This window comes from Cavia porcellus, unplaced genomic scaffold (assembly GCF_034190915.1).
Source record: "Cavia porcellus strain 051 isolate PalLab524CR breed Dunkin Hartley unplaced genomic scaffold, mCavPor4.1 scaffold_4, whole genome shotgun sequence".
Taxonomy (NCBI): Eukaryota; Metazoa; Chordata; class Mammalia; order Rodentia; family Caviidae; genus Cavia; species Cavia porcellus.
The window spans coordinates 41224418-41344736 of record NW_026947487.1 but is presented as its reverse complement, the minus strand read 5'-3'; the positions used below and the strand labels follow the sequence as shown (position 1 = coordinate 41344736).

Below are 120319 nucleotides of genomic sequence, written 5' to 3'. Positions count from 1 at the left end.
CCAGCACCAGCTGCACCGGAGCCTCCACTTTTATGCACGTGGGAGCTTAGGTTTTAGTGTCTGGCTTTTTTTCCTCAGCATCATTTGTAAGTCACCTGTGTTATGCATAGCTGTAGATGAGTGTTATTGCCATCATTGCACTGTCTCTATCTGTCCTATTTTATGTGTCCTTTCAATGGCTGATCAGTATTTGGGTGGTTTCTAGGTTGGGCACTACAAGCAATGCTGCATGGGCAGAACTATGAAGTCAGGTGTGTCTCAGAATAAAACCAGGGCCTTGGAAGCAGATTTCCAAGGCAGCTGTATCCTTCAAGCTACCACTGGTCCTGTATGAGTTCTAGTTGCTCCACTTCCCGGCCAACACTTGGTACTTTCCATGTTAACTGTTCTGGAGGCCTCCTAAGTCTCCCGATTTCTAAATTCCCTCCAAACACCTTGAAATGGTTCTCATGGTCTCTATAGATCAAGATGCCAACGCTCTGAAAGGTGTAAAAATGTGTTCAAAGACTCTGGGAGGCACTAAAGAAATCAGTCAATGCTCTTATCAACAAAGTCAACATTTCCAGTGTAAGCATTATTATCTAAGAGCTTCTTCAAGAACATATAGCAGAGGAAGAGAGCTGCTGTCCAGATCTGTTTGCAAGCACAGACTGCTTCTCTGTTCTTCACATATGTTTATACAGCATTGGTGGCAATGACCAACTCAGAATCTCCACAAATTGGAGAGTTAATCCTCAGGAGGTTAATTCTTAACTTTGGAAAAGGATATCAAAGAAATCATAAACAACTTTGTCTGACTGCTTCAAAGTTTGTGGCACATCTTATTAACCAAAAGATGGCACATGCAGTTTTATGCTTAAAGATGGTCACTTTGCTCCTGGAAAGACCAACAGATGACAGTGTTGAAGTGGCTATTGCTTTTCTCAAGGAATGTGGCCTCAAATTAACACAAGTGTCACCAAGAGGAATCCATGCTATCTTTGCCCTTGAAACATTCTACATGAATTGACAAAAGAGTTCAGTATATGATTGAAGTGATATTTGCTTTATGGAAGGATGGACTCAAGAACCATCCAGTCATCCTAGAAGGCCCTGACTTAGTTGAAGAAGATGATCAGTTCATCCAATGGATCTCTTTGGAGGATGACTGCAATCCAGAAGATGTTCTGAATGCTTTCACTGGACCCTAATTCTATGGAAAATGAAGAAAAGTATCAACCTGTTAAGAAGGAAACACTTGATGAAGGAGATAGTGATACAAACACAGACGAAGACATACAAAGTAATGAAGATGAAGAAAAAAAAGAAGAAAAAGATGAGGAAGGATAAAAAGTAACTATTTATATATAAAACAGAAGTTAATCTAGTCTCATTTCATCAAACAATATATCTTGCTATTCAATCCAGTCTAGATTTTGAAGAATGTGCCCACAAATTGCTCAAAATGGAATTTCCTGCAAGTCAAACAAAAGAACTCTGCAGTATGATATCTGAATGCTGTGCCCAACAAAGAACATATGAGAAGTTTTTGGCATGTTAGCTGGGTGATTTTGCTTGCTGAGAAAAGAATACATGGGACCTTTTGAAAGTGTATTCAAAGAACAGTATGATGCCATCCATCACCTAGAAACAAACAAATGGAGGAATGTTGCCAAGATGTTTGTTCACCTGTTTATACACTGATTTACTCCATGGAGTGTTCTTGAGTGTATAAAAATGAGTAAAGAAACTACTATATCATCTAGTAGAATTTTTGTCAAAATACAATTTCAGGAACTGTTGAAATACATGGGTCTTCCTACACTAAACGCAACATTAAAGGACGATATCCGAAAGCCATTCTTTGAAGGAGGAGTGCCCTGTAACAACCCAAGAAACACTCAGTTTTCCACTATCTTCTTTACCGCTATAGGTCTTGGAGGTTCAATGAATGAACTGCATAAACATCTCAAAAATAAAACAAAATTTACTGTGGCACAGAAAGCAAATGTTGAACCAAGTAAATCCTCTTCTTCCTCAGCACCTTCTTCGGAGTCTGACTCTACTGACTCTTATTCTGACAGCACTGAGAGCAGTTCAGACTCTTCCAGTGAGGACGGCGACTCTTCATCCACCAGTAGCCACAGCTCTGCCTGGAATAAAGATATGAGAAAGAGGAGACAAGTGAAGTAAAGCTGGAGATAAGTCAGTCAGGAACCAACAAGTGACAGGAGACAGGAAGGAAGAAGAGCAGAACAAAGGCACCAGGAAGCAAGGTCTGCGACAGAAAGGAGAACAGAAAAACACGGAAGTCAAAATTCAAGAGATTAGAATTATAGAGATCCCATAAGAAAACACACATCAGACAGGAGCGTCCTTTCCAAAGGAAACAGTTACCGTAGGGTCGGTAATGACCGAGACCAAGAAACACATACGAGCTGGGAAAAGAAGCATGGTGATCCAGAAAAGAAGAGTGGAGACACAAGAAAATTTCTTTGGAAAATGAGAATTACAGACTCTGAAATCAGGACAGTGAAAATTCTACAAGAACAGAGAGATCAACGTTAGAGAAAAGAACAGAAAATATGCAAGCTTGAAAAGTGAGGAAGATGGGTATCAGGATGGTGAGGAGAGACCGTGGGAAAAATCAAGCAGATACTCTGAGAGTTCCAGGGAGTCAAAGAAAACTCAGGACCAGAGAAGAGAGAAGGAATTCTGCAAAATAACATAAACTGAGCACGCTTTATATTCAGCTGAGAGTACTTTTTACATTGATGAACCTTATAGAGCGCCTGTATAAAATACTGCTTTATACTTGTAAATTTTAAAAATGTTTTCATTTTAACATGTTTTATAATGGATGCATTCAAGGGGCTCCTTATAAAATTATTGGGAGAGAAAAGTCTCAACATGAAAGAATTGTAAGTCTTGCTTATATTTTGTGAATAAAAATTCAAATGTTAAAAAAAAGAGCTGTTAGAGGAAAGAAACAGATCACCCATAAATGAAAGCTCATCAGAATCATGACAGATTTCTCAACATAAAGCCTCAAGTCAAGAAGAGCATTGAGTGAAGTAGTTCAAGTCCTGAAAAAATGAAACAAAACAACACAAAACAAAAAAACAAAAACAAATTCCAACCCAGATTGATGTGTTCTGCAAAACTAACTTTCAAAATTAATGGAGAAATAAGACACTTCTATGACAAAAAACAGCTGAAGTAATTCATGACCATCAACCAACCCTACAAAGAGTACTGAAAGATATTCTAGTTAGAGATAAAAATGACAACAATTCCGTGTACAACAGAAAGAAACCACCAGGCAGAGTAAGCAACTAAACAGAAGGGAAATGCAGGGAACCCACAACAGGACAATAACATGGCAAAGATAACCTAATACATTTCAGTTAAAACCATCAATGTAAATGGCCTCGGTTCATCAATCAAACAAAACAGACTGACTGAATGGATCAATAAACAAAATCCAACAACATGCTGCATGCAAGAAACACATTTAATTCAAAAAGAAATTCATAGACTGAAAGTCAAGGATGTAAATCAATACTCTATGCAAAAGTATGGGAACCACAGTGCTTCCCACACTCTCTTTTGGGGAGCCACAGTTCTTTCTGTGGTCCTGTTTGCTTGAAGTTATATTTTGGTAGGGCTAGATTCCATTATGTGTGTCTCTGTCTGGTCCTTATTGGCTTTGTGTACCCCTATGATTTAGGTCTCAATTAAATGTATCCTTGCTGTCTTCACCATTATGAACATATGACTCTTTCCTGGCCTACCTAGACTCCCTCTTCCTCTGTGTGACTGGAGGTACTTCATGCTTTCTGGAAGTCAGAAACTTAGATATCCAAAATGGGGATAAGATGGGGGAAAATTTAAAAAGAGCTATGGCAGAGGAGAAATGTTTCTCCTGAGAGTTTTTCAGTTTGGACCTTGGTAAAATCAGTTATAGGTCTATAAAGTACTAGTACCCCCAAAGTTTTTGTTTTAGAGCAGAAAGAGGGAGAATAAGTCAATAAATAAATAAGTGACCACCCACACTGCCCTGACTCAGACCCAGAGCCACATGGAATTTTGATACTTCTGGTCCTGTGCCTCCAGACTAAAGATAAAATATTCTAAACCGTGTGTGTCTCAGTACCAAAGGGCTACAGTTGTTTCTTTTCTTTTTTTTTTTTTTTTTTTTGTCTTTTTCGTTTTTATCGGTACCGGGGACCGAACTCACGACTGCCTGCTTGCAAGGCAGGTGCTTATGCCGCTGAGCTAAATCCCCAGCCCCTACAGTTGTTTCTTGATGGTAGCTAAACATGATCTTAATAATCAAAATTGGCTTCTCTATGGGTCAAAACAGCCTTATGTTCAGACTTTCTCTGCACTAAAAAATAATGCTTCCTTCTGTTAAAATGTAAATGTGAGCCAAGGGGCTGGGGAGCCACCAGCCCTGATCCTGAGCCTACTCCTCCTGGATCTTTAGAACCTGAGGAGAGATTTCCAAGACAACTTTAATCGAAGCCTCACGCACTATTCCAGAGTCTGAGGCTTCTCCTACTTGCCCTTTGCATCTTGAGGGTAGAGCTTCCAGGGCAGCCATACTTAAAACCTTCCCCTCCACGAGGATGTACTCATCCTGATTTTGTTCAAGCTTCCTGAGCACAACATCCCTTATGGAAAGTAAAAGGGGAATTTAGAACTACCCTTGTGTTCACGTGTTGTTTCTGTTACCTAGAACAAATCAGGCAAGAGCAAGAAAAGTTTTCAACTGTTCCTAATAAGCTCATTAAAGTCTTCAGAGAATTTAGTCAGACGTCTAAACTGGGGTAGAGAGCTGTCATGTCACTCTTAAACACTGACTTTGAACAAAAGACAATGGGTATGGACTTTAATCTGTAAGTTTCTTAAGTGTATTACACAGATTTCTATATTTTCAGACTGTGTTTAAATACAGCCTACCCAGCACTGCTTAGAGGTGACTACAAAGAGAAGCCAAATATCTCAAGGATCTCTTTGTTCTCATGCTGAAATTTTTCTGGACTACTACTTACCTCTGTCTGTCCCCAGAGCTGATAGATCTCTCTACAGGGTGATACTTAGAACTTTTGATTCAGAGTCGTTTGTGAGAGGATGAAATTGAAACACTTTCATTTTCTCTCATTCTCTTTCAAAAGTTAAAAGCAGCCATCCAGATTCTTTGATTATTGGTTTAATTTTGTTTGACAATGCAGTTGGAGTCAGTCATAACTTCGGTTTCCAGAGACATGCTTTGCTAAGGATTATAGATTCAGCCTGGGAAAGCTCTTGATCTCACTTGTCTCTCTGCACCTGACATGATTAAGATTTGGTCCTTGTGCCATGCTTGAAGTCACTCTTCTGTTGCTTCTCCACTGCCCCGACCCTGAGAAATAATAGTATGCAGCAATGGTCAATGCTAGGCAATTCTCACCTCCATGGCTGCTGAATTTAAGGACAGTTTCGAGGATGTAAGTTTCCACTCCTTTGGGCCCTTCCAAAGTGAAGTGGATTTTCATTTATCTCTGGGTTACATTCAAAATCAGGTCTAAATGTAAGCCTGTAGCTCTCAAAATAAATATACAAGTTTTAGTCCAAATTTACCTGCATTTTAGTCCCTGGCAGAACTGAAGATTAATGCATCTTCTTCCCTCAAGAATGCTGCTGACTGGTTTTTATAGCACAAAACAGGCTGAATGATATTGTAACACAGATATGTTCATTGTTAGAACAAGACATTGATGGGGAAGTTCATAAACTTAGTAACTGTCTTTGCGTTCACAAACATAAAAGGCTTTATTCCTTTTAATTCTTGTTAGAAGAGATCTCTGTTAATTCACCCATGAAAGGTTCTGACTAGTATGCTTATATTACAAAAATAAAAAGTTCTTGTAATTCAAATTGGCCAAATATATTTAAGTGCACTCTGATTTTGTAAACTCTCTTATATGTGTTTGTTTTTGTCTATCTAATCTATAAATAGTTGTTATATGTAAGCTCTGAAATAATTTTCTTTTTCCTTTTTATTTTTTGTTTAGTTTTAGTTTTTTGATACATTTGTCTAGTTTAAATTGGCTTACATTAAATATCATTACAATAAGAAACATGCTTTTACCAATGTTGCCAGCTGGTCAAAATGAGGTTAAAATTGGTTTTATAAATTCATTACATATTGTTGTCATGTGTCACGACTTGAGAATCTCTTATACAATAATTTTCTGTTAAAGGTTGTATTTGGGCTTTCACGAGGCATCAAAAATTACTACAGTAATTAAACAAAAACTCCTTAAGTATTAGAGAGATTATTGAGCAGGACTTCAATTGATAAATAAGAAAGCAGTTGCCTAAACAACCAGTTCACGTCCATTATCGGGAGGCCCTAATTATCTCTATAGCCTTATGAGAGAGCCTCCAATAATTGTTATTAAAATACATTGTTGAGCTATGTTTACATTGGTCATTATCAAAAGGATTAAATTCTCCAGATGATGAGGTTTTGATTTAAAGATATTCTGATACAATGGGTTTCATGAGGCTGTAACGATTGATCGTTGATTGATTGTTGTTATCTTCATGATGTAGCAGACATATTCACATTTGTAAGTCCAAAATGTGAAACAGAGATCGTTCATGGTGATACACTTTTCTTTCCAATTCACACCTGTGCCTATAACAAAAATTTATTTGGTATATAAGCTAGGTATAAACCCTTATGCTTAGAAATGCCTAGAGAATAAAAGCAGTCTAAAATGTCAGATTTCTTTGATATATATCCTACTATAGGTCAACAAGTTAGATGAACACTTTTTATATATTAGAGATAATTGGCAAAAAGGGATATTTTATGTAAAATTGGAGATTCATGTTGTTACAAAATGTCATAATTGTCATGCTACAATGTTATGTGGGGTTTAAGTTCTATTTAATTGTATAAAATGGGTAACTGCTATCTGTTAGCATTCTGTAGAGATTTAAATAGTAGAAACAAAGATTCCATTTTATGTTCTACGATGCTTCCATTCAGATAAGGTAGTGATGCTAAGTTTACTGCCTCTTTTACAATGTAATGTCAGCAATCTTTTCTTCCGGATGTTCAACATCTAATGTTTGGAGACCAAAAACTAGAGAGCCAGATGGGCTAAGAGGACAACCAATACTTTGGCTCCAGCCCTCCAAGGTCAGTGAGGACCCAAGACAGGAGAAAACCTCTGTTGCGACATCTGTACCTGGGGAGTCCCTGGTCTTCTGACCAAGAAGGTTAAGGAGCCACACAGGATTTGATCTATGGTGTAGAGAGTGCCTAAAGAGAGTCACCAGGAGGAAAAAAGAGTCTCCCAAGTCTTTCCACAAAGCAGCTTGGTCAAGCAATGGCTGTGTCTCATCCTGATGGCTCACACTGATGGAGAAACGAAGAGGTGCTGTTCATGGCTCCAGTGAGATTCCGGAGGAGAGTTGACTGACCTTGATGGATAGTAAGAGATTAGTTATTAATATGAGTCTTACTTTAACATGGTTTTGAACATCCTGCAGAAAAGTATAACTAGTAGAGGCATAAAATTATGCCATAATAAAGTACTAGCTATAAAGAAACTGAAATCACTGAAACTTGAAAATCTCCAGCTCACCAGTAATTGATGACTGTTAGGAGCTAATGGGCTAAATGTAATATTGAGTTGCTAAATGCAGGATGGGTTATGTGTCACCTTGGATTTAAAAAAATGTTGTATTTATGCCAATAATTCTAGGATCATTAAGAAAACAAAGTTCAGTGCACCTTGACAAAGGCCAAGATTGCAAGACCCCCAAGGCTGATCTGCCCAAATGTGTAATTGGAACCCTTCAGCCACTTTCTCATCAGTTTGGTGCATCCCCACTAAATGTCGTTGCTAGCCCTTCTGGTCAAGCCTTGCCCGGTCCAATGGATGTTTGAGAGACTTTGTACAGAGTGACATCAACTGTAGCTCCTGGTCTTGGCAAAATATCCCAGATATTAGCCCCTAAAACCAAAAACTTTGTAAGGACATCTTCCCCTCCAGGTGAAAGCATGTCCTTGAGGCAGGTGTGACGTGGCCCCTACAACACCATTTTAAACAGATTCCTTGTTAACTCTCCTTAGTGCTCCTGCCTACTCCCCTAATTTCCTGCTTGCTGAATCATGCAGACTAAGCAGCCACAAGACACACCATTGTGCTGGGTACCTCATCTCAGGAGGCCTCTCTCACCACTGAAGCCACTCCTAGTCTCCACCCCCAGCACCAAAAACTGCACCAAATAAAACCCAGAAATCCTTCCCTGTAGAACCTCTATACACCCAGTCCTAGGGTTGACACTCGACTCCATGCCAGATGACACCCCCTAGTTAATAAAGCTGGTGTCCTTGTGCTCGGCATCCGTGCATCTTACCACTACACTTCAATCTGACAAAAGCCATCTAGGACAAATCAACAGTCAACATCATACGAAACAGACAAAAACAGAAAAGCTTCCACTATAAAATCAGGAAAAACACAAGGATGTTCTCTGTCACTACTTCTACTAAATATAATTCTGAAAACATTAGCCAGAGCAATTAAACAAGAGAGAGAAATAAAAAGGAATAAAAATAGGAAACAAAGAAGTGAAATTATCACTATTCCCAGATGATGTGACACCCTACATAGAAAACTCGAAAAATTCCTCTAAATGACTTCTAAATTTTTTTTTTTGTCTTTTTCGTTTTTATCAGTACCAGAGATTGAACTCACAACCGCACACTTGCAAGTCAGACACTTATACCGCTGAGCTAAATCCCCAGCCCCATGACTTCTATATTTAATAACCAAATTCAGTAGCATGGCTGAATGCAAAGTCAATATTCAAAAATCAAGAGCATTCCTATACAAAAACAGTAAACACTTCACAATACCATCATCAAAACAAAATAAATACTTAGGAATCAATCTAACAAAGGAAATAAAAGATCCCTATATTGAAAATTATAGTAGTTTGAAAAAGGAGATGGAAGAGCACATCAGAAAATGTGAAGACATCCCTTGCTCGTGGATAGGAAGTACCAACATAGTGAAAATGGCCACACTCCCAAAATTGCTATACAGATTTAACGCAACCCCAATCAAAATACCAATAACATGGGGCTGGGGAATTAGCTCAGCGGTATAAGTACCTGCCTTGCAAGCAGGCGGTTGTGAGTTCGATCCCCGGTACCGATAAAAATGAAAAAGACAAAAAAAATACCAATAGCATATCTCAGGGAACTAGAGGAGACATTCCTAGAAGAGTTGGGTGGTAGGAGGGCCTGCGGTTTTTGGGCTACCTGGGCTTCACGGACTGTTCCAGGAACAGGACAGTGGGGTGAAGCTTTATGTTGGGTAATTCCTGTGATATTTCAGCAGCTTTACCCATAAAAACAGATGGTGAGGGGCAGAGGAATGAATTATAATCTGATTATAAACTGAGGTACAGAACATGCAGCAAAGAGAGACGTCATAGCATCTCTACAGGCTCCCCCAACTGTGACCACCATGGACCAGAGGTTCAATGCATTCCCGGATTCATGCGCAAAAGTCCTTCTGGCTTGCTTGCTTTCCTCTTTCTCTACTGGAGATCTAACCTTTGATCTCCCACAAGCTAGATAAGGCTCTATCATTTATCTGCATCCTGTCCCCGAAAGGCATTTCTAATTGTTTGATTTCAGATGTTTTTTGACTGGGAAGCTATCTGAGTAATTTATTGAGTAACAATGGCCAAAGTGATGGAGGGGTTTCAAGATAAGGCTGAAGTTGTTTATCCAGTATTTTAAAAAGAAGAAAAGAGTCTGTCCTGAAAGTCATGTAAAATTCCACAGCCCATCATTCAGTAGACAATTTAGAAAGAGTTACAAACAGAAGCATTGGTCATTAGGGCAAACTCTTGTGTTCAGTAGATAATAAGTAAAGGTAATGCCAGATTAGTTGGATTTGTTTTAAAATGTTGATGGACCACTGTAGTGTGATTCTGTAGTAAGATTTCAACCAAACCAAAACAAACAAGATTTTAGCAGGCAGCTGACAAAAGTGTCTCTAGCTATGTTTCAGCAGACCATGACTATTGATTATAGCTAGTTAATGTGAATTGGTCCCTACCCAATTAGAGCTGCAGTGTGACTAGATACATTGAGATGATCCTTAGGGGTGAGAATGACACTGTGCTGTGAATGGTTTTGTTTTGGTCATGCAGTACTGGGGACTGAACCCAGGGCTTCACATAGACTAGGCAAGTACCTACCACTGAACTGCATCCCTGCCTTTTATATTTTATTTTATTTTAAGTATTTACTTTCTGTTAGCAACAGGTATTTATTTATTTATTTATTGGTACTTGGTACGGGGGATCAAACTCATAACTGTGTGCTTGCAAGGCAGGTGCTTATGCCACTGAGCTAAATCCCCAGGTCCCCTTTATTTTATATTTTTAACCCATCTCATCAATCTTATCTCATTTGACTTTACTTTATACAAGGTCTTGCTAAATTGCCTGAAAAACTTTTGATCCTCTTGCCTGAGTCTCTGAAGTAGCTGATATTATAGTTATGTTCCAGCCACTTCCATGCCCAGCTTCGGTGACTACTATTATTATTTTTAGAAGTTGTATATCTTTGAGATATCAGAATATCTGTGGTTAAAATTACAGCATATGTATTTAGGAGTTGTGTTCATACCACTTCCCCAGTAAAAATACCATGGGTATCCCAGCAAAAATGGAGAGTTTACTAAAACAAGAAGAAAAAAAGGTTAGTAATTGTTGAAATTGATACCTTGGAAGTTCATGGTCATACTGTCTATTTTTGTTTATATCTTAAAATTTCCATGATAATAAGAAATACTTCTAATTATGGAACATCAGTGTTTACTGACAATGAAAAATCCCTGTTTTCCTAAGCTTTAAAATTGTGATATGATTGTGTCCCTACCCAAATTTCTGAAAATTGTTCATTTCCAAAAAAACTCATTTAACTGATGACTGTTACTTGTTGTATTCCACATTTTCCTATTGCACCCAATTTTTTTTCAAGTATTTTTGTGGTTTGATTGTCAATATTACAAAAAAAAGTACATTTTTAAGAATACTCCAGTGTCGGCATTTAGCTCAGTGGCATAAGTAACTGCCTCGCAAGCATGAGGTCATGAGTTCGACCCCCAGTGCAAAAACAAAAAACAAAAAACAAAAAAGCTCAGGAAGTGAGTCTTCTCTTGAAGAACTTTAAAATATTATACTATTCAAGATGAAAGAAGTAATATCAATAGGGATGAGATTAATGAGCATCCTTATTTAATTCTCAATGGTGAAGAGACATTTTCCAATTACTGAACAGTTTATAAGGGTTTGTGTCCATTCCCTTTAAAAGTGGAAGGTCTTTCTCCTCGAACTGTAGTTTCCAAGATTTAAGGGTGGGTTGGTATGGAACATGATCAAATGATTTTATAATTTATTAATATAGTCATGCAGATTGTGTTCTTATATCTGATCTCTGTTAATTACATTATTTTCTGGGGTCAAAGAACAAAGATAAAGAAGTTGTTTAGTTTAGATCTCATTGGTATAGTTTTGATTCAGCGATCAGGCAACACTTCAGTCCACCAAGTAGAATAAACGCCCAGGTGACTGAGGAGAGCCTGGTTTTTATAGACAAAGAAGGGTTACACAAATTAGAAATAAGAAACGATAAGTTGATTCATCATTTTAAACTCACCTACTTGGAAGTAGGAGACCCCAGGATAAAACAGTGGGAAACAACTGACTACTTAACATCCGGGTACCTCTGTGGTGTGTAAACTGAGGCAGGGGACATTTCATTCTCAGGGAACAGGAAATTGGGCTGTTACCTCTCTGTTGCTGGTGTCTCAGAAGGTGAAATAAGTGAAATAATTGGGCTCCATTTTGACTTTTTAAGCCTGGTCTGTTGGGACTCATAGCAGGGGCGGCATTCAGAACAGAGACCCCTGTGTCTTTTATTAGTGTTTTATGCTGGGAATGAAAACCTGGGGCTCCAATGTGCTAAGCTCGTGCTCTACCAGACATCTTCAATTTTTGGTTAGCTCTGGTGTTAAATCATCTTTGAGATGCAGTGAACTCAATGATAGGATTATTTCCAAAAGATGAGAAGTATAAAACAAAAGAGGCTTTTATTCTGAGAACACGGAGAGAAATAACTGGCACCCCTGGACTGCTGGAGTCCAGCGATCTCTTCAGCGGACATGTGGTGTGGAGAGTACATAAGTAGCCTTGGTTTGGGGTGGAACCTAAGGGGGCATCAGAGATGCAGGGGTAGCCCATTGGTCCTAGGTTTGGCGCTATAGATAACTTCCCAGGGGTGGGGAGGATGGAGTCACAGGTAAATTCTTAGGGGCAGGGAAATAGGAGCTTCCTGGTTCTGGTTGAGGCTTTCCTGGCTACAGAGTCCTGTCTGGACCAAAACCCTTTCATATCCCATCTGATGATTATTATTATTATTATGAAAAGGGGTGAAGATTTCTCTCTTTAACTACTTTCTGCTGGCAGAGGTCGCTGTACTGGAGTCTAGGGGAGTTGATGGAATGATGGTTGATGCCCAGGTAGACGCTGGTGCCAGGTGTTTTAGCCAGGACAACTTCACTGGTGAATGCACATATGCTAGACTGGAAAAACAAAGAGACAAAATGTTATGAGGAGACATGGCACTGTCATATTTAAGGACCCAGGTGAGGTAGAAGGAAAGGTGCCTTTGATTAGACATGTCATTATATCAGGATGACTTTGAGGTAGGATCATTGTCACAGTGAGGTAGAATTCTGAAAATTAAGTGTGAGGTTAGGAGGAGTGATGTTATGAGAGGTGATTACTCCCCCATCTAAAAGCGTAAAAGTTAAGAGGGTAGGTGTGTAAAACTTGTCTCCGGTCCAGGAGTTGAACTGGAAAAAATAGGGGAAGTAGGGAAGGTGGTGGCTGTACCAGTATAGGGAAGGTAAGAGCTTGGGCTTTCAGGGATGTCACGTTTCACCAGACAGCGAGGGTAGAAAGAAGAACAACTGTCATTGCATAGAACATTATGAAATATTATCTTACATATGATGTGGGAGTCTTTGGGAAACACTGTCAATAGTCCTGCTGTAAAAATGCTCATTAATAGAAAGTAAGTAATTAGGAACCAAAGTGGATAACAAATTATGACAGCCTGAGAGTCATGGCTGTGAGGCCTTGGTAAGGCAGAGCTGAGTAGGCAACCAGATGGTTAGATCTAGGGCCTAAGTGATGCAAAATCAGAATGGCCATCTAGCAACATTGATTTAGGTATGGGTCACTGTAACCTGGTTGTATTTCTTGGAATGATTTGCTGTAACAGAACTTCAGCAAGTATCTCAGCAGTTTCCCTGGTTGTGAGAAAGGCTTTTATGTATCCTGAAAAAGTATAAACAAAGTGAGAAGACAAAATATATCTGTCAGTCTTGACCAGGGTTATCTGAGAAATTGGTGAATAAGAAAGGAAGGAGGTGGTCTTATATCACTGAGGAGAGGTTTACTAGCAATAACAGGTGTAAGCTGTTGAGGCCTCAGCATGTCTAAGTCAGCCTGTATAAAAGGCATCTTAAGATTTAGGACTGGGGGGCTGGGGGTTTAGCTCAGTGGCATAAGTGCCTGCCTTGCAAGCAGGCAGTCATGAGTTTCATCCCTGGTACTGATAAAAATGAAAAAGACAAAAAAGAAAAAAAACCATTTAGGACTGGGACCTGCACAAAATGGGCCCTGTTTGTAAATGGCATAGGTTGACCATCAATATCCCGTCATAGAGATTGAGGACTTACTATAGCAGTCTGAAAACTCGGGAAGAACTCTGTATATATGGCCTCTATGTCCACAAATATAGAGAATTGTCTTACCTGAGACTTTCGTGCAACTTGGACTCTGAGACAGACACTTTAAAGGGAGCTGATGTTGCTCTGAACCCCCTCAGTCTTTGGCAGCAATTTTTGTTGGTAACAAATCTGGCAGTGTTGGCATTTTAGGATGGCTTACCCACTCTGTGGTGGCTAAGACAGTCCAGCAGCCCTGGAGTAAGGTCTCAAAGAACGCCAGGATGGGGCACTCTCTCTTGCCCAATGTCTTCTGCTGCATTTGAGCGTGGTCCATGTGAAGCCAGGCAGCTCCACCTTGTGTAGGTTTACCTGCCTCAGAATTCCAAGTGTCAAAAGTGTTAAAAATATGAAAAACCATATTAAGATCTCTCTAAGGTTTGAAGGTCAAGTTTTACCTTTTTGTTTGTGATTTGGACTACAGTAGAATTAAGTAAGTGTGCAGGAGTTTAATATTGGCATTTTAGATCAGAGAGCAGGCTTTATCTGGATGGCATATTGCATTTAGGGTATTGTGTGGAATTATATATTTAACAAAAAAGGCTTTAGTCTGACCTCCCCTTTTGGAGTATAATCTCATTTTAATGTAAACATTTTGCAGTAAAGGTTTACCAATCTTATGAATAAATCTATAAAAACTGATCTAATACTGTCAAATTTTGAACACATTTACTTTTTTTTAACCTGTTATTTGCAGTAGTATGAACCAAGACAAATAAAATTTTGTTTTTAGACAATATTAGAACTTTTAACAAAACCCTTGTCTTGGAACAGTGGTTTCCAGCAAAAAGGAATTTATAACCTTAGTTGTTAAACAGGAGATTGGTGAAGGCTTTGATTGATAAACAAGGCTGGTAAAATTATCAGGTGGCCAATAACATTGATTAAATGGTTTGAGAATTGAAATTAAAAAATAGCATCTTTTGAGCGGAGCCCCTGAGCTGCTGTTTTGCGTGCTCCAGCAGAGCACACCCTGCATGGGAGTGGGGCCAGCGTAGGGTCATAGTGCGCACGGGCGGGCTGGGACTGCCCCTGGAAACGCATAAGGCAGCAGTGATGACAGCGCACAGGGGAGGGAGGGGCTGGGATGACGCATGGGGGAGGGGCTGGGACGTGGCTACAGAGTGGCTGCCAGTCACCCTGGGATAAGGAAACACAGGCAGATGGTATCTCACTGTGTGCTTTGCAGTGAGAAAATTGCTGTTGGCAGCAAAATGAAGTATCATGTGCACCGCAACAGAGCAGCTGTTGCTGTTCACAAGAGGAGCACAAGGGGGCACCCATTGATCATGAGATCCATCCCAAGATGGCGGTGCCCTCTCACGTGGTGGAGGGTTGTAACATGGTGACCGTTCCCGGGGCAAGCCGGAACAATCGTGCAGCTTGCTGGAAGGGCACAATGACCAAGATTGGGTGTGGTGGGTGGGTGGCAAGAATGCTGTAGAGGTCAGAGAATTATGAGGAGAATGAGTTGGAGACTTTGAGGAAGCACTAACAGAGTGATTAGAGTTGCTAGGAGAGTTATTGGTCCCAGGAGATGAAGAGGAAAACGGTTGCACAGCGGGAGGCAATTGAGACACAGAGGGACCAGAGCTGCCAAAAAAATCAGGATAGGGGGAGGGAAGGGCAGAACCATGGCGGGAAATGAGTTTGGGGGTAGGCAGGCGGCGGCCAGGAAAAGAATGGGAGAACATCATCAAGCGAATCCTGAGGGCAGGACGGAAAAATTCGCAGCATGGTAGAGTTAACTAAAAGTATCTGGGCATGAGCACAAGACTTAATGAGAGATGGGCGTGTTCTCAGAACAAGGAAGAATTGAATATAAGGAAATTCTAATAACTTGTCCCGACCTGAGAGAAATCATACAAGTTTCTGAGAATGCAGGGGTCAAATGTTCCTTCTCTGGGCCAACGATCGCCGCTAAGTGGATAGGTTGGCCAGACCTCCTGGCAGTAAAAAGTTATTGTTTAGTTTTCATGGTACTTTTAATCTTAAGAGTATGTAAATTGGAAATTAGGCATTGTAGAGGCTTTTTGCGGGAGTTAGAAAATAGTTTCCCATGAATGATTCAGGCAAGAAATAAGCCATGATCCAGAAAACAAGCTGTCTCTCATTTGTGGCACCACATGGTGGCTAAGGTTCCAAAAACTCATATATTCCAGTCACTGAGAGATTTACGAGTGGAGTACACCGTGGGGTCAGTAACAGTTTTGCCCATGAAAATGTGAGGCTTTAAGGGAAGTGAGGGTCTTTCAGTGTGGGCGGTCCAGAAATCTCTGCTTTGGGCTATCCGAACCCAAAGAACATGAGAGATTTTAGAGTGTGGACACAGGTTTGCCCAGAAAAACCCTGCCTTGGGCTGTCTGAAGGATGTGAAAGTGCCACAGACCCACGGGAATGGGGAGAAAACTCGACTGGGGCAGACCCCAATGCCAAGAGTTCCCCGGACAGTTCGCACTTGAAATCAACCTGGCCGGTGGTGAGTGCGGGAGGCTGGCAACAAGTCGGGTCTCGGGAGAGGAAGAAGCATAGAAATTAATCCAGGATGTTATCTGGTTTGTGAATTGGCTGGGGACTCAACTGGGAACTCAAAACGGGTGTGTCCCAGGAATCAATCACCTGCCGATCGAGTCATGGCACCAAATGATAGGATTATTTCCAAAAGATGAGACGTATAAAACAAAAGAGGCTTTTATTCTGAGAGGGATAACTGGCACCCCCTGACCACTGGAGTCCCAGCGATCTCTCCAGCAGACACATGGTGTGGGGGGTATGTAACTAGCCTCGGTTCGGGGTGGAACCTAAAGGGGCATCAAGGATGCACGGGTAGCCCATTGGTCCTAGGTTTGGCACCATAGGTAACTTCCTAGGGACGGGGAGGATGGAGTCACAGGTAAATTCCTAGGGGCGGGGGAGTTAGGAGCTTCCTGGTTCTGGTTGAGGCTTTCCTGGCTAGAGTCCTGTCTGGGCCAAAACCCTTTCACTCATTATATATATTAAAATAAACTGCTGAATTTCATAATCCATTATGACTGGGAAAAATATTTTCCTTTTTTCTTTTCTTTCTCTGTCTCCTCTTCCCTCTCTCTCTCTCTCCCTTCTTTCTTTCTGAGACAGGCTCTCACTATGCACTCCAGGATGCTTTGCCCTTACTACGCAACCCAGGCTGCCCTCAAACTCATGGTCATGCTGCTGTCTCAGCGTTCTGAATGCTGGGATCCCAGGTGTGCCCCACCATGCCTGACTAAAACATTGTTTTGCTATGTTCATTTTTAAAAACGCTTTGCCTTCTATTTTTTTTTTTCCTTTCTCAACTGATTTTGCCAGGCTGAAACGTTGATTAGCTCCTTTAGACATGGCTTGCTCTGTCCTTTTTATCTCTCACAGAGCATTGGCTGAGACAAAGCAAAAGTGGTGTGAAAGTTGATTTGAAACATGAGGAGTAAAGTGATCAGGGAAAAACTGGCTCTGCAGAGCAGACTCGGGCCACATAAAGAGAAAAGGATGAAGAAAAATACTGCAGAGTGGGCCAAGGCTAGTGGGCACCGCCTGCGTCCGGGTTCCTTCCTGGTGTCCGCAGCCAGGAAATCTGAGTTCTGCGCACAGGGTCCTGTAGTCCTGGGCCAGCAGGGGATCTTGAAATTTACAGGTCCCGCCCATGTCTCCAGCCAGCTTAGCCACCACCTCTGTCCTATACCACAATCAGTTTCTAGTTTCCCAATGTATGTCTTAGGAGAGTTCCTTTTGCAAATTAGTTTTTATTTGTAAATTCAGCAAATAAAAATTGCACATATTCAAGGTATACAGCACGATTACTTGCTTTAAGTGGACATTGTGAAATGATCAAATCTCTTTTTTTGTTTGTTTTTTTCTTTGAAAAGGAGTCTCATTTTGTAGCTGAGGCTGGTTTGGAACTCACTATGTATCTTAGCCTGACTTGAAATCCAGATCTTGCTGCTTCAGCCTCCCAAGTGCTGGGATTATAGGCTTGCACCCCTGTGCTTGCCATCATAATCAAATTAACTGATACAGCAATGTGGATAGAGCAGGTGATTTCTAAATGTTTAACTTTGATTAAAATTGGAAGGAACATGTTCGGACTGCACCATAGCCCACAGCTATCCTGTTGGCCCCAACTGGCCTCTAACCTACTCAGCAGCACCGGGAAGTGGCCCTTCCTTGGGATCCTCCTTCCAATTGCTCAGCCCCACACGCATATCCACAGGTGCACACGGCCCCGTGTCTGAGTCCCTGATGACCCTCATGAGAGGAGGCAGGAAGGGGCCTAGAAGGAGCCCAAACTTCCAGTGAGATGAGTCTATGTGGGGAGCCCGTGACCCAGGTGTCCATGATCTGTGAGTGGGTTGACTCTGGGACACTTGGTGACCAAGTAGCTGTGTGACTCCTGGCAATTGTACTCTATTGGCTACTATGTGTCCCTCAGGACCCATGGTCATGGGAGGCTGTGTGACCCCGGCCCCTTCCCCAGAGTGGCCACATGACATGGAGAGACTAAATGACCCTAAGAAGCCTTCTGACATGGAAGCTATGTGACCTCAAGAAGCTCTTGTTTCTTGAGCCAATTTAAGCTCCTGGAGTCCCTGCAGGGTCTCAGGCCCCATCGTGGACATCAGCAGGCTTGGCTTTCCAGAGATCTGCACGGTGTGGCCACACTTTCAGGGGAGTGCTCCACCTCTCTATTTTGCAGGGGCTCATAGCAACTTGGTGCTGAATGAACTGAGTCCTGGGTCTCTGCTCTCCCTACCACACCTAAGCACAGCTCCCAGGGGAAGAGGGACAAGAAAGGGAGGAGGTTCCTGGGAGAGCATGGTAGACACAGGTAGACCCTCAACCGTAAGATTCAGGAAGAGGCTTGGCTCAAACCACTGCTCAGAAATCCTAGCAATAAGAGGGCATGCAGAGTGACACAAGAGATTTTGACTGGTGCAATCACTGTGGAGGTCAGTCTGAAGATTCCTCAAAAAGCTGGATTGGAAGTCCCATTTGACCCAGCTATTTCACTTCTAGGCATATTCCCAGAAGAACTAAAAACATCATGCCACAGTGATATATGTGCACCCATGTTTATAGCAGCACAGTTCGTAATAGCCAGATCTTGGAAACAACCTAAGTGCCCATCAACTGAGGAATGGATAAAAAAGTTGTGGTATTTTTATACAATGGAGTACTACTCAGTTATACAGAATGATCACATAGAGATATTTATAAATAAGTGGGTGCAACTTGAGACCATACTCATAAGTAAAATAAATCAAACTCACATGTGTAATTACCATATAGTCTCACTAGTATAAAAAATGGTAAGAGTATATAAGATTTTATGGTAATCATGGTTCCCCATTATACTGTTTTGAAGTCTTATAATTTTTCATTCATTGGTTGGAATGGCTTTCTTCTGTTTTGTTTGATTTTATTATGTGTGGTGGTATGAATAGCTGCTTTGAAGAAAACAAGACATTATAATAGCCATTGCTGATTTAACATCATCTTGCTTTGAAGTCCTACCATGCTTTTTTTTTTCTTCTGTTTCCATTGGTTCTATCATGTTGTGTCTTACTGGATTTTAGTATGTGTGATAGTATACACATTTTTAATGAAAATGAGATATTACAGTAGCCATTGTTTATTTTCTGTTTTGTTTTTTTTTTTTTTTTTTTTTTTTTTGGTTTTGAATGTCCTGTAATACTTTCACTCACCTGAATCATTTTATACTATTTTGTTATGTTTGATACTATTGTGTGTGAAGGTATGCTCAACTATTTCAAAGAAAGAGACATGGTAGCTACTGTTGATATTTGGTTGTGTTGCTGTGAAGTGCTGTGTTTCTTGCATTGTTCTGATTCACTTTGTTCTGTTCTCTTTTTAAATTAAAAAAAAGATTTTGCAAAAAAAAAGTGCTTTATTTTTGTTTTGGTCCTGGAGATTGAACTCATAACCTCATGTTTGCAAGGCCAGTGCTTACGGTAATGAGCAAAATCCTCAGCCCACAAAGGAGTTGTTTTAAAAAATGCTTGCTGTTTAAAAAAAAAAAAAAAAAAGAATGAAACTCAGCAGAAGAGGGCCCCAAAAGGGGACTGTCCAGCTGGGACACTACCTTATTTCCTCCCTCTTCAGGGATGCCTGTCTGGAGAGAACTGCTCACCTCCATCCTCTAATGGGATCTGGCAGGGCATGGGGGAGGGGCTTCCATTAATGATCAGGTGTACTGCTATTCACCAAAATAAACTCCGGGCCACCCTGGTTTATAGGGAAGCTTGGACAGGATTCCCTCTCCAGGAACTGGGAAGTCCAAAGTGGCTATTTACCAGACATTTGCACAGCGGGACACTCCTAAAAGAAAACATGGTGCATGCAAAGATCCAGAGGTGGGTTCAGAGGCGTGACACAGACAGCCACCTGATGTGCCAGAGGAGGGGGCAGGGAGGAGGAAGCCCCCTTCAGGTCTTCCAGGAATGTGGAATAACTGGCCCCAGAGGCTTTCCAGCCACCTGTACCAAACACCAGCCCTCAGCCCCTACCCCTGGGGCCGCCTTCCTGTTCTGACAGCAGAATGATAAGCCCAGCACTGAGCTCATCTGAGGACAGAACCTGGACAGATCATAGCTGCCTGCAGGGTGGTCAGGGCCTGGGTGCATCCTGCTCTGGAGCCCAGCCAGATACAGAGCTTTCTGATCCAAGTGGAAGGCTGCTCTGCACCCTGCCCTGAGGACTGAGACTGGACATTCCATCAAAAGTGGGAAGAAACCCTGCAGGAGTTCTGAGGTCCTCACAGGCAGCAGGACTATGGGGCCACAGAGCTCACATTCTAGGCAGCTGCGGTTGAGGGGAGGTTCCAGCCAGCCAGATGGGGCCAAGTCTGCAGGGGCCCCTGCTTGGATCCTCTTGAACACACACATCCACATGCAAGCCAGGCACTGAGCAAGGGGCAGTACTGACACACACAAAGCCAGGACTTGTTTTTCTCAGCCTCCCCTTGTCTGATCTCCATGCCTGATTGAAGGTCACACAATAAATACACTGCATTCTACCACATTTTAAAAACTACTTTCTGGATTCCACTGGCAGGAAGATGTACACTTACACTTTCACACCGCATTCGCATATTCTTTGAGGTAGGTTTGTGGAGGGCCTCGGGGTCAGGTCCTGTGCTGGGCTCACAGCACATTCTCCTGTCCGCAGGTGTCTCCTCCTCCACCGTGGCCTCCTGAGAGAGACACGGATGCGCCCCCAGTTCCAATGCAGAGTCCAGCGTGGCCGGTGGATATGGCAGCACACAGACACTTACTGCTTGCTGATGGATGAAAAGGGAAAAGATTCATTAAATACCAGCAGCTCACGAATAATGAAACAGTTCCTTTATTGTTGCTGGTGCTCCTTCCAGTATCCTTTTTAAAAAGCATACGTTATTAATCTTTTATCTAATCGTGGTGACAACTGTCAACTGGTATTATTAGAAAGCTTCCTTCCAGATGAGGACTTAGAGCGGCTCTCGAGGTGCCCGGGTCACCCAGGCACGGAACTGCATGGATGGCACTGCCTCTGTTCTGTCATTCGGCATAGAGTTAAAGACCACAGGAGAGGCAGACACTCAGTGAGGAGCTTTCCCAGCTGCCAGCTGCCATTCTGAACTCTGCCATGCACTAAGGGTGTTCTTGGCCTCTCTCTAGGTGCCGCCTACATGGGGAAGAACACAGGCTTTGTGTATGTTACTGGGGATCAAACCTGAGCCTTCACGCTCAGCTACATCCCCAGGCCTGTTTTAGTTTTTATTTTCAGACAGGGTCTAGTTAGTTCACTATGTTGCCCCGGCTGGACTTAAACGTGTAACCCTCCTGCCTCAGCTTCCCAGAGTACTGGGATCTCAGGTGTGTGCCACCACCACTTACTGGCACACACACTCCACTGAAGAACTGGAGAACTTGTCCCAAAATGTGCCACCAGTACCATGCCAGGCAACAGTCCTGCCAGCTCCCAGACACACCCTGCACCCCAGCTTTCTGGTTCTGTCACCCTTCCTTGAGGTTAACCACTGTCTGACTCCCAGCACCAGCTGCACTGGAGCCTCCACTTTTATGCACATGGGAGCTTACAGTTTTTAGTGTCCGGGTTTTTTTCCTCAGCATCATTTGTAAGTCACCCATGTTATGCATAGCTGTAGATGAGTGTTATTGCCATCATTCCACTGTCTCTTATCTGTCCTATTTTGTGTCCTTTCAATGAATGATTAGTATTTGGGTGGTTTCTAGGATGGATACTACAAGCAATGCTGCATGGGCAGAACTATGAAGTCAGGTGTGTCTCAGAATAAAACCAGGGCCTTGGAAGCAGATTTCCAAGGCAGCTGTATCCTTCAAGCTCCCACTGGCCCTGTATGAGTTCTAGTGGCTCCACTTCCCTGCCAACACTTGGTACTTTCCATGTTAGCTGTTCTGGAGGCCTTCTAAGTCACCCTATTTCTAAATTCCCTCTAAATCCCTTGAAATAGTTCTCATGATCTCGTCACATAAGATGCCAAGCCTCTGAAAGATGTAGAAATGTATTCAAAGGTGCTTAAACCCTGGCAATGGTTTTAGGGCTCGGATGTGACTAGGTTCTTACCCACTCTGATTTTGACCCTGTTCACTTCCTGCTCAGACCTAGTGCATTTGTCCTGTATCTTCCCTGACCCCATAGTGATTGGTTTTCCATGTGCCTTCTTTTTGGGGTTCTGGCTACTCTCCAAGTGAGAAGACACCTGATGGAGAATCCTGTGGGGTGACTGAAGAGGGCCTACAGGAGCCTCAGGCCTTGAGTCTTTATGGTTTTTTCAGGACTGCGTAGAATGAATTGCGGGGTTGTTGAGAGGAGAGGAAGAAGTGGGGAGGGGGTATTATTGGGAGGCTGGCTCAGTGGTATGGGGTGGGGAGCCAGGGCATTAACTAGGAGAAGGTTTGCTGCAGAGGAGGGTGCCGCCTTGGGGGGTGAGATCTACCGGGAAGCCCGATGGGTTTAGGGTTGCCCTGTGGGCGCCTAGGCAGAGTGAGAAGGGTGTTTGCTCAGGAGTGAGGAGGGGTGATACAAGGGGTGGTAGTAGAGGGGGTAAGAGGATGGAGGCGGAGGGATCTTCTTCCTGCCACCACCCGGAGGAGGGTTGGGGATCAGAGGCTCTCCGGGTCTAGGCCTTCACTGGGAGGCGGGGCGGACCAGGGGCGGGGTTTCTGGAGGGGCGGGTCTGCCTAGAGAGGGGGCGGGGCCGTCCGGGCAGGTAGCTATTGAGGCCAATGAGCGCGCGCGCGGCGCAGACCCCGCCCCCAAGCTCGCCGCATATTCATGAGTCGCAGTTCAGGCGCGGGTCGCGCGGAAAGAAGGGGAGCGGCTGTCTCGGATCAGATAAAGCCGCGTTGCCCCCACACACCGGCCGCAGACGCGCAGAGCTCTCTCCGTGCGCGTAGCTGGCTGAAGGACCGCCCGGCCGGCCGCCGAGAGCGCAGCAGTCGCCACCCGGGTGCGCCCGGGGCCCGCGCTCCCGCACTGCCCATCAGTCCTTCCGCCCCGCTGCCCCTGCCGGAGGAGACAGGTGAGCAGGCGCGCCCGCCTCTAACACAGAGACCGTCCGCTTCCGCGTAGTCTACGCCACAGACTCGTGGCCGGTCCGCAGCTCCCACCCTAGGTCGCTCCCCCGTGGGCCGACATCCCCCCACCCCCACTCCGCCCGGCGAGGTGCCCCACCCCTGCCCTCGATACCTTGGCTTTCTGACTGCATCTGCAGATCCTCGTCCACGGAACCCTCCACTAGCGTCCAAAGCCCCCTGCCAGGGTGGGCGCCTTCTTTTGGGCTGGCCTCCATCCATTAGCATCCCCCTGGACTCCAGCTTTCGTCCGGTTCCACGGGAAGAGTCGGACCCTGCTTTCCATCCCAACCCCAGCCGGTGCCCCTCCTACCATCTCCGACTGCTGAGAGATCAGACTGCCCAGCACTCACGAACTGCCCCCGCGCGTCTCCTTCCTCCACCAGCACGCACACTCTGGCAGGGCCCCAGCTCTCCTCCCAGCCTGCCCCTCTGCACCGGGACTGTCCCTGCTCTGTCTTTTTGGGGGTCCCTTATTTCCTAGGGCTGCCTTTGCCTCTGGAGAAAGAGGCCAGGGCATCCTGGTCCAGAGCCTGTGTTTTAGATAAGTTCCTGCGCAGTCTCCGGACCTCAGTACACTTGGCACCTTTCCCTGGGCCCCTTATCCTCTCAGCCTTTTGTTTAACCCACTCCTGACCAGGATGCGCTGCACTTGATGGGCTCCGGATGGGCTCCCGGGGAGCACACTCCAGCGAGGGCTTTTCCGGGGGAGGTGTATTCAGATGAGGTGGGGTATCGCCTGCTTGCTAGTCTCTCAGAGATTCTAGAAGGTGGGGTCGGCGAAAGTCAGGGAGTACACCTGGTCTCATAGGGTTCGTGATTTTTCTGATGAGGCCACTAATGGAGAGTGGATTCAGGATAACAGTGAGACAGCCCTGTCTCGGTACTCCAGCAGAACAGACTTTGCAGCTCCTACTCAATTGGAGTGTCTTTTCTGGTCCAGGGCCTGAGAAGCCAGAAGGGTTTACAAGCTTAGTGACTGAAATAGTCGTGGTGTCAATCAAGTGAATCTCATAGCCTGGAGATCCTGAGGGTTGGGAGAAATTGCACAGGACATACCCAATTGTGCTTCGAGCCAAGTCTGTGCTTTTATGACTTGGAGCTGTCTCCTCTGACCTGCCTTCCACCAGCAGGTCGGGTGTGGTAAGATCCTTACCCTCTGGTATTTCCTCATTTTAGTAGGAAAAAGTAGGAAAAGACTGGAGGACTGAGCTATTGATTAAGCATTATAACAGATGATTTGACATCAGAAACAGGATCATCCACCCACCTGGAAAAAATTGTAGTAATTTCCTCATTTTTCTGTTAGATCTGAACAGTGTATTCAAAGAGCCAGTAGAGCTGAATGCTGGGCAGAGACTTTGCGGAAGCTGTCGGTGCGTGGGCGGGGCAGCGATTGTGGCCTAAAGCTGTGTGGGCTGCAGTTGGAAAGGACTCAGTCATAATAAAGAAATGCTGGGCTTCTGCGGACGGGTGGAGGAAGTAGGTTGTCTAAAATCAGGGGTTGCAGTGGCATTCAGGCTAATTGTTTTAGTGGCTGTAACTGAAAAGTAAAGATTTGACAGTTTGAAATGCATAGTAATAGGCAGGAGTGGTCCGTGGGTGGGTGGTTGGGGGTTTGGCGAGGCCGATAGGGGCCAGCTCCCTGGGTCTGTAGGGAGTCCTTTGCTCTTTCCACCTCGTGCGGAGATGTTGTGTGCTGCAGTTTTGGTCCTTGTCGACTCACAGAAAGAGATCAGAGATTAGGCTGGGCAAGTTCTCCTCTGGCAAGCTGTTAACACCGTGTAACTTTGTTTACTGGCGAGGTTAGGGTGGAGGATGGGTGGAGAGAGCTGCTCTTGGCATCCGTCCCTCTCCTGGAGCCGAAAGGTCCTGCCTCCACCTGCCACTCCGATCTGCAGTGGAGAGGACTGGGGCAGCACCACCTCCCACTCCCTGATGGAGGACAGGAGCTTGGGAAGTCATCAGAACTGATGTTGGGTTGCTTGTTATTGAATTATTTTCATATGAGCCGTCAGAAAGGCTGTTGGGAGGATGAGGGGCAGTGTTGGGCATTTAGGCTGCTGTTCTTATTGTCATTTTCCAACTGAGGGCATCTGTCTGCTGGTGCTCGCTTTAACTTGCCCTAAAGGCCCTGATATCCAATTTTGGGTGGCCAGTGGCAATAATTTGTTTCAGCTCTAAGGACTGATACTGAGCCGTGGTGTAGGTGAACACAGTTCCACCGAATTGTCAGTACCCTCTTTAGAAATTCCCTTGCCAGAGCCTGTGTGTGATCTGTGTAGCTGCGCTGTGTTGTTGTTCAGGGTTGAGCTCACCTCCTCTGGTTCCCGGGATTTTTGAATCACAGTTATGTTGCTGAAGATGTGCTCAGTGAAACACTGTGAGAAGCGCTGCTGTGACTCCAAGCCAAGAACTACATGCATTTTAGTTGTGTTGAGTGAAAAATCCAACCGCTGGAATAAACCTGATGGTTAAAGAGCAGCCGTGGGGGTGTTGCCGGCTGCCGAGGTACTTAAAAATATTACAGGCAGTGAGACAGGGCTAGGTCCTCAATGGACCTCAATGGGTCCTCCAGGGCAACTGTGGGGCTGGGGACTGAAGCCTCCTGCTGTGGGCCAGGTCTCAAGACAAAAGACCATTCAAATGCACCCATATCCCGAGGATTGATACCCTACATAGTTCCCACCCCCCTAGGGAAGAGTCACTGCCCCTTAGGAATGCTTGCTTTCTTCTTCTTCTTTTTTTTTTTTTTTTTTGTCTTTTTCCTTTGCTTGCTTTCTACGTGACTCGCTTCCCCATTTGTCCCTAACATAATCAATTTTATCGGAACTATTGATCTTATTGGCTAACTATAGTTATGTCGCACCTTATGCCCATCTGCCTTGTGAGCTCCCAGCCTTCCCCCACCTTGAACCCATGATTTTATTCTATAAAAGTCCCTGGAAAGGACAGAGTCCTTGGCAACCCGCTCAGGACTCCTGTCTCTTCAGACAGAAGCTTTTTTTCTCTCAATAAATATATTCTTCTCTTAACTTCCATTGTTCCTAAAATTCATTCTTCGATTTTAGAGAACATGAACTCACAGATACAGTGAGTCTGGAGTCTCATCCCCTAAGCAGGAGTCCGCAGAGGGCCTGAGCTGCTGTATCTCCTCTGCTTCCTCCTGCACAGGTTCCCTGTGTGGGGTTTACGTTAGTGGAGCTGCCCCACCAAAATCAATGAACAGGGATCACTTTAAAGGTGGGGCTTTCAGAGTTTAAAAAAAAATTCTAGTTTTAGCCTCTTTTGAAGTGAGGTGCAGTTTCAGAGAACTTCAGGGGCCTTTCTCCAGGCTGTTGGAAAAGAGCATTCTCTGCCCTGAGCCAGAAGAGAAAGGAGACCAGCTGTGCCAAAGGCAGCTCCAGCCCCTAGCCATTTGAGTGGAGGTGATGTGGGAAATATTTAGTGAAGGCCTAATAGTGTTTATGGTGTCCTTGGCAAGTGACCTGTGAAAGAGGTGTTTTAAGAAAGCTAAAACTCACTGATTTAGGGGCAGCAACTTACCTGCCTACTGTTTTCCTATCAACAACGATTTTCCCCTTTGCCTTGCATTCCCTTTGAGAGGAGTGGGTAGACGATCCGGTCTTAGAGGATGTAGATGTTAAGGTCCACTGTCAGGATGGATCCTTGTTGAGTGAAGTCAGCTTGAGAGAGGCACAATATCAGGTTTCTGAGAGAAGCTGTGGGACCAACGCAGACCCCTGCGGTTGGAGAGAAGGGCTCCGAATTACTTGGCACACTGCTGTGTGACTTTGGGTCCTTGGGTAAGAAAGAAAGGTTTCTCTTTTGAACAAGGGTGCAGCTATAAATGTTGTCACCAGGCTACCTTCCTGTCTAGTGAAGGCTCATGTTCCTCCATGAGTTCGGGGGAAGCCAAGAAAGGTGTCCTTGGTGCTAGCAATGGAGTGGCAGCCTCTCTCTAACGGAGGGGTCCTGTGGTGGATCCCCAGCAGCCTGGGTTGAGAAGGCACTGTTCAAACCTAGGCCTCTGTTTTCATCCTCCTCAACCTGGTGAGGGATTTTGCTGGCAGGGAGAGAAAACTGCATTCCTAAACCCAGACTGATAGGTGCTTAATTTCCTGAGTTCAAACAGTACCTTCCATCCTGGGGTCCTGCTGCCCTGCTTAGTTTAAATTTTGAGGATTTCTGCATCTGAGGAAATCAGAGCCGCTGGATTGGTTGTCACCCACATTTGTCTCATTACAAAGAAAGGGAAATTGGGAGTAAAAAATGCACAGTAGACCCTTGAAACTTGATAAAGAGGAGTTGACACAGTAGTGCTTGACTGGATCAGATGTAGTGGTCACGACTTGACATACAAACTCTGTGCAGTTTGAAGGATCATTTGGACATAAGCCACTGAACAGTGAATGAGCTCCTTATCACTAACAGTCTTTTTAGGACACTATATTAATCTAAAGGAGTGCAATTTTTGGTTTGAGATGGGAAGGGGATATTTTTTCATCACTACATTATGTTGGCTTTGTTGTCATTGTTGTGGCAGGGGAGGGAACTCTGGACCGTCAGCATGTGCCCACCATCATTTCTTTTCTTGTTTTGAAGGAAGTGGTTTTCACATCTGCACTGGAGATGAAGTCACTTTCCAAAGTATGTTGGACAAAAAGGGAAGGACCAGCTGGGGGCCAATAGAAAGCAGCTGTTCTATCAGTGGTGCTGGGTTAAATTAAGAATGTGTTCTGTTACACTGAAATGGAGGCTGTTTGGCATCTGTCTCACAAGTTCCATAAAATATCTTTGAGAGGCTGAGCATGGTATGGCACATCTGTAATCCCAGCATTTGGGAGGCTGAGGTGGGAGCATCTCCACCCTGGGCAGTTGAGCAACACCAGGTCTCAAAAATTGCTGAGAAATAAATAATAGCTCAGGGGTCGAGAACCTGAGGGTTTAACCCATCAGTTCTGCAAAACAAAAACAAAAGCAACAGAAAACTTCAAACTTTGAAAAACTGTGGCCATATTTTAAAATATAGGAATGTCTAAATATTTATGATCATAATTTTAAATAGCTATAAAAGAAGTAATTTCTATTGTAGGCATTTAAAAGTTACTGTTCTGTTGCTTTTTAAATACTAAATACTCAGGGCTGGGAATTTAGCTTGGCAGGCATAAGTGCCTGCCTGGCAAGTAGCAGGTCCTAAGTTTGAGCCCTGCCCCCCCAAACAAAACAAAGCAAAACACCCCAAAAACCACAACAAACAAAAAACCTAAATACTCTAATTTGATACTATCAGTATCCCTTTTAAAAAGTATGTTCATAAACACTGTAAAACTTAGGTCTTTTATTTCTGTACTTCTGTGTTAATTCCATTTTCCCTTGTGGACTTTTTTATGTTAATGGGATGTGCTTTTATACATGAATCTCTTTATTGGTCATTTTTCATACTTTTTGGTGACAAAAACATATGTAAATTATCTGTTAACTCAATCTGGAAAATTCATGTCATTGTTATTATTATCAGTACACAAGTGATTACAGGACCCTAAATGTGTTTTGCTCGAAATTACTTGCTAAATACACCAAATAAAACCACACTGGAGTGTGGTCTCAGAGCCCTGGGTGGGCGTCCATTTAAGGTGTCTCATGTGAAGGAACTGATGAACCGTTGTCCCTGGTACCAGGTACTCCTGTGCTGCCAGAACGCTGGCAGGAGCATCTCCTTGTCTAGCAAGGGAGAGTGGGAAGGTGACTTTGGCTGCAGGTGGGGCCACCAGGGCACTGAGACTTCAGCAGGGCAGCTGCTCAGGTTGTGCAGTTTTAGGAAACAGTGCCTGGGGAGCTGAGCTCCCTTAAAGCTTCCTGGGCTGGGAACCCCTTGGACTACTCTTGGGTGGCATCCTGTGCCTTTAGGTGCTGGGTGTGTATTCTTGACCCAATGCCGCTGTGCTTGGTCGGGGGTCAGCCCTCCCTAGTTTGTCAATGACACCAGGGCTGCTGTTACACTTCAGTATATAACTGTATGTTTTCTAAATGTGCTAAATGTGCTCATAAAAGGCAAAAGGTGATAGATTTTGTAAATGTGCACTGTTTGGTTGGTGGCAGTGTGTTTATATTTGGTTGGGTTACAATGTGAACCTATGGGATTATGCCTTGAGTTAAATTTTAATTTTCCAGAAGATGTGTTAGAAATGGAAAAAGTGATGTGGCTGGACCATGGGCTTCTTCGAGGTTCCTGCCCGGCAGTGTCTTGTCTTCCCTCACAAACCCTGGGATTGTCTGCTTGTCCCTGGGCTTGGGGCCACTTGGGGAATGGGGTAGACAGATGCAGAGGTGTCTGATCAGGGAGAGGGGTGCTAGAAAGCTAGACCCCTTCCCTGAGAACCCAGGAAGGTGGTGTGGGCAGCATCGACACTTGGTGACCCCATGACTTTGTCCACATCTGGAGATGCTGCTAAAGCATAAACATTTAGCATTTGTAGCCTAAAAGCTGATGGAATTTAGGTGTTAAATGCATGTAGTAATTAAATGGTAACCCAAAATTGCATACTCAGGGGGCCAGGGAGCTGGGAGTCTCTGACCTAGCTCAGCTTTGTGGTCGAGAGTTGGTTGCTTTGGCCTTGTGCTGTGATGCCGGGAAGCAGATCTGTGGTGATGGGACACTGGTGTCTTTCTTGGGACTCAGTGATTCTGGTTGCAGCACTGCAGCTTCGTGTGCTCCAGGGCCCCACTTGTCAGACAAGTGTGATAAAGCTAGAGATGTGAGGCGCTCTGGAGTGTGTATCCTCACAAGAGCACGCTGGGCAAACATTGTCAGTGCTGCCGCCCTGCTTGCCTTCAGTGGTCCCTTGAACCTCCCCCCAGGCCCTGCACTATCCAGAGGCCGCTATGGCCACTTTTCCATGGCACAGGCTTCCTTCTGTGTCTGCGCATGTCTGCCTGCCTTCTAGAAGCCAGGGATAGACTGCGAGGCTTTATCTCCTCCTTGGTGCCCTGAGAACACTGTCGCTGTGGTGCCCTGGACCTGCTGCTCCTGTCTTGCAGAGGGAAGGAGATTGGCATCTGTGCCCATCCTTTTGCTGACTTGTTTCCTTCAGATTATGTACTCAGGCCGCCCCCACAGGGAGTGCCTTAGGGCATGTGGGCAGCACCCTACACATGGTGATCCAGGACTTGGCTGGTGCACAGGGCTGTGTCCAGTCCTGGGTCCCCATGGTGGCCTGTCCTCCTTGCACTCCTTTGCGTGCTTCCTCCTTTCCGCTTTCTCCTGTGAGGTGCTCTTGTCTTGCTGTTGGCACTGCTGGCTCCCCTTGTAGACACTTGGCTCCTGTGACATGGGTTGCTGCCCAGTGCAGTCAGTGATATGAGGGCCCTGGCCTCACATCAGACCCACCAGGTCCCAGATGAGAGCCATCAGAGCCTCCTCCCACTTGTACTCTGCCTGCAGTGCCACCCCCTCAGAAGTGGCTTCTTGAGATCAGGGTCACATCTGCCTCTTACTGCCTCCCCTGCCAATCACGTTGGAGCTCCCTGGAGCTCCTGCTGGGGGCTAGGCCCTGGATAGGGCCTCGAGGTGACCTGCACTCAGAGCCCTCCTGGTGGCCACATCTCTGGTTACCTTGGTCTTTGAAGGTGGCAGATGTGCCCAGGCACTGTGGCAGGTCCCCTGGAGGAGCCCTTTGTCCATGTGCCCTGCCCCCACATCCACAGAGCCAACCCATGTCCTCTGTGCCACAAGCTGGAGACCCCAATTAGGAGTCCTCACCCCCACTTTCAAATCATTCTTTTTTTTTTTTCAATCGGTACCAGGGATCGAACTCACGACTGCCTGCTTGCAAGGTAGGCGCTTATGCCGCTGAGCTAAATCCCCAGCCCCCTTTCAAACCATTCTTGCTCTCTTTTTCTTCTGTAGGGCTTCACTCCAGGTAGATTTGTGCTGCTTTTCAATGGCAGAACAGGTTGCTGCACAGAATGTACTTAAGTTTTTTTCTTTATTTTGTACCAGGAATTGAACTTAAGGCCTCACACTTGCCGACAGGCACTATGCTGCTGAGCTGCATCTCTGGCCCACAGAGTGCATTACTGAGCAGGCCCTCAACACCATGCTAAGCCCGGGGCCAAAGCATAGCTCTGGCCTCAGTGGAGCTTTTCCGGGATGTAAAGTGCTGTGTGTTTTGCTTTGTCACTGTGCTGGGAGCAAGTTGGGATTTCAGTGTCGGTGCTGCACACTGATCAGCCCACATATCTGGCTTTCTGAAGTTGCCTCTAAGCTTCATTTTCTTTGCACTGTCCAAAGTCACTAGGTGTGTGTGGGTGTCCGGCACTCAAGGTTTGATGGTGAGTGTGTAAGTGGTCCATTATGCAGACAATCTCATCTGGATGGCATGGAATCATCTGTAGTTTCAGTTGACTCCAAAGCATATGGTTCTAGTCCAGATTTGTTAACACCTAGATCAAGAGCTTCTTAGAAGCTGGGCATGATGGCAAATGCTTGTAATCCCAGCACTCGGGAGGCTGAGGCAGAAGTATGGTTGCAAGTTTGAGCCTAGCCTGGTCTACAAAGGGAGCTCAAGGCCAGCCTGAACTGCATAGCAAGACCCTGTCCCAAAAAGAGGAAAAAAAAATTCTTAGAGCTGTGTGTGGTGACTGAGGCACAAGGATCACAAGTTGGAGGACAGATGAAGCAATTTAGTGAGACACTGACCCAAAATTTAAAAAAAAAAATCGCTGGAGGCTGTAGCTTGGTGGTGGAGTGCTGCTGTGTTCCATCCCCAGGGCCATCAGAAATTAGATTCCAGCCTTTCTATTTGAGTACAGGTTACAGTTTTTGTTGTCAACAACTTTAGGACTGCACAGAGACTTCCGGTGTGCACATGCATGTGAGCCCATGTGTGTGAGGGACAGATTACTGCTGAAGCAGGTGATACTAGCAGGTGGAGGGATGGGGAGCTCATGGAAGGACCCTAGGAAACAGCGGGTAGGGTGAGGAGGGCTGAAGCCCCATGCTGTGGCTGGCAGTACAGGGTCCTGAGAGGGAGAGGGCTGCAGGAGAGAGTCCCACCCTTGGAGAGTGTGTTCCAAGCCACCTCCCTGCAAGGTTCACAGGGCTGTCTGCCGCACAGCCTCCTGTCATGATTCCCATTCAAGCAGGAGCTGCAGGCTGTGAGGGTATGGGGTCTGGGGGATGGGCAGAGCAGGGGTGATGGGTCGAGGCTCAGCTGAGACTTTCAGGGGAAGTGTATGGGTCCTCTGTGAGTATGCCAGAAGCCCTGTCCCTGAAATACATGGGGACATTGTCTGGCCTGGAGGCAGTGAGAGTCCCACTTGGTGACAGGGCTTGGTGGTCAGGTTTCTGTGTGCTCCTGAGTGACCTGGACAGCCCTACACATCTGGCTGGCAGGGTCCCAGGCTCTGGGTGTCAAACAGGAGAAAGCAGGGTTGCTTTGTGGGACCTCAGGAAAGGAAGTGAAGGTGACCATGCTCTTGGCTTAAACTTCACACTCGGAGGAGACGAGGTTATGTCCCCGCATGACTCGTGTGGTGATGAAATGGGAAACTGTAGTCTTGTTGATTGATTATTATTATCATTAATTTTTTTTTCTTTTGGCTGTCTTGGTCTTTCCTCAGTGGGGTCTGCCTGAGCTTCCGTCTCCAAACATGGATGCTAACTCCACACCCCGATGGCCACAGCAAGTCCTTATGACCTCATGGCCTACGCACTGGCCAGGCCCAGCCTCAGTTCAAGGTTGCAGACAGTCGTTTTACTTGCAGCTGGTCATGCTTCATCTCTTCTCCCTGGGACAAGTTTTAGACAGTGTGGTTTCAACATTACTCTCTGGTGTCACTAAGAGTGCGGGACAAGTTCCAGAAGTTTTCAGCTCTGATGATTCAGACTGTCCTTACTGTTTTCTCCAAGCTTAGAATGTCCTGCCCTCTCCTCTCCTCTTTCCTCTTCTCCACTCTCCTCCTCTCCCTTTCCCTGAGATGTGGATCTCACTCTATCGACCAGGCTGGTTTTGAATTTTTAAACCCACTGATCCCGTGCTTCAGCCTCCCAAGGGCTGGAATTACAAGCTGGCACCAATCTCCCCGGCTGTCTGTCTTTCTTGTCATCCCCCATTTTTGATGTGAACCTAAGTTAGTCAACTAAGTCCTAAAGGAGAGAAAAAACAGGAAGACCTACTTTCAAAATTACACAGCCCAAACTGTGTAATTAACCAGTCAGGTGGCTGCATGGCCTTCCCCCAGGCCCCTGTCTCCAGGGTGCGTTGGTCTCAATCTTACTTGGGTCAGGAATTCCTTTGAAACTTGGGTGAATGCTGTGCACCTCTCTCCAGATGAACCAACATTGTTTTTTTTTTTTTTTTTTTTTTTTGGTCGGTACCAGGGATTGAGCTCACACCGCACGCTTGCAAGGCAGGCACTTATGCTGCTGAGTTAAATCCCCAGCTTAGGAGGTGTCCATGTCTTCTGATGTCCATCCAGGGGGGACCCGCTGTACCCCTCATCTCTGGACCACAGGGGTGCAGCCCCTCAGAGTGGCCTCTGATCTGTCTCTGGATCCTGCATTGGTGCTTGTCATCTGTGTGAGCTGTGTTTGGTTGCTGCAGAAGGAGGTGGGGACTGTCTGGAAGGCAGGGCTGTCCTGCTGCTTTTGTCCCCTTAGAGATCAGCTCTGAAGATCAAATGTCTTAAGACTGTCTTAATGATGTTTGTTGTAGGTGTTCATTGTCATTGTTTGGAGCAGGATTGAAGGTGATACAGGATTGAGGGTGATACAGGATTGAGGGCCACATGGCATGCTGGGCTATCATGCATGTGCAGGTCTGTGTGGTCAGGTGTTGTGCAGAGCGACTGTTTGGAATGCGTCATGGTGGTGACATTGGTGCCTCATGCTTACTTGTGTGAAGTATCTGGAGTTAAAAGGAGCAGTGAGAGCCAGAGAGGTCAAAGATGTCCAAAAGAACTGGGCAGTATCACAGAGGTAAATGTGGGGGGAGCTAAGACTTGGCAGCTAAGGAGCAGCAGTGAAATTCTCAGCCCTGAGCTAATCCAGGTGGGTCTGGACCTGTGGTACACAGGACCCTAGAGACCTTCCTCCCCACACCAAATAGTCCTGGAGCCCTGGGTGAGGTCTTGCATCTGCCTGTGTAGCTAATCCTACAGCCAGATGTGTGCCGACACACAGAGCAGGCCAGGGACCCAAAACTGTAGCCGTCCCTCAGTGTCCTTGGAGACTTGGTCCCAGGACCTCACTGATACCAATATCTGGAAGTTCAGTTCCTTAGTAAAATGACAAGGTGTGTGTGTGCAATCTGCACACATCTCTCATCTCCAGGTTGCTTTTAACTCTACTTCCTGTAAATGCACTGTACTAGTTTTTACACTGTATTGCTTAGGAAAAGTGATGAGAAAAAACCATGTACCTGTGCAGTGCTGGTGCATTTTTTCTGAATACCCTAATTTTCTGTCAAGAATTGATTGAATCCATGAGGGCAGCTCCTATGGATCTGGGGGGCTGAGTGTGTAAATAGCTCTTTATGAGTAATATAATGTTGTAATCATAGAAGATGAAACTACGCATTGTGTTAATATACTATCTTATTCTTTTTCTTTTTTTGTTCCTGGGGACTTTGTGCTCCCACACACCTCTGTGCTCCCAGGCAGGCGCTGTGCCACTGAGCTACATCCCTGGCCCTATTATGCTTTTGTCATGGACTTCTGTGTTACAGTGCATACACCTGTAGTTGTGTATGTTGTGCATGGTATATTGTGTGTCTGGCTATTGGGACTCAAGTTGCAAAGGAACCTGTTGTTGCTGGGGTGCCAGCGTGTCTCACAGAGGACCCCCGTCTGAGGTCTGTGCTGGGGTGCCATGTGGTGCTGCCTGGGAGCTCTGCTTGGGGCCCATGACCAGGGATGGTGCCTGCAGGCTTTTGCATGCAGGAGTTGGAGGATGGCACAGCACGGCTTTTGTCTTGGCTCCCTCCATGGCTGGGCTGCACCCAGGAACACCTAGATCCGCACCTCTGTCTAGAGTTGACAACTTGCTCCCTCTGCAGAGCCACAGCCCTGGAGACCCCCAAAGTCTCTCTGGCACATGGACACTTAGTTCCTTTTAGGACAGGAAACTTGAGCCTGCTGGCCTGGCTTCTTGGCCACCTGTCCAGCACTTCTAAGCCCAGCACCGTCTCAGAATCTCACCCATTTATGAGTCACCTCTGTGAACCCTTTGGGTGTCAGTCACTGATGGCTCCAGTGGCCACTGCCCCATCTGCAGCCCTACAGATGGGATTGCTTGTTGGAGTGCTCGGGTGGTGTCCTCATGCCTGCAGGCCTTTGCTCCAGATGGCTGCTGTCATATGCAGAAGAGTGAGGTAGAAGCTGCTTCAGACAAGGGCTTTGCTCAGCCTGCAGTGTTGTTTCTTGTGTGAAAAAGAACACAGGCTCAAGTGCACCCAGCTGCAAGGCTCCTACCAGCAGGTGGTCAGCTGTAGTCCTTTCAGACTGACTTGGGCCTCTCTCTCCTCCCCTGGGCTCCCCAGCCTGCCCTGCTCTAACTTCTGTGCCCACCACTCCCTTGAGCCACCCTTCTCACAGTCACTCGTGTCCCCAGCCCTCAGCCTCCTCATTTCTCAGTCCTGCTCCCTGGCTGTGGGACCGCTCCCTCTAGGACTGCCCCCTCCGCTCTCCACCTGCTTTGCTGGGAGTGGTGGGACCTTCTCAACCCTCTCCTCACCCATGACCAGAAACTGGCACCTGTAGATCCCCAATCAGATGCCCCTGGCATCATTTTCTTCTGGATCTTGTGCTCAGCTAACTAGCCACTTCCTGTGGTCAAAGATTCCCACAGAAAAGTGGGACTCCTACCTCTCCTGAGGGACTCTGCTCCACTGCTACCACCCACTGCCTGGCAGTGGCACTGTGCTGAACAGCTGGGTGAGCTCCTGGGGCATCACAAGTCCCTACTCTTTCATGGTGTGGCCAGGGTGGCCAGGAGGTGACATTGGCACCACTTGATGAGGAAACCTGGGACTAGGCACAGCCATCTAGGAGCCGGCAGTGCTGTGGGTGGGCCTTTGGGAGAGATGCCAGCCAGATGGGGGAAGAGTCCCCTCATGCAGTCCCTACAGGGGGTCACCATGAGGTGCATGGCTGGGCTGAACCCTGGGGGAAGGATGCCCTCTGGTGCAGTAAAAACCCAAATCTTTGAATACTTTTCAGACCCATAGCTGGCTGTTCTCAACTGATTGATCAGCTAACTAGGCCGGAATAGTTCCAGCCTCTAAAGGAGTTTGAACATCAACATTCTTCTTGCAGAGGGGTCTGTGAGGGGCCTGCCTGGGGCTCAGAGCAGGACCTGTGCAGGGAGGGGGAGGGCAGGGTCTCCTCACCTGTCAGACCATCAGGGCAGTTGATTAATGTCATTAATTAGTCTCTTCCAGGGAGGTTTTGTTAGTTGTGTTTATCTTCTTCCTGTTAAAGTCAGTCTTTTGAGAATACAGTGGGGTGTGTTTGGTTTACAGCTGTCTATCACAGCCTCCTGCAGGCCCTTCTAGGAGGATCATCCTTTCCCTTCAGGCGTGGCTTTCTCTAGGCTGCTCTGCATTGCCTTCTGCTTATCTGACCTGTTATGTCACACAGTGGGGCTGGCCTGGGATTCCTGCGGAGCAGTGGCTTCTAATTTCTCAGTATTCACAGCAGGTTAAAGGTTGAGACCTGACACACAATGGAGGACCCCTCCCAATGGATACAAACCTTTAATTTGGTTGACTTCATTGTGTTTTGTGGTGCTGGAGACTGAACTCATGACCTAGCACTTGCTAGGTACTCAACCACTGAGCACCACCTCTCCATGAGGCTTCCGCGTGAGGTATTAGGGGACTAGAGCTCCTTCCTCCATTTTTCCTGAATCTCTGAACTTGCTGTGGACAGGGGATGGGGCAGCGGGGAGGGGCTGTAGTGAGCCTGCTATGAAGGTGCCTCTCAGATTCCTCCAGTTGGAGGTACAAGAGACTGACTTGTGACACCAAGGGCGGAGCCTTTTCAGAACCTCCTTGTTCCTTCTGTGTCCAGTTCCAGCTGGGAGGGGGGGAGGAAGAGGAGCTGTGAGCTCTGGTCTGCCTGCCTAGGGGACAGGAGTGGATGCAAAGATGAGGGACTTGGCACAGTGTGTTCCTAAGGACTGGAGCTAGGCGGCCTCCCCTTCTGGCCTATGACTCCTCTGGGTGATGTTTATGGCCAGATACCCAGACCTGGTTGGATTGGGAGCTCTTGCCTGGTCCTGCGTAATGATGTGCCATGGTTGTCCTTCTGGGGGCAGTGTCTGGAGGAGACAGCACTGTGTGGGGAGACCCCGTCCTGGAGGGTAGATGACGTGTCCTTAGGAATCATTGCTGATGTTTGGATTCTCAAGAAAAGACACAAGTGAGTTTTGAAACCTCCTGGGTGTGGAAAGCAGGCCCCCAGGGTGCTCTTATGTCCCCCTTGGTGCTTTACCATCTGGCCTGCTCTCCCTTTCCCCAGGATAGTGCTTATCTAACTGGGAGCACGGTCTTGGGGAGATGTCACAGGTGTCCTCTGAGTGGGGTGCAGACTCTTAGGATACTAACTAGTCTGTGGGAAGCCTGTACTGGTGGGGTGATGTGTGAGTTTCTAGAAGTGGCGAGCATCTTTGAGGGACACATGGGACACTGTGACCTTGGGGGAATAACATAGCACATTGCAGTGGATGCAGGCTCACAAATGGTTTGCTGGAGATAAAGGCACGTGTCTTGGAGAGGGACACACTGCCTGTGTTCCTGCGTGTACTGGGTGTGGCACTTGAGCTAGAAATGGTTCCTGGAGGTCTTTAATGACCAGGCTCACTTGTGGTCTGCTCAGATGAGGAGCATTGATCCATTATTCCAGTGAATGTCCCAGCCAGGGCAGGTGGGCTCTGCTCTTTACTGTCAGCTCTGGCTGGCTCTGTGCTGGCCTGTGCTGGCCTATGCCAGGAACTGGTGAGCACTGCTCCGCTTTAATGGATGGCTGGCTTTCCCTAGCACGGGCTCAGGGACCTGTGGGCTGGCTCTGTGCATCTTGGTGGACTCAGGATAGACAGAAGTCTTGAAAACTATGGTCGGGACACAACAGTTTTTTTGCTCACAGTGCCATGAGGACTGGGAATAGTCCCCAGGTGAGGAGGGTCAGGGAAATGTCTTGGCCATCACCCTTCTCCCTGGAGCTCCATAAACACATGCACTTGATATGGGATTCAGTTTTTAATCTTCAAGGAGCAGTCTGATCTCACCATGTAAACTGAGTGGAGTTTATTTGGGGCATTGGCCAAACTGGAAATACTTTGGATCGGATGATCTTTTTCTTTGGGTCACCTTTCAGAGTAGAAGGTTTTAACATGGATTCCATTTCAGAATAGGAAGAACAACTTATTTTTCAGAGTGGCAAATAAGAAAAAGAATGAAAGTACCTCAGAGTATCTGTCTCCCTCGAGGAACATTTTTATAGATACCAGGCGGCTCCGCCAGCCTCAGCCAACTTTCCATCCGTGAGATGGCTGGAGTGTGCCACCCGCCACCACTCCTTTCCTGACCAGTCGAGCTGCAGGAGCCCTGGAAATCAGGGTTCCCTGCCCCTGGAATGCATGCACCTGCCTTCTTCCTGTCTAGCCCAGCCTGTGGTGCCCAGGTCCAGCCCTCTAAGGGACTCTTGGTTCTACCCCAGATTTCAGGGTCCTCCTCGCTTGGTGGCGGATGCAGTTGTGGGAAGGTCGTTGTTATGGGGCATGGGGAGAGCACAGTGCTTACTGTGCATTTTCAAGCGCTGAGAAAACTATGACTTTGGCCTTTGTTAAAGCAGTCCATGCTATTAAAATGCACATAGAAATGTCTTAGGTCAACTTTTGAAATCTGAGTGTCATGTACTCAAGAAGTGTGGACTCAGGGTTTATATGATTGGTTCTAAGAACCCAGAGCAAAGGTGATACATCCTGTACTCCATTGCCATTGCCAGCCTTCTGCTGTGCCCTCAGGCTACAAAGCAGTCCCTGAAGTAGCTTTTGGCCACCTGTCGCCCTTGCTGTGCTATGTGTGTGGCCCTAGGCACTCTGAAGGAGAGGCAGGCCAGAGCTAGTATGGTTGCCTGAAACCTCTGGAAAAGACAAGTCCTGGAATTCAGTGTCAGGAGTGTTCTCCCCTTTCCTCTCTCCTCCTGTCTTCTCCCAGCTGCTGCTGGCCCTGGGTGGGAAATGAAAGAGAGGCCTGAGTTAAGGCTGGGGAAGAGCTTCCCTGATGTGAGAGTCCTGGTGCCCACAGTCAGGGCACCCTAGAGCAGCACTGAGTGCTCCTGCTCCTAGTAGTATGGAGATGTATGGTTGGAATGCATTGATCTGGGTTCCCTCCAAAATGTTGTGCTTCAGAGACTCTGCACGTAGCTCAAGACTCCAGGTGTCAATTAGGGTTGAGGTTATGGGGTAAGAGGAGCAGGACATGATAGATTTTGTATGTGGCAAATTATAAAATAGCAGAAGTCCCAGAGGCAGTTATTAATGGCTTATTGATGCCTCCTTGCACCTATGGGATTGGCCAAGACATGTGTCACCCTAGTGCTGCTGGCCAGGATGCTGGCTGAAGCTCTGCAGCCAAGTCTGTGGATCCCTGAGGTTGTCTGTGCAAGGCTTTGCCTGTGGGTCATCTTCTCTAGTGGACCAGCTAGTCTAATTCACTGTGTCTGGCTTGTCCTACCTCTAGGTGAACAGATGAGAATTAACCTTAGAGCTTGGGGTTAACAGAACCAGCACAGGCCTGAAGACTTGGACTCCATGCAGCTACATGGTCAGGCCCCAGAGGACCACAGCAGACTTGTTTTATGGTCCCAAATCTCATGCATGTTGCTATCTCTGGGGGTGTTCGTGACTTATCAGGAAGTGTGTTGAGCTCTGGACCAGAGGAGGTTGCTGGGGACAGGAGCAGAGTGCATGGAAGATAGCCTGGAGCTGAGTGCCCCGATCCCCTTCACCCATGAAGTAGCAAAAGGCCCCTGAGGTCAAGAAAGGAGACTGGAGCTCAGGTGTCCACTCCTTTCCATTCATGCCTGGTCCTTAGGGCCAGGGCTCAGTGCTGTTGCCTACTGGACATGTGCTTTTGGGAAGGTTGTAATTTTGTGGAAGCAACAGTCTTGTTCAAGAGATAATTTACCCCAGAAGCCAAACATGCAGCATGCAGGGTTAGGTCTCTTCCTTTGAGAGGTTCTCAGAGGGCAGGGCTTCTTCTGCAAGTTCTGCACCGGGTACCAGAGGTGAGCCACTGCCCTAAGTCAGCCCAGGGCAAGTGACGGGGTCCATGAGAGTGCTCCACTGAGACCCTGCAGCTGCTGGCCCTGGGCCCTATTATAATCCCAAATATTGTGTGCAATCATCCAAGTATTATAATCCTCTTTTTAGCTTTCCTCACAATCCAGCAGGTTATATTTGTAATCCCATTGAGACGTCATTGGAATCTCAGCAAGTTAATTTTAATCTACCACCACCAATGCAAACCATGATGAGAGTAAAGACACCAAAACATTCCAAGTTAAGGGAAGCTAAGGAGTCCTAAATCCAGGCCCCGTGAGGATGTGCAGACCCTGATCCTAGGCCTCCCCTAGAATTTATTATCTTGTGAAGAAGTGGGGTGGCTCAGGGATGAGTGACAGTGAGGATGGCTAGAATTACCTAATTTAAGCTGGCTGGCCAGGTGAGAGAAAGAGATATGCAGAGGGATCAATTTACATAATCTAATTAAGGTAGCAACTGAATTGTTTTGGGAGGCTGTGGCTTTGGTTTTTGATATGTAAACTCTTGTACCCTGGGGAGTCATAGCCTCTTTACCTTGAGGCTAGTATCCAGTTGACATTTCCGGAAGTGCTCGTATCCTGTACATATCATCGTGTATGGAGACACTGTTAGAGGAAACAGGACCATGCGTTGGCTTTAGAGATTACATACCAGCACCTTGCTAGCCTTATTTGCAATGCTTAGAGCCAACTGAAAAGAGAAGGAAATACCATAGCCAGCTCTCTACATATCAGTATAAGGAAATAAGTCTCCAAATAATCAAAGTCACCGTAACTGTTTTGCGTTCAAGGGGAGTCACTGGAGTTGTCTCCCACATCTCTCTCTTTCTTGTTTTGGAGCTTGTCTCCCACAGGCCCCCTCTTGGCCACCTAGAGGCAGCCACCTGGGAAGGAATGGTATAAGTGTTAGTGAGTGAGCTGTCGATACTGCACCTGCAGTATCCATTCACTCACCCTAGGCCTGATAACCAGTCTCCCTTTTAGTAACAGCTCCAGATGAAAATCTTCCTGAAACCAGTGACACCATCACGTTAAATTATTCTGTTAAGTCTTTCAAACAAAAACGAGACCGTCCAAAGTAGCAGTTACATCTTTAGCTAATTGTTCTCTCTTTTTATATTTTTCAAAGCTCATAGCTGTTGACACACACTGAATGGCCACTGAAGTGGCTGAGCAGGGTTTGACTTACCCTTCATCTAAAGTGACTGCTCTTTGAGAGCCATCATTCCGCTCCCCATATTAAACCTGCCACTGCAGCAGCTTTGCTTGCTGAGCCCCCTAGCACTCAGCCGCAAAGGTTCCCACAGCAGTTGGAGGAGTGGTTTCCATTTACACCTGTGGGAGCTGAGGACTGGGTTGCTGTGAGCTGGAAGCTTCTGATTCGATTCTGTTCTCCTGTTCTCTCACTGCATTCACATGCATTCCTTGGAAACCCTTGAGAGACTTAGAAGTGCTCCAGAGGGAGCCTGCCTTGCCTCCATGGGGGGTGGGAAGGAGAGAGAGCCCAGGGCTCGGGAGTCATAACCCCAAAACCTTTCCTTCTCCTGAGGCTGAGGTTGTGCTGCAGTCCCTGGCCCAGCAGGGAAAGTGCACTCTGATGAAACTGGGGGCTTCTAGGGAAGCATCGTTTTAGGTCACCTGTGTAGTCCTCTCCATTCTGGTGTTTGCATGGCTCAGATGAGTTAATTGCCAGTCATTGTATTCAACTTTAAAAACCTCTCCAGGTAACTCTGAAGTAACTCTGAAGTCAGTCTTGAATTGGCAGCTAAAACACATTGCAGATGGTGGCCAGCATGGCCGAGCCTGGCTGTGTGGACTCCTGAGCAACCTGCTGCAGGGCCAGGGTTGGTGCTGCCCGGTGAATGTATTTCCTTTGTCACCCATGCTCCGTAAGTATCTTCCTAGGGATTAATGGGAAGTCAAATTTAAGTCTTAGTGCCTCTTCTCTTCCATTCCAGCAAGTATCCTTTTAATTAACCATTTCCCTCCTTAGTGTGTGTTGAGTGCCTGGCCCTGACCTTGCCATCCCGTAGACAGAGTGGAGTCCTATGTTATGACTGCCCCACACTAGCACCAGTGGGCAGGGAGGCGGGGCCCCAGAGGGCTGTGTTCCAACCATGCTCTGTAGGATGCTGAGGGTGAACCCTGAGAAGAGTCAGGGGCCTCCCCACAAAATGGAGCTGTAGTCCATGAGGCTGAGAGCACAGCCCAACCCTAGGCACCTTGCAGCCTTCTCTGACCCTGGCAGACTTTTTTCCTTCCTTTCTAAAACTGCTGCTTTGGCAGCTTTCACTTCTCATGCAGGCAAATCCCAAGCTAATGTTTATCCTGCAAAGTATCTTAAAAATACTGGGGTGTGGAGTATCTGCAGAGAACTTTGCTAATCTTTGAAAGATGGTCCTTGTTACATTGATAAACTGAGGCACTGTTTACAACAGCCAGATTGTATCTGAACTTGCAACCTTTAACTCAACAGTTTGTTTTTTGTTAACAGGCAGAATTGTTCTAGCTATTCTGTCAAGGCTTCTTGGACCAAATGGGGCTTGTGGGTTGCAGGGAGGCAGCAATGCTGACCTGTCCTGGGGTGGGGCCTACCCTGAGTGCTGCTGGGGTGTGACCAGCAGGATTTTCGGGTATGCAGACTTTTTTTTTTTTGGACCTGGGATCAAATTCATGACTTTGCGCTTGCCAGGCAGGCACTTGTGCCACTGAGCTGTAAGCCTGGAAGTGCGGACTTTTATACAGAGCCCCCAGCTTTATGAACTGTTACTTTAAAGTGGGAGGGACCGTGTTTCCCAGAGGGCCTTTTCTAAGTGACATATACCTGGGAAAGGTGGAGAAGGTGAGGTGTGAGAGATCAGGGCTTCGAAGATCAGGGATGTTGATAGTGAACTCATTAAAAACAAAATTGCAATCTTCCCGGAGGATGTTAACTCTTCAGTGAATATGGCACTTCCAGCTCTCCATCAGAACCTGTTTCTTGTACCTAGTGGCTGCCCTTGACTTTCTGAGTAGGTGGACAGGAGGCTAGATCATGCTCCCTGGGGCAGTGGGGTTGCTACAAGCCTGGGTTCTTTATTCCTGCTTTCTCCAGGTGTTGGGGGAGGGGTGTGAGTCACTGTGTCAGGGCTGATCCTGGCAGAAAGCTGGTGAAAGTCCAAAGTGAGGCCACCCTCAATCCCCCACCTTTTACGCAGAGGCAAAATGGAGAAGGCAAGGTGAAGTTTTAAGCCTGGACCTGCTGGCTGGACTGGTCTTGTTGAGGACAGGGAGAGACTGAGGTGGCTGCCTGGAGCCTGAAGCCCCACCCCCACCACGTTTGGCTGTGAAATGTGCCAGGAAGCACAGTGCAGCCTGGTGTAGTGTTACACATCAGAGTGGCCCCTGCCTGAGCACTTGCAGCTGGCAGTTGGAGTGTGGCACATGTTTATGCCCTGTGAGACCCTGTAGGAGCCCGGGACTTCCTCTTTGGTCAGCTGACACCCTTCTTGCTTGCTTGCCTCTCTTCCTCCTCAGTCTCACTCTTGTCCTGCTGTGGTCAGCATTCTGAGCTGGTTGCCTAAGGCCTGGAGTCCATCTCACCCCGACTACATAGATGTTTGTGCCCACCAGCTGTGGTTGTCACCATCTGTGATAGATGTCTGTGGGCTAGTTGTCTGGGAACTTCTTTAGGGGAAACTCACCTTCTCAAGAAGGTAATTCTGCCCAGATGTTGCCGGGTTGGTTCCAAGAAGAGACCCAGGCATGTGGAGCGCCATTGGGAGGCCTCCTGATTTGGGGTAGAAGCCAGGTGTTTAAAACTAGTGACTTTTACAGGAATTATCATTTGTTTCTTATCTTCTATTTCTTCTTTCTTTCTTTCTGAGACAGGGTCTCACTATGCAGTTCAGCTGCCCCTGAGCTCACTCTGTAGCCCAGGCTAGTCCTTTTGCCTCAGTCTCCCAAGTGCAGGAATTATAGATATGTGCCACCATACCCTGCTTATCATTTATTTCTATTTATTTATTTATTTATTTATTGGTACTGGGGATCGAACTCATGACTGTGTGATTGCAAGGCAGGTACTTAAGCTGCTGAGCTAAATCCTTGGCCTTATTTATCATTTCTTTCTTTCTTCTTCTTTTTTTTTTTTTTTTTTTTTGGTACCGGGGATCAAACTCACGACTACACACTTGCAAGGCAGATGCTTATGCTGCTGAGCTAAATCCCCAGCCCTATCATTTATTTCTTGAAGAGGTTGAATTTGAACTTCCTCTCTTGTGATCCTTGCAGAGCAAGGCTCTGTCAGTCCTCAACTTCCAGGCCACATTGTCACTTGGCCTCATGGAGTCCATACTATCTGTTTCTGAATATAAGGACTCCTGCTGTGCCCAGAGCAGTGGGACTTTCCTGTTCTCTTGGGCTTTAATGTCAGGAATTCAGTATGACCAATTGCCTTCTGGTGCCTAACAGCAAGGGTTTCATCCATGGAGCAGCCATCTGAGGACGTTCTTTGACATGGCTCGTGTCTGCAGCCCTGGCGTTGTGTTATGGCCTGATCCTCATCTGACTTGAATTTACATGAAGCTTCCAGATCTGGAAGATTCTGGTGATGGTTGCTGGACTCATGAGATGACAGAAAAAATGTTCTCTGCACACGTGGATTGATGTGTTCAGCTTTGAAGGTGGCACGCAGACCTGCGACTCAACTGAGCCATCCTGCCATGACACCTGCACCCACCTGGTAGGCAGGTGGCTGGGAATTCTGGCTGTTTTTCTGCCTCCCAGTTTGTGATTTGATCTGCACTTTATTTTCCTTACTGGAGGATATATTGAAGATCTGAAAGAACTTTGATTTGATTTTACATATAAGGACCTCAAAGGGCTTAGCTATATCTTGGCAGTATTCAGAGTGGTAGTTTTTAATTACGCTGTCTTTGGTGGTTAGGTCTTGATTATATGCATGTACTATGAGGAATTTTGATTTTCACTTGTTTACTACTAAGTTGTTCTGTGGGCAGTTAGGTGATTTGCAGCTTGCCTCTCTCTCTGGGATGATGGATAACAGAAGCTAAGTTTGTTTCTAGCTGTGATTTGTTCTAGATTGGAGTAACCAGTATTTCAGAAAAATACTCAATCATGCTAGAACTTGGCTGTATTTTCTTATTGAGCTACATCAGTGCTGTAGCATGGGTTTCCTGGGCCAGCCAAGATTCTAGGAGCTGCGCAATTCAAAAGCTTTCTACTGCTTCCATGGCAACCAAAGTTTCATTTTGACTAGAGTGTCCTCAACTAGCAAATCAGTGCTGGGAATGTTCAGGAAAAAGCAGGAAGTTGGGGGGGGGCGCTTACTGCCTTTTAATTAAAAAACAAAAACCCTCTTAACTCAGCTGATTGTACCAATCAGGGAACTGCAAGGATCAGAGGTAAGGAAGCTAAATGGTGCAGTGTTTTCTGCAGGGGGCTGTTTGTCCTTGTCTCCATGTAATTTCCTTCCTTCCACTGAGCTTTTGCTGCTTGCTTTCTAAGTGCTGGATGTGGTCTTGTTCCCCTTGATATCTAGGTACAGTTTTAATAGAACTTGAAGGGGATTCAGTTTTTAAAAGTTTTTGTTTCAAATCCAAATTCTTTGCCTCTTAAAGTGTTTTGACTGCCTAGTTTTATTGTTGTTGATTTTAGGAAACAGGGTTTGTTATGTTGCCTAAACTGGCCTTGAACTTGTGGGCTCAAGTTATGATTCTGCATCAACTTCCTGAAAAACTGTGACTGCAGGCACCTGCCATTGTACCCAGCTTACCCCTAAATTTTAGAAAGTATAGTAGCAGGCCTTGGATTTACCCTGAATAAAAACACTTGCTATCAGGTAAATGGTTAGTGGAGTTCGACTCTTTTCACTTACACACCGTTAAGCTTGCTTCTTTGATCTGGTGGGGTGCTATTGGCTGATGGGACAGGCAGTGCTGGCAGACAGGCTGTGTGATGAGGTTTTCTGGAACTTGCACCACGGGCAGGGGGACAAGTGACATAGGCCTAAGCAGAGCCTGGGCTAGAAAACCTGTGAGGTTCCTGGGAGGGAGCAGAGCCTGTGGCTAGAAAGCCTTGGAGGGACTTTGAGAGCCAGTTCAAATCCAGGCAGAGTTAGAGGCAAGGGTGTCATCTGGCAGAGTATTTTAAGGGGTTCCCTTAGGTATAATATTGAGAATGGACTCCAGGTTTAAGGGTGACACTCTCAGGCCAATTAGAACCCTTCAGTGGTGGCCCAGGCATGCATAGAGGCAGTGGTATGTTGGGGTTCTGGATTCCCTGGAATGCAGAGCCCAGCAGGCTCCTGATGCTTGGCCCTGGTATGAGGTGGTAGACAGAGGTGAGCTAATTCCATTTGAGATATTGGCCTCTGTATACAGTGGCACCTCGGTTCACAAACAATTTTTTCCATGATTCTGGTTGCAAACCGAATTGGACAAGAACTGGATCAAATTTCCCCGTAAGGTCAGCACTGAATCTAATCATTGAATTTGATTCAGTTCTCATCCAATTCAGTTTGCAACCAGAGTTGAGGAAGGATTAAGTTTATGAACCAAGGGCATCACTTGTATGTTAAAGGCTGGCTTGATGGTATTGCATCCTTCATCATCACAACACTAGTGACAGCCAGAGGGACTGTGCTCCCCATCTTTCTATGTGTTTTGCAGATGAGGGAGACCCATGGACAATCTGCATTTAAAGATAGGCTTGTGATCCTTTCTACCACTTCTTTGTACAAGTGCATGTACATTATTGTGCATATACAAGTGTGTGCCTGTGCCACACTGGGTGGCGTAGGGACTACTGGTGAGCTGTGGGCTCTTATGCATGCACATGTGTATGTGCACACACACTGTAACTGAGTGTGACGCCACACACATTTGGGGACAGGACAGTATCTGGTAGAGAAAAACTGAGCTACTGGGGCTAGGGATTTAGCTCAGTGGCATAAGCGCCTGCCTTGGAAGCAGGCGGTCGTGAGTTCGATCCCTGGTACCGATAAAAAGTTAAAAAAAAATTTTTTAAAGTATAAAAAAAAAAACTGAGCTACTTCCAGCTCCTTCTAGAAAATGATCAGGAAGGGAGTTAAGCTGATGCTTTGCAGTCCTGTAGGTAGAGGCTGTTCCCCCTGGTGCTACTGCATGCTTCTTTCCTGAGAGTGAGGTTCTGTGTGTCTGGACCAGTCTTATCAGTGCATGCCCTATCCCAAAAGTCCTTAAGGATTCCTGGTGGCATCCTACAGCTCTGTTGGCTGTTTTCCTTTGCTAGATGGCAAAACAGCTTTCAGAAATGGGTGTGCCAGGCCACTTTGAGTTCATAGTTCCAATCAGCTTCATTCCAGACATGCATCAGGCCCTGAAGGTTGACTGCTGCCCGGGGAATCCTTTTTTGTAGGTCCATAAGAGCTTGGTTCCTGTCTTAGTCACTTTCCTGTCATTGGAACAAAATATCCAACACCCACAACTTAAAGGAGTATATTATTATATTATTTTGGTCCATGGTTTCAGTTCATGTTGGTTTAGCTCTAAGCAGACATGGCATGGTAGGAGAAAGATGTTCAACCAGTGCAGGCAGGAAGAGAGAGAGGCGGAGTCGAGGTGAGGACAGGAATATTCCTCAGGTCCTGTACCTGCTCACAGCACATTCAGTTATGACCTCATGAATGGATACATCCACTGATAAATGTAGCGACATCGTGATCCAGTCACCTTTCAAACACATGAAACTTTGCAGGGACAATTTAGATCTAAACCTTAATTCTTAGTGGGTTTCCTTGCCCTCCTTTGAAGAATGAGCCTGCATATTAGAAGTGTCCATGTCAACGACTAGCAGTACAGTTTCAGCCAGGTCTTTCATGGTGCTTTTCCTAGACTACAGTCAGGCTAGGACGTTTTCATCGGCTTGTTTTCAGGTGCACTGAGCCCATTTGGCAGGTCTCATCCCCTGCCAGCTGGTGGGGTCACCATCTTGCAGTGGATGTGAGAGACCCAAGGATGGTCTGCTAGTGGCTCACCTAGTGTCCTAGGGAACCAGGAAGCCCCATGGGCTGGCGAAGGACCCTTTGGGTTCTACAGTTTACTGCTGAGGAGGTAGGCCCCACAAAGGTAAAGGGACTCACCCAAGGTCTGCCACCTGATTTGTGGCAGTCCTGCTGGGCTGTTTTTGTGCAAACCAGATCCCTCCTCTTCTCCCAGCTTTCTTGCCTGCTCCATCTTTGTTACTTTGAACAGTAACTTTAAAGTTACTTTGTTACTTTTGTCCACCCAGGATGGAGCCTGAGCAGAAAGAATATCAGGAGTCTGGGTGACCTACTCAGGCAGCTGACCACATGCTGCTGGGTAGACCTGACTCTTCTGTCCTGTAGGCCCCTATGCTCTTGTTGCCTCACCAAAGCACACTTCTTGTCCTTTCAGATGGCACGTAGGAATACATCAGTGTATACTACTGTGATTTGTGTGTGTGGAGGGTGCAGTGGCTTTTTCAGGAATTAATTGGTGCTGCTGTTTATGTGTGTCTTGAAATTTACATCCATCGCAGTTGGCCAGTTTCTGAGCATAAAATAAAAAAGTAGTCTTTACTTGTTTGTTGCTGACACACTAGTCTCTGCTTTCTGACCAAAAGAGAAGTGGACCTTCTTGGAACTGTGTGATTATCTTGCTCTTTTCACTGGCAGGCAGAGTTTTCTCAACACTGGCTTTCTTGTTTTAATGGAGTAATTAGGGTTACCCTGACCTCTGAGTTCAGTGCTTGTGAATCTGTGTTTTCTAAGAGTCATGTGGCTTAGGTTGTGATATCGGACACCCAGAGATACAGCATGGGCCCCAGGGTCTTGGGAACAGGGCCGAGCCCCTCCCGTGGCCAGGCAGAGGGATTGATAGCCACCTGTCTTGCACGGAGCCTGCAGCTCTGCTTCCTGGCCAGGGTGATTTAGCCTAGCCCAGGAGGCAGGTCAGCCTTAGGGGAGGTCTTGGTGGAGCTAGGAGCTGTCCAGTATGAAAAGCACCAGTCTTCAGGGGCCAGCCCAAACTGGCACTTGTGGTCAGCAGAAAAGGTATGCTAAAGGAGGGCACATTTCCAGTTATTTCTCAGCAGTGCCCACTGTACTGTGATGTGTTTATCCAGGTTGATCACATCACAAGCCCATCATAGGATCAGGTATGGAGGATACTTTAGAACTGGGGCTAGAGGTTCCAAAGTCCCCTAAGAATGTGACATGTGGGTTGGGAATTTCTGTACCCCGACATGTTATAGGCAGTTTGGTCCTTGGGTACATACTTTTTGGGAGAGGAGTCTATAACTTTCATTTCTTATCAGCAGGGTTTGTAAGTTGAATGTAAAGGGTTCGAGGATCACTGCCCAAGACAGCTGATGGCGAGGACCCCAGCCTCCGTACCGACTCAGAGCTGCCATAGCCAGCCCTGGGTCTTTACTGTCATTATCCATCTCTCTTTCTCACTTTTCCAGGTGGTGCCTAAAGAGTCCCTCTGTGGCTTTTCAGCTGCGCCCCCATCATAATACTGGTGGATTGGGTGGGTACATGCAGGAATACTTATGTCCTGCATGATGCAGAGGTGATGGTGCTACCCTTGGCAAAAGATCAAAAACACTGTTGGGTGTTTTACAGATCCCTCCTCTTCTCCCAGCTTTCTTGCCTGCTCGCTCCATCTTTGTTACTTTTAACAGTAACTTTAAAGTTACTTTGTTACTTTTGTCCACCCAGGATGAACCACCCCTACCCAGGCAAATGGCATTTCTCCAGTGATCAGGTGTCCACTGCAGAACACTGCCAGAGAGGTGGGGCAGGGCAGGCCTGGAGAGTGTCCTTCATGGCAGGGACAGCTCCTGAGGCACACGGGTTCTGTCAGTGGGCGGGCAGCTCGCAGCAGGCTGTGAGGGGGCCCCCACTGACCCTGGCTGGGTGTCTTTTCTCTTTTGCAGATCTTCCAGTCACTCGATGGGGATTCACAGGAAACCACCTGTGTTTGTCACCTTTCCACCCCTCTGTCCCAAGCGAAGTGACTACAGTACCTCTTCATTAATGATGATGAAACTGGTATTGACTGAATGGCGGTTATGGTGAACCAGCCAGCCATATGTTTATGGTCCAGCCAGATACCCTTTGTTTGCCACGTGCCTCTTGCAACTGGGAGGAGCCGAGACATTCATCTATACAAAGAAGATACTGGTGTTGCCTGCCTGAGGAATCTACCTGGAGCAGAACGAGATATCATAATTTATCATTAAAGAGATCTGGTAGTATTATTTATATAGCTAGAAAAAATATATGCATTTTTGTTGCTGTTGTTTTTGTTTTTTGTTTTGGTGGTGTTAAAAATGGCTCCACACAATGCTGACTCGGAATCTATGCAAGTGCAAGAATTACCTGTGCCCCTGCCGGACCCACAGAAATCGGGAGACCTGGAGACTGAGAGCCGTGATGAGACCGTCACTGAGGGGTCTGTAGACCGGATCCCCAAGCGCCTCTGGGTGATGCACGGGGCGGTGATGTTTGGCAGGGAGTTCTGTTATGCCATGGAAACAGCATTGGTCACACCCGTGCTGTTGCAGATTGGTAAGTGCTACCCAGACCACCGTGTCCGGCATGGCGCTGACTATGCTGGAGGTTATGCTCAAGTGTCCTCAGGAGCCTTTACATATGTGGGGGTCCTAGTCCTGACCTTTAACCTGCTCTGATGGTTTTTTCATCCTCTGTTAAGACCAGTCAGGGAGTGTGTGGCCCTCTGGTGTTGATATCTAGTCACAGGTTTTGCTGGACATTTGGAGCATCCATGGCTGTGTGGGGACCCATTAGCACAATGGAGCCCAGCCTTGCGACAGTGCTGGCGATCTTTGTGACCTCCACTGGGGAGTGTCTGCAGGGCCAGAAGTTTTGTCAGAAGGCTTAGCCTTCCCTGTGGTTCAGGAAGTTTTAAAATCTGTAACTTTGCAACTCCTTAGTCCTATAAGACATCTAGGTAAAGGGACTAAGCAATTTAAGAGCTTCTCTTTTATTCTAGAATTCCGTATAGACAAGGTAAAATATTTTAAGAATTAACTTCAGTTATGTAGAGGTGTTTCTTGCCATGAGTGTAACTGTCAGCAAGAGCTGACCCAGACCCATCGCATGTGAACAGCGAAGTACATGGTTCTGAAGTCCGGGGCACTGGCCTCAGCTGGTGTCAGGTCCTGTCTCAGATCTTCAGCTCCTTCCCTGTCCAGGTCTGTCAGCAGACAGGTTGGCTCAAGATGCTTCCAATGCCATGTTTCTGCCTGCTCTCTTCTGTAGAGTCCTGTGCATTTCCTTTACTTCCCCCCAAAGCCCTTGATCGAAGAACTCACTTGTCAGAGGGTTTCTTCTCTTGTGCCTTAGCCTGGTAGAGGAGATAGAGACAATTGACTAGCTCCACTGGTGCTACTTTAAAAGTAACAGGAGGGAAAGAAACAAAGAGCCCCCCCCCCCGGGAGATGAAGACACCAGCTTCTCCCAGGAGAGGGACAAGACAGCATGGTCAGGGGAGGGTCTCTGTGTGTCCAGGGGCTGAAAGGTTGCCTTTGTAGCCAGCCCCTGCAAGGAGAGGCTAGGTTGTGGTCAAGGTCATCTCACATTTATTTTGTCCCTTCGATGTGTAAGGATTTGCACCCAGTCATGCTCAAACCATTGTGTAACAAAGCTACTGTATTTTTTTTTGGTACTGGGGATCGAACTCATGTCCTTGCACTTGCCAGGCAGGCACTTAAGCCACTGAGCTAAATCCCCAGCCTCATTGTGTAACAAAGCTAAGGTGACTAGAATCAGGCTCACCCTGATTCTGGACCTCATCTCTTGGGGTTATGGGGACAGATAGAAAATCTAGGTGACTGTTGACTTCTGGTGACTGTTGAGTGAGTTGCCCAGTAAATAGATCTGAGCCCCACATTTTCTTTGTCATGGGCATGTATATTATGACTTTGAAACTGACAGGCACAACTCCTTGGAATCTTCACATTTTGTGGGTTGTGAGCCTCAGCCTGTACAACTTTCAGCACACTTCACCTTTGACTTTGAATACAGTAGGTCTCCAAGTTATGAGCATTTGAGTTGTGAGCTTTCAGGGGCGTGCTCTGAGACTCACTTTGTCAGATTACAAGCAAACTCTACTTATGAATAAATGTTCTCCCAGAATGGAGCTCACTCATTAGTTGTGAATTACTGTATTTATTACATGAGACTTGTGTGATCGCAGGTAACTGAGACTAGTGAGTGTGCGTTTTACTATGTAATTGAGAAAGTATATTGAAAGTATCTTTCCTGAGTTCTCTGATTTTTTTTTTTTTTTTTTTTTTGAGACAAGGACTTGCTAGTGGCTGAGTTGCCTGTACTAGGCTGAAATTGTTATCCTACTGTCTCAGCTTTCCAGGGTGCTGAAATGACAGGCATGCACCCTCAGTCCTGGATATACATTTGTGCTTTAAATAATGGGGTGAAAGCGAATCTGCTCTTTTCTCTTTCAAAAGATTCCGCAGGGGGGAACTTTCCCATTAAAAACTTAAAAAAAGAAAACACCAAGAAGTGGTTTAGCTCAGACTCTGCCACTATGAAAGACAGTGGGAGAGTTGTGCTCAGTTCAGGAGTAGTCAACTGAGAGTGTGCAGAACATAGCCCATCGCTGACCATTCTCTGAAGGTAGAAACCCTGTAACGATTGGACTAGTCCCAGGCGATAAGTTGTCTTCTGTTCTTTTTGTCAGTGATAACACTGCTTGACGAGTCTGGTTAAGGGCTGTGTTCATCACTGCCTCCCCCACAGTGACTTTTGAAAACATAAGCTGTTGGGGTGCCCATGTCAAGGAAGTCTCCTGCTCACTGCCTGTGATCTTGTGGCTGTTGGGGACCAGTGACTGGTGACATCTGTGTGGCAGGCTGCTTCCTAGGCCTGAGAGGAAGGAGGAAACGGATATGACCTTGGGAGCAGGGTCAGGCCCTAGCAGGACTGATTCCCTTTCTGGGTCCTGCATGCCTGGGATCTGGCTGGCCGTGAAGGGACAAGATGGTTGCACCAGAGGGCAACCTGTGCATGCAGGTAGGGATGGTCAGCACTGTCAGGTGAGCAGGCTGGGTGTGGCACTCAGAGCAGCCTCGCCTTTGGTTTCCAAGTCTTCACTTGTAGAGGAAATACTTTAAGTTTTTCTTTCCTTTTTTTCCCCTTTGTTTCCTCTTCTCTTCCTTCCCTCCTTTTTTTCCCTTTCCCTTTTCTTTCTTCTTTCTCTTTGCAGCCCTGTACCCCCATTCTGGGGATTGAACCCAAGGCCTTTTTTTGGATATAGGATCTCACCGAGGCTGGCCTTGAGCTTGGGTTCTTCCTGCCTCATTTGATCTGTTTTCTTAAATTGAGAATATTTTCCCCCAGTTCCGAGTTCAGAAGTTATCCTCAGGTGCACAGCAAGATCTCTTCCTGTGCCCCAGTGACTTGGCTCCCATCCTGTTTCTCCTGACTCGTACATGGAGCAGAAGCCAGGCAGATACCTTTGTGCCTCATCACTGTCCCCAAGAGTGACTGTTGGGAAGCATCCCTAGCATAGCATGGAGCTCTTTCCATGCCAGAGCTCAAAGTTTGCTCTCTTTAACTTTGAGAGTGGCCTGTTAATGTGCACCTGGCAGTGGGCCTACGTGACCATGTCCTGGAGTTTCCTTGACTGGCCATGGTGCTGGGTGTCCCTCCTTGTGTTAGTTACTCTCTCATCACAGGAACAAAGTATCTGACACTCACAAATTGAAGGGGGAAAGGTTTATCTTGGCTCATAGTTCATAGAGATCGGCTGGCTTCAAGGCTGGGCAGCATGATCGATGGACATGACAGAAGGACAGAAGAGAAAGTTTCTGGCAGAAAACAGTAAGACTTCCTTCTTCTTTCTGTTTTTATGCCATCCAGGCTACAAATCTCTTGGTTCGTGCCACCCACATGTAGGGTGGGTCTTCCCTCTTTAGTAAATCCATCATCCACACCCAGGAGTATGCTAAGCCAATCAGTGGACAAATTCAGTAAACACAATCATGATCCAGTATCCCAAACCCATGATCCAGTCAACTCCCAAAAGCCCTACCTCTGAGCACATGATACTTTAGGGGATATCTATATATAAGCCATAACATTCCTTCAGTCAGTACCCTGCTTCCTTACCTGTTTGAGGGGCCACTGTGACTGGGGCTAAATTTCCATACCATTTATTGAATGCTTCATCTTTTAGAAGAGACTTCTAAAAATAAATGTGTTCTTAGGTCTTAGGCACTAGGATTGAAGTCAGGGCAATCAAAGAAGCAGCAAAAATTCTGTTTTGATTTTGTTTTTGTTGGTGCCAGCGTGGTTTTTGATGGTGGGACCTACAGCCCTGCTCTGGAGAACAGAGGAGGTGAGGCTTGACCCTGGGAACCCATGGCAATGTCTGGAAGGCAGAGGCAGGACCCTGAGAAGTTCCCCAGTACACACAGCTTCCCTCCACAGCCGGTGGGGGTACCCTGACATTTACACATCACTGCAGTTGTAGAGCAGGTGATGAATCTGGTAGCTCAGAATTAGAATTAGAATTCATGGCCACTTGTAATAGGAAGACTTGGAAGCAGAGGGCTCTGGAGCCCTCCAGGTAACCCCTGCACAAAACCCAGCAACTCTGAGTCACCTTGCCTCAGTGGGCTCCATCCTGTGCTGGTTCCTATGTTTGTAGTCTTTTTCCCTTGAGAAGGAGAATCCAGCCTCTTCCTCTACTTCCTGTTTCCTTCTTGGCTCAAGAAGTACACTCGGGGAAAAGGAATGTCAGATAACAGAGAAAGGACAGCTTTGGTTGCTTGCTCGAGGTTTGATCTATGAATGAGAGCTAGATTAATGTGAGGTAACCTGCCTGTTCCCCTCCTTTCCAAAAACCAAGCACAGCAGCATCTAGGAATTACCAGGCAGTGGCTGCAGACTGACTTATGGGAAAGTCAGACTAATTCTCTGCTGTGTGCAGAAGGCAGGGATCATGACCATGGCTTATGTCTACTTTGTGAATGTCTACTGAGTGAGAAACACCAGACTTTTCCACGATGCATGGTAGTGTCTTGTGATCAGAGTTCCTAGGGCATGGTCTGCTGTAACTGGAAGCTTGCCTTTGCTCCTATGGGAAAAGCTTGCCCTTTGGAAGCCACTTACAGCAAGCACTAGAAGTGGAAAATGCATTCCATGTGTGGTTCACACCCCATTCCTGGATGTGTAAGCCATGGCCATTGGAATTCTAGTGGCAGCAGTCTCCCATGAGTCACCTGCAGGATCTGGGCCCAAGCCCAGCCATTCCTGGAAACCATCTCCAGAGCCAGCCACTTGTTAGCTAGCTTCATATCTAAATCCACAAACATGACAAGTCTTTTGATAAAAAATTGAGAATAACATACCTTCCTGTACTGTGTGAAATTGTGTCTCATTATAGTGTGTGCACATGTGTAGGTATACACATACAATAGATATGTAAGGTGTCCTCATGATTTTTGAGCACTTGAATTTTATTTTAAACTGAGACTGGTAACTGGATTTTGTATTGTTGTAGCTTTGGCTTCAGAGTCAGTGTGTTAGTCTTGTAGTTCAGTCCTACAGCTCAGGTGACTATGACACCTTTGTAGGAGTCCCTTCCATGACACCTGGAAAAGTGTCTGGTCTTGTATGAGGCCCTGGCTGACCCAAGGTACTCAGGTAGACAGTGAATCCCTGACCTGCTTTGTTTTGGAAAGGCCCAGGCTGGGGTTCAGTGCAGTGGTGGGATGTGTGCTTAGTATACACAAGGCCTGGAGTTCAATCACCAGCGTGTGTACGCACATGATTTTTTTGTGCATCTGTAGTCCCAGCTACTGGAGAGGTTGAGGGGAAGAGTCACGTGAGCCCAAGAGTTCAAGGCTATCCTGGACACCAAACTAAGATCCATGTCTCAAAAATAAACCCCAAGCCAGACTTCAGGTCTTGCTTGTCTTTCTTGGCAGAAAGAGCTCTGAGAGAATCTTGACTCCACTTTACTTTTGTATGGGGTGCTACTTTGTCACAGTAGGCATGTGCAATGCCTTGGAATCCAGTGTCAGGTGATGGAGACATGAGCCCCTGAATGTGCTGTATGTCTAGTATGGGGAGGGTACCAGCCAGACACCTAGGGATGTCTTGCTGTTAGGTGAGGGGGCCCATCTTGCACATAAGGTTGTAGGACTTCAGGGTCACAGGTGCTGAGGAGGTTCAGGGGCTCATGCCTGGTCCTAGTTCTCTGGGTTGCAGAGCAGGCTCCCTTTCCCAGGAAAGCCACCATAGTTGACCTCCTGGTAAGCTTTCTGGCTTCTGCAGCCCCTATAGCAGCTCACCTGAGGGACTACCAAATGAGAGCCTTGCAAAGTATGTCTCCATCACTGGACACTGGGATGTCTGGATTTCTTGGCTTGTAGAATGCTGTGTTCTACAAACAGTAAAATGTTTGTATCAGCAGCTTTTCTTAGGAAGCTATGCATGCCTGCTAATCTTGTATCAAACTCTAATGTGCACCTGCCTGCTAGTGCGAGCTGCTGGAGATGATGGCAGCTGTATGCCTATGGCCCCTGAGCCATATACATATATTTGGTGTATATATATATATATATATGGTATAAAAATATGTAGATATTTTATATATATATATATATATATATATATATATATATAGTGGCAGAAGATGATTAGACAGAAGAGTTTTAAGTATATTCCTACAGAAAATGTTTGTTAAACTCTATAGAGAAAACAGAAAACAAGGTAAATTTTAACAAACCACTACCAATTCACGTTGAAAGGAGGGGGCAAGGTGGGAGCCACCAGGAGACCCAGTGGTGGCCCCTTTCTATCTGTGGCCTGGGCCTAAGCCCCAGCGAGGCTCCCAGATAGTAAGCAGGGCTGTGGCTGGCTTGGGGGTGCAGTCCTCAGTGGGGGTTGCTCTGTAAATTTCAAATTCTTCCCTTAAACCGCATCAAAACTAAAATTAGAATAGTAGGGAGAAGTATTTTCCTATGGCATACAAATACCATTTCTGTTCTTAAAAGCAATCCATACAGAATGTGTCTACTAGAACAATAGTTTCAGATGATGGTAATTTTGTCAGTAAATAATTAACTACTGAACTGGGGCCATAGCTCAGAGAAAGAAGCTTTCCTGGCATACACAATGCTCTACGCTTCATCTCTAGCAGCCCCCCAAAAATTAAATATCTGTTGTAACTTGGGCCCCGGTATAAAACCCAAGGAGGCAAGAGACCGAAAATTTAGTGGCAAAGGCTTTATTTTCAGGCCTGGCGACCAGTCTCCGGGAGCCAATTTGGAGACTGTCCCCCAGGAGCTGAAGGGAGGACTTTAAAAAGGGGCTGGAGGAAAAGGCGGGGGGGAGAGAAACAAAGAAACCTGCAGAGCCATCAAACTTGTTGACCCGAGTCTGGAAACTGTATTGCTGTCTACTTAGCTCTGACAATCTAGGGAGTTCCTGGTGTTTTTTTAAATTACTCCCATCCTGCAGACTGACATTATCTCAGAGTGGCACGTCTGCAGCAATATTTGGAGAAGAAAGTGGACAGTTAATTATCTCAGGACAGCTTGTCTTCGATAGTGAGTGCGAAGGGGTCACAAGTTATGAGATGTTGGAACTTAAGTTTTATAAAGACCTGATATCTAACTCATTTGATACATACAGAACAAAAGGAAAGCACCGATTGGGGTTTGGGCCATAGTATTACCCGGTAATTTCTTTAAGCTAAGCAGTTCTTAAAATTGGGGCAGGCTCATTTTACGACAGATCATCACCGGGTCGGGGGGAGGTCACCAGAAACCCAAATTCTTTTTTTTTTTTTTTTGGTCTTTTTCATTTTTATCGGTACCAGGGATCGAACTCACGACTGCCTACTTGCAAGGCAGGCACTTATGCCACTGAGCTAAATCCCCAGCCCCGAAACCCAAATTCTTTATGGCCTAGATAGATAGGTGAGGGGAGAGGGAGGCAATAAGGCGCCATACAGAACAGAAAACGGCGGTAATGTGTCAAGGTCAGGGTAAAGGATTAAACTCACACGCAAATCTCTCTGCACACAAGCAGGTTACTTTAAACAAATGTAAATTAATTGCTATCCTAGTTTTCTTTAGCTCTTTAGCGGAGAATAGAGGCGCCTAGCAGTGATTAACAACCCTTGTTAGCTTGTTTTAGCACAGCTTCTGTAGTTTGTAGAGGGCAACAATGGTTAACATATCAATTAGGTGAGATTCTTGCAATGTTTTACAGGGGAGAGTGTTGCTCAACATATCAATTAGCTCACTTAACATATCAGTTAGGGAAAAAGGATAAAACAAACACATTTAGTAAGCCCCTATACAGGTTTGCTATAATACACATATAACGAAGCTATTTTCTTAGAGTACAACAATATCCAAGAGTTTTACACAAAATATGATCACATGTAAGTTAGGTGTGAAGTAGGTTTCTCTTTGGCATAGCATAGATCATTTGCTCATCTTTTAAAAAAAATTTTTTTTGAAGTTTTGGGGATCAAACCCAGGGCCTCCCACTTGCTAGGCAGCACAGTACCCCTGAACTGCATCTAGATTAACATGTATGCAGCAGAGACCACCAGGCTTGTGTAAAGAAAGGCAGCAAGGCGCGGAACTTCAGAGCGAGAACAAAGAGCAGAGTGTCCCTTTTATAGCGGCGGGGAGAAGGCAAGGAACGCTAGACTGGAAGAGCCCAGACACCACCTGTGGTCAGTTTTCTGGCCAACTCACTTCTCAGTGGGCAGGGTCCTTTGAAGGGTCCCGATGTAAAACTTTGGTGTCTCCAGATGTTCCCAGAACTCGCAAACTTCCTTGCCCTATCTTATCTCCTTTCCTGTGTTTATGGATGGTAACCTCAGCTACTGAGCTGAATTCCCTAAAGGGAGTAATGCTTTGCTGGCAGGCAGGGCGGGGCTCAGAGGGTCAGGCCAGGTCAGAGACTGACACACACCTTGTCTCCTTTTTTAAGGGACAAGTGGACTTAGAGGTGTCTTATGCATTGTAAACTATTTTGGAAACACCACAGCAAACGAACTTTCATATAATGTTGTATTGGGTATAAGTCCTGTCACAGAATGGAAAGCTGGGGAAACCGGTTAGCTGGCGGGACAAGATGCAGCCTGGGTGATTTTCTCCAGATGTCTGCTCATGGTGCTGCATGTATAGAAGAGGACTTTGATGGTGCAGCTGAGGGCCCAGGCTGCAGGCTCTGAGGAGGGAGCATGGGGGTGCCGGCAGCTTGAGAGATTATCACGGTTCATGCATTTCAGTCAAGCTGCTTCTTAGTTGACGTACACACAGATGCATTTTTTGCTGTTATTTGAAAACATGACTAGTGAGAATTACGTCCTGTCCGGGGGAGTGGTGTGATTTGAGGCAGAGGCTCTTTGCTCTTCTCCCTCTGGAGTCCTTATTTCCCTGTCCTCTGTTGAGCCAGGGCTGCCCTGGCCACTGCTAGCTTAGGGCTTTTCTTGTGTACCTGTCAGCCCTCATCAGCACTCCCACTGGAGTCATCTTGGGGCCACAGGAGGCCGCTGCTGCCCCCATTTCTCTGGGACGGGTCTTCTGTACCTGTACCTGTGTCTTTGCTAGAGTGTGACTGTCAAGCACAGTCGGAGTTGAAGGGGTCCCTCTGCAGTCAAGCCTGTGATGCATAAACAGAATCTTGCGTGCATCTCTTCCTCCTAAGTGCTGCTTGAGTAGAATTGGTTCACATTGATTGTTTCCGGCAGTGTAGCTGTGAATCAAGATGTTTCATGGTATGGGGACCTTGAACAGGCCCAGCCACAGTCTCTGGGTATCAGTCACCTGCCGAGCCAGGGCTTCACTAGAGAAGAGGCAACAGCAACAAGCTTAATACTGAGGGGTCTTCTGCCCAATGTGGTGCCCCCCCCCCAACTGGGGATCGAACTCACCATCTTGTACTTGCCAGGCAGGTACTTATACCACTGAGCTAAATCCCCAGCCCTTGTTTTGTTTTGTTCTGTCTTTGTTTTAAAGTATTGAGGATTGACCCAGGGCATTTGTACTGAACTAAGTTGCCCAGGCTGGGCTGGAACTTGTGATCTTCCTATTTCAGCCTCTTAGAGTGCTGAGATCATGGCATGCACCACCATTACGCATTATGAGCAAAATGCATTGTAAGAGCCCCTTAGCAAGAAGCCACCAAGGCATCAGATACACTCTATCTTCAAGGAGGGCAGAGCAGCAAGGCCATAGTCACTGGAGGACATCTACGCCAAGGCAAGAGGCAGAAGCCCAACTGAGGTGCTTGGGGAGGTCATCTCAGCATCTTTTACCTGAACATGCCTAGCTGGTAAGAGAGGGTTCCCACCAAGGCTGGGGATTTGGCTGGGCACTGGCGTTGAAGACCTTTGCCATTGTGTCAAGTTCTCAGAAAGATCATCATAAATAGCCTGGAGCCTGCTGAGGGCCAGGTGCTCATCCCTGGCCCGGCCGTGGTGCTGTGGAGGAGAATATCCTTGAGCAAGCTGTCTGCCGAGGACTTGGGGGTAAGCAGAGGTGATGACTGACATGCCTTGTTCACCTCTAGGCCTGCTAGAAATGATGAGACTCCCTTGGAATGGGAGGGATACTATAAGTAATACCCAGAGGATAGAGGTCACAGTGGGTTTGTGGGGAACATGCAGAGCATAGGCTGTGGACCAGAAAAGACTCCAGGCCCATTTCCACTCTGGGTTTCTCCAGATCTCCCAAGATCTCACAGGAAGAAGTGGCCTTCTTAGAGGAAATGGGGATTTGGACAGAGAAAATGATCTGCTCAGGGTCCTCCCCCAGTTACTGATGAATCAGAACTTGAGCCCTCTCTCTCTCCCAACCAGGCTGGGCCTCCAGGTGACTGAGATGGATGTTAGGTCTCAACTGACAGACAATCCCAGCTGAACAGTGAATAGTTCTGGTTCCTACAGACTGGACCTGCAGGCCCAGGTGGGGCTGATTGTACTTTAGTGGTTGCATCAGCAGCAAGCCATTCTGGGACTAATCTATTTGAGTCCTCAGAGACATTTATAGGTCTCTGTGGAGAAGAAGCTGGTGCTCCCAGAGCTGGCAAGTGGTGAAGCTGGGGTCAGACTTGGAATTCAGACCCCAGAGCCTCACCTCCACAGCACCCAGTGTGGCCTCCCAAGGCCAGCCTGTCACTCCTGCAGATCCACAGCCCCACCCAGCTGACACCCTGCTGCCACCAGACCAAGAGAGAGGCCCTCCCTTTGGGGTGTCTGTGGTGAAGGCAGACTGGCAGGAGGATTTCTGACCACTGGGAGTCTTAATGGTCATCTGTAACAGAAGCCTGAGTACAAACAACCTTCTTAATTCCTCGTCGCTTGATAAGGACAGTATAACCACTTAACCGTTCACCAGAGCTCTAGTTTGTTTATGAACTCCTTGGGCCGGTGCCATTTCAATCAGTTGATTCTTATATTGAACAGATTTGATAACATTGTCATTTTTATATTTCCTGTTACATTAGCATATAAAAATTAACAAAAAATAGTGTGCAACTTTTGGCTATTCTGTATTTAAATAATTGGACCTCTAAGTGGTTAATAGTGTTCTCAAGCCATATCCAAATCTACCTGTGGTCTGGGGCATAGCCCAGTGGCACATGCTTACCTAGCATGTGTGAGGCACTGGGTTCAGTTCCTGGCATTGGTTCCCCACCCACCTGCTGCTTTAGCAGGGAGGCAGGGTAAATCCTGAAACTTAAAGCTGTCTATAGGCCACTTCTGCACCAGCTTGTGAGTTTACTGTTAACTTTGTAGTGATTTCATGAGCTGGTTGGTAAACGCTTCTGTTTTTTAAAATTAAATTCCATACTTAGAGTTGAATTGTGTTACCTATAAAGGTAGGAAGTCCTGCCAATTGCTATGATATGGAGACACTGTTAGTGTACACTGCTGAGGACAGTCCCCTGTCCCTGCTGCAGGGTGGAAGTTCAGGTCTCCAGGATGCCAGTAGGTACACATCTGCTTGATGTCCCTTGGGCAGCTTGAACTAAACTGTGAGGGGGGTGTTGACACTGTGGGATCACAGGTGCTGCAAAGGGGACCCCTGGCCAAAGCTGGCTGTCTGCATTCACTCACAGTGCTGAGCACAGGCATTGGTTAGCAAAAAAGGCAACATTCAGTGTCTTCACAAAAAGTCACTGCTCTCTGCTGTTCCTTGTCTGGGGTATTTTTCACCACTTGTCATTACTGGAACCAAAGCTACATACACACACACACACACACACACACACACACACACACACAGAATATATAAAGCTGGTGACCCTGATGCTCAAGGCCTTTCCCTCTCTTGCTGTCCCTGCACTGTCCCTCAGGCCCTCTCCACAAATGCCCTCCACCAATCAGGGCGCCCTGCATGCCTCATCTTGCCGCATCCACTCATCCCAGGTCCCCCTTGAGTGCTTTCTCTCACGTGTCCAGATCCTTAGCCTTGGACATGTGAAAGGTTATCCTTCAGGAAGGCATGAAGATATGTCTAGGAATTGGAGGCAGAAAACAGAAAACTTGGCTTAACTTATTTAAGACAAGAATTACACTTGGATCTGTTCCCTTTAGCTTCTGAGGGTTCTTGGGAGCATAGTGCACCCCAACCTGAGTTGTGGTCTTGGAGGAGAGGACTGAGGCAGGCTTGTACCCTGCACATGGCCAGGGACCTGCAAACAGTGCTGCAGGGTGGTGGTGTTCAGCACAAAGCTGGCACCCAGTGCTCCAAACCCTAGCAGGCCCAAGGCCAGGCCCAGAGCGGCCTTATTCTACCCTCTGCCCCCTCTGTGGCAAGTGGCTTAGGTGAGGACCACCCACAGGGCACCTACAAAGGTCCCTAACTTTTTTGTTTGTTTGTTTTGTTTTGTTCTGCTTCCATACTCAGCCACCTGTCTGGCCCCTTCCCCACCAGCTACTGCTGTACTGCCTTTGCCAGCAGCCCCTCCCACTGGCACCTGTTACAGGACTCCCTCCACCCCTGTTCAGGCTCCTTAACTCCAGCTCCCCAGTGCTAAGTTGCAGCAGGCTTACTGGACGGGCGATTCACAGTGTGGGGTTATTTGTGGGCAAAGTCTTGTGTGCTCAACAGTGAGTCACTTGGCCCTCAGTGCTGCTGGTATTTGCACTGCACAGATGAGAATGCAGGAGCTGGCTAAGGCAGAAGGAACCGCTCACAGCATATCACCCCTGCTGCTCCCATCACAATGTCGTTCCCCAGGCCAGAAAGAGCCTCTTGAGCACCCCATGTCCTGGTCCTTTGGGTGGAACAGGCCTGGTTCCCCTCCATGGTTGGATGACTACGTATGTATGATGTGCCTTCTGTAGAATCCATCTGGCAACTTTGTCTGGGAAGCAGGACAGCTTGGACACCACAAGGAAGGATAACCATCTTTCTAAGTGTAGTGTTTGGCCATTGCTGGGTCCGTGAGGCTGGGCTTAGAGGCAGGACGGGGGCCTTAGCCCTGCCCCACCTACCACTGGAGCCCAGGGACCTTCCCCTCTTCTGCTGCTCAAGTCCAGCTCATCCAGGAGCTTGGCAAACCTGGGGTTCTGCTCCTTCAGGCAGTGACTGGAGCTGCTGTGCAGAGCCACCTCAGCCCCATCTAGTTTGACCAGGGTATAGGGAGTGCCACTGCTGTGTTAGGGTTCTACAAGCTCCCTCAGGGCTGCAGATGGGTCTTCCTAGAGACACACATCGTGTTCTTCCACACACCCACCTTCTTCTTCACTAAAGGAAGGGGTGGGCATGTGGGAGCGGCTGTAGGGTTGGGTTTGTGTCCAGAATGGCTTTAGCACTGCTTGCTATCCATCACCTGTATGGGTCTCCCTGAGTTCCCAGGAAGACTTGCTGTCATGTACAGCAATCTAGCATAGACTCTTATGTGTAATCTGGTTACTGGGAGCAGACAGACTCCCTGAGCACGTCCTCAGAACCATGTGATGTATCTCTTGAACTGCCTCTGATGTTTTGAACACACTGCCTGTGGAATCTGCTATAGCACTGTGGCCTCAGAAATTTTTTTTTTTTTTTTTTTTTTTTTTTTTTTTTGTCTTTTTATCGGTACTGGGGATCGAACTCACGACTGCCTGCTTGCAAGGCAGGCGCTTATGCCGCTGAGCTAAATCTCCAACCCCCGGCCTCAGAAATTTGAAAGGGATTCCATGTCTCTGCCTGTCTCAAGTGCCAGCCATTCTTTTATGTTTTCTTTAATCTTCAGAATGTTTTAGTTTTCCTCCACCTGTGTTAGTGTGCTCCCTTCCCAGGAGACGAGGTGTTCAAGGCCTAGTGTGTTCTGAAGCTGGTAGCGCCCAGGTATGAGCTCACATCTGCCTTCAGAGCCCATCATGGCCCAGCCACACATAGGGTTATCATGATGTAGGGGATTCCAGGTCCCAGAGTTTCTTCAGCATTGACCCAGTGATCTGTCTACAGGGTCACAGAGGTGGGAGCTGGTGGGAGCCAGAGACCCAGACTGGGCATTCTTTGCTCTAACGGCTGTTGGCTGTGAACTTTCCACCACACAGCAGTGGACCAGGACCCTCTGTCTGGAAGTTCACTCCCAGACGGTAAGAAAGCAAACACGTGAGAAAGAGGAGTCACAGTGGCTACTGATGCCGGAATGGGAATATCTGGACTCCGTAGAGCTGCCCATATTATGCTGAGTGTGATGGGACCGAAGTCTTGGGCTGGATGTCAACAGGTCTTACATTTTCTGTGGTGGGGGGAGGGGGGAGAAGAGGAGGTCCACTGGGCTGAGTGGCCAGAAGGGAGGGCATGGCCAGCAAGCTGGATGCTATCCCAGGGCACTGGCAGTTTGGATGGGGTAAGCAGTTGCAGGCATACATACAGGTTTCTGAAGCGCCCTGGCTGTGGAGGGGGAGATAGGCTGTGGGGGTCAGGGAGGAAGCAAGGACCAGCTGGAAGTCCACTGTGCTCAAATAAAACTGCAGGGTCGGGGATGTAGCTTAGCAGCATATGGCCTACCTGGCAAGCATGAGGTCCTGAGTTCAATTCCTGGTACCAAAAAGAAAAAAGAAAGACCAAATAAATCTGCAGTTCTTTTAAGGGCATGAAGGGAGGCACTTGGTGTCAGGTGAGAGGAAAGTAGAGCACTTTGGGCAGAGGCAACAGTATAAGCAAAGCTCCCCTGCCCGAGAGCCAAGTGCAAGGCAGGGGTAGTGGCTTTGTTGGATGAATCTGGGCTCCTGCAAGCAGAGTGATGGGTGATGAGGATTTTCTCTGACTTAGGGGAACCCAAATTGTCAATCAAATGAGGCCAAACAAACTTCCCCCACAAAGAGGATACAGGGACCACAATTTACTCACCTACAGAGTAGGTTTGCCAACTTTGATCACGGAAAAATAATCTTCAGGCTGAGTCCATGAGAGGCATAAGTGGATGTCAGCAGAGTTAAAGTACACACTCACAAGTGAGTGTGGGCCCTCATACAGTGAGATGTGTTATAGTCTGGGTCTGGGGGTATTATTCATCCCAGGTGTGTCCACCAACTGATGACCCAGTATGCATATTCCTAGTGTCTGTCAGACTATGTTAGTGGGCTGGTTTAGAATGCAGACTGTTTACATGTGTTTGAGGCTTAGAGATACAATACCCACTTAATACTGGTCCTTCCTTGGGCATCATCCTTGGGGAGTCTGTGGGATCTATGAATCTGTGGTGTGCAAGGAATATAGCACAGGCTCAAGTTACAAGTGAAAAGCATGGGCCCATGAGGAAATTTTGGAATCAATTTCCCAGGGGGGAAAAGGCATTATAATCTTGGGGAACATGGATTGTGTTCTGAAGCTGCAGTTCTTAAATGTATAGTTTTTAAGTTATGATTTTTCTTATCTCTTTTCTACCCTCTTTACTATCTTTATTTCTTCTATCCCACTTCAAAGGATATTTAGGTTCGGAGTGTCAGCCCAAGAGATGAGTTTTGAGTAATACTGAATTTGAAGAACTTTCCTTCTTTTCAAAGGACAGGGTCATAGGAACCTTGTTTCCTTGGTGGCTCTTGGCTTTGTGACTGATAATACCATGCAACTGTTACAGGAAGCATAGGGCACTGGCTGACGTTGACTTGTGATTTTAGGCTGGGTGGCTAGACATGCCACAAATTATGTGACCTCTAAGAAGGTTCTGTAATCTCAAGCTGAGAGCCATATAATTGCTTATGCAACCCCAAAATGTCTATTTCCTTTTTTGTGGTGCCAGGAGTTGAACCTAGAGCGCATGCTGACCAGGTGCACCATCACTGAGCTACTTCCCCAAACCTCTGAAGAGCCATCAAAGTGGTCAGTTGTTTTACAGTCAGGCAGAGAGCAGCTTGGGTCTGAGCTCCCCAATAAGTAAAGATCCCCAGCAGCTGGGCACAGAGGCTGAGTGGAACAGTGGGAAAGCAGGAGTGATGTCCCACTGGCCTTATTCTGCAGGGGCTGTGTCCTGTGTGGGTCTTTTCACGTGCATCTAGTTGTATATTTGAGGTTCCTCTTGTTTGATAATAGAAATAACCTCTCTCGGAGAAGTTAGGAAGCCCCTCGTGGCCAGCTGGCTGCATTGTTTACTTCCCAGAGCAGAACCTAGCACAGGCCAGCATAAGGAGCTGGAGGTATTTTTACCAAAAGAAAGACCTTCTTGAATCTGCTGACTGAATGTCACAGGGCCGTAGGGCACACTGACAGCCCATCTGCACTGTTGCCACCTGCAGGGACCTCTGGACAGATCTGCAGACTTCCCCACGCTGCACAGCTCTCCCTAGGCTCTGCCTCTTTCACTGAGCCCAAGGCCAACGTGCCTGCCTCCCCTAGGGAGGTCTGGCCCTGCAGTCAGCCCCTGAGAGCCTTGCCTTCGGGTCCTAGACCCTGAGCACCTCTCCACTCCTAGGATTTAACTCCAGACTCCTGGGGAAATGAGGAGGAGCCTAGGGCCACACTCACCTCAGCCCCTGTGTCCCACAGGCTTCTGAGAGATTGTCCTCTGGGAAGTAGCTCTGTAAGCAATGGATGGTGGAGTCACAGGGGTGACAGGTGACAGTTCAGCAGCAGTCACGTCACTCCCCTCCCTGTTCACATCAGGGATTTGCATCAGCAGTACCAGAACAACCACCTGAACATCTTGTTCCATTTCCCCCTCTCTCTCCCTTTCCTGCAGCTCCAGTGAATCTAGACTGTTCCTTACAGCCCCATATGTGCCCCCTTCCCCTCCCCCATGCTTGGGGCGTGAAGGGCAGCAACCCTGACCTCATGTCTGGTCTCCACCTCCTGAAATCCTTCAGGGTCACTCAAGGTCACAGCATATTTCCCATGGAGAACCATTCTCGTGACTTTAATGTTACAAATTTTTGTCCGAGAATACAAACGGTCTCTGGATGTGGCAGGCTTTGTCTACTGAGAGACAGAATGTGAGTTCTGATTGTGTCTCAGGCCTTTGCTAAACATTCACAGGCCACTTTCCCAGCCTTCTGCCTCCCCACAAAGTACCGATTTATCAAAAATGCCCTTGTGAACAGTGGCTGCCACGCGTGCCCCAAGTGTTGCTATGATCTCACACAGATATGGACGCGCTGTCACACAGTGAGTGTTTCCTGTGCGTGGGGAGCCTTCCGGGTCCCACCATTGTTGTTTAACTTTACCCTGGAAAAAACACAGATTATTTAGTGGGGACTGACACGTTTGTTTAGTGTGTTGCTGGGAACTGCCCGTTCCAGTTATCCCAGGGGCAGCCTCTGCCTCACTGGCTACGAGGCTGTGTGGCCAGCTTATGGGGGCAGCTTAGGTGGGAGGGGCCACCAGGGCTGCTGTGAGAAGTGTTTGCCTTTCTTGCTGACATGCTGAAACAGAGTGTTATCACCCTGTTTCTCAGGCAACTCCATGGGTTGTGTTCCATTACTGCGGTGGCCCAGCCACAGGTGCCTTCATTTCCTGGTGGGCTGCGATGTTGCAGCCCAGAGCAGATAGATCGAGACCCTAGTGGTATTCCTGGCATGCCTGCCTTCCTGGGCTCCTGCCTTCCTGGGCTCCTGCTGCCCCTCGACTTTCACAGTTCTAGGCCTACAGCCTGCGGCGGGGATCCTTCACAGCTGAGCCCTTCTGTCTACTCCCACCGACACCCAGTTGTGATGCTTTTGTGGACAGATTGTAGGTTCTGCAGTGTCCAGGTGGCACCCTGGGTGTGGCCAGGCCCACCTAGGAGTGGTGTTCGTTAACTGTGGCTCCTGCTGCATTCTGTGAATTCTCTGTGAGAGAAGGTAGGGTGGGCAGTCAGGCCCAGGTGAACTGCTGGGGAAGTGGGGTCCACCCCATGGTGGGACTGTCTGAACTTAGGCCATTGTCTGAAGCCAGACTACATGATTGCTGCGTGATCCAAGTCTTGGTGAGCCCATCCAGCAGTAGGGTGCAAATGAACCCTTTGTTTACTGTGGTAGAGCAAAGGTGTGTCCCAGATCACTGAAGCTGGAGCCTTAGTGGGTGACCTTATGTCCACTGAGTAGGATGACAAGGGCCTGCCTTTCTGTGCCAGATGCCCTGCCATGGATCATCTCAGTGTGGTGCACTGTTCCATGCCTTCATTGGAACCCGGTCAAGGAAGGATGGACGGAGGAAGCCCCAAAGACCTGGCCACGCTGAGCTCTGAGGACATGAGCCTCCATGAGTTCTGATCCAGCTCCTCCAACCTGCATTTAAAGTTAAACCCTGAGACCACCAGGCCACAAGAATCTGTCAGAGGCCTCTAAGCACCTAGGTCCTTGGCAACTGTGGTTTGATAGGCACCCAGGCTTCTATGGTTGCTCAGCATCAGAGAGAAGGTTGGGAGGCCTAATCAAAGGTTGTGGGTAGGGGTGGCTGTGGGGTCCAGCTGAAGGAGCAAGCCTCAGAACCAGAGATGAAGATCTGACTTTTGTCTCTGTGACACACAAGGAAAAGAGGGAGGCATGCAACGAGACGGGCGCCGTATGGGCTCAGGATTCCTTTACCCACATGTAGTTATGGTGCCTGCTGGGTGCAGACACCTGGCCAGGTAAGCCTGCAGATGTGCCAGTGCTGTCTGCCTTAAGGTGCTCAGAGCTATGACCAGCAAGTAAGAACCTCTGGACCAGCTGGGTGGGAGTGGGGACAGCCCTGATGGCCTCCACACAGGGGTGAGGAGCTTAGGGCCTGAGCCTAGGCTGGCTGCTCACTCCCCAGCACTGTCTGTATTTATCCTTGGGGTAGGAGAAGCCTCACTGGTGAGCAGGTAAAGGCTGCCTGGTCCTGGTGGTGCATGTTTCTACCTGCAGACCCATCAGTGTGACACAGGACATCCCATTGGGCAGGCTGGGAATAGCTTGGAATGACTGGCATTGTCCAGTGAGAGCAAGTAAGCTGAGGCTTATAGCCGAAGTGCCCTTTTCAGCCTTCCTGGGGCCTGGCCAGTGCTTAGGCAGTGAGTGCTTTGGTTGACATTTTTCTTGTTTGCCTGGCCCTTTCCCAGATCCTTTCTGTGATCTCTGCACTTGAAGCCATAACCTCATGCTACCCCTGACAGCCCCGAAGTGGGCCTTGACCCTGTGGGCACCAGTGTTGGACAGGGTGCTCTGGTAAGCAGCTGTTGGGCTGGGCAGCTGCACCATCTCTGCTGAGGCTGCTACATCTGACCTTCTCTACCTTGATGCTGCAGAGAGCTGCACTAAGTTTGGTTGTCTCTGCCTTGTCTCCCCTTACTTCCTATGGTTGCCTAGAAAACGGCAGCAGGTCCTTCAGTGCATGCCTTGGCACCATGAAGACAGTGTCCTGCCTGAATCACCCCATCGGCCCACAAGGAGCCTGTGAGATAGGAGTGAGGCTGTCTGCCCCCCTGGCTGATGTGGCTGTGGTGACCTGAAGGCACCTTAGGGCCTGATGACCACCTTTCTATGTTTTCTTTGGGTCAGTTTGCTACCAGGAGCTGTTTTAGGCCATGTCAGCCCCTGTGCACCCCAGGAACTCCGCAGAATTCAGCACAAAGCTTGTGTTCACAGCCTGGCTCAGAGATGTCATCCTGTTCCTCTCACAGCGGTGACAGATGCCTGAGTTGAAGAAGACTAGTTAGAGATGGTTCTTTGTAGCCAAGCCCTGTTGCCCCACCATGCTTGGTCCTATTGGTGGCAATGACTGACTGCGGCCTGCAAGAAGCTGGCTCTTGAGAATCTACAAGACATACCATTAGCACTGTCCCTCTCCCCTTCCCTCTCCTTTTTGCCTTACGGGTCCTACATCCAGAAGTGGTGCAAGTTGGGGCTAGAATTTCCACCATTGACAGCATATCCTTAAAAAGCTGTAGCATTCAGTCAGGAGTCCAGTGGTCGCCTGATTGGACAGGTAGCCTCTGAGTGCCTGTGGAGATCTCTGAGCAGAGGTGGCACTTGCCTGTACCCCATCCTGAGGTCAGCTGGCCCTCTGTCCTGCCACCCTGCCTCCATCAGCCACTCCCTGACCTCAGGCTTCAGCTCAGAGACCATGTCAACCAAAGCCCATGGGAAGAGGTGACAGACCTGTCTTTGAACCGCAGCTCTAAGATTTGTACCATGACAATTCTGCTCCTGGCCCTTCTGTTCAGTTCTGGAGCCAGCAGCCGAGACAAGGAGCTGAGGTTGGTGTGTACCTGTCAGCTCCTACGGCAGCAAAAGTGAAGCTAGCAGAGCCCTGATGATCCCCAGTAGGTGCCCCTACTGGCCTTGCACAGTGAAGGTGCCAGGAGAAGCATGGTTGTCAGGCCCAGGCCCAGTCCTGACTTGTGCAGACCATCCAAGTGACATGCAGGCCAGTATGTGAAGGGGACAGTCTCAGCTTGCAGTCCCCCTTACCAGCTTGGTCACCTGCGACACTTGTCCACCTGCAGGTTAGTCTCCTGCACCATGGCTTTGCTGATACTTGCCTTTCCTGCCGCTGGAAGGCTGGATCCAGTGGGTCTGCAGTCCTGCAGATGTACCTCGGGTCTGCCTGAGGCAGGCTCCCAGGACCTGACATGACATGGGGGTTCATGGTGGTCTCAGGTCTCTGTAGGGGACCCCTCCAGGGAAACATCTAATTTAGGTATATCTGGTCACTCAAAAAGGGACAGGTTTCATTGGGCATAGGGCAGGGCAGCAGGAGGTGTCCAAGGTGAGGATTCCAGTTGAGACTGGACTGGGTTTTGGGTAGCAGTAGACTCCAGGATAGGAGCCAGTCCGTGGAAAGCCCCAGCAAAGCAAAGCAATGGGAACTGGACAAACTGGCATTTCCAGTTCATTCAAGTCAGCAAACCTTTAGCCCTGTCTGGGTCTTGTCTGGCTCCTGTCTGGCTCCTGTGTGGCTTCAGGATGGGGGAGAGGAGAACTACAGGTGAACTATTAGGGCCCCCCCCCAACATGCAACCTGTCTGGGTGCATACTGGGACCTCTGGGATGCATATTGTGGACTACTGCACTCAGGGGAGGATGTGGGGCCTCTAAGTGGAGGGATCTCAGCACCTCTAGGACCAGGACCTGTAGAGAAAAGGCATGGCCAGGAGGTACCATGAGCACTCCAGCTGGATACTACTGATGCCAAGCGATGGCAGAGCCTGTGTGTTGGCCGGCGATGCATTCCTGAGAAGTGGGTATCTGACCTATGTACCACTGAAGACAGGAGCGGCACACACAACCTATGGCACCTGCCTGTCACTTTGAAGGGCCTCCAGGGCAAGCCCAGGAACCCACACCCACTGAGAGGCCCAGCCCACCCCATGGGACTCACTCGGCAAACTTCTTATTTCCCAAGCCCTTGATTTATTTTGCTGGCTTCAGATGGGAGCAAAATCCAGCCTTGGGGGCGCAGAGGTCAGAGCAGACACCTGCGTGCCGCAGAACATGCTAGCATTTTAACTGGCTGCTAGCACTAGATTTCAGAGGTGCTGATTTTCAAGTGCTTGGCATTTTGAGGCCCTAGCGGGGCTGCATGTGTGTCTGCATGAGTCTCTACAGCAGTGTGCCTCCTGAGTAACGCCCCGTGTCCCCTCAGGCCTCCCAAAGCAGTACTACAGTCTCACATGGTTCCTGAGCCCTGTCCTTGGCCTCATCTTCACACCAGTCATCGGGTCAGCAAGTGACCGCTGCACCCTAAGCTGGGGCCGCCGGCGGCCCTTCATCCTCGCGCTCTGTGTAGGCGTCTTGCTTGGTGTCACACTGTTCCTCAACGGCTCTGCCATAGGTGAGTGCCAGGGTGCCGGGCCTGGAGACTTGACCCGGCAAGCAAACATGCAGCTCCAGTCATAGAGCTGGCCCTGTGGGACCTACAAGGGCTGCCTGGCAGTGACCATAGTGCAGGCGGCTGGGCAGTGGCGCCAGCCCACGGGAACGCCAGAGGAACCTGTTCACAGGGAAATGCTTCCTGCCAGGCCCGTTTGTTTGTAATGCGTATCAGATCCCATATCCTGTTTCCAGCATTATTTCAGAAATTAGCTTTTTTTGGTTCTCTTTTTCTCAGACTTGATGTTGAAAATACCAAATTTGGTATTTATTTTTTGGTTCACATGCTCATGATTGTTTTGCCTCTTTTCATTGTTTTGTTTTTAATTAAAGCAACTAAATACGGGATTTTTTGTTTTTTGCTTTGAGTGCATCCATCAAAACTGGTAAAAACAAAACCTTGGCTTTAGCACAGACTTTTGAGCTGGAACTGCCTGGCATGTGTTCTGCATCAAAGCAGCTCACCCAGGACTGGAGTCAGGTAAAAGTCGGGAGCGTGGACAGGAAGCCTTCGGAAGTCCTTCTTGGTACTGGGGAGCCACTCAGCTTCTCAGGGCCTCTGGGATGGACATGGCTCTGTGTTTGTGTCTGTGACACCTCCCTTGTGTAGGTCAGCCTCCTCCACCCAGGGGTGCCAGTAACTGGCTCTGGGCAGCAGCCCTGTCCCCTCCCATACAACGTGATGGCCATCTCGTTCTGTGTCCATCATTGTGGCCCAAGTGCTGCCAGTCTGGGCTCTGCCCCCTGACAACCACTGGAGGTCTGTGGGGAGCTCCTAGGCAGAAACTCCCTTTTGAGGCCCTCTTGTGGGTCCACGTTCAGCCTCATCACATCCTTTGGGGTGTTCAAGTTTTAGCCCTGCGGCCACTACTTGTGCTTCAGCACTGTCCTCCACCCCCCTGCTGGCATCAGTGAGACCCAGCTTGGGCTGGTCAGGTGTCCTGTTATGAACTAGACCTCTGGCTGCACAGGAGACCTTGTTTCTGGACCACATAGACTCCCTCCTCAGGATGGTGGGGTGCTGCCGTGGTGCCCATCATTTTCAGAGCCCTGTCTGAAATTCAGCACTCATTCAAGGTCCTTTCTACTTGAGCCTGGAGTCTCCCACAGGTTCCACAGCTCCTGGATCTAGCTGGGTGCCTCGGGTAGCATGGGACTCAGGAAGGGTCCTCAGTGCTGCCCCTCTGGAGCCAGTGCAGAGGAGACTGCCTACATACCCACCTGCTAACTGCTGCTAATTAGCACCCCTCCCCCCATGATGGTGACAGGGGAGCTGCTCCCCTTCCTGCTTGAAAAATAGTGAGGAAAATGTCGAGGTCCAGTGGGTGAGAAAAAGCAGTACTCTAACCCTTGGCACGGGGAAAGAGAAACCCCTTTTCCCACAAGTCTGTCTGCTGCAGGGTCCTCTCCTGGAGACAGGCCTGTGCTGTTCCCAGCTGGCTCCCCACAGAGGGGAGACTGTGTACTCAAGGAGCCCCATTCAGCTGGCCCTGAGGTCTGACTGCTATCTATGCTGTGTCTAGGTTTGTCCCTTGGCGATGTCCCCAACCAGCAGCCCATTGGCATCATCCTTTCAGTGCTGGGAGTGGTGGTCCTGGACTTCAGCGCCGATGCTACCGAGGGGCCGATCCATGCCTACCTGCTGGACGTAGTGAACAGTGAAGAGCAAGACATGGCCCTCAACATCCATGCCTTCTCTGCTGGTAAAGTACCCATCCATGCCAAGGCAGGCTGACAGTGGCCACTCTCTGGGCCCTGTGTGTGGGGAGGAAGCACCCCCAAGTTCAGTGCTGGCCCTCTACACATGGCTCCAACTCAGGCACTGGTAGGCAGAGGGTGTGGCTAGGGCTCAGGAAATACGTAAGGACATGCTCCTGACCACTGAGCCCAGCAGGATGGGGAGGACCAAGGAGCAGCAATGAGGGACAGTCAGGTCAGGGCTGCTGGGGTAGCCTGCTTGCCAGGTAGCCATGGCGAGGTCCCTGTAATGACACTGTCTTTAGCTGTGCTTAGGGAATAGCATTTGCTTCAGACAGGTGTGTGTGTGGGACTGGTTCGTGTCTAATCCTGAGATCAATTTGCTCTTAATTTATTAAGCAGGAATTTTGTTAAATCACAATTCTCAGACCTGGGGCTAACAGGGCTTCTTGTCTTATCTTTCCTACCCTTTTCTCATTCCTCATCCTAAGACCCTGTGTCCAGACCCTCAGCATTACTGTAAGGGTGCCCAGGCCCCCACTGAGGGTGAAGCCCTCCAGTCCATCCTGCCATTGGCCTCCCACACTAGGCCTAGGAGCGGGGACCACAGCTTTCCCAAGGCTCACCTGCTGCTCCTCCCCTCCTAGGCCTCGGCGGTGCCACTGGCTACGTGTTGGGCGGGCTGGACTGGACACAGACCTTCCTGGGCAGCTGGTTCCAGACACAGAATCAGGTGCTCTTCTTTTTTGCTGCCATCATCTTCACGGTGTCAGTGATCCTGCATATCTTCAGCATCCCAGAGGAGCCGCTCAGCCCACAGCAGGATCGCAACTCAGAGGAAGCTGCTGGCCTGTCCAGCGCTAGGCCTGGCAGCACCTTGGCCAACACCTGCCTAAATGCCCTTAGTCAGGGCATGCAGGACAGCAGCCCTCCTTTCCCTGATGAGGTACAGTCAGGACACAAGCTGGCTCTGGACTACCTGGATGTGGATATCATGCGCAGCAAGAGCGACTCTGTGCTGCATATGCCAGATGCCGCACTAGAGAGGGAACCTGAGCTGCCCTTTCTATACAACATCAAGTCGTCCATCTTCAAGGATGCCTTGTATCCCAGCACCCACCACAGCACCAGCCAGGAGCTCCTGCAGGCCAGGCTGCCCCACCTGTCCACCTTCCTCAGGGAAACTACCAAGGAGGATGATGCCTTGCTTGATAATTACTTGAATGAAGCTAGAGTCCCAAATGGAAGTGGCTCCCCACCGAGAAACACACTCAGCTGTGGCACCAGGGTAGACCTGAAGCCCTCAGTCACATCCAGCTCCTCGAGGCGTTGTAGGTGTGCACTCCACCAGAAAGGCTTCAGCACCTTCTCTTACCATGGCAAGATGGGATCCCACTGCTACCGTCGGGCCAGTGCAGTGGTCCTGATCAAACCATCCCGCAGCATGAGTGACCTGTATGACCTGCAGCAGCGGCAGTGGCAGCGCTGCCAACACTGGAACCAGAGTGAGGCTACCACCTCTAGTGGAGTCACAGAGAATGAGGATGGAGAAGGCGAGGGCAAGATCACCGTGCGCCTGCTATGGTTGTCCATGCTGAAGATGCCGAGGGAGCTGATGCGCCTTTGCCTCTGCCACCTGCTCACCTGCTTCTCTGTCAACACTGAGGCCGTCTTCTACACTGACTTCATGGGCCAGGTCATCTACAGTGGGGACCCCACGGTGAGAGCACTGGGAAGGGGTGGCCAGCTGGGCCTCATCAGTGCATAGCTTCTGTCTTCGTGACTTTTCTCATTGCTGAAACTAAATACCTGACACCCAAAGTGGGGGAAAGTTTATTTAGCTCACAGTTTGTAAAGGTTTCTATCCATAATCGGCTGGTTATAAGATAGCATGGCACATGGCAGAGGGGCTTCCTGACAGTGGAAGACTGCAAAAGCAACGAGGGAAAGACCAGAGTTTTTCTGTCTTTTATACTATGTACAGGGTACCTGCCCTAGGATGTAGCACTCACAACTTTCATTCTAGCCAGAACTATGCCAAACCAATTAATGGACTGATTTATTAACCATGTACCCTTAATCCCAGCATCACACACTCTAGATTCTGCTACCTCTGAAAAAAGCCCTGTGACTGTATGAGGCTTTGAGGGGAGGTTTAGATTCCAAGGTTCTTCGCTGGCCACCTGTGTGACCACATGAGGGAGAATGCATGACAGGCAGCTGGCTGGCCTGTACCTCTGTTCCATGGTTCAGTTGTCTGAGCCCAAGACTGGTCACAGTAGGATGTATGGGAAGCAGGTGTGAGTGCCAAGTGCTTTCAGAGGATGCAACTACTCTGAGAAGGCTGGATGGGCAGTTCTTTAACCATCTATCATCTGAACTTTACCACCTCAGGACTTGGCAGTAATGGTAATAACCTGGACTCAGCTGGTGGCTCTTTTGGTCCCCATGACATTACCTGGGCTCACCTCACAGCATGCTCAGGGTCCATCTTCACCCTTCCAGGTCTACCATGGCAGCTCAAGAGGACAAGGTCTCTCCTATGGTCAAGAACAGCCCATCTTTTGGGAGTTGGGGGGTCTGCCTTTTATTCAGGGGACAGCAGATCGCATGTGATCCAGAAGAGACTGGAAGTGACTTATCAGACACTGGATTTGGATTCAGAGGTGATTCTGTTTGCTGTACTCTTAAACATTTTGCCAGTGCCCTAATCCCAACCTCTTTCTGGAATAGGCACCATCCAACTCCACTGAAGGGCAGGCCTACAGTGCTGGTGTGAAGATGGGCTGCTGGGGCTTGGTCATTTGTGCTGCCACTGGTGCTATTTGCTCAGGTAAGAGATGTCCAGATCAAGTAAGTGTTTGCAGCTGGGGAATGTTCAGAGCCTGGAAATACAGAGTATGAGCAGGGTCCTTATTTCTTCCAGGAATGGGTATGCTCACAAGCTCTTCAGGATGTCCTACAGTGCTGTCTAAGCTGAACAGCACCTGTGTTAAACATGTTGTCCCAACCTTGCCAGCTCAGAGCTGCAAGGAGCCCAGGCCCTTAGCCAGGGATCAGCAACCCAAGCAAGAGTCCTGATCTAGGCTGCTGGACATGCCCTCTCACAGTTTAGCTATATCCTGAAGGTGGGGGTCAGGTTGGCAAATTTCCACCTTGGGACCAGTCCTTGTGGCTCACCTCTGGAACTGTAGCAAGTCATGGTTCAGGCTCACTGCCTGTCCACACAATGCCTGACCTGAGGAGAGGAGGTCAGCTTTGTGTAATCCTTGTGAGGACTTGGGGATGGCCAGTATAAATACTGCCATGGTCAGCCAGGTGCCAGCACCAGAGTGACCACCTTGTCATCACCACTGTAGTGGAGAAATTCTTGGGGAGTGCATGGCAACAGGACAGGTAAGAGAGATGCTGCTTACATCTGCTGGCCTAGGTTTGGTTTCTGGAAGGTGCTCCTGGGGGAAGAGGGATGGGCAAGGAGCCTCTTTGAGTGGATGGCTTAATCACTGCTCCTGTGGCCTCTCTGCAGCCCTGCTACAGAAGTACCTAAACAACTATGACCTGAGCATCAGGGTGATCTACGTGCTGGGAATGCTGGGCTTTTCTGTGGGCACAGCTGTGATGGCCATGTTCCCCAATGTCTACGTAGCCATGGTCACCATGAGCACCATGGGCATCATAACTATGAGCATCTCCTACTGCCCCTATGCCCTGCTAGGGCACTACCATGACATCAAAGAGGTACGTCTGGCCTAGTGGTGTCCAGCTAAGGTGACACTTACGTGGCCTCAGGCTGAGTCTGGAGCCTGTCTGGTCCAGAGCCTGGGCTCAGCACCGTGCTCTCCCCTCCACACAAGCTGAGCACCTCCTGCCTGTGGAGTGTCCTGGACACAGATTGTCCCCTCCATCTTCCATTCTGATGAGGCTAGGAGCTGCCAGTTGACCGGGTCAGTCCTTGTCACAAGTCTCCAGCTGCCCTGGCCAGTCAAGAGACTTCTGGAGACTGGTATGGTCACTGGGTCAGGGCTGCGCAAGAGGCTCATTTCTGATGCTCTGCAACCCAGGTGCAAGTGCAGGCCAGGGCTCTGCAGCACAACCTGTAGGCATTTAGGGAGAACCGGAAAATCCATGTCTCCTTTCTAACCCTAAATTCTGTTCACTGTCCTAATCTCTCATGCAGTTATTAAGGCAAATTATTAACTTTGGTGTAATTAAAAGCACACCAAACAGCAGTAGTGAAAATCTAATGGCATTATTTTTTTAACTACTTATCAGTCCAGTTAAATACAAGATGACCAAAAATTGCATGTTTTTTAAAATTTTCATAAGATAATATAATGGGAATATAAAAACATCAATTTGATCAAACTGATTCAGTACAAGGTGGTTGAAATTATGCTTGACCAGAGTGACGCTCGTGGTAGTCAGTACATAAACTGCCTGTGTGATGCTTAGGGTAAATGATTAAGTGGTTAAATGAACTTTTAAATCGAAACATAGCAGATCACTGGCTAAATCATAAGTACACTCTTCACAGCTTTCGGGAAGGGAGGACACAGTTGTTGAAGCAACCCTGACAGAGGAAGGCCATTTCCAGAGGACCCTCCTCCCCCTTCTAGCACCCAGAAGGTGACCACTGCCCTAACTTCTAAGACCATGTATTCCTTGTGTCTATTTCTGAACTTTCTATGACTGGACCGACTGGCTTCTTGTATGTCACCTCTTCCTGTGTGACTCACTCATTACCACTGGCACTTCGTGCATTTCCGCATTCCTGGTGTACCTGTGCTTTCCCGACCACATACCCAGTGTACCTGGGTTCCAGATCGTGGCATCCCCAGTGTGACTGGATCACTTCCCTGCTGTGCCAGTCTTTTCTACTGGCATGCTCAGTGTGTCTTTGGTTTCTCGACTGATTGCCCCATGTGCCTATGGGTCTCTGATCACCCTCCTTTGATGGGCTTGGTTCTTCCAGTTCAGGGCTGTTCTGGACATGCAAACATTCCTCTTCAGCCTTCACGGTGCTTTGTGCTCTGCCACGTCTGCCTGGACAGGTGGTGTGTGTGTGGCTTAAAGTAGCAGATCCCGGTTCTCTTCCTCTGTTTGTAGGGCCATCTTTATCATAAACTGCATATTGCTGTAAAGGATGTGCAGGTGCTTCTGGCCCTTTGGTCTTTCTACTCTTGGACAAATGTTCTACTCTTGATTAATTCTGTAGTAAGTCCTCAGATTCTTTAGTGTAAGTTCTTCACTGAGACTGACAGTGTCCTGGCTACTCTTGTTTATTTTTCACCTAAATATTAGATTCCTTCTGGGCTTTTCTTTATTGAAAACACATTGACTTTATATGTAGGTCAATTTGGAAGAGTTAACAGTTGCATTGTAAACCATTCCATCCACAAGGATGACCTAGATTTCTTTTATAAATCCTCAGTCACCTCTGGGTTATTTTGGACTTTAAATATGCAAATGTCATCTGTGTATAGTTTTAGTTCTTCCATCCTAATCCCTGATAACATTTTGCAATGACTAAAACCTCTGACATGTAAGTAAAAGTGGTGGTGTTGAGTTTGCTTTCAAACTCCAGCAGGTGTCCTCACTGTCTAAGAAGGACAGTGCTTTAAGTTGGAGTTTCCTGGGGATTTGTCCACTTCATCTGAAATTGACAAGTTCTTCTTTATTATGATTTTTTGAACTTTGGAAATCATTGGCATTAAAATGTTTGTATTTCCTTATAACACAACGTGTACTAATACCATTCTTTTCATGATGGATATTAGCTATTCAGTTCATTGACTGTTTTCAGAAAGCCTTTGTTTTATTTAGCCCTGTTTGCTTTTCATTTATTGGTTGCTGCTCTTCACTATTTCTTCTTTTATCTCTTATTTTAATTTGCTGATTTTCAGCCTCACATTTGCATGTGAAGCTAGTGATTTCCCTGTACAACTACCTTTAGCTGTGCTCTGCAGGTTTTATTGTGTTCTCTATTACTTCAGTTTTTTCATTTTTGTCATGATTTCTGTCTTGAATCATTATTTAGATGTTGATGAATTTTGGGACATTTGGGAGGATTTGCCAATGACCGTGTTATTCTTGATTTCTAATTTTTTACAGTCAGTTAACATACTCTTGAATGATCTCAGCCCTTAAAATTAGTCGAGACTCCCTTTGTGGCCCAGGGGATTTGCAGGTGTTGATAAATGTTCAATATTTACTTGAAAAGAAAGTGAATTCTACACTTTGCCGTCTTTTTCAGTTAGATCAAATTTTGTTCATTATTTTACTATTTTTGTATGTGTTTTATTCTATGAAAAGCTTATTGAAATCTTTTTCACTATGGTTGTGGTGTATACAAATAAGTACACACACACACATCTAGAATTGCGTTGTTTCTTATCTTCTTCATGGACTGGCTTTCCTTGATTATCTCCAGGACACCTTCATTTGGAGACCTGGTATGAGCAGGCCCCCAGTGTTCTTTCCTATCTTGAGGAACACAAATAAAGCTGCCCCTCAGTTTGCGCTGGTCCAGTCTGCTTAGCCGTGTGCTCAGCCACATGTGGGGTGTGGGTGACGGCTAGAAGTGCTGCCAATGGCTGACCCAAGCTTCTAGCTCCCCACAGGAGAACCCTCAGGGTAAAGAGGAGTCACCTCACCTAAACCTTGCCCTGCCACCTTTCCTTGGGCTGAGGGTAGGTGCCAGGGAGCTTGTGTCCTGATGGCACTGGTAACTAGCTTCCATTTGCCTCCCGTCCTGGAAGCTGGAACTTTCTGCCGCTCCCCTCTCTGCAGACCCCCACTGCACAGCTTCTCATGACTGTGCTTTCTTTCTTTTGCAGTACGTTCACCACAGCCCCAGGAATTCGAAGCGTGGGTTTGGCATCGACTGTGCCATCCTCTCCTGCCAAGTCTACATCGCCCAGATCCTGGTGGCATCTGCTCTCGGGAGCTTGGTTGACATTGTGGGGACTGTCCGTGTCATTCCCATGGTGGCCTCTGTGGGCTCTTTCTTGGGCTTGCTCACAGCTGCATTCCTGGTGATCTATCCTGACGTATCAGAGGAGGCCAAGGAAGAGCAGAAAGTCTTATCTGTGCAGCCCACTGGTGATGGTGATGGCAGAGATGACCCCTCAATCCTGAAGCTCTCTCGGAAGGAGGGTCTGCAGGGCCCCGTGGAGATGGAGTCTATGGTCTGAGCTTCCACTCACACATTCCACGTGGGAGGCAGTTGTAGGGTAGGTTTGAGTTATTAGGCAAAATTATCACACTAATTGCTTTTTTTCACAATTAAAAAATCATTAGAATTTTTTAAATTAAGAATCTCTTTTAATTTCAACTGTCTTATTCTACATGTTTTTACACTGTAAAACATTTATAATATAGTTATGTAACTTAGAAAAAAATGGGATTTTTGCCTTTCTGAAACTATAATGAAAATGCAAGACCTTCAGACAAGAGCAGTGTAGTTGGTGACTAGAACACCCTTCCCAGGGATCCCTCTGACACCCACAGGTATGTGAGTGCCGCTCAGACCTTGTTATGTTCCCCTGCTGTTGTCACTATTGGAGAGCATTATTTATGATTATTTTAAGCAAAGGGTTTTTTTTTCTACCACTTTGTTTTTCCCTCGGAGAATCTGATGCATTGTGCCCAGTGTCACTGTGCTCAGGAACAGCCACACATCAAAGCTGGAGAGGCCCCCTGAGGTGGCCACGGACAGACAGACCAAAGGAGAGACACACACCAACCCCTGGATGGGATTTGAACTCCCCAATCCAGTGCTATTTATGTCATCCGTGTGAGCAGGTCCATGTGCAGACCCCACCCAGCTGTCCATGCCTGGAGCTCCTCAGCCCAATCCCCAGGCTCCTCCCTGTACTTTGACTCATCTACACCTTGGCTGGAGATGTTACAGAGCTCCAGGTGGGCACTGGCCTACAGCCCTGCTGCCAGGCTACCTTGAGTAGGGGCTGAGGGTGGGCAGCAGCCTCCAAGCAGGACACATGAGGCAAAGCCTCCTTCGCTGCCATGGCAGGGTATGCTCGCTGCAACCTGTCTGAATCTTGTGACTTTCTCACCTGCTGACCTGCTTATCACTGGGATTAGAGGCAACACAGACAACAGCCAAGTATCTGGAAGCCCAACCAAGCACTGTATTCTGGTTCCACAGGCAAGCACAACTCAAAGGCTACAGCTGTTTGGAACTTTTTCAAACCATGGTCTCTTTATTCAAAACTAAGCAGTTTCTGCTTTTCGTACATAAAATAGTCAGTCTAAGCTTTCTGAGGTCAGGAGGAAGAGGCCCTGCACATCTCACAGACAGAATCAAATCTTTCATAATTGCTACCTCAAGTCCATGTTTTTTAAATAAAGTACTTTAAAATACACGAGAGTCGTACTGCAATGTGACCATTCTAAGGCAAATATAATACATATTGATAGATTTTTCCTTGGTGCTGTAGAGAAGCAGGAGTGGAAAAAGGCCTTTTTGCGGGCATAGGAGGGCTGCAGTAGAGTGCAAGATCCCCTCAGGGCAGACAAAGAAGCCAGGAGCTTTTATGCAGTTTGACATGGAGTTTGAAGGGGCGGGCACAGTGACATTTTGACAACTGATTGGGGGAATGTGCAAAAAGCGGGAGGTTTGATTTTTGAGTTTGGAAGAAGACTTTGGAAGTCAGTGCTGACAGCATGCACTGTCTAGCACCATGGAAGTTGGTGGCATACAGGAGGGGGCACAGGTTGGCAGAGGCCAGGAAGAGCGAGATCAGGTGTGAAGTGTTGGCAGGAAAATGGTGCCAGCAGGATGGAGGGAGAACAGGAGGAAGAAGGTGATGCAGAGGGGAGAAGACGGTGACAGAGAAGAGCAAGAAGGGTCTCATGGATATGGAGGGAGGGGGGCAAAGGCAAAAGGGACGTCATCTTAAGGGTCAGTGGGGTTGTGAGTAGTGGGTAGGGCCAGAAGAGCTTGGGCTGCCCCACATGCATGAATGAGGGGGAGATGGGTCCTGTGAGCAAAAAGGCCTGGATATAAGGATCTAGCAAAGGTGAGGAAGTGGCGCCTAAGGCTGCTCTCAGTCTGCACTGCGATTTCATTCCTACATACTTCATGATGACCCCCTGTAGGGACTGCATGAGGGTACTCTTCCCCCATCTGGCTGGCATTTCTCCCACAGGCCCACCCCATGCTGGCAGGTATATGCTCTACACAGCACTGCCCACTCCTAGATTGCTGTGCCTGGCCCCAGGTTTCCTCATCAAGTAATGCCATTGTCACCTACTGGCCACTTTGGCCACACCATGAAAGAGTAGGGACTTGTGATGCCCCAGGAGCCCACCCAGCTGTTCAGCACAGTGCCACTGCCAGGCAGTGGGTGGTAGCAGTGGAGCAGAGTCCCTCAGGAGAGGTAGGAGTCCCACTTTTCTGTGGGAATCTTTGACCACAGGAAGTGGCTAGTTAGCTGAGCACAAGATGGAGAAGAATGTGATGCCAGGGGCATCTGATTAGGGATCTACAGGTGCCAGTTTCTGGTCATGGGTGAGGAGAGGGTTGGGAAGGTCCCACCACTCCCAGCAGAGCAGGTGGAGAGCGGAGAGGGAAGTCCTAGGGGGAGTGGTCCCACAGCCAGGGAGGAGGAAACAACCCTGTGGGCTGAGCAAAGCCCTTGTCTGAAGCAGCCTCTACCTCACTCTTCTGCATATGACAGCAGCCATCTGGAGCAAAGGCCTGCAGGCATGAGGACACCACCCGAGCACTCCAACAAGCACTCCCATCGGTAGGGCTGCAGATGGGGCAGCAGCCACTGGAGCACTCAGTGACTGTCATCCTAAAGGGTTCACAGAGGTGACTCATAAATGGGTGAGATTCTGAGACACTGCTGGGCTTAGAAGTGCTGGACAGGTGGCCAAGAAGCCAGGCCAGCAGGCTCAAGCTTCCTGTCCTAAAAGGAACTAAGTGTCCATGTGCCAGAGAGACTTTGGGGGTCTCCAGGGCTGTGGCTCTGCAGAGGAAGCAAGTGGTCAACTCTAGACAGAAGTGTGGCTCTAGATGCTCCTGGGTGCAGTCCAGCCACAGACCGAGCCGAAGCAAAGCCGTGCTGTGCCATCCTCCAACTCCTGCATGCAAAAGCCAGCAGGCACCATCCCTGCTCCATGGACCCCATGCCAAGCTCCCAGGCAGCACCATATGGGCACTGCAGCACAGACATCAAACGGGGTCCTCTGTGAGACACGCTGGCACCCCATCAACAACAGGCTCCTGTGGAACTCAAGCCCCAATGGCCAGACACACAATATAACATGCACAACATACACAACTACAGGTGTACGCACTGTAACATGATAAAAGCATAATAGGTTTGGGGGTGCAGTTCAGTGGCACACTGCCTGCCTGGGAGCACATAGGTGTGAGCTCAATCCCCAGGAACAGAAAAAGAAAAACATTAACAGTGCATAGTCTACATCTTCTATGATTCCAACATTATATTACTCATGAAGAATTATATGCACACTCAGGCCTCCAGATCCAAAGGAGCGCCCTTATGGATTCAATTAATTCTTGGCAGAAAATTAGGGTATTCAGAAAAAATGCACCAGCACTGAACAGGTGCACACTTGATCACTTTTCCTGAGCAATACAGTGTAACAACTAGTAGAGTACATTTACAGGAAGTGGAGTTAAAAGCAACCTGGAGATGAATCTATGAGAGATGTGTGCAGATTGCACACACATATCTTGCCATTTTACTAAGGGACTTGAACTTCCAGATATTGGTATTAGTGGGGTCCTGGGACCAGTTCTCTAGGGACACATAGATAGATACAGTTTTGGGTCCCTGGCCTGCTCTGTGTGGCAGCACACATCTGGCTGTGGGATTAGCCACAAAGAAAGATGCAGGACCTCACCCAAGGCTCCTTTCTCAGAACTTCTTGGTGTGGGGAGGAAGGTCCCTAGGTCCTAGCTCCAGGCCCAGCTGGCTCGGCTCAGGGCTGAGAATTCCACTGCTGCTCCTTAGCTGCCAAGTCTTAGCTCCCCCACATTTACCTCTGTGACAAAGCCCAGTTCTTCTGGACAACTCTGACCTCTCTGTCTCTCACTGCTCATTTTAGCTCCAGACACTTCCCACAAGTAAGCATGAGGCACCAATGTCACCACCATGACGCATTCCAAACAGTCGCTCTGGACAGCACCTGACCACACAGACCTGCCATGCATGACAGCCCAGCACACCCTGTGGCTCTCAATCCAGTATCACCCTCAATCCTGTATCACCCTCAATCCTGCTCAAAACATGACAACACCGTTAAGACAGTGGGTCTCTCAGAGCTGGTCTCTAAGGGGACAAAAGCAGCAGGGCAGCCCCAACTTCCAGACAGTGGTCTTCTTCTGCAACACAGTCCCTGCCTGGCAAGTGTGAGGTTGTGGGTTCAATTTCTGGTACAAATAAAAAGGTACATTCTGTGTAGGAACCTGTTCTGCCATTGAAAAATAACACAAATCTACCTGGGGTGGAGCCCTACAGAAGCAAAAGTGAGCAAGAATGGTCTGAAAGAGGTGAGGACTCCTAATTGGGGACTCCAGTTTATAGAACAGAAAACAGTGGCTTCACTTTGTGGATGAGGGGGCAGGGCACGTGGGCAAAGGGGTTCTGCCACAGTGCCTGGGCACATATGCCACCAAACGTGATCAGAGGTGTGGCCACCAGGAGGGCTCTGAGTGCAGGTGACTTCGAGGTCCTGTGCAGTGCCCAGCCCCTAGCAGGAACTCCAGGGAGTGCCAGCATAATGGCTGGGCAGCACATGTCTAAGGCAGGAAGGGGCAGAAGCGACTCTGATCTGCAGAAGTCTCTGGAAGCCACTTCTCAGGGTGGCACTGCAGGCAGAGTACAGAGGAGGCTCTGATGTCTCTCAGCTGGGACCTGGTGGGTCTGATTTGAGGCCAGGACCCTCAAATCACTGACTGCACTGGGCAGCAACCCATGTCACAGGAGCCAAGTGTCTACAAGGGGAGCCAGCAGTGCCAACAGCAAGACAAGAGCACCACACAGGAGAAAGCGGAAAGGAGGAAGCACGCAAAGGAGCGCAAGGAGGACAGGCCACCATGGAGACCCAGGACTGGACACAGTCCTGTGCACCAGCCAAGTCCTGGATCACCATGTGTAGGATGCTGCCCACATGCCCATGTCACAGTGGGCCCTAAGGCACTCCCTGTGGAGGCAAAGGGTGGGCACAGATGCCAGTCTCCCCCCCATCTGCAGGCAGGGGCAACAGGTCCAGGGCACCATGCTGACAGTCTCTCCCCAGGGCACCAAGGAGGAGCCGGAGCCTCGAAGTCTATCCTATGCTGGCAAAGGCCTGGCTTCTAGAGAGCAGGCAGACATGCGCAGACACAGAAGGAAGCCTGTGCTGTGGAAAAGCGGCCACGGAGGCCTCTGAACAGTGCAGGGCCTTGGCGGGGGGGTTGGTCAAGGGACCACTGAAGGCAAGCAGGTAAACTAGCAGGCAGCAGAGTGACAATGTTTACCCAGCATGCTCTCGTGAGGATACACACTGCAGAGCGCCTCACGTCCCTAGCTTTATCACACTTGTCTGACAAGTGGGGCTCTGGAGGTCACGAAGCTGCAGTGCTGCAACCAGAATCACTGAGTCCCAAGAAAGACACCAGCGGGGGCTGGGGATTTAGCTCAGCGGCATAAGCGCCTGCCTTGCGAGCAGGCAGTCGTTGAGTTCGATCCCTGGTACCGATAAAAACGAAAAAGACAAAAGACACCAGCATGCCATAACCACAGATCTGCTCACCGTCATCACAGCACAAGGCCAGAATTCCATAAGGTGACCACACAGTAGTTAGGTAACCAGGGCAATCTGATCTAACCAATAAAGTGGACCTAAATCAAAAACAGTAACAAAAAAGTTGAGTAGACTTTTCATTTTAAAACAAGCAGGACAGGGCTGGGGATTTAGTTCAGCGGCATAAGCACCTGCCTTGCAAGCAGGCGATCGTGATCCCTGGTACCGATAAAAAAAAAAAATTAAAACAAACAAAAAAAAAAAAAAAAAAAAAAAAACAAGCAGGACAGCTTAGCACTGGGCTGCTCTGATGTTTGTAATCAATCCACAGACACTTGCTAAGTGACCAGTAGTGAAGGTTCTTCTGAAGCCTTCCTGGATGCCATTATCCACTGGAACGTAGGACACAAGAAGACAGGCCTACAGCGGTACCCTCACAACAGGCTCAGTCAAGCACCCCCTTCCCAGCCTCTGAGGTCCACTCTGATGCTGGGGACAAGGAGGAAGGGCGACTCCCTGGCAGGCACTGTGCCTGCACCTGGGAAGACAGCACACCTGGAAGATCTCTGTGAGGCCCCCAAAAGGGCACCATGGAGGCCTGATCCTTGAGGAAAGCCACCCACCTTTTCCCTTAGTCACCACGGCAGTGCTGGAAATGCGCGGCAGCCCTTCTAGCACCACCTGCCTTCAAAGCAGCAGCTGCTGCTCAGACCCAGGCCTTTAGTGTCCTGGCTTCTGAGAGCTGAGGTTTGGTTCTGCAGATGCCCCCACTGCCTCCAAGGAGCCTCACAAAGACCATGAGTGCCATCTGCCCAGGTCCCCTTTACATGTTACTTCTCTGCCTTGGCACATACCGCCAAGCACGTTCTATGACAGGAATAGTCAGGACTCGGAGGCCCAGACAAGTATTAAAGCTTCTGAGCCTCCCTCCCCTCACCAAGGAGTGGTGGTGTCACCACTTCCACACAGTGTGGTTGGCAGGGTCACAAGTTAATTCTAAATGTGTGTGGCACCTGCACCATCTGCTCATGTACTAAGGTAGCAAGAGCCACCTTAGGATGTGTGTGGGGCCAGAAGGACCCTGTGGATAGGGGATGGGTGGCCGTGAGATATACTACACTCTAGGTGTGGTAGCAAGTGTGCTTGCTGGTGACCAAACCCACGGAACTAATAAATATCTGGGCTACAGTCTGAATGCGCAGGGTGCAGTCTCAACTCCCAAAGTGCATGCAGTACATGGGGACAGGGCATTGAAAGGTGACCCAGTTTGGAGGGAAGAGCCTTGGCGAAAGGGATTTGAGCCTTTAGAGGTGGCGGAGTGAAGCCTTCACTGTGACTTCACATGGGGACAGGAAGAGAAGACGGAGTCTCCAGCAGGAGGGGGCCCTCAGCTGACACCAGGTCTGTGGACAATTTGCTCTCAGGTCTTTACCCGCCAGCACCAAAAAATAACTCCTGCTCCTTTCCAGTCCTCAGCCTAGAGTTTTCTCTTGTAGCGGCCCAAGCAGACGGAGACCCCAAGCCCTAAATTCAGCACTGTAACAGAAACAGGCTCAGCTCACAGAGCTCTAGCCTCGTCAATAGGAAGCTTCACCTGGTGATGGGCTTGGTGATTTAGAGTGCAAATCTCACCACTGCCTTTCCCACTCTGACTGAGTCATTAGGGCTCCATCAGAAAGGGACAGGGACCCCGGCTGAGCCAGGCACCAGCCATCTGACAGTGCAGGGGATGAATGCTCTTCGAGGAAGGAAGCCCTGGGGAACCAGTCCATGTCTAACAGGCCCCACAGCCAAAGTAGAACTCTGTGGGCGAAAACAGACCCCCAGATGGACAGAGTTCTGAGTGTTCAGCTCAGGCACTCCCTGCCTAGCCCTAGGGCACTGGTCTCTGGAGGCTCCATGCCTGCCTTGGCACAGTGCCAAGATGCCTGGCACAGAGCAGCTGCTAATGGGTATCTCCAGAGTAGAGGGGACCAGAGGGGGCCCAGTTTCTTCCTGGCTCACAGTCTGTCCTGATGATGCTCACAGACCTGAGGAAGGTCAAGTGTGTTGCCTGGAAGACCCAACTTCAGAATTAAAGAAAGGGCTGCTGCGGACACACAGCAGAGCCACCTAGAGAGCCAGTCTAGATGGGTACAGTCCCCCAGACCCAGTGTCAGCTTCTGGGTCCTACCTCTCATGCTCCTGGATCTGGAGTGGCATAGGTATGGCAGAATCCAGCAGGGATAACAGGGGCCTTAAGGTAGAAAGCAGGATGAAGGGCATTTCCATGCCTCTCTGGCAGCAAAGAAACCACACTGTAAAGTATGTACCAGTGTGAGAATGGTGAGCAAGGCAGCCCAGCACCCCGAGTGTGTTTGACCACTTACCTCGTGGCTTTGGGCACATGGAATCTTGCAGCTTCTGTCACAGCAGGGCCAAGTGTCATCAGTAGTCTGCAAGGGCCTGTTTTGAGCCAGGGACAGAAACTCCTACCACACAGAAGCTCAGGCTCCAAGCAGTGGGAAGCTTCTGGGCCACAGCCACAAACTCAGGGCTGGCCCAGCCAGCACCATGACAAGACTAGGCTCCACCAGCTTTCCACTGAACAATAAGAGGTCCAGGCCTCCTCCCTATTCATGTAATAATTTAAAAAAAACACTTTAAACATCTGACTAACTCAACCTGAGCAAAAAATGCTTTGACAGCTTCCCTCCAGCTTCCCTGGGGAGACACTTGGCCCACCAGGGACGCCCACTCAGGCCAATGAACAACGCCACCCCTACCTCCATGCTCCCTTCTCTTACTGAGACTGAGCAGAGGCAGAAACTCCCTGCCACACTTCGAGATCTGGCTGTATCCAGCAGAGGGCAGTAGTGTGCAGGGCCTGCTTGGGGAGGACTTTACTCCAAGATTTTAATGCAAATGATTTCACATGAGCGACATGAGAACACTACTAATGGTTATTTTAGTATTCTTGTAGAAAGCCTGGTTATATTTGCATACTGAAATAAAGCCCCAGTTGATAATGGGAATTTCTAGAAACCACCAAATCCAGAGCACTTCTCAAAGTCTTCCAGGCAGGAACAGTGGTACGTGCTATAATCTCAGTTACTCAGAAGGCTGAGACAGGAGAATTACAATCAGATGCCAACCTGTGCAACTTGGCAAAATTCAGTCTCAAAATTTTGAAAAAGGGCTGAGGATGTGGCTCAGTGGAATAGTGCTTAGGTCATGTGAGGCTATGTGTTCAATCCCACTACCACAAAAAGTCTTTGAGAGCCTGAAATCTTGATTGCAGTACTGATGCCCACAGTGCAAAAAAAATGTAACTCAAGACTGTTGCTTTTGATGAGAGAGCAGAATGCCACATCTCCTAAGGCTCCTCACCCTACCCCATTCATGCTGTTGAGGTACCACACGAAGTGATATCTAAAAATGGATACAACTGGAAGATAGTCTTGGAACTGGCTATCTCTACTCACCCCTAGGAACTAAGGCATGGACCACAATCTGAGGAAATGTCTGTTTGCCTCCCAAGATATATGTATGCATTCCCGTAGCAGCATGCTTCTTCAGAGGGCTCTTACTTGACAGCACTGATGAGGGGAAGACAGGCAGAACCTCAGGCTGAACTGTGTGGCCGTGCTCTAGTGCAACCTGTGCTGTTAAACGCAGAGCTGAACAAGGCCAGAGACTCCAAGGTCCCTGGCCCTCCCATTAGGTCCTATGACCACGGCACAATGCCACGTTCCACTGCCCTGCATCTCCAGGGTGCTTTGATTCTGAGTGTGAAGGTAATTTTGGGTTGCCACTTAATTCCTACATGGATTTAACACCCAACTTCTACTGGCTTTTAGGCTACAAATAGTAAATGTTTACGCTTTGGCAGCATCTCCAGATGTGGATGAAGTCCTAGGGTCACCAAGTGTCGATGCTACCCACACCAGTCTGTTCCTGGGTTCTCAGAGAAGGAGTCTAGCTTTCTAGCACCCCTCTCCCTGGTCAGGCACCTCTGCATCAGTCTACCGCATCCCCTAGGTGGCCCAACCCCAGGGACAAGCAGACAATCCCAGTGTTTGTGAGGGAAGATAAGACACTGCCGGGCAGGAACCTCGAAGAAGCCCGTGGTCCAGCCACATCACTTTTTCCATTTCTAACACATCTTCTGGAAAATTAAAATTTAACTCAAGGCGTAATCCCACAGGTTCACATTGTAACCCAACCAAATATAAACACACTGCCACCAACCAAACAGTGCACATTTACAGAATCTATCACCTTTTGCCTTTTACGAGCACATTTAGCACATTTAGAAAACATACAGTTATATACTGAAGTGTAACAGCAGCCCTGGTGTCATTGACAAACTAGGGAGGGCTGACCCCCGACCAAGCACAGCGGCACTGGGTCAAGAATACACACCCAGCACCTAAAGGCACAGGGTGCCACCCAAGAGTAGTCCAAGGGGTTCCCAGCCCAGGAAGCTTTAAGGGAGCTCAGCTCCCCAGGCACTGTTTCCTAAAACTGCACAACCTGAGCAGCTGTCCTGCTGAAGTCTCAGTGCCCTGGTGGCCCCACCTGCAGCCAAATCACCTTCACATTCTCCCTTGCTAGACAAGGAGAAGCTCCTGTCACAGTGTTCCGGCGGCACAGGGGTACCTGGTACCAGGGACAACGGTTCAGCAGTTCCTTCACGCGAGACACCTTAAATGGATGCCCACCCAGGGCTCTGGTTTTACTTGGTGCATTTATGATCATAAATATTTAGATGTGTCTATAATTTTAAATATCATCATAGTTTTTCAAAGTTTGAGTTTTTTGTTGTTTTCATTTTTGTTTTGCAGAACTGATGGGTTAAACCCACAGGCACTCTACCCCTGAGCTATGTATTTTACAAGCTCAGCCTCCCAAATGCTGGGTTACAGATGAGTGATACCATGCTTAGCCTCTCAATGTTATTTCATGGAACATGTGAGCCAGATGCTGAAAAGCCTCCATTTCAGTGTAATAGAAAAATTCTTAATTTAACCCAGCACCACTGATAGAACAGCTGCTTTCTATTGGTCTCCAGCTGGTCCTTCCCTTTGTGTCCAACATACTTTGAAAAGTGACTTCTGATAAGATTTTTGGCATAAGAGACAGAAAAGAAAAGGAAGCCTTTATAGTGGGCACAGGAGGGCTGTGCGAGAGAAGCAAGCACTCACTACAGAGCAAAGGAATGTAGATATTTCTATCAAGTCCAACTAGGGGAGGAGTTTGTGGTTGGGTGGGAGTTCGTGTGAGTAGCAGACTGGAGATTAATTTGGTGCCCTTGGGACCAGGGTCAGGAAGTTTATTCTGGGTTGAGGGAAGAAGAGGGTAGTCAGAAATGTTGTTTTTGCCTCCTTGCCCCATTTTGGACTAATGCCATGATGACCTGGCAAAATGCACATGGAGAGAAACCCATCATTCCCATCTTTTGAGTTGTTAGCGGGCGACGTGTCTGTATCTGACTGTTTTCTGCAGAACAGGGGTGTTGCAATAAGGACTGTGGTGGGTTTCAGGGCGACAAGTAACTCCCATGTAGAAACTGGTGCCATCATTGGCAAAGGTTTGTATTCTGGATTGGAGAAATCTTGAAAAAAGTTTAAAAACATGAGGCACTACGAGAAGGCATATCATTATCATGATTAAAGGACCCAATAGAGGTGAAAGGGAGCCTATGATCCAAACATGTCACTCCACCAAGACCATGATGATGAATGTGCTCTTTATTTAGACGAATTGTGGAAAATTTTTACCTTGCTCATGACAATCCCTGATTCACTTACAAAGTAGCAGCATTCTTCACCAGCATGGCACACGTGCCACCTCTCTCTGCAGTTAGAACGTCGAGGGCATGACAGTTTTGAGGAGTAACCACTGCAAGGCTATTTATTGATTTTGGAGTGAGTGGATTGGGATTGTTATGTCTTCTATTTGTTGGTGAAGTTCTAGACAGTTGATAATCAAGTTGGGCTGCTGTGGCTATTCCTCCCACTCCAAGGCCAACTCCAAGAAGGGAGAGAAGGGGCACCAATGAGAGTGGGGCATGGACAGCCTGTGTCTCCCGAGTGACTGTCATAAGAAGGTTTCCATAGTCTCCTGAGAGTTTACCATCAAGACTAGCATCAAAATGATGAAGATACAAGACCCCATCCACTGGGGAGGAAGGCAAGGATAGGCCCCTGTTTGGCAGCCTATAAACCACTCCCAGCGTGGACAGACAAGTAGATTTTTTGGGGAAGGTAATGTTGTGGATGTAGTTGGAAAGAACCCCTTTGGTGAGAAGTTTTTGGATAGGGATACTAGACAGGTAAGGTTAGCAGGCCAGTTAAGAGCACCATAGAGAAGTCTCACTATGGCTAGATTTTGGGGTAAGCCAGGTAAGATGGGTTCCAACATGTGGGAGCAGTCATATAAGCATTTTGCTGGTATGGCACACCGAGCCGGCATTCGGTGAGATTTGTAGACTATGATGTGGTATCATATGTTTGCAAGAGGAGTTGCGGGATGGGTTGAGGTTGATGCAGGACTGTGTGTGGTAATGAGGTAGGTATTACTGGGATGCTGATGATGGGGTGGGGCTATGGGTTTTACCCATATAGTAAGGAAGTTGCCTATTGGGGTTGGATTAAATGGGTCATGTCTATGATAAAAACAGAGGCCGCAAGTCTTTCCTGTGTGGAAGCACTTTGAACTTAGTTTAGGTTAGAGTGAGAAGCTGAGGCCAAGGGTGGTATAATTCTAGAATGAGTTTTGTGAGGTGTGTCTTAATGAACACATTTGCTTTTCCTAACTTTCCTGAAGACTGTGGATCCTATGGGATGTTGGAAGCCTGTTGGTCTTTACTGGAGATGTGACACATTTTTGTGAATGCTACCCACTTTTTACTGTCTTGTAAGATGTTGTGGCCAAGATGAATGGATCTGCTTCCAAATGTCTCCTGCTGCATGTATGCAGATAGTTTCACATCCCCACTTGTTGACGTAAAACCAGCAGGAATTGACACACTGTCACTGTTGTATTGTGGGGGGTTGGAAGGTTATAAATAGACCCTGTCCATAACAGCAGAGGTTGTCAGATCAGCAAATTATTGCTTTTTTGTAAGCTTTTCTCTTATCCCAAGTTTGAGCATAAGGTATAATGTGGCAGTAGAGAATCTGAATAATGAGTCTGGAGTTGGGGTGGGGAGTGAAGTTCCAGGAGGTGATTATTCCTTCATCTGAAAGGGTAAAAGTCAGAGTGTAGGTGGGACTTGTCTTTGGTCTGGGGATTGAGCTGAAGAGAGCGGAGAGTATGGGGAATGTAAAGCTTAACAGTTGGATTACAATTGGGAAATTATAGAGTGGGAGAGAAAGGGGTTGTGACTGTGTCATTGAGTATAGAATAAGGACCTAGGGTAGGGAGAAATGTATGTGCGAGGAAGGTAAGAATAGACAGACTGGAGGCTGGGGATTTAGCTCAGCGGCATAAGTGCCTGCCTTGCAAACAGATAGTCGTGAGTTCAATCCCCGGTACCGATAAAAAAGAAAGAAAGAAAAAAAAAAAAAAAAGAATAGACAGACTGAGATAGCTGACAAAGAACTATAAAGGAGAGTTTGTGTATGACATGGAAGTCACTTGGGATCCTACAGCATAAAGAATAACTAATAAGAAAAAAAAAAAAAAGAATAACTAATAAGGCATATGGGATCAAGAGCTAGATTGAGTAACAAAGTATGAGTTACTCTGGAGACAAGACCGTCAGCCCCTGGTAAGGCAGAGACAAGTGGGAGACAGGAGCCTTGATGACCAGTTGAGGGAGGTGGAGCCAGAGGAGTCTGTAATGTGTGGACACCACTTGGCTTTGGGTGACATGGAACCAGGATGGCAGCCCAGCAACCTTAATTACTGTCAAAGTTGCAAGGTAGACCAGGTGGGGGCTGCTCCACTTTGGCTGTAGTCCTGTAGGCTTAGAAGATTTGAGGTAAACTAAGTGTCCTGGAGACAGAGGGGTGTCAAGTTTGGGCCCTTGAGAGGGTTGTAGCAGACAGTGGTCTACATGCTGCCATGGCAGATGTCAAAGGAAAGTGAAGATTAGGATACAATCCACCAAAGGAGGAAGCTCCTGAGAGATAGGTAAGTTATGAAGCAAGAATGCACTGCCATACATGGCTTCAAAGAGGCTCAGAAAGGTGGGGGCCTGAGGAAGCGCTTCGAACTTAGTTTAGGTTAGAGTGAGAAGCTGAGGCCAAGGGTGGTATAATTCTAGAATGAATTTTGTGAGGTGTGTCTTAATGAACACATTTGCTTTTCCTAACTTTCCTGAAGACTGTGGATCCTATGGGATGTGTAGATGCCAGGTAATGTGTAAGCTTATGGATAACTGCTGGGTGACCATTGCCAGATTGAATGTTCTGTGGCAGCCCGAACCTGGGTGTGATATCTTGTAATAGGGCTTTAGTGACTACATCAGCCAATCTCACTGGCCATGGGGAAAGCCTTTATCCATCCAAAAGGTAAGAACATATTTAAAAGTTCTGTGATAAGGAATGTGGGTAAAGTCTATTTGTCAGTTTTGACCAGGAGTGTGTCCCCAAAATTCATGGGCAGGAAAAGAGGGAGATGGAAGATGTCCTTGGGAAGAGGTCTTAGCACAAAACTGACAGTTGTGTGTGACCTGATGAATAATGCTTTTTAAAGAGGGATGTGTGACCTGTGATCCTACGTGGAAATAGTTGTGTATGTTTGTGATGATGTTGGAAGCCTGTTGGTCTGGTAACATCAGCTCTGAAAGATCCTTTGAAAGATCTAACCTTGAGTGTTTTGTGTGTAACCTGGTTTGTGAAGGAGGAGTATTTGTTTTGATGAGTATCAAGGTAGTGGTAAGATTTCTGAGACCAGCAGGAGCAAACAGGTGGGATATGCTCACTGTGTAGCTAGTTTAGTCTGTGTATCCGTGAAGGCACTACCTTGAGCAACAGAGTCAGTGGAGCTTTGGTGTCCCTTGCAATGAATGACTGCTACTTGTTTTGGAAGTTGTGCTGCTTCTAGAAGCTTAAGGATGAGGGATGCATTAATGATAAGAGTTCCTGCAGTGCTAATGAAACTCTTTTCCTGCCAGATTGCAGCATGCGAATGTGAAATACTGGATGTGTAGAGTTGGTATGTATGTTTATGGTCTTATTTTCTGCTAATGTAAGGGCTCGTGTCAGTGCAATGAGTTCTGCCTTCTGAGATGAAGTCCCAGCTGGTAGTAGGTTTGCCTCTACTACCAGCCTTTGATTGATTAACCATAGCCTATTCTATTTGTTTGCTGTTGATTGTGGCACTGCCATCTATGAACAGTGTGTCATCAGCCCTGGGAAGGGGACCACTATGGATATGAGGAAAGGGGGTAGGAGTCATCTATAGGGCCTCAACGCATTCGTGTAGTGGGGCCCCCCAGAGATAGGAAGGAGTATGGCTGGGTTAAGAGTGTTACAAATAGACCTGTTGTAAGCAAGAGGGGGTCATTAGAACAAGAAGTGTTTTATGTGAGATAAGGTCTACTAGTCTATGTAGTGAGTAAACAGTAATGATTTGATCTAATGTGAACTTTTTGCCTCTTGTGTCAATATTGCTGCTGAAGCCAGCGCTCAAAGGTAAGGAGGCCAACCATATACAGTGTTAACGAGCTGTTTGGAGAGGTTGGGCCTTTCCAGCCTTTTCTTATTTTTTCCTACTACAAGAAAGAAATAACAGAGGGCAAGATTCTTACCACACCTGATCTGTTGGTGGAAGACAGCTCGAAGGAGACAGCTGCAGGTCATAAAAGCACAGAGCTTGCTTGCAGCACGACTGCGAGGTCCTGTGCAGTTTCTCCCTGCCATGATAATCACTTGCTTGACACCATGACTGTTTCAGTCACTAAGCTTGAAAACGCTCCTGGCTTCTCAGGCACTGCACTAGAAAAGACACTCCAATGAGTAGGAGCTGCAAAGTCTGTTCTGCGGGAGTACCAGAGTGATGGGCTCTTCTCACTGTTATCCTGAATCCACTCTCCATCAGCGGCCCCATCAGAAAAACCACAAACCCTATGAGACCAGATGTACTCCCCCACCTTTCACCAATCCCACCTTCTAGAATCTCTGAGAGACTAGCAAGCAGGCGGTGGTCCACCTCATCTAAAGACACCTCCTCCGGAAAAGCCCTCGCTGGAGTGTGCTCCCCGGGAGCCCATCCGGGGAGCCCATCAAGTGCAGCGCTTCCTGGTCAGGAGTGGGTTATGCTCAAGGCTGAGATGATAAGGAACGACAGGGAAAGGTGCCAAGTGTGCGGAGGTCCAGAGACAGGGGCGGGAACTTCTCCAAAACACAGGCTCTGGACCAGGAGCACAGATGTCCTGGCCTGGATCCTGAGGCAAGGGCCACACCAGGAAATAAGGGATCCCCAAAAAGACAGAGCAAGGACAGTCCAGGTGCAGAGGGGCAGACTGGCTGGGAGGAGGGATGGGGCACTGCCAGAATGTGCGTGCTGGTGGAGAAAGGAGACGCGCGGGGGCATTTCGTGAGTGCCGGGCAGTCTGATCTCTCAGAAGTCGCAGATGGCAGGAGGGGCACCGGCTGGGGTTGGGATGGAAAGCAGAGTCCGACTCCTCTCCTGGAACCAGACGAAAACTGGAGTCGAGGGGGATGCTGATGGATGAGGCCTGAGGCCAGTCCAAAAGAAGGCGCGTGCGCACCCCGGCAGGGGGCTTGGGATGCTGGAGGAGAGTTCTGTGGTGAGGACGAGGACCTGCAGATGCAGTCGGGGCGGGGGCGGGGCATCTTGGGGATCAGCTCCTTACTGGGCGGAGTGGGCGTGGGAATATGTCCGCCCCCCCGGGGGTCCGACTTAGGCGGAGGCTGCGGGCGGGCCACGAGTCCTAGGCTCAGGCCAAGGGGAAGCGGGGGGAGGGGGGGACACGACAGGACGGGAAGCGGGGGGCGGCGCGCCCGCTCACCTGTTTCCTCCCGCAGGGGCGGAGGGGCAGCGGGCCCAACGAGAAGGCTTGCGGGCGGTGCATACCCGGGTGGCGGCTGTCAGGCAGCTGGGCTCTGGGCAGCTGGCCGGGAGGTCAGTCCTTCAAGTATGTGGGAGCAGAGTGAACGCTGTCAGTCTACTGCAGGCGCGGAAATCACGCTGCTTTACGCGACCGGAGACAGCAGCTCCACTGTGATTGGGCAGACTCAAAGCGGGCCTGCGCCTCATGAATATGCAACGAATTCAGGGGCGGGGCATGCGCCGCGCGCGCCCATTGGCTTCCACAGCCACCCACACGAACGGTCCCACCCCCTCTACAGATAGCCCCGCCTCTCCAGGTACCCCGCCTCCTGGTGGCCCACCCCACCTCCTACTGCTACCCGCTCCTTCCCCCGCCCCCCCCCCCCAGCACTAGCCCCTCACTGGTCTGGAATATTCAGAGTCAGGTATCTATCCATTGGTCTCAGGAAGATGATTCCTGAGCCCCTGCCCCTTACCCGGGCTGCTACCAACTCTGCCTCACCACCCCTTCTCCTGGGAAAACACCTTTCTCACTCCACCGCCTGGGCCAGATGGCGGGCAGTGAGCTTCCCTATGGATCTTGCCTCAGGAGCCTCGCCCTCCTCTGCAGCAAACCTACTCCTCTTACTTCCCTTGGCTCCCCAGCCCACAGGGCAGGCCTCCTGGCGTCACCCCCTTCCCACTCTTCTTTTCTCCATGACCAGCCACTTCATTCCCAGCAGTCCTGGAGAATTAGGCAAGACTACATGAAGGCCAGAGCCTCCTACAGGACCTCTTGAACCATGTCCTAGACACCCCACAGGAGCCCCCATCAGGTGTCTTCTCACATGCAGAGTGGCCAGAACCCCAAAGAAGAGGCACCTGGAAAATCCATCACTATGAGGTCAGGGAAGGCAGTGAACAGGGTCAAGGTCCCAGTAGGTAAGGACCTAGTCACTTCCCAGTTCTAAGCAATTCCAGGGTTTAAGCACCTTTGAACACATTTCTACATCTTTCAGAGCCTTGGCATCCTGATCTGTAGAGACCATTTCAAGGGGTTGAGAGAGGAATTTAGAAATAGGGTGACTTAGGAGGCCTCCAGAACAGCTAACATGGAAAGTACCAAGTGTTGGCAGGGAAGTGGAACAACTAAAACTCATACAGGGCCAGTGGGAGCTTGAAGGATAGAGCTGCCTTAGAAATCTGCTTCCAAGGCCCTGGTTTTATTCTGAGACACACCTGACTTCATAGTTCTGCCCATGCAGCATTGCTTATAGTATCGATCCTAGAAACCACCCAAATACTAATCATTCATTGAAAGGACACATAAAATAGGACAGATAGAGACGGTTGAATAATACTCATCTACAGCTATGCATAACATGGGTGACTTACAAATGATGCTGAGGGGAAAAAAGCCAGACACTAAAACCTAAGCTCCCACGTGCATAAAAGTGGAGGCTCCGGTGCAGCTGGTGCTGGGAGTCAGACAGTGGTTAACCTCAAGGAAGGGTGACAGAACCGGAAAGCTGGGGTGCAGGGTGTGTCTGGGAGCTGGCAGGACTGTTTCCTGGCCTGATGGTGGTGGCACAGAGTGCTCATTTTGGGACAAGTTCTCCAGTCTGTAGTGGAGTGTGTGTGCCAGTAAGTGGTGGTGGCACACACCTGAGATCCCAGTACTCTGGGAAGCTGAGGCAGGAGGGTTACAAGTTTAAGTCCAGCCGGGGCAACATAGTGAACTAACTAGACCCTGTCTGAAAATGAAAACTAAAACAGGCCTGGGGATGTAGCTCAGTGTGAAGGCTCAGGTTTGATCCCCAGTATCATACACAAAGAAAAGACCCCTGTGTTCTTCCCTGTGTAGGCAGCACCCAGAGAGAGGTCGAGGACACCCTTGGTGCACGGGCAGAGCTCAGATCGGCAGCTGACAGCTGGGAAAGCTCCTCACTGAGTGTCTGCCTCTCCTGTGGTCTTTGACTCTATGCCAAATGACAGAACAGAGGCAGTGCCACCCATGCAGCTCAGCACCTGTGTGACCCAGGCGCCTCCTGAGCTTCTCTGAGTCCTCATCTAGAAGGAAGCTTTCTAATAATACCAGTTGACAGTTGTCACCAGGATTAGATAAAAGACTAATAACATATGCTTTTTAAAGAGGGGAGAGGCATGAGCACCAGGAAGGATATAGGAACTGTTTCATTATTCGTGAGCTGCTGGTGTTTAATGAATCTTTTCCCGTTTCATTTATCAGCAAGCAGTAAGTGTCTGTGTGCTGCCATATCCACTGGCCATGATGGACTCTGCATTGGAGGCGCATCCGTGTCTTTCTCAGGAGGCCCTGTGCAGTAGGAGATGCCTGTGGACAAGAGAATGTACTGTGAGCCCAGCGTAGGACCTGACCCTAGGCCCTCCACAAACCTGCCTTGAGGAATACATGAATGCAGTGTGAAAGTATAAGTGTACATCTTCCTGCCAGTGGAATCCAGAAAGTAGTTTTTCAAATGTGGGAAAATGCAGGGTATTTATTGTGTGACCTTCAGTCAGGCACGGAGCTCAGACGAGGCGAAGCTGAGGAAAGCAAGTCCTGGCTGTGTGTGTATCAGTACTGCCCCTGGCTCACTGTCTGGCTTGCATGTGGAAATGTGCATTCAAGAGGACCCAAGCAGGGCCCCCTGCAGACACTTGGCCCCATCTGGCTGGCTAGGACCTCCCCTCAAATGCAGTTGCCTAGAATGTGAGCCCTGTGGCCCCACAGTCCTGCTGCCCATGAGGACCTCAGAGCCCCCATGTGACTTCTCACTTCTGCTGGAATGACCAGCCTCAGTGCTCAGGGCACGGAGCAGAGCAGCCCTCCACTTCAGATCAGAAAGCTCTGGGTCTGGCTGGGCTCCAGAGCAGGGTGCACCCAGGCCCTGACCACCCTTCAGGCAGCTGGGATCGATCCAGGTTCTGTCCTCAGATGACCTCAGTGCTGGGCTTATCATTCTGCTGTCAGAATAGGAAGGCGGCCCCAGGGGTAAGGGCTGAGGGCTGCTGTTCGGTACAGGTGGCTGGGAAGCCTCTGGGGCCAAATATTCCACATTCCTGGAAGTCTTGGTGGGGTTTCCTCCTTCTTGCTCCCTACCCTGTCACACCAGGTGGCTTTCTGTGTCACCCCTCTGAACCCATCTCTGGATCTTTGCAGGCACCATGTTTTCTTCTAGGAATGTGCTGCTGTGCAAATGTCTGGTAAACAGCCACCTTGGACTTCCCAGTTCCTGGAGATGGAAGGGTATGGAAGCCCCAAGTAAACCAGGGTGGCCTGGATTTTACTGTGAGGAACAGCAGTGCACCTGATCATTAGCGGAAGCCATATTAGTGGAAGCCTCGGATTGTTAGCTGAAGCCCCTCCCCCATGCCCTGCCAGATCCTATTAGAGAATGGAGGTGAGCATTTCTCTCCCAGCAGGCAGCTCTTAGGAGGGAGGAAAGAGAAGGCAATGTGCCCGCTGGACAGTCTCTTGATGGGTACCCCTTCTCCTGATTTATATCTTTCTTTTTCTTTTTTTTTTAATTTTATTTAAAAGGAAAAAGAGAAAAAACATAACAAAGCGGTGTAAGGGTACAAGTAATACAGAACTACCAAAAAAAAAAAAAAAAAACCCAGTAACAAATCACCAATTAATAGATTACACATTATCATCTTATAGATAGTTGCTCAAGTCACAGTATCAAAGAATACAAAGTGGACATTCAAACAGTGAGACTGTAAACAGTTGTGTTCAATGATCCAACCAAAAACATTAATATGGTCATCTATTTAACACCCCTAACACACTTGCAGTTGTATCCTTTAGAGCACTTTTTTCCCTCTCTTTTTTACAATTTACACAATTTGGGTTTTATTACTCCTTAATTCTTATTACTTTTTTTTTCTTTTCTTTTCTTTTTTTTTTAAAGCAACAGGTATTTTTCAAAAACACTTTTTGTAAAATCTCTTGTGTCAGTCAGCATGCCCTCTTACTGCTAGGACTTCTGAGCAGTGGTTTGAGCCAAGCCTCTTCCTGAATCTTAGGGTTGATGTTCTAGCTGTGTCTACTGTGCTCTCCCAGGAACCCGCTCCCTGCTCCTGTCCCTCGGCCTCTAGGAGCTGTGCTTACATGTGGTAGGGAGAGCAGAGACCCCAGGACTCTGACCCTTCAGCACCAAGTTGCTGGTTGAGCTCTCCCTAGAGAGTGCAGCCACACCCTGCAGATCTCTGGAAAGACAAGCTTGCTACTGTCCACCATAGGGCCTGAGACTGTTCAGTAACTCCAGGTGCTTAAATTGTCTAAGAGCCAAGAGCTTCCCAGGGTCACATAGCTTCCAGGTGAGAAGGCTTCTAAGGGTCATTTAGTCTCTCCATGTCATGTGGCTGCTCTGGGGTTGGGGGTCACACAGCCTCCCATGACTATGGGGCCTGAGGGTCACATAGTAGCCAATAGAGTACAATTGCCAGGAATCACACAGCTACTTGGTCACTGACTGTCCCAGAGTCAACCCGCCTCCCACATCATGTGGACACCTGGGTCCCAGGCACCACATGTAGACCGGCTCATTGGAAGTTTGGGCTCCTTCCAGGCCACTCCCTGCCTCTGCATAACGGTGAGCATTGCATCCTCCTTCAGGGAGGTCAGGGGCCCAGACAGGGCCGTGTGCACGTGTGGATATGTGTGTGAGGCTGAGCAACAGGAAAGAGGAGCCCAGGGGAGGGTCACTTCTCCATGCTTCTGACTAGGTTAGAGACCAGCTGGAGCCCACAGGCTGACTGTGGGCTGTGGTGCAATCCGAACACTGCCCAAGGGTGCTGCTGTGTGACTGCTTCCAAGAGTATTCATTGTTCCTTCCAATTTAAATCAAAGTTAAACATTTAGAAATCACCTGTTCTAACCACGTTGCTGTATCAGTTAATTTGATTATGATGTCAAGGACAGGGGTGCAAGCCTATAATCCCAGCAATTGGAAGGCTAAAGCAGCAAGATCTGGATTTCAAGTCAGGCTAAGATATACAGTGAGTATCAAACCAGCTTCAAGTACAAAATGAGACTCTTTCAAAGGAAAAAGGAAAGAAAGATCATTTCACAATGTCCACTTAAAGCAATCGTGCTGTATACCTTGAATATGTACAATTTTTATTTGCTGAATTTACAAACAAAATCTAAATTGCAAAAGGAACTCTCCTAAGACATACATTGGGAAAGGAGGAACTGATTGTGGTATAGGACAGAGGTGGTGGCTAAGCTGGCTGAAGACATGGGCAGGACCTGTGAATTTCAAGATCCCCTGCTGGCCCAGGACTTCAGGACCCTGTGTGCAGAACTCAGGGTTCCTGGCTGCGGACCCCAGGAAGGAACCCGGACACAGGCGGTGCCCACTAGCCTTGGCCCACTCCTCCGTATTTTTCCTTCATCTTTTTCTCTTTGTGTGGCCCAAGTCTGCTCTGCAGAGCCAGTTTTTCCCTGACTCCTTCACTCCTCACGTTTCAAATCAACTTTCCACACCACTTTTGCCTTGTCTCAGCCAATGCTCTGTGAGAGATAAGAAGGACAGAGCGAGCCATGTCTAAAGGAGCTAATCACCACGTTTCAGCCTGGCAAAATCAATCAAGAAAGAAAAAAAAAATAGAAGGCAAAGTTTTAAAAAATGAACATAGCAAAACAATGTTTTGGCCAGGTGTGGTGGGGCACACCTGGGATCCCAGCATTAGAAGGCTGAGACAGGAGCATGACCAGGAGTTTGAGGGCAGCCTGGGCTGAATAGTGAGGGCGAAGCGTCCTGGAGTGCATAGTGAGAGCCTGTCTCAGAAAGAAAGGAGGGAGAGAAGGACAGAGGGAGGAGGAGAGGGCGTACAAAGAAGACAAAAAACAAGGAAAATATTTTTAATAGTCATAATAGATTATAAAATTCAACAGTATATTTTAATAACATATAATGAGTTCACTGCATTTCAAAGATGATTTAACACCAGAGCTAAACAAAAATTGATGTCTGAGAGAGCATAAGCTTAGCACATTGGAACTCCAGGTTTTCATTCTCAGCATAAAACACTAATAAAAGTCACAGGGGTCTGTGTCCTGAATGCTGCCCCTGCTATGAGTCCCAACAGACCAGGCTTAAAAAGTCAAAATGGAGCACAATTATTTCACTTATTTCACTTTCTGAGACACCAGCAACAGAGAGGTAACAGCCCAATTTCCTGTTCCCTGAGAATGAAATGCCCCCTGCCCCAGTTTACACACCACAGATGTATCCGGATTTTAGTCAGCTGTTTCCCACTGTTTTGTCCTGGGGTCTCCTACTTCCAAGTAGGTGAGTTTAAAATAATCAATCAACTTATCGTTTCTTATTTCTAATTTTTGTAACCCTTCTTTGTATAACCAGGCTCTCCTCAGTCACATGGACCTTTATTCTGCTTCATGGACTGAAGTGTTGCCTGATCGCTGAATCAAAACTATAGCAATGAGATCTAAACTAAACAACTTCTTTAACTTTGTTTTTTGACCCCAGAAAATAATGTAATTAACAGAGAACAGAAAGGACACAATCTGCATGACTATATTAATAAACTATACAATCATTTGATCATGATCCATACCAACCCACCCTTAAGTCTTGGAAAGTACAGATCGAGGAGGAAAGCCCTTCCACGTTTAAAGGGAATGGACCACAAACCCTTATAAACTGTTCAGTAATTGGAAAATGTCTCTTCACCATTGAGAATTAAATAAGGATGCCCATTAACCCCACCCCTATTGATATTACCTCCTTCTTCCTGAATAGTACGTATAATGTTTTAAAATTCTTTAAGTGAAGACTTAGTTCCTGAGTTGTTTTGTTTTGTTTTGTTTTTTGGTACTGGGGATTGAATTCATGACCTCAGGCTTGCCTGGAAGGTACTTATGCCACTAAGCTAAAGCCCTGGCCCTTGAACATTCTAAAAAATGTACTTTTATGGGTAGTGTTAAGAATCAAACGACAAATATACTTGAAAAAACCGCAGACTCCAACCAGCAACAATGATCTGTAAAATGAGTTTTTTTGGAAATGAATAATTTTCAGAAATTTTAGAAATTTGGGGAGCGACACAATCATATCACAATTTTAAAGCTTAGGAAAATTCAGGGATTTTTCATACTCAGTAAATGTTCATGTTCCATAATTGGAAGTATTTCTTTATTATCATGTAAACTTCAAAATATAAACAAAAATAGTATGAGCATGAAATTCCAAGGTACCAATTTCGACAACTGCTAACATTTTGTTCTTCTGGTTTTAATAAACTCTGCATTTTTGCTGGGATAACCATGGTATTTTTACTGGGGAAGTGGTATTAACAAAAATCCTAGGTATATGTCCTCTAATTTTACTCATAGATATTCTGGTATCTCTAAGATATATAACTTCTAAAAATAATAATTGTAGTCACCGAAGCTGGGCATGGAAGTGACTGGAACATACCTGTAACATCAGCTACTCCAGAGACTGAGGCAAGAGGATCGAAAGCTTTTCAGGCAATTTAGCAAGACCTTGTGTAAAATAAAGTCAAATGAAATAAGACTGATGAGATGGGTTAAAAATATAAAATAAAGGAGGCCTGGGGATTTAGCTAGCAGCCTAAGCACCTGCCTTGCAAACATGCAGCTGTGAGTTTGGTCCCCCGCACCAAGTACCATAACTAACTAACTATCTAAATAAATAAATGCCTCTTGCTAACAGAAAGAAAACATTTTTAAAAAATAAAATAAAATATAAAAGGCTGGGGTAGGTACTTGCCAAGTCCCTGTGAAGCTCTGGGTTCAGTCCTTAGTACTGCAGGGCAAAACAAAACCATTCAAGGCACGACATCATTATCCCTCTAAGGATCATCTCCATGTATCTAGTCACACGGAAGCTCTACCTGGAAGGGACCAATCCACATTAACTAGTTATATTCAATAGTCATTGTCTGCTCAAACATAGCTGGAGAGACTTTTGTCAGTTGCCTGGTAAAAGCTTGTTTCTGTTGTTTTAGTTGAAATCTTAAAACAGAATCGCATTACAGTGGTTCATCAACATTTTAAAACAAACCCAACTGATCTGACATTAAGTTTATTTATTATCTACTGAATACAAGAGGTTGCCCTAATGACCACTGCTTCTGTTTCTAATTCTTCCTAAGTTATCCATTGAATGATGCACTTTGGAATTTTACATGACTTTCTGGACAGACTCTTTTCTTCTTTTTAAAATACTGGATAAACAACTTCAGGCTTATCTTGAAACCCCACCATCACTTTGGCCATTGTTACTCAATAAGTTACTCAGATAGCTTCCCAGTGAACATCTGAAATCAAACAATTAGAAATGCCTTTCTGGGACAGGATGCAGATAAATGATAGAGCCTAATCTAGCTTGTGGGAGATCAAAGGTTAGATCTCCAGTAGAGAAAGAGGAAAGCAAGCGAGCCAGAAGGACTTTTGCGCATGAATCCGGGAATGCATTGAACCTCTGTGTCCATGGTGGTCACAGTTGGGGGAGCCTGTAGAGATGCTATGACGTCGCTCTTTGTTGCATGTTCTGTACCTCAGTTTATAATCAGATAACAATTCATCCCTCTGCCACTCACCATCTGTTTTTATGGGTAAAGCTGCTGAAATACCGCAGGAATTAACCAAGATAAAGCTTCACCACACTGTCCTGTTTCTTTTCGGAACAGAGTCTGTGAAGCCCAGATAGCCCCAAAAACCAGGCCCTCCTACCTCCAACTCTGCTGGAAGATCTCCTCTAGTTCCCTGAGATATGCTATTGGTATTTTGATTGGGGTTGCACTAAACCTGCATAACCGTTTCGGTAGGGAATGTGGCCTTTTTTTACAGTATTGGTACTTCCTATTCACGAGCAAGGGATGTCTTCACATTTTCTCATGTGCTCTTCAATCTCCTTTCTCAGAGTACTGTAATTTTCAATATATGTATTTCCTGTGTTACATTGACTCCTAAGTATGCATTTTGTTTTGTTTCTTTTGATGGTTTTATAAAGTGTTTGTTGTTTGTGTCTAGGAATGCTATTGATTATTGACTATTGACTTTGCATTCAGCCATGCTACTGAATTTGGTTATTAAATTTAGAAGTCATTTAGACGAATTTTTTCAGTTTTCTATGTAGGGTATCGCATCATGTGGGAATCATGATAATTTCACTTCTTTGTTTCCTATCTTTAGGGGTTGGGGATTTAGTTCAGCGGCATAAGTGCCTGCCATACAAGCAGGCAGTCGTGAGTTCAATCCCCGGTACTGATAAAAAGGAAAAAGAAAAAAAAAAAATTGTTTCCTATCTTTATTCCTTGTTATTTCTCTCTCTTGTCTAATTGCTCTGGCTAACATTTTCAGAATTATATTGAATAGAAGTAGTGACAGAGAACATCCTTGTGTTTTTCCTGATTTTATAGTGGAAGCTTTTCTGTTTTTGTCCCTTTAGTATGATGTTGACTGTTGATTTGTCCTAATGGCTTTTGTCAGTTTGAGGTGTAGTAGTAAGATGCACGGAGGCCGAGCACAAAGCCACCAGCTTTATTAACCAGGGGGTGATATCTGGCATGGAGTCGAGTGTCAACCCTAGGACTGGGTGTATAGAGGTTCTACAGGGAAGGATTTCTGGGTTTTATTTGGTGCAGTTTTTGGTGCTGGGGGTGGAGACTAGGAGTGGCTTCAGTGGTGAGAGAGGCCTCCTGAGATGAGGTACCCAGCACAATGGTGTGTCTTGTGGCTGCTTAGTCTGCATGATTCAGCAAGGAGGAAATTGGGGGAGTAGGCAGGAGCACTAAGGAGAGTTAACAAGGAATCTAAGTAAAATGGTGTTATAGGGGCCAAGTCACATCCGCCTCAAGCACATGCTTTCACCTGTCGGGAAAGATATTCTCAGAAAGTCTTTGGTTTTAGGGGCTGATACCTGGGATGTTTTTCCAAGACCAGGAGCTACAGTTGATGTCACTCTGTACAAAGCCTCTCAAACATCCATTGGACCAGGCAAGGCTTGAGCAGAAGAACTAGCAACGACATTCATTGGGGATGTACCAAACTGGTGAGAAAGTGGCTCAAGGGTTCCAGTTACACATTTGGGCAGATCAAGCTTCGGGGTCTTGCCATCTTGGCATTGGTTAAAGTGTTCCCAACTTTGTTTTCTTAATGACTCCATAATTATTGCCATAAATAAATTTTTTTAAAAATCCAAGGTGTTTAAAAATATCCAGCATATTTCTAATGTTAACGATATTTAATGTAGGCCAATTTAAAATACACAAATGTATCAGAAAACTAAAATTACAAAAAATAAAAGGAAAAAGAAAATCATTTCAGAGCTTACATATAACAGGTATTAATAGATTAGATAGACAAAAACAAACATACATAAAACAGTTTACAAAATCAGAGTGCACTCAAATATATTTGGCCAATTTGAATTACAATAACTTTTTACATTTGTAAGTATAAGCACACAAGTCAGTACTTTTCATGGGTCAGGTCACAGAGATCTCTTATAATAAGAATTAAAAGGAATAGACTTTTATGATTATGGAAGCAAAGACAGTTATTGAGTTTATGAACTTTCCCATGAATGTCTTGTTCTAACAATGAACCTATCTGTGTTACAAAATCAGTCAGCCTGTTTTGTGCTATAAAAACCAGTCAACAGCATTCTTGGGGAAGGAGGAAGCATTGATCTTCAATTCTGCCAGAGACTACAATGCAGGTAAATTTGGACCAAAACTTGTATATTTATTTTGAGAGCTACTGGCTTACATTTAGACCTGTTTTTGAACGTAACCCAGACATTAATGAAAATCTACTTCACTTTGGAAGGACCCAAAGAAGTGGAAACTTATATCTTGAAAACCTGTCCTTAAATTGGCTCAAGAGACAAGAGCTTCTTGAGGTCACATAGCTTCCATGTCAGAAGGCTTCTTAGGGTCATTTAGTCTCTCCATGTCATGTGGCCACTCTGGGGAAGGGCCCGGGGTCAAACAGCCTCCCATGACCATGGGTCATGAGGGATATATAGTAGCCAATAGAGTACACTTGCCAGGAATCACATAGCTACTTGGTCACCTAGTGTCCCAGAGTCAACCCACCTCAAAGATCTTGAACACCTGGGTCATGGGCTCCCCCCGTAGACTCATCTCACTGGGAGTTTTGGCTCCTTCCAGGCCCCTTCCTGCCTTCTCCCATGAGGGTCATCAGGGGCCCAGACACAGGGCCATGTGCACCTGTGGATATGCCTGTGGGGCTGAGCAATAGGAAGGAGGATCCCAGGGAAGGGCCATTTCCCGGTGCTGCTGAGTAGGTTAGAGGCCAGCTGGGGCCAACAGGATAGCTGTGGGCTGTGGTGCAGTCCGAACATGTTCCTTCCAATTTTAATCAAAGTTAAACATTTAGAAATCACCTGCTCTATCCACATTGCTGTATCAGGTAATTTGATTATGATTCCAAGCACAGGGGTGCAAGTCTATAATCCCAGCACTTGGGAGGCTAAAGCAGCAAGATCTGGATTTCAAGTCAGCCTAAGATATACAGCTTCAGGTACAAAATGAGACTCTTTTTCAAAGAAAAAAACAAACAAAAAAGAGATTTGATCATTTCACAATGTCCACTTAAAGCAAGTAATGGTGCTGTATAGCTTGAATATGTGCAATTTTTATTTCCTGAATTTGCAAATAGAAACTAAATTGCAAAAGGAACTCTCCTAAGACATACATTGGGAAACTAGAAACTGATTGTGGTATAGGACAGAGGTGGTGGCTAAGCTGGCTGGAGACATGGGCAGGACCTATAAATTTCAAGATCCCCTGTCAGCCCAGGACTTCAGGACCCTGTGTGCAGAACTCAGGGTTCCTGGCTGCGGACCCCAGGAAGGAACCCGGACACAGGCGGTGCCCACTAGCCTTGGCCCACTCCTCCGTATTTTTCCTTCATCTTTTTCTCTTTGTGTGGCCCAAGTCTGCTCTGCAGAGCCAGTTTTTCCCTGACTCCTTCACTCCTCACGTTTCAAATCAACTTTCCACACCACTTTTGCCTTGTCTCAGCCAATGCTCTGTGAGAGATAAGAAGGACAGAGCGAGCCATGTCTAAAGGAGCTAATCACCACGTTTCAGCCTGGCAAAATCAATCAAGAAAGAAAAAAAAAATAGAAGGCAAAGTTTTAAAAAATGAACATAGCAAAACAATGTTTTAGCCTGGCATGGTGGGGCACACCTGGGATCCCAGCATTAGAAGGCTGAGACAGGAGCATGACCAGGAGTTTGAGGGCAGCCTGGGTTGCATAATGAGAGTGAAGCATCCTGGAGTGCATAGTGAGAGCCTGACTCAGAAAGGAAGGAGAGAGAGAATGAGAGAGGGAGGAGGAGAGGGAGAAAGAAAGAAGAGAAAAAAGACGGAAAGTATTTTTCATAGTCATAATAGATTATAAAATTCAGCAGTATATTTTAATAACATATAATGAGTTCACTGCATTTCAAAGATGATTTAACACCAGAGCTAAACAAAAATTGAAGATGTCTGTTAGACCATGAGCTTAGCACATTGGAGCCTCAGGTTTTCTTTCCCAGCATAAAACACTAATAAAAGTCACAGGGGTCTGTGTCCTGAATGCTGCCCCTGCTATGAGTCCCAACAGACCAGGCTTAAAAAGTCAAAATGGAGCACAATTATTTCACTTATTTCACTTTCTGAGACACCAGCAACAGAGAGGTAACAGCCCAATTTCCTGTTCCCTGAGAATGAAATGCCCCCTGCCTCAGTTTACACAACACAGAGGTACCCGGATGTTAGTCAGCTGTTTCCCACTGTTTTGTCCTGGGGTAGGACATCCAAGTAAATGAGTTTAAAATGATCAATCAACTTATCATTTCTTGTTTCTAATTTGTGTAACTCTTCTTTGTCTATAAACCAGGCTCTCCTCAGTCACATGGACGTTTATTCTGCTTCATGGACTGAAGTATTGCCTGATCACTGAATCAAAACTATACCAATGAGATCTAAACTAAACAACTCCTTTAACTTTGTTCTTTGACCCCAGAAAATAATGCAATTAACAGAGAACAGAAAGAAGGACACAATCTGTATGACTATGTTTGCTCTTTTTTTTTTTTTTTAAACTTTTTATCAGTACTAGGGATGGAACTCACTACTGCCTGCTTGCAAGGCAGGTGCTTATGCCGCTGAACTAAATCCCCAGCCCCAGCATGACAATGTTAATAAATTATAAAATCATTTGATCATGTTCCATACCAACCCACTCTTAAATCTTGGAAACTACAGTTCAAGGGGAAAGTCCTCCCACTTTTAAAGGGAATGGACACAAACCCTTATAAACTGTTCAGTAATTGGAAAATGTCTCTTCACCATTGAGAATTAAATAAGGATGTCCATTAACACCACCTCTATTGATATTACCTCCTCCTTCCTGAATAGTAAGAATAATGTTTTAAAATTCTTTAAGTGAAGACTTAGTTCCTGAGTTTTTTTGTTTTGTTTTGTTTTTTAGTACCGGGGATTGAACTTATGACCTCAGGCTTGCCAGGCAGGTGCTTATGCCACTAAGCTAAAGCCCTGGCCCTTGAGCATTCTTAAAAATGTACTTTTTTGTGTAGTGTTAAGAATCAAAGCAAATATACTTCAAAAAACAATTGGGTGAAATAGGAAACGGCAGAATCCAACAAACAACAATGATCTGTAAAATGAGTTTTTTTGGAAATGAACAATTTTCAGAAATTTTAGAAATTTGGGTAGTGACACAATCATATCACAATTTTTAAGCTTAGGAAAACTCAAGGATTTTTGGTAGTCAGTAATGTTCATGTTCCATAATCGGGAGTATTTCTTTATTATCATGGAAACTTCAAAATATAAACAAAAATAGTATGAGCATGAACCTCCGGGTACCAATTTCAACAATTGCTAACATTTTGTCCTTCTGGTTTTAATAAGTTCTGCATTTTTGCTGGGATAACCATGGTATTTTTACTGGGGAAGTGATATTAACAAAAATCCTAGATACATGTCCTCTAACTTTACCCATAGATATTCTGATATCGCTAAGCTATACAACTTCTAAAAATAATAATTGTAGTCACCGAAGCTGGGCACGGAAGTGGCTGGAACATACCTATAACATCAGCTACTCCAGAGACTGAGGCAAGAGGATCCAAAGTTTTTCAGGTAATTTAGTAAGACCTTGTGTAAAATAAAGTCAGATGAAATGAGACTGATGAGATGGAATAAAAATATAAAATAAAAGAGGCCTGAGGATTTAGCTAGCGTCCTAAGCCCCTGCCTGGCAAACATGCAGTTGTGAGTTTAGTTCCCCTTACCAAGTACGAATAACTAACTAACTAACTAAATAAATAAATAAATGCCTATTGCTAACAGAAAGTAATCACTGAAAAAAATAAAATAAAATATAAAAGGCTAGGGATTCCATTCAGTGGTAGGTACTTGCCTAGTCTCTGTGAAGCTCTGGGTTCAGTCCTTAGTACTGCAGGAGCAAAACAAAACCATCCAAGGCACGGCATCATTATCCCTCTAAGGATCATCTCCATGTATCTAGTCACACGGAAGCTCTAATTGGAAAGGGACCAATCCACATTAACTAGCTATATTCAATAGTCATTGTCTGCTCAAACATAGCTGGAGAGACTTTTGTCAGCTGCCTGCTAAAATCTTGTTTGTTTTGTTTTAGTTGAAATCTTAAAACAGAATCGCACTACAGTGGTTCATCAACATTTAACACAAAGCCAACTGATCTGGCATTAAGTTTATTTATTTATTATCTACTGAATACAAGAGGTTGCCCTAATGACCACTGCTTCTGTTTTTAACTCTTCCTAAGTTATCCACTGAATGATGCACTTTGGAATTTTACATGACTTTCTGGACAGACTCTTTTCTTCTTTTTAAAATACTGGATAAACAACTTCAGGCTTATCTTGAAACCCCACCATCACTTTGGCCATTGTTACTCAATAAGTTACTCAGATAGCTTCCCAGTGAACATCTGAAATCAAACAATTAGAAATGCCTTTTGGGGACGGGATGCAGATAAATGATAGAGCCTTATCTAGCGTGTGGGAGATCAAAGGTTAGTTCTCCAGTAGAGAAAGAGGAAAGCAAGTGAGCCAGAAGGACTTTTGCGCATGAATCCGGGAATGCATTGAACCTCTCTGGTCCATGGTGGTCACAGTTGGGGGAGCCTGTAGAGATGCTATGACGTCGCTCTTTGTTGCATGTTCTGTACTTCAGTTTATAATCAGATAACAATTCATCCCTCTGCCTCTCACCATCTGTTTTTTATGGGTAAAGCTGCTGAAATAACACAGGAATTAACCAACATAAAGCTTTACCGCACTGTCCTGTTTCTTTTCGGAACAGAGTCTGTGAAGCCCAGGTAGCCCCAAACGCCAGGCCCTCCTCCCTCCAGTTGTGCTAGAAGATCTCCTCTAGTTCCCTGAGATATGCTATTGGTGTTTTGACTGGGTTGAATTAGATCTATATAGCCGTTTCCATAGGGAGTGTGGCCATTTTTTACAGTGTTGGTTCTTCCTATTCACGAGCAAGGGATGTCTTCACATTTTCTGATGTGCTCTTCAATCTCCTTTTTCAGAGTACTGTAAATTTCAGTTATGTATGTTTTATTTCCCGTGTTAGATTGATTCCTAAGTATGTATTTTTTATAGTTTGTTTTTATGGTATTGTGAAATGTTTGTTGTTTGTATATAGGAATGCTCTTGATTTTTGAGTATTGACTTTGCATTCAGCCATGCTCCTGAATTTGGTTATTAAATTTAGAAATCATTTAGACGAATTTTTCGAGTTTTCTGTGTAGGGTATCACATCATCTGGGAATCATGATAATTTCAGCTCTTCGTTTCCTATCTTTATTCCTTGTTATTTCTCTCTCTTGTCTGATTGCTCTGGCTAACGTTTTCAGAATTATATTGAATAGAAGTAGTGACAGAGAACATCCTTGTGTTTTTCCTGATTTTATAGTGGAAGCTTTTCTGTTTTTGTCCCTTTAGTATGATGTTGACTGTTGATTTGTCCTAATGGCTTTTGTCAGTTTGAGGTGTAGTAGTAAGATGCATGGAGGCCGAGCACGAGGCCACCAGCTTTATTAACCAGGGGGTGACATCTGGCATGGAGTCGAGTGTCAACCCTAGGACTGGCTGTGTGGAGGTTCTACAGGGAAGGATTTCTGGGTGTTATTTGGTGCAGTTTTTGGTGCTGGGGGTGGAGACTAGGAGTTGCTTCAGTGGTGAGAGAGGCCTCCTGAGATGAGGTACCCAGCACAAAGGTGTGTCTTGTGGCTGCTTAGTCTGCATGATTCAGCAAGGAGGAAATTGCGGGGGTAGGCAGGAGCACTAAGGAGAGTTAACAAGGAATCTAAGTAAAATGGTGTTATAGGGGCCAAGTCACATCCGCCTCAAGCACATGCTTTCACCTGTCGGGAAAGATATTCTCAGAAAGTCTTTGGTTTTAGGGGCTGATACCTGGGATGTTTTTCCAAGACCAGGAGCTACAGTTGATGTCACTCTGTACAAAGCCTCTCAAACATCCATTGGACCAGGCAAGGCTTGAGCAGAAGGACTAGCAACGACATTCATTGGGGATGTACCAAACTGGTGAGAAAGTGGCTCAAGGGTTCCAGTTACACATTTGGGCAGATCAAGCTTCGGGGTCTTGCCATCTTGGCATTGGTTAAAGTGTTCCCAACTTTGTTTTCTTAATGACTCCATAATTATTGCCATAAATAAATTTTTTTAAAAATCCAGGGTGTTTAAAAATGTCCAGCATGTTTCTAATATTAACGATATTTTATGTAAGCCAATTTAAACTAGACAAATGTATCAGAAAACTAAAATTACAAAAAATAAAAAGGAAAAAGAAAATCATTTCAGAGCTTACATATAACAGGTATTTATAAATTAGATAGACAAAAACAAACATACATAAAACAGTTTACAAAATCAGAGTGCACTCAAATATATTTGGCCAATTTGAATTACAATAACTTTTCACATTTGTAAGTATAAGCACACAAGTCAGTACTTTTCATGGGTCAGGTCACAGAGATCTCTTAGGATAAGAATTAAAAGGAATAGGCTTTTATGATTGTGGAATCAAAGACAGTTATTGAGGTTATGAACTTCCCCATGAATGTTTCGTTCTAACAATGAACCTATCTGTATTACAAAATCAGTCAGCCTGTTTTGTGCTATAAAAACCAGTCAGCAGCATTCTTGGGGAAGGAGGAAGCATTGATCTTCAATTCTGCCAGAGACTACAATGCAGGTAAATTTGGACCAAAACTTGTATATTTATTTTGAGAGCTACAGGCTTACATTTAGACCTGTTTCTGAATGTAACCCAGAGATTAATGAAAATCTACTTCACTTTGGAAGGACCCAATGAAGTGGAAACTTATATCTTGAAAACCTGTCCTTAAATTGGCTCAAGAAACAAGAGCTTCTTGAGGTCACATAGCTTCCATGTCAGAAGGCTTCTTAGGGTCATTTAGTCTCTCCATGTCATGTGCCCCTCTGGGGGTGGGTGTCACACAGCCTCCCATGATGATGGGTCCTGAGGGACATATAGTAGCCAATAGAGTACACTTGCCAGGAATCACATAGCTACTTGGTCACCGAGTGTCCCAGAGTCAACCCACCTCAAAGATCTTGAACACCTGGGTCATGGGCTCCCCCCGTAGACTCATCTCACTGGGAGTTTTGGCTCCTTCCAGGCCCCTTCCTGCCTTCTCTCATGAGGGTCATCAGGGGCCCAGACACAGGGCCATGTGCACCTGTGGATATGCCTGTGGGGCTGAGCAATAGGAAGGAGGAGCTCAGGGAAGGGCCATTTCCCAGTGCTGCTGAGTAGGTTAGAGGCCAGCTGGGGCCAACAGGATAGCTGTGGGCTGTGGTGCAGTCCAAACATGTTCCTTCCAATTTTAATCAAAGTTAAACATTTAGAAATCACCTGCTCTATCCATATAGCTGTATCAGTTAATTTGATTATGATGGCAAGCACAGGGGTGCAAGCCTATAATCCCAGAACTTGGGAGGCTAAAGCAGCAAGATCTGGATTTCAAGTCAGCCTAAGATATACAGTGAGTTCCAAACCAGCCTCAGCTACAAAATGAGACTCCTTTTCAAAGAAAAAAACAAACGAAAAAGAGATTTGATCATTTCACAGTGTCCACTTAAAGCAAGTAATGGTGCTGTATAGCTTGAATATGTGCAATTTTTATTTCCTGAATTTGCAAATAGAAACTAAATTGCAAAAGGAACTCTCCTAAGACATACATTGGGAAACTAGAAACTGATTGTGGTATAGGACAGAGGTGGTGGCTAAGCTGGCTGGAGACATGGGCGGGACCTGTAAATTTCAAGATCCCCTGCTGGCCCAGGACTTCAGGACCCTGTGTGCAGAACTCAGGGTTCCTGGCTGCGGACCCCAGGAAGGAACCCGGACACAGGCGGTGCCCACTAGCCTTGGCCCACTCGTGGGTATTTTTCCTTCATCCTTTTCTGTTTTTGTGGTCCGAATGTGCTCTGTGGAATCAGTTTTTCCCTGACCCCTTCACTCCTCATGTTTCAAATCAACTTTCCACACCACTTTTTTTTTTTTTTTTCGGTCTTTTTCGTTTTTATCGTTACCAGGGGTCGAACTCAGGACTGCCTGCTTGCAATGCAGACGCTTATGCCGCTGAGCTAAATCCCCAGCCCCTCGCACCACTTTTGCCTTGTCTCAGCCAATGCTCTGTGAGATCCAAGAAGGGCAGAGCGAGCCATGTCTAAAGGAGTTAATCACAATGTTTTAGCCTGGCAAAATCAATCGAGAAAGGAAAAAAAAAAAAAAAAAAAAACAATAGAAGGCAAAGCGTTTTTAAAAATGAACATAGCAAAACAATGTTTTAGCCAGGCATGGTGGGGCACACCTGGGATCCCAGCATTCAGAAGGCTGAGACAGCAGCATGACCAGGAGTTTGAGGGCAGCCTAGGCTACATAGTGAGGGCGAAGCATCCTGGAGTGCATAATGAGAGCCTGTCTCAGAAAGGAAGGAGAGAGAGAAGGAGAGAGGGAGGAGGAGAGGGAGAAAGAAAGAAGAGAAAAAAGGAAAATATTTTTCAAAGTCATAATAGATTATAAAATTCAGCAGTATATTTTAAAAATATATAATGAGTTCACTGCATCTCAAAGATGATTTAACACCAGAGCTAAACAAAAATTGAAGATGTCTGTTAGACCATGAGCTTAGCACATTGGAGCCTCAGGTTTTCATTCCCAGCATAAAACACTAATAAAAGTCACAGCGGTCTGTGTCCTGAATGCCGCCCCTGCTATGAGTCCCAACAGACCAGGCTTAAAAGGTCAAAATGGAGCCAAATTATTTCACTTATTTCACTTCTGAGACACCAGCAACAGAGAGGTAACAGCCCAATTTCCTGTTCCCTGAGAATGAAATGTCCCCTGCCTCAGTTTACACACCACAGAGGTACCCGTATGTTAAGTAGTCAGCTGTTTCCCACTGTTTTGTCCTGGGGTCTCCTACTTCCAAGTAGGTGAGTTTAAAATGATCAATCAACTTATCGTTTCTTATTTCTAATTTGTGTAACCCTTCTTTGTCTATAAAAACCAGGCTCTCCTTAGTCACCTCGATGTTTATTCTACTTGATGGACTGAAGTGAGGCGTGATCGCTGAATCAAAACTATACCAATGAGATCTAAACTAAACAAGTTCTTTAACTTTGTTCTTTGACGCCAGAAAATGATGTAATTTATCAGAGAATAGATATAAGGACACAATCTGCATGACTATATTAATAAGTTATAAAACCATTTGATCATGTGCCATATCAACCCACCTTAAATCTTGGAAACTACAGTTCGAGGGGAAAGCCCTTCCACTTTTAAAGGGAATGGACCATAAACCCTTATAAGAGGTTCCATAATTAGAAAATATCCCACCCCAATTTATATAACCTCCTTCATCCTGAAAAGTATAGTTTAACATTCTTCAAGAGAAGACTCACTTCCTGAGCTTTTTTCATTTTTTGCTTTTTGTTTTGGCACTGGGGATCGAACTCATGACCTCATGCCTGCCAGGCAGGTACTTATGCCACTAAGCTAAGTCCTGACGCTGGAGTATTCTTAAAAATGTATTTTTTTTTTGTAATGTTGACAATCAAATCACAAATATACTTGAAAAAAATTGGGTGCAATAGGAAAATATGGAATCCAACAAGCAACAGTCATCGGTTAAATGAGTTTTTTGGAAATGAACAATTTTCAGAAATTTGGATAGGCACACAATCATCACAATTTTAAAGCTTAGGAAAACTCAGGGATTTTTCATCATCAGTAAATATGCATGTTCCATAATTGGAAGTATTTATTTATCATTATTGAAATTTTAAAACATAAACAAAAATAGACAGTATGACCATGAACTTCCAAGGTACCAATTTCAACAATTACTAACATTTTGTCTTTCTTGTTTTAGTAAACTCTCCATATTTGCTGGGATAACCATGGTATTTTTACTGGGGAAGTGGTATTAACACAAATCCTAAATACATATGCTGTAAATTTAATCATAGATATTCTGATATCTCAAAGATATACAACTTCTAAAAATAATAATAGTAGTCACTGAAGCTGGGCATGGAAGTGGCTGGACATACCTATAACATCAGCTGCTCCAGAGACTGAGGCAAGAGGATCGAAAGTTTTTTAGGCCATTTCAGGCAATTTAGCAAGACCTTGTGTAAATAAGGTCAGATGAGATAAGATTGATGAGGTGGGTTAAAAATATAAAATATAGGGGACCTGGGGATTTAGCTCAGCGGCATAAGCACCTGCCTTCCAAGCATGGAGTTATGAGTTTGATTCCACATACCAAGTACCAATAAATAAATAAATAAATAAATAAATACCTGTTACTAGCAGAAAGTAAACACTTAAAATAAAATAAAATATAAAAGGCACGGGATGCATTCAGTGGTAGGTACTTGCCTAGTCTATGTGAAGCTCTGGGTTCAGTCCCCAGTACTGCATGAGCAAAACAAAACCAATCACAGCACAGTGTCATTCTCACCCCTAAGGATCATCTGAATGTATCTAGTCACACTGCAGCTCTAATTGGAAAGGGACTAATTCACATTAAAGAGCTATATTCAATCAATAGTCAATGTCTACTCAAACATAGCTGGAGAGACTTTTGTCAGCTGCCTGCTAAAATCTTGGTTTTTTTGGTTGAAATCTTAATACAGAATCACACTACAGTGGTCCACCAACATTTTAAAACAAATCCAACTAATCTGGCATTACCTTTACTTATTATCTACTGAACACAAGAGGTTGCCCTAATGACCACTGCGTCTGTTTCTAACTCTTCCTAAGTTATCCATTGAATGATGAACTTTGGAATTTTACATGACTTTCTGGACAGACTCTTTTCTTCTTTTTAAAATACTGGATAAACAACTTCAGGCTTATCTTGAAACCCCACCATCACTTTGGCCATTGTTACTCAATAAATTACTCAGATAGCTTCCCAGTCAACATCTGAAATCAAACAATAAGAAATGCCTTTGAGGGACAGGATGCAGATAAATGGATGATAAAGCACATATCTAGCATGTGGGAGTCACTAGGTTCAATCCCTAGTAGAGAAAGAAGAAAGAAAGAAAGAAAGAAAGAAAGAAA

General features: G+C 46.9%; 1 protein-coding gene, 1 long non-coding RNA gene and 1 pseudogene across 6 annotated transcripts; 2 read left to right on the top strand and 1 right to left on the bottom strand.

Moving 5' to 3' along the window:
• Window positions 1–222: 222 nt before the first annotated feature.
• LOC100717688 (pre-mRNA-splicing factor CWC22 homolog) lies at window positions 223–1329 on the top strand (annotated as a pseudogene).
• A 10813-nt stretch (window positions 1330–12142) lies between these two features.
• LOC134475689 (uncharacterized) lies at window positions 12143–24782 on the bottom strand. Of its 2 annotated transcripts, XR_010046870.1 has the most exons (3): window positions 23610–24782; window positions 20968–21177; window positions 12143–12653 (listed from the first exon to the last, which is right to left on the bottom strand). It is a non-coding gene; the product is annotated as an uncharacterized LOC134475689 (long non-coding RNA). The 2 variants fall into 2 exon arrangements; XR_010046869.1 differs by having other exon boundaries at window positions 12143–21177.
• On the top strand, window positions 23186–83183 carry LOC100727437 (solute carrier family 45 member 4). 4 transcript variants are annotated; one of them, XM_063246939.1, is made up of 8 exons: window positions 23188–23442; window positions 50765–51398; window positions 72875–73063; window positions 74625–74804; window positions 75447–76519; window positions 77533–77632; window positions 78326–78537; window positions 81636–83183. In XM_063246939.1, exons 2-8 carry the CDS (start codon window positions 51161–51163, stop codon window positions 81990–81992), a joined length of 2349 nt encoding a protein of 782 aa, XP_063103009.1. In that variant the 5' UTR covers window positions 23188–23442; window positions 50765–51160; the 3' UTR covers window positions 81993–83183. The 4 variants fall into 4 exon arrangements, with proteins under 4 accessions (XP_063103012.1, XP_063103009.1, XP_063103010.1 ...); XM_013141447.3 differs by lacking the exon at window positions 23188–23442 and adding an exon at window positions 46092–46227; XM_063246942.1 differs by lacking the exon at window positions 78326–78537 and having other exon boundaries at window positions 23186–23442; window positions 81636–81930.
• Window positions 83184–120319: the final 37136 nt, after the last annotated feature.

What these genes read in the sequence shown, in the direction of transcription:
- LOC100727437 (XM_063246939.1), top strand. Translation starts at nt 51,161, where the DNA reads ATGGCTCCACACAATGCTGACTCGGAATCTATGCAAGTGCAAGAATTA. An exon ending in CATCCATGCCTTCTCTGCTG is followed by an intron (nt 74,805 to 75,446) that starts GTAAAGTACCCA and finishes CTCCCCTCCTAG; the next exon opens with GCCTCGGCGGTGCCACTGGC. An exon ending in ACTACCATGACATCAAAGAG is followed by an intron (nt 78,538 to 81,635) that starts GTACGTCTGGCC and finishes TTTCTTTTGCAG; the next exon opens with TACGTTCACCACAGCCCCAG.